The sequence below is a fragment of the Pteronotus mesoamericanus genome, unplaced genomic scaffold (genome assembly GCF_021234165.1).
Source record: "Pteronotus mesoamericanus isolate MK-2021 breed Mesoamerican mustached bat unplaced genomic scaffold, CSHL_Meso_final contig_1193, whole genome shotgun sequence".
NCBI classification, from domain to species: Eukaryota; Metazoa; Chordata; class Mammalia; order Chiroptera; family Mormoopidae; genus Pteronotus; species Pteronotus mesoamericanus.
In genome coordinates this window covers 1125208-1264112 of record NW_026555039.1, presented here as the reverse complement: position 1 = coordinate 1264112, position 138905 = coordinate 1125208, and the positions used below count along the sequence as shown (strand labels likewise).

Here is a 138905-nt window from a genome sequence, read left to right as displayed (position 1 = left end):
GGCTTCCATGAAAGATGCGTTCCGGTTTCTGAGACCTTCCGCAAAGCGCAATGATGTGGGCTCTAAGATAAACCCCACGTGTCCCTTGCTTGCCCTGGGACAGATTTCATGTTGTCTTGTTTGCAAGCAGGGCTGTCCGTAATTACCATTTTTCAAAAGCCCCCAAAGCTGAAGGTTTTTGTTACTGCTGTTCTAGTCATTGAATTATTTGATGCAATAAAAAAATCAGAGGGCTTGTTTACAGAAGCGCTCAATGCCCTTGTAGGGCACACGGATTGATTTACCGAGAAGCTTTTCAAAGGCTCAAACATTTCTGGAGCCTTATTCCCGGTGAGCAGCAAAAAGAAAGGAAACGTGGCCGCCTAGGAAGGGCTTTCTCAATGCAGTATCTGCTGGTGACAGAATGTTGCAATTCAGCTACTCTAATTGTAGCCATAAAAATATTTGCAAATTTTGACTACAGTTTGTATTATTTAACTGTTAAATTGTCTCAATTTTTGGATACAAATCTGAGTGTGTGTTCTACAACCCATTTCTCATTTATGTCTGCTCTGTCGGTTTCCTGTTATAAGAACATGGCATTTCACCTGGAACTTTTGTCAAATATATATGCACATTATCACCACAATAAGACAAATAATTTTATCTTCCTCAACGTGGAACTTTGGCCCTGAGTCTGCATTGCTGCTTGTGGAAGTCTCACATGTTTCCCCTCCAATCAGAACGAAGCCCTGAAGCTGTATATTCAGTCCATAAATTGGATTTAAAAACATTGACCATTCTCGGAATTCCCTGATTTCCTATCTGCAGTGTCCGAGGTTCCCACGTGACACTGGCTTCCTTTACCCGTTTGCAAAGTCCTTCCCTGCTGGCGGCCCAGGATGCTTACGGCTCACTGCTTTCCACTTCACGCGTGCACGGGAAAACTTCGGGTCCCAGTTGAGCAAACTGAGCCTGGAAGGAGAGCATTGAATCTAGATGAAAAATCACGCCTTTGGGAGCGGCAGGCAGGAGCCCCTCCGCGGCCACACGCCGTGAGTCCCCCTCTTTGGGCACAGCCTTCTCGAAGCAACGATGGACGTTGGACGGAGGTGTGCCTCCGTGTCTGCGCTGGGCCCCCAGGGTGGACGGGCGCGCAAACGAGCCGCTGAAAAGCCGCAGTTTCAGCGGAATTTCAAGGACCAATGGAGGCTCAGTAATTGCTTTTCTTTCTTTTTTTATTAAATGTGTACTTTCATTATTTTAGCTCATTGCTTCCAGAAGGGTTTATTACAAAGTGTAAAGAGGCATTAACAAGCAACGAGATAAATACGTGGTTGTGGACGGACGCCTGCAGGGAGGGAAGGATCGTCCGCGGTCGCAGCAGCCTGGCCGGCCGCCCCAACCTGTGCGTCCAGGGGCCGACTGCGCACCTGGGTCCTCGCCGGGTTTCACGGACGTTTGGCTTATTACGTCCCACCAAGCCCACTGACTGCCTTCGGCAGCTGTGAGGGCTTCCGGGGGTGGCGTGGGCCCCAGCGTAGCCAGCACCCACCGAGGCTGGCCGGGGCAGGAGGTGGGCTGCACCTCTCGCTCCGGCCTGAGCCCTGCCCGAGGCTCATCCCCGATGGGACAAAGGAGAGCCAGCGGCTGGGTCTGAAAAGCGTTGAAATAAGGCTGTCTGGTTGTCACCAGCGGTCTTTCTGCTCAAACTGCAGGCTAAACGGAGACCACTCCTCACACCGCAGTCCTCACTGAAGCCCGTGGCTTCTCTTAACATGGACGCCACTGTAATGCTTGGCGTGAACCTAAAAAGTCTGGCGTGAGCATTTGGCGAGGTGCCAGGGCCAGAGGTGCAGATGGGGCGGAGGGCACTGTTCTGGACACAGAATGTCCGTGTCCCTGAAGCCTCAGGCTGAAACTCTAATCCCCAGGGGGACGGAACGAGGGGGCAGGGCCTCTGGGAGGTGGGGAGGTGGGGAGGTCGCGGGGTGGAGCCCTCGGGGGTGGGGTGAGCGTCCTTCCGGAAGGGACCCCAGAGCGTTCCCGCACCCCTTCCGCCAGGAGAGGGCCCCCGAGAAGTCGGCCGTCTCTGAGCCAGGGCGAGGGCTCTCACCACACCCCCGTCTGCTCCCCCTGGCTAGGACACACAGAGGTCACCCAGGCCTGGGGCAGCTCCGGCCCTTTGCACGTGGCCCTCGGTCCTCCCCTGGGACCAGCATCTCTGTTGGCTCCTCTCATTCGGCTCCCCGAGACCCAGCTCTGGCTGCCGCTGGGGCAGAACCAGGGCACGAGAGGAAGTTGGAAGGTCCGGGCCCCGCTGCCTTCACCGCCCAGCGAGAACATGGAGCCGGCAGAGGCCACGGCCCCGGCTGCAGCCGGGCTGCGTTTGGAAGCCCTCCGCTGCCCCTGGGAAAGCTGGGTCCCCGCCCTGCCCCCAGAATGCCACCCTCGCTCACCCAGACTGTGACCAATCCCTCCCTGAGCCGTCCTCGCAGATGTGCATTGAGAGCATTCGGGGCAATTTGTCCAAATTATCAACAGGAAGCCTTTCCAGATGGAGATCTATCGCAGTTAATGACGACGCTTTAATTCCAGGCACTTGTGTGACAGAAAGCAGCACAGGCTGCGGGAGCCAGCGGCCCCGCCCTCTGGAGCTATTGGGTCTGTGAGGGGCTAATTCCCCGGGCGTCTTCCGGGAGTGGGCCCCCACCCCACGATGCTGTTAGGAGCACCTTGGATGCGCCAAGCCAGCCCAGAGGGCCTGGGAGGGACCACAGGCCAGGACTGGACCCCGTCCCGGGGGAAAGGCGGTCTGGCTGCTTTGGACTTTTCCTCCCACGGGCTCCCGCTTCCCCAGCATTGTGGCGGTGGCCTGGCAGGCGCCATCCTTTCATTGGGCGAAGGTTTACTGCACACGTATGTTCCCGGATACTGTGCATGCCGGTGTGTACTTAGAGATATGAGTAAGACCTCAGCTGCAACCTGTGTCGAGGAAGCAGGCTGGGTGCCATAAGATGATAAAACGGAGCACAGAGAGCTGCCGGGTCTGTGCAGGGCGGGGGGCCCTCAAACTGGCCCATCGAGTCAGGGCCGCATCTTGAATAGGAGACACACCTGTGCGGGCGGGGGCGGGGGCGGGACACAGGGGAGCCGGGCCAGGCGGAGGAACGGAGGCCCGGTGGCGTGGAGGCGACAAACAGCCGGTCAGCGTGAGCAAAGGCCAAGGTGGGAGGCTGCAGAGGCCAGGGACGGGGGTGTGGCGAGGCCAACCTGCATTGGCACGTGGAGAGCCTGGCACTGCGGGTGCGAAGCGTGTGGAGGAGACTCGGGACCCGCCCCACCCCGCCCCCGCCCCAGAGGGCGGAGACAGGCAGGCAAAAACCCAGCAATTCTGCTCCTCCCGGGGAGGGTCGGGCAGCGGAGCCAGCTCCCTCTGCTGGGGCGGGCAGCATGGGCAGGCCCGCCGGCCGGGACGCACGATCTTCAACCTCGTGTCTCCCGCCGGCCAGCAGGCCCCAGGCAGCCCTGCCCTGGTTCCTGCAGGTGAGTGGATGTGCAGGGGCGGATCCGCCTGGGGCTTCCTCTGTGGGGAAAGGAGGTGAGCGAGTCCGCAGAGGAGCCAGGGGCCCCCAGCTGTGCTGAGAGACAGGCCAGCTCGGCGGCCTGGACAGGCCGGACCTTCCCACCCAACCCCTGTGTGGGCACGGACGGCCCCCCGAAAGCAGCTCTGTACCCCAACAGTGACTGTGCAGTGTGCGATGCTCCAGTGGGAGAAGTAGCTGGGGTGCGGGGAGCGGGGTGTGGGTGTGGGGAGCCTGGCCCAGGGTCACAGGGCAGGGGCTGTCGCAGCCTCTGCCAAAATGGGTCCGGGGCCCCCGGGGACCTGCACCCTGGCCCTGAGCGGGGAGCAGCCACCTCCCGCGGCTCCTTCAGAGCCTCCTCACGGAGTTCGGGGCAACGGGGAAGGGTTTTTATTGTGCCACTTTAAATGAAGGTCTCATTCGGTGGAATTGTCAGCTGCTGGAGGAAGTAAAACAGTTCATCGCTTCACCATTTAAATATGACATTTGAAGTGCCGCGACATGCCGAGCAGGGGAAGGGCCCGCTTCCAGCAGAGCCAGATCCCGGAAACAACGATCCTCCTCCTCCCCCGCCCCCCTGCCCCCGGAACTTTCCCTTCGCAGGTGCGATGGAGCGGCTGGCAGCACCAATGCCTTGGAAGGAAGAAGGGCTGGGGCAGAGGCTGCCCCCGGGACGGGACGGGCGTCCCTGCAGGGAGCCGGTGGGGGCACTTGTCTGGGTCCCTGCGGCTCCGTAACAGCCACCGCCGACCACGGCTTAAGCAGCAGGTGCTCGCTGCCCACTGTCCCGCAGGCTGGATGGTCAGGATCCAGGCGCCCGCAGCGATGGTGTCTATGAGGACCCCCTTCCTCCTGCAGACGGCAATCTCCTCCCTGCCCTCGCGTGGCAGAGAGAGGCGATCTCTCCCGCATTTTCTTCTCTTCTTCTGCGGGCACGAAGCCCACTCCCGAGGGCCCACCCGCAGCACCTCCCAGAGGCCCCCCTCCTGCCGCCTTCTCCTAGGGGCGGGGCCTCCTGGGGCATCACTGGGGAGTCCTCGCTCCCTTCCGCACCCAAGCACCAAACTCCCTCTATTCAGGCTCAGCGGAGAAGCGGGAGGAAGGACAGGAGATTGGAAAGGGACAAGGAGAGTCAAGAAGGCCAGCGAGGGCGTCGGGAGGCAGGCGCTCTCCTCTCTGACGTTCAGGGACCGGAGGCGTGCTCTGGCCACCCGCCCGGCCAGGCCATGTCACGCCGTCCCGGGCTGAGCTGGCGCAGTGCGGGGGCACTATCGCCACCTGTGCGGCCGCCCCGCTCCCTCTGTCCCAGCCAAGAACTGCGTTTGCCTGCGGGCTCCCGAAGGCCCTCCTGCCACCCGGGGTTTCTTTCTAAACAAAGCGCTGTCCCTTCTTGCTCCCTGCATGGCAGGGCACTTGCATTTTTAATGCCCGGAGCTGCCCGTATCACTGAAATTACACCGATTTGCGTTTTCGAGGTGGTCATCCACCGGAGCTGTTTTTCAAGTTCCTGTTTCTTGGGCAGAAAGGCAGAGCCGTAGCCGTGACGATGAGCTGGACCGCGGACCCAGCTGTCGGGGCGCACCTTGGGGCGGGGGGCGCAGGGCGCCCCCCGGGATGGTGGCCCCGGGCGAGGAGGCCGGTGCTGGGGTTCCGGTGCGTGCCGGGCACCCCTCCAGGAGGGGTGTGGCCTTCTGCACGCGGGACCGCCCCGGTCAGAGGGCCCCAGTCCCGGCAAAGGGCGCCTCTCGCTTCTGACATGGACACCAGTTGGGGGGGTGGCCTCAAACCACACTCAGGCTTGATAATTTTCTAGAAAGGCTCACAGAGCCTGTTCAAGCAGTTTAGTCACAGTTACAGTGCATTACACGCAGGGACACAGGTCAGGACCAGCTGCGGGCAGAGGCGCCGGGGTGGAGCCTGGGTGGGCCCCGAAGGGACGTTCCTCTTGACCTCACTGCCGGGTCAGGGTGCACCCTGCCCCCTGCACTGAGGTGTGAGAACACACGTCACGTGTCGTCAGCCAGGCCAGCCCCCTGAGCCTGGGGTCCAGAGTGTCACCCGGATCCATTAGGTGGCAATATTGGTTGATGCTTGAGTGACTTGATTGGTTGGTTGCCCGTGAAGTTGATCTCAGTGCGAGTCAGCGGGGTGCTGGCCTGTGCCTGGCACTGCGCTTCCTGAGAAGGTCCGGGGGAAGGTGGGCTTGGCACGTGGAAGGTGGCCGGGATGTGCTGGAGGCGGCAGGGAGCTGCAGAGGGTCACCTGGGACACCCGCCATGGGGACAGGCAGGTCACACCCTGGAGGCTGCTCCTGAGCCCGCAGGACGGGGGGACTGCAGGTCCCCCATCCACGGCGGAGACCGGTTCTCCCTCCCTGGTCCCCAACCCCCCACCCTGTCGTTCCCCCCCGCCCCCCGTCCCCCCGGAGCCACGCCCTCTGCCCAGGGTGGTGCCCCAGCAGGGAGTCTGTGAGCCACCAAGATGGGGTGTCTGGAACCCTAGGAGGGCTCAGGCTTTGTGGGGCCTGTCCCCTGCACAGCCTCTTAGCAGGAAGAGCGCAAAGCAGGATGGGTTTCCGCAGCATTCGGTCAGTAGCAGAGGGCTTGGGGTGCCTCCCCTCCCACCCAAGAAGCACGGCCTCACGGTCCATCTGTCACCCGTGGGGCCCCGCGCTGGGGGCCGCTGGTGGGGGACCGCGGCGGAGGAGCGTCAGCTCCAGGTGAACAGCTGTCTCTGCCCGTTTCCCGTGGCTGCGCCGGCAGGGCCGCCCCGCCGCCGGCGCCCCTGTCTCTCTGCGCCTGGGCCTCCCCTCTCCCGGAAGGGGGGCCTGCTTTCCTTCTGAGTGAGGCCGGCATTGGGAGTAGCTGCGCTTTGCTTCTCATTTGTTTTTAAAAGTCTCCAAAACCCCAAATGGGATCGTCTTCCTCGGGCGCGTAAAGGCGATTTACGAGAATCTGCCGGTCTCTGCCGTCTGGCGGGCCTCCTGCCCGCCTGCGACCCTGCCCCGCGTCCCCTCTTGCTTAAACCAGCTTCTTGTTCTCCGTCAGTTAACCCCAGGGCCCGCCAAGAGCCTGGCCTTTGGCAACATGCCCGTGCGGGACGTGCGTCCAGAATGAACATGTTGCTTAACAGCAGTCAGAGGGGCCAACTGCTCAGTGGGGCCTCCCTCAAAATGATGTCCTTTGACTTGTCGGAGGCCCTGAGGGTGACGCAGGCCAGCAAGTCTGCCAGGTGACTTGGGGGAGGGGTTGTCTCTGGACAGAGGATAAGAAGCTGGCTCCAGCCTCGGCTGCGGCCTGCCCACCCGCCCCTCAGCACCCCGCTCCTCGGCGCCCTCGGCGAGCCGGGCCGGAAGCGGCCCCCGTGCTGTCCCCGCGCGGCCCCTGAAACGCCCGAGGAAAGGGGAGGAGCTCCCCTCAGACATCACCTTGGCTCACAAGCGGCATGTGGAGGCTTGCGTGTTCCCGGCAGGGCCAGGAAGCGTATCTGGGCGCCTGCAAGGACCAGACACTGGGTCGGCCCCTTCAAGTTCTTCCCCGGAGGAAGCGATGGTCCAGCGGGGGGAGCAGAGGTTGGTGATGATGAAGGTGAGAGTGAGGATGAAGGAAGACAGAAGAGGATGAGGGGGAGGGGCGCCTGGCTTTGCGTTGTGGCGAGGAAGAGACCCGCAGGTGCCGTGGGACATCTAGCCCGACAGGGAGGTGACGCTGAGCTATGTCCTGAAGCACTGGGGCCAGCTGGCCGAGCAGCAGCAAAGCCGGGAGGGGGGTCTTTCCAGAAGGGACCCCGGGCAGCACAGAGGCCCGAGGGCGAGGGAGGCGGCCAGAGCGCAGCGGGACGCACAAGGCTGCGGCAGGCAGGCGGCGAGCATGGTGGGACGTGCCCAGGGGGGAGAGAAGGTGCAGGCCCTCAGCGGCCGGGCGAGCTGTGCCCAGGGTCCGTGTTGTCCTGGGGGCCGCTGGGGCACCGGACCCCGGGCGCGGCATCCCCGCCGCCCGCATTCACGTCACCGCAACTTACTGAGCACTCACCCTGTGCCAAACGCCCGTCCAAGCGCCGGACACAGGAAGACGTATATAATACAGCCCCCTGCCCTCAAGAGGTAGAGACTATTATTAGTGTCATTTGACAGAAGCTCAGAGAAGGTGAGCAACTTGCCCAAGAACACACAGCTGAAATTTCCAGTGCAAAGCCAGGGTTCGAACCCAAGTCTGGCCAGAGCCTGCACCTTGGCCATGCTTCTCGGGCGCACACGGGCCTGGTTCGGCCTTGTCCTCTCACTGGTGCCATGGCTTCGGGGAGGGGCGCGGGCGTGAGGGGCACAGAGGTGGCTGCAGAGAACCTCAGGAGCTCAGATGCCCAAGGCCCTGCTTCCCGAAGCGTGCGGAGATCTTTGCCTCGGACACCAGCGGACCCCACTCGGCAGACCCATCCGTTCCAGGGGGCAATCAGCGCTTTTCCATCAGGAGTCTGAAAGCTGCACTTTCAAAGGCTGCCGCTCCCCGTACAGAGGAATAGCCGTCTCCCGATAAAGCGCTCTGCTTTGAAATCCCCGATGAAAGGCTGCAGCCCCAGGACCAGCGACAACGCTGGCGTCTCCGTCTGCGCACTGAGTGTGTTTTTGAGGTTGGGGGAGGGCAGATGAGCTCTCCCTGGCTCCTGCCCGAACACGATCCACGCCCTTCCTACGGGCCGGACGGATGCCGGCACGGGAAGCGGCTCGCGCGGACGGGCCCCCCGGAGGGCTCGCTCCTCCTGCCCCGGGCCTTTGGAAGACCCAGAAAGGGTGTTTTAGAGCCACACGGCAGGAGCCCCTGAGACCGCCAGGCACCACGTCAACATGCTAGAATCCGGGACACACTCTGCGGCAGCTCAGGGCCACGTGGCCCCCCCACCGCTCGGCGCCCGGGAGGCGGCTGTGTTTGTTCTGCCCCAAATACAGGGAAACCCCTCGCCGTGGGCCAGGTCGCTGAGAGCCTCCGGCAGCGGCATCCGTGACACCCCGGCGGGGGAAGCGGGGAGGATCATGGTCCCCATCGAGGAGGACGTCCTTGCCCGGTCGCCCCCCCACCCCCGCCTCTCGCTCCCTCGTTCCCCACGGCCCCTGGGAGCAGGGGGCGCTGCCGGGCAGGGTAGGCGGTGCCCGAGAGAGCAATCACAAGATGCATGTCGGCGGCGGTGACCTCCGGCCAAGAGACCCGCGCACGCTTGCTCGCCGTGGGGAGGGCCTGACACACAGGCCCTGCGGCTTCAGGTCCCCCGACGGCCACCCCTCCTGGTCTGTGCTGGGGGAGGTGGGCACTGTCCCACGGGCTTCAAAGCCAGTGACCCCAGCGGTTGCCCCACATGCTCACTGCTCAGAGCTGCTGAAACGAGACAAGACAGGATTCTTCGAGGCAGTCGGGCGGACTCTACAGGGGCCGCGGTGCGGCCGCCCTGGGAGGCGCGGTCGCTGACCTTCTCGACCCTGGCGGACTGAGAGCGGCAGGGCGTGCCTGCCGTCTGAGGGTGCAAGTGAGCCCCCAGGTGGTCATTCTGGCCGAGGGGGTGGCCGGAGGCTGCGGGGGGGCCGGGCTTGGGGAGACGTTGGTGAGCAGAAGATGAGACAAAGATCCCATCTGGATCCCCGACGTTGCAGAAAGCCCACCCGCAACGCCTTGTCGACTGGGCCCCCCTGGACAGCTCAGCACGGACAGGGGACCAGGAACCGTCTCTGCTGGCGAGGCTTTTGCGGGCGGCAGAGCCATTGCCAGAGAGGGACCCGCGCCGCGTCTCCCTCCACGAGCCGCCACCCACACACAGCCTGCTTTTGTCATGACTGTGGTCGTTGTTATCGGTTACTTTTTATCATTTCTCCACTTTCACTAATATAAGGCACTCCCATGAGCCCACCGCCCAAGCCAAGAACGAGAGCAAGAGCGATTGCTTAGTGAGCCGTTCCTTCTTTAAACATAGTTGTATCGTACATCTGTGTATGCCTAAGAGTACAGTATTTATACTACTGAATGCGTGGCTCTTAGTTTTATAGAGAACATCATGCTGTGTGTCTTCCTGGGGGTTTGCCTTTGTCCACTCACACTGATTCTGAGTGACGCTGGTTATTTCCTCAAACGTTTATTAGCCAAGTGCGTTTCCTGTTCTGTGAGCGTCTTTTGTGTTTTCGTTCATTTGCCGCACATCCTTCGTCCTTGCATCGCTGGTGGGCAGTTCCACGCGCACGTCGATTGCCGATACCAGAGCTTGTCCGGGGCGTGGGTTGGAGGCGTCTTTCCCCAGTTCCCGTGGGGAACTTTTACTAAATCGGACTTCTTCATTTTAACAACGGCACGTGGGTCAGTCTTTTCTTTAGGCAAGAGCTCTGCGTGTGCTGTGCGAGACGCCGCGCCCTTCCCCGCGGGCAGGACTACAGTCTCTTCCAAGTGTCACGAAGTCTCCTTCTGGCTGTCGCGCGTCTGTGACTTGGGAGGCGCTGCTGCACAGCGAGAGGTGGGGATCCCCCTCCCCCTTGCCGTCCGGGCGGTCGCGGCCCCGACGCCCGTCCCTGAGGCCCGCCTTTCCCCGGTGCCTGGCGTGCGGGCCGTCTTCAACCAGCATGGACGTCGGCAGGTGTGAGAGCGTGAATCCAATGCTCCCCCTCGAGGCCCCTGGGTCACAGCAGCCACGTCCGCTGTGGCCACACTCGCTTTCCCCACGACCAGCCAGAGTCAACAGCGAACACGGTGTTTCACCTGAATCGTGCCTCTTTTTCAAAGCGAGTTTCCATCTGCTCTCTTTCTGGGAAACAGGAAGGGGTGGCTGGAATCCTGGGCACTCAGCCAGCCTGGCGGGGGTGGGGCTGAGTCCCGACGCCGCCCGCTCGGTCTGGCCCCCAACAACCCCCTCCTTCTGGACACGGAAAAAGAAATTGGATGGGGACCAGTGACACTGGGACAGAGCTCCTTACTACATGACACATCCCAGAGTCGCCCAGATGGGGCTCCGCCAGCCCAGAGGGCAACGCGGGAAGGCAGCCACCCTGCAGAGCCAGGGCCGAGCCGCTCGGGGCCCCTGGGACGCGGTCCCGCCCCTCTGCCTCCTTCCCTCACCTCCTGTTCCGACGCCTGAGGCTCGGCCCTCACTGCTGCGGGCCGCCCGGGGGCCTTCCAGGGCCCGGGCCTGCGCTTGCCCACCAGGGAAGAGCTGGGACCAGGGCGGCCACGCCCTACGTCCAGGCAGCCCCTGGACTGCCTAGGGGTCGCGCCTTCCTCATCGGCACCGTGGGCGCTTGCTCACGTGGCAGAAGGAATGAAGGAACGAGTGAACGAACGGACAGATGCCGGGGCTGCAGCGGTCCCGACTCGGCCACGGACGTCCCGCTGCCCCCCCAGACCTGGGCTGCTCAGCCCCTCGGCCCCACGTCTCGCTCGCTCTGGCCTCGCGGACGCCCCCGGGACCTCGCCCTCTGACCGTTGGGTCCCGGCACCACGGGGGACCTCGCTGTCTCCCTCTCGCTGTGCTGTCCGGTCTGTGTTGTCTGGGACTCGCTGGAATGAACCAGCACTGGCCTCACGGGTCTGAGGCAGCTGCCACTGAGTGAAGGAAGGAATGGAGTGGCCGCCCCAGCCTGTGCTGCCCGAGGGGCGTGCGCCCCCGGGGTCCCTCGTGACCCTCCGGCCGAGGGGCTCAGGGGCACCGGTAGTCGCACGCCCCTCGTGGGACGAAGCAGGCACTCGCGAGCCGTGGCGCCACCGTTCCTGCCGAATGCGCTGTGACTGTCGTGAGCCCGTGTGGACAGGGCCCCGGCGTCCTTGCTGTCGGACCCTGTGAAGTGTCTCCTGGGCTCCAGGCACCGCCACGTCACAGCGAGTCACAGGCTGTGGTCCCCGTGGGAAGGCGGGCTGGGAGGCGGTCCTTGGGGATCCAGCCCCTGAGAGCAGGGAGGTCTGCGAAGGACAGAGGGCAGTGCGCCGATGGTGCCGCGGACGGCAGCGGCCCGGGGCCGTCGGAAGGGTCTCGACGGCCACGTACGTGTTTGTGTCCGGTGCGCCTGTCTGCGCACCGTCTCAGTTCCACTCTGGCCTGTGAGTCCTTGGAGGGCAGCGGTCCAGTACGACTGCCTTACCCGCGCGCGCCTGGCGCTAGGACTGTGCGCAAGGGTTGCTTGTTGCACGAAGGGTGCGTTAAGGGCGGGCTTGTTCATCGGTTTCACAGACGGGGGATCTCCTCCCAGTAACCATGGCGACTACTTGTCAGTGCCAAGCAGGGCAGGAGAGCTGTACAGCTTATTCAGTCCTCCCTGAGGTGTGCCCCGTCCTCTCCTCTGTTGTTTTTTTCCTTTAAAAATTTTTAAATTTATTTTATACTGAATGTATCGCGGGCACATGGGTCCACACTGTCCCATTTTCAAGCTGCGAGGCCACGGTCGGGGAGCTAGGACGGCTCTGAGACCACGCCGCCCGCGGGTAACTGGGGGAGCAGGACTCCAAACTGTGTGATTCCAAAAAGGACCCAACAGAAAGCACGCCCCTCGGACCGCCATCAGCCTCTCCCTGGCCGTTGTGAGTGCCCACGTGGATTTGGGGGCTGCCTCCCTGGGGGCGGGGGCGGGGGCGGGCGGGAGGGGTATCTCCTTGGAAAATACCTAGGACGTGGGAAGCTCTATGTCGCTCATTTGGAAGCCGTGGGCTAGAGGAAGCCTCTGGACACCGACCGCGGATGCACACATTCAGGCCGCCCTCTCTAGAGCCTTCTGGTGGCTCCAACCACAAAGGGAACTCGGAGCATCAGGCATCAAACCCAAACCCAGCGGTCTCTGCTGCCTCCCCACTTAGTAAAGTTTCTGTAAACACTGGAACCACACAGGGACCACGGGTTCCTTAGCTGCACCCCCCCTCCCCCGCTCCACCCGAAGGCAGGCAGACGCACCACCGCGCTTGGGTGGAGTAGCTGCGGATCCTGGCGTCGGTGGGTGATGGGAGGGCTTCGTGTAAAACCACGTGTCCAATTCCGCTTAGGATGTTGATTTTAGGTAACTTCCTTCTTCCCTCTGATTACAACCTTCATGGAGGTAGGAAAAGTGCCCCCTAGGAGGCGGAGACCCTTGTAGGGATGCATGAAGGCCGGCACCGGAGCTCTACCTGCCTTGCAGGTAAGCAGTTGACGTCTCTGTCACATTAGGCTCACGTTCGGCTGGGAGTTCGGGAAAACCGGAACAAACCATAGCCTGCACTAAGGAGAGATTTATTTATCTTGCCTAAGGGGGAGTCTGTAGGCAGGTAGGGAATTTGTGGTTCACGGGGACATCTACGATGTCTTAGGAACCTTGGACACTTCTACACTTTGCTCTGGCATTCTTGGCACACAGCTTACACCTTCCTACCAGCACCTCATGGCCACAACATGGCTGCTCCATCTCCTGCATCCCCCCTGCGTTCCAGGCAAGGAATAAGGACATGAAAGAAGGCAAAAAGTGTGTGCTGAAGGGTCAACCCTGCCTGGAGAACTTGCTAGAAGGCCCATCGAGCCCTTTCTGCTTATGTCTTGTCAGCCAGAACCGTATCACAGGCCACGGTGGGTGCCGTGGAGGCTGGGCTATATCGACGTTGGGCCAGGGACAGGTACCAGCCCCTCCACCACTGAAGCTCTCCTGGTGAGGAGGAAAGGGAGGCGGGGTGGCGGGTGGCCAGCTTGCTGTGCGTAACGACACCCACGCTCCCTCCAGGACTAAACAAAGGCGAGCGTTTCATGAAAGCACTATTTCAAAGGTAAAATAAAGGGCCAGCAGCGATTAGACAAGGACAAGCTATTCTGCACATAGACAATAGGGATCCGGGATGGCACCCAGCAGAGTTCGGATATCGCTGCCATGAACGCATGGTGCTTTCCAGGGGTCCGTCCTGAACATATTCAGGGGGCGGGGAGGGAGAGGGGGTGAGCAGTGACTTTCTAACACCCCCCCGGGCTGTACTGAGCGAAGCCTTAGTATCCGGCAGGCCCGCCTGGCTCACTGAGTCCTCCCCTCCCCACTGGGCGACTTGGACCATCCTCTTGAACTCTGTACGCACGCGCGTGATTAGGCCCGCTGGCCGCAGCCGGCCCTGGAGCGGCCACGCCGGGCATCACCCTTTTGGGATCCCCTCGCCCCAGCGGGGGCCAGCCCCGGCCCCGCCCAGCGGGCCCTGGGCCCACCCCAGAGCTGCCGCCTGTCCCCGGGCTGCCACTGGCCTCCGTTGCCGCGCCCGAGCTGCAGCGGTGACGTTTTCAACATTAGGGCCAGGCGGGGCGATGCTACCTGCCCCTCTGCATTGCGCAGAGCCCGAGTGGGGTCACCGACGTGAGAGTCGTCCAGCGGCTGATGCCTACCGATTGGGGTGACTCTCAGGCTGCACCGCGCGCCAGCTGGATACGTGCCCCGTATCAGGGCGCTCCGTAAGTGACAGGCTGTCCTCCCCCTTGGTGTGTTCCGGAAGCCTCTCCAAGCCCAAGAATAACAGCTCGACGAAGACGTTTTTAGAGGAAGTGGCTTTTCTGCTCAATTACTCTCCAGATTGGCTGTGAGCAGTCAAGATGCCACCTAAACGGCTGCTTGAGGAGGACGGGGCCTGGCACTTCCTGGCTGGGAAAGAGGGCAGCGAGCGGCGGCGTTCTGGTGTGTTCAGGACGCACTTCTCAGGAGACCCTGGGCGCCCGCGCCGCTCTTCACGATGAGGACGAAGATGGCGACGATGCTCGCGATGGTGGTGATGGTGGCGGTGATGGAGGCGGTGACGATGGTGATGATACTCTGTTTTTGGACTAACCACAGCCCTCCCCCCAGATAGAAGCACAGCCCCCAAGGAAACATCATCCAACTGTCGTTTTAGTCGGGGGGAGCCAAGGAGCCCCACCACCGAACCACTGTTGACAGGTGATAAAGTCTAGGTCAAAGTCACCCCGACCCTGGGGTTCCAGGGTCTGTCTAGAGTTCAGAGATACAGAAACGTAAGCAAACTCGGTGCACGTGGCAGAAAACGTGCTTCCTCCCTGTGAACAAATCCTGCTATTGTCAAGTTCAGGGACGCCGTGAGCACACGCTAGGAATCCTCTTCTCCAACTGCTGATCCCGACCGGTGAGCGTAGAAGGTGATACGAGTGTCGAAAGCGGCACCCCCCCCCCCCCCCCGCCCCGTGTGAGGTTTACACCCTTCGCCCCACCGGAGGCCGCCTGGCCCGGCCGTGTGCTTCGGCCTGTGAAATGTGTGCGGTCGTGACACGTGCTCCTTCCCAGAAGGAGTCCAAGGGCCACGAGAGCGTCTGCCGGGCTTCCCTGCCCTGCGCCGTGTGACGGGGAAGCCCAGGCGGAGCGGCTCCCCAGGCTGCGTCCCAGAACGAGGGCGGCATGCAGCAGGGCTGGCAGCAGCTCGAGGACGCTCTGCGCGTGAGCGAGCCCTCCGGCTCGGCTGGATTAGGCCGCCGCGCTCCGGCCGCCGTCCGTTGGCACAACAGAACCCAGCCTTAGACCACCCACGCGGTGTCCACGTTGACGTGGCAGAGACACCAACGTTGGGACTCACCGTGACCAGCTTTGCCTCTTCTGCCTGGAGCCAAGGGTCTCAGGACCAGCCAGTGGCAGCGATCCGCCCTCCCTGGCTCCTCCTGGGGGTGGACTCGTGCCCGGGGCCTCATCAGTGGAACTTTCTGCACACCCTTGGGCTCAGGTGTAAGAGGAGGGGTCCTCCGCCCGGTCCAGCCACCCGGAGCCAGGCCCCTGGCTGCCAGCCATTCTCACCCTGGGCCCCTTGCACCATCAGGTGGGCAGCCTGGGCCTGGCTCCTCTCTGTCCCCGTGTTCCCCTTGTCAGGTACCCCAGTCATCGGTGCTCAAGCAAGGGGCCCAGAGCCCCTGCCGAGCCTCCCTGAAGGCCGGCGCCCCTTCCCGCGCTGCCTCCTCACCCCAGGCGGCTCTTCCGGCAGCCACGGGAGGGAGAAAATGTTCCTGCATCCTTTTCCAGTTGGTCAGTCACCTTGTCCCTGTTGCTCGCCCTGTCTACCCACTCCACAGTTGCCCCCCTCACCCCACCTGCCCCACAGGGGACCAACCGTCCACCTTTGACAATAGCACCACTGCGCTGGGGCGCAGCCTAGGCATAGGACTCGGCCTCAGGCTGGCCCCGCCACGTTAGGACAAAAGGCAGGGACTGGCCCGGGCCTGCGGCGGCGGCCCGCCCCGCTCCCCTGCCTGCCTGTCTGCCCTCTGGACCTCTCCCCAGCTCCACGCCCAAACCTCTGACCTGCCACGTGGGGGACTGTGTGCAAAGGATGTCACTCTCTTTTGCATTGCAAACGAGCCTGATCTCCTCCCATGTAAACAGAAGAGGAAAACCGATCAGCACCGAGAGCCCTACAAAGGCCGGAAATGAGGGCTCCGTCCGCGCCCCGGCCAGGCCAGCAGCCCCCTGGCTCCAGCCCTGAGAGAATGCCGCCTGCCCGGAGCACGCGCAGGGCCGCCTCTCTCTTTCTGACTCGCTTGTGTCCTTGAGCGGGCAGGAGGGAGCGGACAGGAGATCGCGCGCGTGTTCTCCTGCCAGCCCCGGCTGAGGAGCACTATTGTCCTGCGTGCCATTTTGCCTGTGTGTGTTTGGGGTGGGGGGGCTTCTCAGCTTCTCTCTCCAGCCTCGGATTCTGCGGCCTGACTCGGTGCTCAGCCTGGCGTGGGGGGCGGGGTGCGGCTGGCAGCCCTGGGCAGCCTGGCCTGGGAGCCGCTCAGGTGCAGGGGAGGAACTCCGGCGTCTGGGCGCTGGGCCTTCTGGAAGAAGGGAGGGGAAGTGTCCAAGTTCTTGCCCCACCCCTCCCCCAGCACCACGGGCAAGTTTTACTGGCGGGGGGGGGGGCGGTGGGCAAGGAGGCTCCCACGGTGACTGCTTGGAAGGGACATGTGATCATTTTAATCAGCATTTTCCCCGTTCACTTAAAATTACAAATTTACTTAATCAAATGCCGTGCTTACGACACATTTGCCTCCCTGGGAGAAAAATGAACAACGGCAGGTTCATTTGGCTTTGGGTGGGACTTAGAAATAGCAGGGTCTGTGAGTGATGGCTCCGGAGAGGAAGACCCTCGTGCCGGGTCAGACAACTAACTGCGCGGCTGGGAAATGAGGGCGGGGCGGGGGGAGGGGCTCAGGGAGGCCTGGGGTATCCTGTTCCAGGGTGCAGGTCTCGCCCAGTGGGGGCCACGCCACGGGTGGGACAGGAGGTGGCTGGGGACCCAGAGATCTTCCCACGGCAGCAACATCTGGAAGCTTCCCTTCGGCACCTGCTGCAGCTGTGCGTGTGTGCGAGACAGCCTGCAAGCTGGGCTCGCGTTGACACGCTCACCCTCCTAATTCCCAGGAGAGAAGAAAAATGCACCGGCCCCACACCTGAGACGCTGTCAAAGCGCAGGAGAACAGTTAGAGCCACAGTGAAATATAAGTCGCGGTTTTGTCATTTTTCAGCATGTAACAAATGACAATGTTTTCATCAAGACCAAAAATAACAGCGCTATCCTAGGAGGTGCTCTCTGGCGGGGCCTGGACGGAGCTGCTGGCGCTCAGGGGCTGAGAGCCGCACTGTGGGCTGACCGGCGGCCAGGCGTTCCAGCCGGGGAGCGGGGGGCGGGGCTCCGCCCTCCCCGCCGATGAGAGAGGCCAGGCACACTGGGGAGCATCAGCGGTGCCCCCCCACCCCCCGCGCCCCACCCCCCCGTCTCTGAGGTCCTCCTGACTGTCAGAGCTTAGCGCTGGGTCTGTCCTCAGCAGTCGCTGCTCTTGACTACCTGGCTCGCCCGGGTTCACACCTGGGGTGGGGGGCCCCCAGGGTAGGAGGATAGAATTCAAAGGGTCTTTACACATGGAATCGGGGGAGGATCTCTATTTCTGCGAACTCTGACGGAAGCCTAACGCCCCTTCCGTTAAAGATGCGGGCAAGAGACGGCCGCAGTGGCCCGTGTGGGGCGGTCGGACTCTTCCTGCCCCGCGGCCGAGTCGGCAGACATCTCCGGGTATTACCGCTGCACCTCTCAGCACCGGAATTCGGGTACTTTTTGGTGTGGCTGAGTAATTACTTAATGTAGTGATAGAAAGAGCATACATTGCCATAGCAAAAATTTGTTTTATTAAAATGTTCATAATGCATCCCAAAATATCGGCTTCCTACTACCCCAGTGCGTTTCAGGGAGTGCACCGAAACCGTTCTGAGGCGGGTGCGCGGGCTGGCACAAGGCTGCGCCCAGGTCCCTGGCACAGAGCAGGTGGGGCCCCCGCCTGCGTGGTTGGCAGCCTCCCCCAGGGTTATTCCGGCGGTGGGAGGGTCTCCTGGGGCCCGCACTCCCACTTGCTCCCGCTAGGTGGCAGCCGTGCGGCCGCCTCACTCTCCTGGCCACCCTGGGCCCAGCGAGCAGTTCCAGGACCCCCCTGCCTCCTTCACAGGGGTCTGTCCTCCAGGGGAGGCCTGAGGGGGCGATCAGGCCGCCTCACTTAAGCCCCCCAAGAATCCCTGTGTGGAAGGGAACATAGAAAACATTTCATAGAAGACAAAACCGAGGGTCAGAGAGGTCAACAACCTGCCCAGGCCCCCACGGCTAGCCCGCTGGCCTGCCAGGGCGAAGGCCGGGGCTCCTGCCCTTCCTCCGGCAGCTTCCTGGGGGGCAGGCTGCCGGTCAGCCCTCCTGGCTGGGCAGCAGGCACCGCTCCGGGCTTCGGGGTCACGGCCCAGGGAGGGAGGGCCTGCCTGGCCTCCAGGGCCCCGGCCACGCTGGGCTGGCTCCCCCGGGTAGCAGCGGGGAGGCACTGCAGGCTTCGGACCCCTGTGAGTTGACCTCCCCCTGCCCTCCACAGCCCCACCCTACATTTTCAGGGTAACAACTGTGCCCCCGATTTCTAGGGCCCTGATCTGCATGTCTCTCGATGGCCGGGCGTGCGGGGGCACAGTAGGGCTTTGTCCGAAGGGTCTCCGGGAGTTGGGAGTCGGGCGTCAGGCTGGCCCTTCACGGTGAGTTCGGCCACTTCTCTCGGGGAACTGGCTGCCCCTGGGCATCTTCCCGCGGCCAGTCACTGTCTTGCAAGTGCAGCCCAGCCGGGCGGCCCTGGGAAGTCCTGGGAAAGGGGGGAAGCTGGCCCACTGGCGCGGTGCTAGGCGTCAAGTCTGGAAGGCCAGGCCCTGGGACTCTCCAGGGTGCCCTGCGGAGCCAGGGCCTGGTCCAGAAGCAGGTGGGTGAGCTGGGCTTGCCCAACTCTCCGCGGGGGACTGTTGATAAGGAGGTGGTGGGGGCGGGGGGGGGGGTATTCGGGCTGGGTTGGGGCAGAAGGTCCTTCACCCCGACTAGGAACGCGGTGTCTTCTTCCATCAGAGCCCGACACGGAGGCCTGGGCAGCGGCCCAGGCAGCGGGAAGAGACAGAATCAGAGTAGCGGATCCTCCCGCCTCCCACACGCTGCCGCGTGGCCCCCTCGCGCAGCTCCATCTGGAGGAAACTTCGCTCAGCCCCTCTCCATGCGCCCCCCAAGTGCCGCCTGGGAAACACCCCTTCCCCAAAGCAGCTCTGCGGGTCCACTGGACGCGCCCGTCACCGAGTCGGAACTTCGAACTGCTTCGCAAACCATCCGGTTACCGTGGCAACAACCATCCGGAGGCGCCCGGCGGTCCAATCGGAGCCCACGGCCTCTCTCGGGCCTTTCCCAAGGTGGAGACCCGGACCAACGGGGGATGAGCAAGGGGCGGCCGGGCCCGCCGGGTGTCGCCCGGGCCGGGCAGAGCCTTGCGCGGCGAGTCGGGCCCCCGCGAGGCGAGGCGGAGAACGGCAGCCGGGGCCGGACAGGGGGCTCGGGCTCTAGTTCGAGGGGCGGGGAAGCGGGTGACGTGAGCCGGGCCGGGCGGGCGGAGTTGGGACCCGCTCGGGGAGGCGGGGGCAAGTGCGGGGAGAGGCAGACGCGCGGAGGGAGGCGGCTCTGCGGCGGGCGCGGTGGGCGCGGGCAGCGGGGCCCCGGGATCCCCGCGCGCCTCCTCGGCGCCGCGCCGCCGCCGCGCGTCCCCACGCCCCGCGCTCCACGGCGCCCTCGCCCCGCGCGCCTCCCGTGCCCGCCTCCTGCCCGCCTCCGGCGCCGCGGCCGTCTGCAGAGCGAGCGCTCAGACGGAGCCCCCGGCCAACTTGAGCGGTGCTGACCGGCGACGGAGCCCCGGCAGAGCCTCCTGACCCGGAGGCGCGCGGAGAGGACCCGCGTCCTCTCGAATCAGCGCCTCCCCCCTGTCCCCGGACCGCGCCGCCCCCTCGGCGCGGAGCTCCGACTGGAGGTTAGAGACGCACCGTTCGCGGCGGCGGTGCCCGGCCTCCCTCCTCGCCGCCCCGGAGAGCTAAGCCGCCGGTCCTCCGACCCTCGCTGAGCGACTGCAGCGCGGGAGTGCGTCCCTCCCGGGCCAGCCTCCCCCTTCCCCGCGGGCCTCGCCGCTGCCTTCGCCGGGTCTCCCCCAGAGGGGGCCGCGAGCCCCACGCCTCGGCCGGAGGATGTGCGCCCCCGCGGGCCGCCCAGCCTGAGCCATGCGCCCCAACGGCGGCGGCGCGCCGGCCGGCATGGAGCCCCGCGCGGCCGCGCTCTGACTCGCTCTGCGCCCCGCGGCCGGCGGGCGGCGGGCGGCGGCGGACCGAGAGCCAGAGACCGGCGCCGGGGGACGAAAGCGAGCGGGATCGGGCGCCGCGCAGATGGCCGGGGCGAGCAAGGTCTGAGGCTCCGCTCCCCGAAACGTGACCATGTGGATTCAACAGCTTTTAGGACTCAGGTGAGCGACCCGGCCAGCGCCCTGGTGCGGGTGGGTGCGTGGGTGCCGGGCTGGGCGGAAGGGCGCTCTCCTCAGTGTTGCAAATAAAGGGACTCCTTCCCCGCTGCCCGCGAGCGGCCAGCGGGGTGCGCCGGGAGCCGGGTCGGGGCGCCGGTCTGGAGCTCCGAGCCCAGCGGCGCCGCGGGGAGCGGCCCGCTCTCCTGGGCTCCGCGCGTCTGGGGTCCGAGCAGGGGCGACGGCGGCTCGCGGCGTCAGCAGCGCAGTGTGCTGGCCGGCCGCCCCGGCGCGCCTCCTCCCCGGGGCCCGGAGCGAGGCGCCGGCCGCTGGGAGCGGCGGGCCGTGGACCCAGGGCGGGGACCGGGGCTGCCGGGGAAGCCAGAGCTCCCCGCTCCGGGCGAGAGAGCTCGGCAGGCGGAGTTGGAGGAAAGCAAAACCAAACAGCCCCTGACCCCGTTTCCCCCCTGCTCTGGGCTCCAGGGCTGAGCAGGGGCCTCCTGGGCTTCCAGCTGCCTCTCCAGCTGTGTGTCGGTGACCTCTGGGCCCGAGGGGAGCGCACAGCTGGCGGGCAGCTGGGGCAGGAGACGCTGGGGCTCTGGGGGAGCTCCAGCAGGCACCCCCACCCACATCCCGAAACGCCCGTGGGAGCGCCCCAGGGCTTGTCTGTGTCTCCGAATCCGGGGCCCGCTGGAATGGGGCTCCGAGCCTGGAGCCCGCTGTGGGGGGTACCCGGGAAGCCCCTTTTTTGCAAACTTTGCCCGCCTGCGTTGGAGCTCGAGCTTCAGCGCCTGCCTCAGGCCGCTGAGCGCTCGGAAGGGCCCGGTCGTACCCCCGCGGGGCAGGCTCCCTCCGAGTGCCCACCCTCCTGCCGGGGGGCTCCGTGGAGCCCGTGCGTTTGGGTCCCAGGTTGCCCGCGAGAGCCGGGAGGACGCAGGCGGAGGCGGAGAGAACCGGCGTGCGGTTCCCGAGTTCGTCCACTGGGATGCACTGCGCTCCCGCGATGGGGAGGAAGCCGGCCCGCCGGCCGCCCGGCCGCCCGAGCCGCCCCCGCCGCCCCCCCTCCCGCCCCCCGCCAGGCCTGCGCGGGGGGAGCGAGCCCCCGGAGGAGCGAGTGCGCGTCCTGATTTTGAGAAATCGAAAGGGGACGACGCTCGCCCGTGTTCTCTAGCCCGTCTCGGCCCGGGAGACGCTTCCCCGGTCCGGGGGGAAAGACTGTTTACAACAGCCAGTGACAATTGTCAAATGTTATTATTGGCCTTTTTCTGGAGAGCAGCTCTCCTCCTCCGCGAGGCGGGTCCTGGCCGCTGGCTGGGCTGCGAGGGGTTAATGGGGGGCGGCCGGCGCTGGGCAGGGGATCCTCCGGACCCGTTCGTGTGCTCGGACTAGATAAGGCGCTGGACGCAGGCCCAATGGGAGGCTTTGCGGGCGACCCATCCGGCCTCCTGCCCTCTGCCCTCGTGTCTCAGCGGGAGCCCCAGGCCCCTGGAACCCCGGGAAGACCTGGCGGGTCCCCAGCCGACCTCTGAGCACCTCCTGAGCTGCTGTCTGGCACTTGATTACTTTGACTGCCTGCAAGGTATTTGAACCGACCCTTTTACAAAATTTATTAGGAAGTTGCTGGATGGAGAGATGAGCACATTTTGATAAGGGGAGAGGAGCGTACAGATCACCAAGCGAAGCTCTCCGTTGGTTCAGAACTCGCCAGCACGGCTCCCCTCAAGCATCCCCAAGCGAGCTCTTCTTGGGGTTTTGCTTCAGGAAATAGTTCTGTTGCTGATTTTGAAGTTTGACCTTTTGTTTTTTTCCCTTCACTGTTAGCACAAGAGATTTTCTGTAAGTGGGTCTCTAAGGACCAGCTGTCACCTATTTGGGAGGCTGACAGGAGAGAGCTCTGTCATGTGTGAGAGCCGTCCCCGGCCGAGAGAAGGCCCGGCCCAGGGTCTGTGTGCCCTGCCTCACGCCGGGCGCAGCTCTGGGTGCCTGAGAGCCAGGAGTGCCCGGCCCGACACCCGAAACGCACTTTTTCCTTGAAGTCTGCCCGTCCCCCTTGCTCCTTCCCGGCTCCCAGGTGAGCCCCAAGCCTGCTGCTGCCCGGCTCAGAGCCGGGCTGTGACAGGCAAGACGCCGAACCTGGGGTCCAGGCAGCAGAAGACGAGCCTGGTGTTAGCTGAGCGAGGGGCCCTCGCCTCTGGTTTCCAAGACACAGCCGGGGCTTGGTGTTTTCTTCTGTTTTCGAGCGGAGCTGTGCAGGGAACCCTTCCCTCCTAGAGGGGTAAACAGACTGAGGCTTTCTGAGCTGTTTTCATGCTTTTTTTGGAGGGGGGGCGGGTTGTAGCAAAGCTCTGAAGATCCTGCCACAACACGGCTTCGGGTGTCGCCTGAAGGCGGCCAGGGGCGTGCCCTGCGAGGAGCGGAGCGGACCTCCACGACAGCTGGGGGGGCGGTGCTTACTCAGCAGGCAGCTGGGCTCTAAGCGAGGCTGCCAGGTGAGCACCTTCTGATGAGGCTGCAGACCTCCAGGCGCTGCGTTCTCAGGGGCTGTGCGCGTGCCTGGATTTTGCGAGTTGTCCTCGGGAGTTCGCTGCCTCGCCAAAGTCGCCGCTGCCTCCTGTCCTTTGGCATCTCTGTCTGTTCTCCCCTACGGTTCTGTGACCCCTTCTGCCTGGGGGACCCTGGATGTGGCGGCGGTGGGGGGGGGCAGGGCATGACAACATCACCCGCACACTTTCACAGGGCACTCGCGGCCCCCCCCGCACGCCGGGCCTGGGGCGCCTCGCCGCAGGGAGCCCCAGCGGGCCGGCTGTCAGCAGCCCTGCCTGGAGAGTCCTCCAGCGGCTTCGGAGAACGGCCGGATGCCCTGTCCACAGACACGGCCCTCCTGGCGAGCCCTGCTCACGCCCATGTGTGCAGCCGGGAGCCATGAAGTGTCATGGCCGGGGTTCTTATCAGGGACAATGACGTTGGAATGAATCGCCATTTTAGCAGGCAGCTCAGATCTTTCCACCACATGGGTGCACCCCTTACCCTCAAGTGCTCCCCCCCCACCCAGGGGACCCACTCTCCAAGTGGAGGAGGAAGTGGCAGGCTCCTCCCAACCTGTCCCTTCTGTTGATTCATTTTAATCACCCGCTTTCTTCCTTTCTGTGTCGAGGGGAACGAAGAGGAGGGAGCAGGGTTGGCAGCTCAGGAGCTGAGGCAGCTTCAGGCCTCCCTGAGACATCTGTCCATCTTCTGGTCCCTGGAGAGGGCCCAGCTTGCTTTCCCTCTGCTGCCGCCTCCTCCTGGCCGGGGTCCCTTGGATGGCACCCCTGACCTGGGCACCCTTTGGCAGAGGGTGCTGGGGGTGAGTCCTCGGACTCCGGGTGGCAGACCCGAGGACGCCCGGGCAGGTGGGCGAGGCAGCACCCTGGGTCACGGCGAAGTGCGTGGATGGCAGGCCCCGACCCAACCGACCGGCACAGCAGCGCGGAGCCTTCCAGAACCCTGGGGCTTCTGTCTGGGGTTACGTAAGAGTCACCTGCCTTCCATGTGTAGTTGCCCAGTTTTCCTCAAAGGGTTACGAGTCAGTGGAGACCAAACCGATGTACAGATTAGCTTGGAAAGCCAAATATATCCTTGATCTAGATTTTTGTGTTTGAAGTCTGGCTCGGAGGGTTTCTCCTGCCCCATGCCAATCGGACGCGGGTTGGGGGGACAGTGGCAGGCCCCCCCTGGAGCCCGCAGGCCGTGCCGCCCGTGGACGCGCCTTCTCCGAGACCCCTTCCAGGAATGGACAAGCCGGCGAGTCAGGAGGCCGGGGCGGGGAGTGGCGGTTATGTAACTCAGACCAGCTCTCCGTTCATAGAAAGTCAGAGGCTGCAGCTGCCTGCCAGAGCGCCGGGGGCCTTGGGTGGGGGCCCTGGCTCCCCGGATGCCCACCCACGCCTGGGCTGGATCGGACCTGCCGCCCGAGGCCCGGTGCTCTAGCCCCCGGTCGGGGGCAGCTCCCTGTACCCCGGCCACCAGCTGGGAACTGCACGGTGCCTGTGTGCCAGCCCCACAGCTCCTCCCGGGAGAGTGAGGCCTCTGTCCCCTGCTGCTGCTGCCGGGGGCCGGGGGCCGGGGGCTGGGGCAGCCGCCCAGGTGCCTCCCAGCAGCCTCTGGGCCCGCCGAGTTAACTGGGCTGCCCAGGCACAGGGACGTGGCTCCGGGGCCGTGCTGAGCTCCAGGCTCTCTTGCCGCGACCGACCGTGAGAGGCCAGAGACCCACCATTCACCTGCGGGGTCTTCTCAGTTCATAAATGCCTCCGCGGTGACCCAAAGAGAGTGGGAGTGGAGGGCTGACGTGTTAGCCAAGGCCAGGGCCCTGCCCCAGGACCAACAGAGGCCGGGGGAGGGGAGGGCTCGGGTCTGCCTCTCCACTCCTGTGCGTGAGTGGCGCCCCTTCGTTTCTTTACCCCTCCCGCCCAGAGAAGGCTTGGTGGCAGCCATGCCGGCTCCATCTGCGCTGCGCCCTCCCCAGCCCGCCGCGCTCTCTGCTTGTTCAGGCCGCTCGCCGGGACGCCTGCCAATTGTTGCACTTTCCGTCGGTGGCCGGCCAAGGAGGGCTGTCCTGGCAAGGCGGCCGCCTCTCGGCCTCCCCTCGTTTCCAGCCCCAAGTGGGCAGTTGCCTGGGCGGTGCGGCTGCTGAGGAGAGCCGTGCTCGTCTGTGTGTGACCTCAAGGGCTTCTGGAGGGGACAGCCTGGCAGCAGGTCTAGGGCCTTGTCACTGGCAGTGTGTCCCTTTTGCAGTGGACTGGAGCTCTGGATGGGGACTGCGTTCCATTTCTCATCATCTCCTGGGAAGAGTGCCGGGCGCCTAGTGCATACTCAGGAGATGCCTGTGGATGAGGATGTGTGTCCACATGGCACAGTGCCCTTGTTGTACCGAGCCTTGTCCTTGTGGTCACTCATCCCTGAAGTCACACTGCGACCTGGGAAAGGAACGCCCAGCCAAGGCCAGTCTCCAGTGTAGGCCCTGTTCTGACTCAAATAGATTCATCACTTCTTCCACCACCTGACTTACTGGTACTCACAATTCCACCATTAGAGATTCATTCCTTTGTCTTACGTGAGTTATAACTGGAAGGCCGACACGTTCAGGAAACATCATGTCATTGAACTCTTTCAGTCATTAATAGTTCAGCAGGAGCTAGAACACCCCATTTTGAAACAGGGAGAACATTGGGTCTCGGCCGAGGCGGAGCGGGAGCTGGTGGGGGCAGAACCACCTTAATCAGGGCAGAGACCGGCGCCGTCCGATGCAGATATGACACGGGCCACGTTGGTATTTTGAAAATTTCCAGTAGCCATGAAAAAAAAGGCGAGATTGACTTTAATGAGATATTTAATTTAATCCAATGTAGGCAAAATGTTCTCATTTCGATGTGTGATCTATATGAAGCGGTGCTGATGAGTGTTAAGTGTATGCTCCTACTGTGCGCTAGGTCCTTGAAATCGGGGGTGTGATCTAGTCTGTCAGCACCCCGGCTTTGGGCTCGCCACCTTGGGGTGCTCTGGAGTGATCTGGGGACTGAGGCGGAGTGGCAGAGCCCTCTCCCTTGGAACACAGGTGTCGGCGGTGGGGTGTCCGTTGAGGGAGAGGAAAGACCAGCAGGGGCAAGAGCAGGACGGGCCGGGCACCTGCCGGCAGGGAGGGCTGGCCTAGGGGAAGGCGTCCAGCGGGGTTCTCAATGCCCATGGCGCGCACCTGGGGCGGTGGACACCCTGCTGGCCCCCCTTGAGCACATAGTCAGGGGACCAGCCTGAGGTCAGGGCCCCCCCGCTCCCCTGCCCCCCAGCACCTGCCCCCGACGCCGACAGCCCATTCGCCTTGCCCCCCTGCCCCCCCCCCCCCGTGAATAACCAGAGCCTGGGTTGAATGAACGCTTTTAGGAACACCGTTCCAGAACAAGGTGCGTGTGTTGGAGAGGGCGCTGCGGGGTGCCTGCGATGTGGGGGAGCGGTGTCTGCGGAGGTGTGTGCAGGTGTGCGTGTGTGGTGTGAGCGTGGGGTGTGTGTGCGTGGTTGGTGTGGGCACGTGTGGCCGTGCGTGTTGGGGAGTTTGGGGGCCAGTGGCTGTCGGGGGCTCCGACTCCAGGTAGAGAGACCAGTGTTTAGGACAAACTTCTCTGACCAAGGCAGCTCGCTGTGCTTGCAGGATCGAGGGCCCAAGAGAAAGTGTGACACGTGCCGCACCAGAAGCGGGCAGCGGGCATTTTCAGGGCCGCACAGGTGCTGGGGGGTGGGGGCGGGCTGAGGGCCCCGCAGCACGCCTTCCTGCTATTTCACGGAGTCCCGGGTTTGGGGCGGAGGATGGGAAGGTCCGGGGGGAGGCCCTGCCCTCAGGAACGCGCTGCCTGGAGCTAACACTTTCTAGTCATTTCACGGCGCTGAGACTGCTCTGCTATGAGAGGCACACAAAGGCAGTCCAGAAAAGGACAACTAGAAGTCACTGTCCTCTGGGCAAATGGATCCCCCCATAGAAAACCTTAATGAAATGTCAGCAAATACAGTTGAGCTGTGTGTAAAAGGTCCATGCCATGGCCGAGGGGAGTTTATTCCTGGGCTGCAAGGATGGCTCAATATTTGACAATCGGTCGATGCGATCTGTCACGTGGGAAGGCTGAATCATACGATCGTAGGCACGTGGTAAGTTCAACACCTATCCCTGATAGGAACGCTCAGGAACATCGGAACACAGGGCACGTCCTCAGCTCGGTGAAGGACATCTACAAAGGCCTTCAGCTGGCTTCATACTTAGGGTTGAGAGACTTTGCCCTGAGATCAGGAACAAGTCAAGGATGTCTGCTGTCTCTGCTCAGGTAGCGCCAGAAGTTCGAGCCAGGGCAGCACAGGCAGGAAGGGAAATAAAAGACACACAGAAAGGAAGAAATAAAACTGTGTTTGCTGATATAGACCAACGCCATGATCGTCCGCAGACAGTCTCTTGTAACCTATAAAAAACTCTGTCACTAATTGGTGAGTTCAGCGGGGTTGCGGGACACAAGATAAATGTACGAAGACGAATTGTGTGTCGTTTTCTGCGTGTACTAGCAATGAACACGTGGACCTGGAAATTAAAAATACAGCACCATTTACAATTACTCAAAAATGAAATATTTTGGTGCGAATTTAACAGGACATTATGCTAACAGCTTGTATGCTGAGAAGGCCCGCGCTGGGGGCGGAAATGCTGGTCTAAGCACATGGGAAGGCCCGCCCCCCCGCTCACGGACAAGGAGCTTCGGCAGAGCAGGGCGTCTGTCTCCTCAAACTGGCAGGCTTGACGCCGTTCCCAAGATCTCGGCAACATATTTGCACCTGTAGGAAGGTTATTCTAAAGGCCAGACGAAAAGAGACTGGAATGGCTACAACAGCCTAAACAAAGAATAATAAAGTGGGAGGAATCAGCCAGAGTCCAAGACTTATTATAGAGCTGCAGCGCTTGAGACGGTAGAGTGTCAAATCTGGGATCGATAGTTAGATCGACGGAGCAGAACAGGGAATCCAGAAATAGTCTCCCGCAAATGGGCCCACACGATTTTTGACAGACGTTCCAATGCAGTGGAAGAAAGATAGCCTTGCAGCAAGGGGTCCGGGAGCCACGGGACACTCCCAGCCAAGGGAAATGAAGACTCTCAGCCCAAGTCTCACCCTTATACAGAATGAACTCAAAATGCATGACCGAATTAAATGCAAAACGTAAGGCTGTAACACTTTTAGGAAAAAAACATAAGGAGAGCGTGAGCGAGATACGGGGCCAGGCCGAGTTCACACTTCACAATAAAACCGCAGCGCCTTAAAAGAGAAACAGCTGATAGACGGGCCCTCATCAGACACTTAAAATCTGCCCTCAGACTCTTCTTTGAGAGGGAGGAGAAGACAAGCAAGGGGGGCAAAGGCTGTTTGCAAACCACCTAATGAGACAAAGGACTAGTATTCAAAATACATAAAGATCTCTCAAAACTCGGTGGAGAGAACTAGGAAATACACCCTCCATGTTAGCTTTAAAAAAAAAAAAAGGAACAATCTAGTTAGAAGCAGGTACATGCCTTGAAGGAACATTTCACCAAAGAGGATATTTAGACAGAAAGAAAGCCCACGAAAGGGTGTTCACCGTCACTCACCGTTCGAGAGAGGCAACCTCAGAGCACAGTGAGCTGCCGCCAGCCTCCCGCCAGAGTGGCTAGAATAAAAGCCGGGCGCGGCGCCAGGCTGGCGAGGACGTGGGGGAGCTGGTCCCCGCAGTGCTGGGGGCGCGGACACCGTCCGGCCGATCTGGGAAGCGAGTGGGCATTTTCTCCTGCGCTGAGAAGGGCAGTGGCCCTGCAGCTGAGCACGTCCCTCGTGGGCGCTTACGCCCAAGACGAGAAGTGTGCGTTCCCACGCGGACTGGGACACGCACGCTCACGGCAGCCGTGGTTGCGGTGGTCACCGACGGGGAATGCCGGCCGCCCGCCGGGGTGAATGGCAGGGCACGGTGGCGCGTTCACACCGCCCAGCAGCGCTGTCCTGCGATGTCACCGTGGGGGGGCCGGGGAAGGCGCCCACGGGATCCGGCTGCGTTCCGTCTTACAGCACACGTGAATCTTCAAGGAACTGATAATAAAAAGTTTAATTAGAGAAACGAATAGTTTCTAGTCCTCTGTCAAAGATGAGCTCCTGGTTGTCTGTCTGGGGCGCGCGTGTGTAACCTCTTCAGGGACCTGCACTCGGATTTAATCGCAGTGACCAGCGACGTGGAAGTGGGGGAGGGGGGAGAGCGCTGCCTGACGCCGTTCGCCGGCGCGGGTCTGCCCCAGTTTGGAGGATGCAAAAAGCAGCGGCGCAGGCACGTGCCGGGTGGCTAATGGTGTGAGACCCGTCATCGCTGACAGTAATAAACGACCCGGTGCATAATTATTGGATAAGAAGAGCTGTCCAGATCCTCACATAAATCAGGTCAGCTCCAAAAATAGAGCGGCCTCCGTGGGCCCAGCTCTGCTTTCCCAGCCGCGCGGACCGGGCCTTGCGGTCCACGCGCCCGGGACAGGCCGTCGAACACACCCCGCGGGCGGCGCGTCTCCGGATCAGGGAGGCGGGACTCGGGTTTGTGAAGCACACGTTCGTCTGTGGCTTCGCTGTTTTCAGTTTGGTCTTTGTGGCGGGGGAGTGCGCACATGCGTGGGCAGTGTGTGGGCGTGCCCAGGGCCCGCCTGCCCAGTGGCCGCTTGTGGGATGAAGCTGGGTGAGGTGGGGGCGGGGGGCTCTGTGTTGGAGCCGGCTCGGAGTGTCTGAGAGCCTGGCAGGACACCCTTTGCTCCTCCTTCTCCTCCTTTCCCCGTCCGGCTGGGAGGCACAGGAGGCAGCTAGACCTTCCCAGGATCCGGGCTCCGCGCTGGGTGGCCCCGCCGACGTACACCATTGCCGTCCGTCCTTGAGGTCCTCGTGGTGGCCCTGCTCTCCGCGGCGGGTGTTGTTGCTCTCGTGTTACAAAGGAGCACACGAGGCTCAGAGAGGCTGGGCAGTTTGTCCAAGGTCACACAGCTTGCTGGTGGGAGATCTGGGACTTGAACCCCAGTGTCATGGACCGTGAGGTCCATTCATATGTTTTCACTGCCCCGCGTGGTTCCCTTCTTTGTAAAATTTGCTTCTCACTCCCTTAGTTATAGGTTGCCTTTGGGGAAAAACAGAGCAAAACAAAACAAAACAAGCCAAGCTCGAAGGGCCCAGCAGTGTATGGGTCAGGCGCCCGCGGTTTTAAGTAAGGGGTGGATGGTCCAAGTGGGAGGTTATTTTGCAGCCAGGAATGAACGAACCTTCACAAGGGGAGGAACACATCTCCATGACAGACACTGTTATTCGGTCTAGTTAATAATTAAAAATAAATATGCCACTAATTCCAAGGGGCCCCCTCGGGAGCCCTCACGGCGCCAGACCGCGGGGACGTGTGAGACCCCTGACGAGCCCGGTGGGGGGTCCGGTGTCCGGCGAAGGGCCAGGCCGCCGCGCGAGGGTGTGTGTGTGTTCGCTGAGGTGCGGTTTACCCACCACACCGCCCACCCGTTTCCAGGGTGCACTTCGGTGACATCTAGTGAGTTTGCCCGGTGGCTGCCACCCCCGTGGGCCGGGGTGCAACGTTCCCGCCGCCCCGGTGACACCCCTTTGCCACCGACAGCCAAGCCTCGTGTCTGCCCCCAGCCTCCCGCGGCCGCCGGGCTGGCCTTTGCCTCACAGGCGTGTGTCTCCCGGTGTTGCCGTGAATCGTGGACGATGCCGTCCTTTTAGTCTGGGTCGCCTTGCTGGGCACCCCGGCCTTGCGGACGCCGGCCTCGCCCCTTTCTCCCTGAGCAAACCCATCTACTGGACGTGCCGTGGCCGGCATGCACGCCCCTGGGGAGGGTCCGGTGCAGCTTCTTGTACAAATAACGGAGTCTTTTGGGCACATTTGTCACGGTTGTGTCCTCACCCCGTGTGCCCGACGACCACAGAGGTCGATGTATCAGGGTCCCGAGAGCCCCGCGTGTGCTATGAGTTGGTGGAAATTGTTCACATGCTCACGTTCCTGGGATAGACAGTCGCAGGGTGTCCTCGGCCTCACGTGGCGCCGGTGTTGGCAGGCGCCTGTGATGGTGGCGGCCCCCGTTCTGCCTTGGCCTGAGGCACCGGCCGGAGCCGTGGGTGCAGGAGGCGAGGGCGGACGGGCTCCTGGCCGGCCCGGGCATGGCTCCCACTGGGGAGGAAGGGGCGTGTGGCTGGGGCTGGCGAGGAGGGGGGTTCGGAAGGAGCCCCTGCCGTCCAGCCTTCTTCGGCCGCAAGGCAGCCGTGCCGATCTCAGGCCCCGTCCGTGGGACGGTGCTCGGGGACGGCCACCTTCCTGGAGCCACTTACAGCAAAGGGCTTTGAGGTGTCATTTTAGAGAGGGCACCGTGCGGGGTCCGGGGGCACAGGGCAGCGCTCCCCGCTCACCGGGAGGTTCCCTGGGGAAGAGGTCGCGCTGCCGTCGACGCCGCGGCCCGCGGGCCCCGGGTTCCGCCGCCCGCCGAGGTGCTCCAAGGTGGGGGCTCTTCCAGAGAGAGCCCGCACCTTCAGGAACTGACGCATCCTCCTGGGCGGGTCCCGCGCGTGTGGACTGTGCGTCACGGCCCACCCGGGGCTCCTGGGGCCAGGGCCGGGGGAGAGGTCTCAACCCTGGGGCCCACGGCTGCTGCGTTGGTTACTGCCCCCTTGAGCTCTGCGCTGAGGAGGATCCTGAGTTCTCCTTGAGGCTCAGAGACGGAAAAGCGCCTGAAGGCGGCTTGTCCCCTCTGCCCTGGGCACGGGCTGCGAGAGTAGCTGTCCGCGCGTCCCAGGCGCCCCTTCCCCCTGGAGGACTGGGGGCCGGGCTTGTCTGTGGGCACGGGCGGCACCCCCGCCTCCGCGAGGCCCACGGGTAACGTTAGGCTCTGTTCTGAGCGCACGACACGTCTCAGCTCACGTCACGGCGTTGCTCTCATACAGGCGGTTGATGCTGCTCCCCCAGAGGAGGCTCCGAGAGGCGGAGCGATTTGCCCACACGGCAAGTCCGTGGCAGAGCTGGGCCGCACCCCGGGCCGTCCGGCCCCAGCGTTGGTTCCCTGATCTGTCTCTCCTGCTCTTCAGAGACAATGGGGGTTGCGCGAATTTAAGGGGCACCACGCCCACCGGCCCAGGAAGGCAGCACAGCTTGGGACCGCAGCCGGGCACCCTGGAGCCGACATCCGTCCTGCCTGGCTCCGCGCGGTGCACACGGTGCCCCGGACACAGAGGCGAAAGGGGCGTCCGCGACCTTCAGGTGTCCCCAGCCCCGTAGGCCGACGACGGTCGCGGCGTGCCCGTGGTCCAGCGGAAGCCTGTCCACGTGGGTGGCGGCCGGCCCGGGGACCGGCTGGGCGGCCGCAGAGGAGGGAACGCACCCAAGGGTGACTGCCACGCCCTCCTGCTGCCGTGGGCCGGGGACGTCGCCCTCAGACAGGTCGGGATGGCCCTGGGAGACGCCGGCGGTTTGGAGACAGCCGGGCAAGGCCACGGCAGCCTCCGTTCGCTCAGGCGAACCTTGGGGGACGCTCCGCTTGGCTCCGACGTGCTTCTGCTCCGCATCTAAGTAGCATCGCTCAGCGTTGCCCTGAGTCCTGTGATCGCCCTCCGGGACCGACGGCCACCAGGACCAAAAGTGAACGTTCCGCCGCAGCGTCAAGCTCCCGAATGTAGCGAGAAGCCGCCGACGCAGGCACGGGGGCGTGGGCTACCCAGGCGCCGTGGCCTTCGGCGGCATGCAGCCGCTGTCTGCTCAAAGGGACTCTTCTGTAAGAGGGTGAGCTGCCAGGCCGCGGCACCCTGTTCTGTGTATTGTGATGAACCTCCCGAACCGCGGGGCCGGCCCGTGGCAACGGCCTCGGCTGGGCCCCGCGGGACCCCGGCTACGCTCTGGCACTTTGGAAGGAGCCCCTTGCTGTCACAGGGAGAGGACCCGCCTCGGGGCCCGCTTCCCTCAGGGCGCCCCGCTTCTTTTCTGTGAGGAGAACCTTCAGGACGGTGCCGCCCACCCAGGCACAAGGTGGCTTCTTCAAGAAGGCGCAGTTTCTTTAGAGAGCCAGTGAGGCCGGGCAGGGGGAAGGAGCGTGTTCATTTCTGCGGCACCGCGTTTCACGGCCCCGGAGAGCGTTGATGGAGGGGCCCCGCCGGGTGCCGGGCCGGCAGCTGCGGCATCGTCGCCCCTCGCGGGTTTGCGGGCTCCGCGGTGTCTGGATCGGAGCCGGCACCGGTTGGCACCGCCCGTTTCTGCCCTGAGGCAGCAGCCCGCTCGCTCCAGGTGCCGCCTCCTCATGGGGCTCAGGCTCATTTGCTTGTCTTCCCAGAGGTCCGATGTTCTGGGCACCCTGAAGCCCGGCTCGCCCGGCCGCCATCTGTCGCCCGGCTTCTCTGGCCAGGTCGGGGCTGTGGTTTCATAGCGCCGGCCACCTGGGTGGTCTCCCAAGGGTCAGCCGGCCCCTGACCGCTGTCCAGGCCGGCTCCGGGCCTTTGAGCCAAGGAACGGTTCCCACTGATGGCTTCATTCTGCGGGCGGGGGCAGAGTGCCTGCTGGGCGCGGGTGCTGTGCGGGGTGCAGGGACTGGGGGACCCCCTGGCGCTTGCAGGAAGCTTTCAGTGCAGAGACGCAGGTGGAATTGCAGGAGCCGAGAGGAAGGCGAGGGTAGCTCTGCCCGGTGCTGCCAGGAAGGCTTCCTGGAGGGAGTGGCGGTGACCCCCATCTGGCAGGACCAGGCGCAGGAAGGGGAGTGTGCCCAAGAAGGACGTGCGTCCAGGCCAAGGGGGCAGGGGCTGCCCTTTATCCAGAACTTCAGGGGGGCGCGCTTGCAGCCTCTGCGAACGCTGGTGGAAGAGCAGAGTAGGAACGGGAAGCCTTTGGGGAAGTGGTTCTCGCTCCAGATAATGTCGCTGGGGCCGCTGCTTCCTCGGGCTGCACACAGGTCCAAACCTGTGTGGCAATAAAGCCACAAGCCCCTCCCCTAACATAGCGCAGACAGAGAACTGTCCCTCGTGTGTGTGCACATGGCTGCGTGTGTGGAGTGCGCGTGCATGTGTGTGTGTTGTGGGGGCGGGGGTGGGTGTAAGGCATCACTGAGCTTGAAAATCACCAATTAATAAATTTTGCCCTTTCATCCATCATCTGTCAGGCAGTTCAGAAACTTTAATTAACAAACTCTCTCAACAGCGCTTCCAGGTCAGGAAATATCATTAGCCTTATTTCACAGGTGGGTAAACTGAGGCAGAGCAATTTAAGCAAATGTCTAAGGTGATGCACAGTCCGTAGAGGGGCCGCCGCCCGCGGACTCCCGGCGGGACCTGCCCGACGCAGGCGGCCCCGCCGTGCAGCCCCAGCCCCGGGGGGCGGGCGGCCGCTTCCTGCTCGCCTGCCCTCTGAGCCCTGGGCCGGCAGCCCCGCGGGGACGGTGTCCAGGGCTGTGTCCACGGGCAGGGCCTGCCGTGCAGGGCCTCTCTGGGCTCCTCCTGCCTTTTGTGACCCCTCGCTCGTCCTCGGCGAGAGACTGAAGTTCACGGCCGTTCCGAGACCTGCTGGCCGCGGTGGGCTTCACACCTCGCCCCGCCCAGCCTCTCCTTCATCCCGAGCCCCTCCCCGGAGTAAGGACTCCGGAGCCCTGCGGAGCCACAAGCTGGTAGACTTCGCCTTGGTGGCCACAGGGCATGTTTGGATTTCATAAGAGGGGCCCCGTCTCCGCAAACACTTTTAAAATGAGTTTATCGAGGTGGAATTTACATAACATGAAGCCAACCTTTCTCAAGAGCTCACCTCCGTGGCATTTGCCACCTGCACATTGCGCAGCTGTCGCGGGGAGTAGCTCCGCCATGTTATCAGCTTTTCGCAGGAGCCCCGTGCCCTGAGACCAGCGCGCCCCACGCCCTCCCTCCCAGCCCCGGCGATGGCCAGTCCGCGGCCGTCCCCGTGGACCCGCCTGTCCCACCGAGCCGTCCCGAACGGGCGCCCGTGCTGTGGGGCCTGTGGGGACGGCGCCCCTCGCTCGGCCTCCCTCGTCGGGTCTCATCCACGCTGTAGCGCGCGTCTGCCCTCTGTCCCTTTCTGTGGCCGAGCAATGTCCCACCGCCCCGCCAGATGGTCCCCGAGGCTGTTTCAGCTTTTGGCCGCTGTGAGGAGCCCCACGGTGTCTCTTTCAGGCCCTGTTTTCGGGTCTTCGGGGTGCAGACCTCGGCGCCCGCTCCTCTGGAACCTGGGCTTCCTCTGCAGCTCGCAGGGTCAGACATGGGGCACCGCCTGTGTGACCTCTGGCCGTTCCCACGGTCCCTCTGGGCCTCAGTTTCCTCGCTGAGGGGTGGGAGTGTCACCCCGCATTCGGCTGGGAGGAGGGTGACTGCCATGACAAGCGCCGCCCGGCGGGCCAGCGTGCGTCAGGCTGCACGGTGACGACCAACGCCCCCAGCGCCCCAGCGGACCGGCCTGTGCGGCGGCGGGTGGGCCGAGGGCTGGCGCGCCGGGCGCGGACCAGCTGTTCCGTCTCTGCTCCCCACACGTCCCGCGGGAGGAGGCTCCCGGAGAAGCAGCGCTCTGTACAAGCTCTGCTCTAAAGAGGGATTATGAGCCATTTAGGCAGCGGATTGGAGCCCTCGCCCCTGGGAGGGACCTTGCTCTCAGAGACTTCTGCGTCCCCCCGCCCCCGCCCGGCCCTCAGAGCGGAGCGGGGAGAAGGCGCCTCCGCTGACGTGGATCCTTTAGCGAGATACCAGCCTGGGCCCCAGCCACGCGCCCTGACCTGGGAGTATCCCCGGCGGCGGCCCGCTCGTCGAGCCCGCCGTTCCCCGAGAGCAGTGTCTGGCTGGCACAGAGCATGATGCCAGCCGGCGCCCGGAAACTGCCGTCTCCACATGAGCCACCGGCGGCCACCAGGCAGAGGCGGCAGGGCCCAGCCTCCTCCAGCTGAGCTTTCCCACCCAGAGCCCACCGGGCCACCTGGCGGGAAAACGTGGGAGAGTAGGTGCACACCCGAGCCGCTGGCGTGGTTTTCCGGAATGTTCTTTTGTCCGCTCTCTCTTTTTTTTTTTTGGAGAAGAGGACAGACCCAATGACAAACCAGCTCAATCTGGGGCTTTAAGTTTTGGGGAAACATCTTTTAAGGGACGTCCTGGCTTGTAGGTCATTTGAGAAAATACCCTGGACTTTATCCCCTGTCACTTCTCTGCAGAGCTGACAGTGGCTGGAGACGGAGGAGACGCTCGTCACCCTCTGTCCCCCGCATGGTTTCCGCGGGGCTTCACAGCAGTGAGGAGACATGGCCGATTTGGCTCATTTTATAGAAAAAACTAGGGTCCCAAGTAGAATAATGACACTCTCAAAGGACGATGGTCTTCATAAAGCACCCACGGCAGCTGTCCGTGAGCAGGGACTTGGACGTGTCCGGGGCGGGGGTACAGCATCCGCCTCCCCTCCCACAGCCCCTCCCCCAGTCATCAGGGGACGTGGACTGATGGCGTGGAAGTCTCATTAGCCCTGCTTCTCGCCTGAAAGATAGCGGCCCGTTATTTTTCCTGCTCTTGCAGTTCTGGAGAGCGAGCAAGTCCGAGTGCCTGGGTGACCAGAAGGTGGGAGGAGTGGGGCCCAGTTTCCCAGGGAAGCTGTTGGAGCCTGCCTTCCCAGGGAGGGGACCCCACGTCCGCTCGCGCCCCGTGGGGACGGCGCTGTGGCCAGCCCTGCGTGTCCCCGGGGGGTGGAGTCCTCACGGGACCCTCAGCCTCCATCCCTGGTTCGCGCAGCTGGTTGGGGTCCCGCGGCGCTGCTTGCAGACCGCGTTGTGGCAGGTATTCTTAGGCTACGGCGCCAGGGCGTCTCGCAGGGCGCGGATCATACTGGGGGGTGTCGTGGAGCCTGTGACGGCCACACTGGGCGGGAGGTGCACTTGGGGTCACGTAGGCCTTCCACGCCGGGCCTTACAGCTGCCCAATCAATGTCACTCAGGTTATTGGAACCCAAATCCCTGTGACGCAAAAGCGCTCCAGGCGTATCCAGCGAAAACGAAACAGCCGACCCCCGAGAGCCTGGGGGCACGTGCAGTTGGTCTCCAGTCTCGGGGCCCTCGGCGATGGAGGCTGGTTTCTGTGTGGGCTGTGCCCCCGTGACGTCGGGACACTGCGTGTTTCTGTTCAGGACCCTGCGCTGTGCTTTCAGGTGATGACGACCCTCCAGCCCAGAGGTCTGGGAGCTGAATGTCTGCCGTTCGCTCCTCAGGGGGCCCGAGGCAGCGTGGACTGGGGACCGGAAGCCCCGGTAGGAGCATCTCCGGGGCAAATGCCAGCCTTCTCCCAAGTCGTGTCCGTGTCTTGGGCGGGGCCGTGTCTGTCCAGGGCACTGCTGCGTCCCCAGAGGCGTGCGTCCCCGTCCTGGGGTGATGTGGGGGCAGCGCCAGGTCCCACCCCTACGACGTGATTCCGTGCGCTGAATACATTGCCGACACGCAGAGGGGGCGACACAGAGGTCGGTGAGGTCACTAATGAGTCGGTCCTGAAATAGGAGGGTCATCCTGGATTACGGGGTTGCCCGGGGCCCTTCCGACGCAGGGACGGGAAGGCGGAGAGGTGCAGAGGGAGCAGGGGGACGGGGAACCCAAGTGTGAGGGGACGTGGCTTGAAGACGGAGAGGGCCACGCGCCCAGGAAGCGGGGACCTCAGTCCTGCAGCCGGGAGGGGCTGGGTCCTGCCGACCGCCCCTGCGGGACTGGGGCGGGCCCTTCCCCGCGGTCTCCGGAACGGGGTGCAGCCTGGCGGTGTCTTGGCGGGAGGGGTGTGACCCTGGGCGGGGCCCCCAGAGCTGTGAGCCGGTGAGCGGGCGCTGTTTCAAGTCACAGCATGTGTGGTCCTTTGCCGCGCAGCAGGGGATGACGGATACGCGTGAGTTCGTTCACGAGGTGTCCCTGGCGGTCCAGTTTCCCCCTTTCTGTCTCTCCTCTCTCTCCCCCGTCTCTCTTTCTCCCCCTTTCTCTATTGTCCCCTCTTTTCCTCTCTCTCTCTTTGCCCCTCATCCCTGTCTGTTCTCCCTCCTTCCCTCTCCCAAGGCATCATCGCCATTGCTGGTTCAGAGAAGGAGCCAGGAGCGGAGAACTCGGGGTCTCCGTGCAATGCCTTGAACCTCACTGCGCCCAGAGAGTAGTGCAGAAAAAACACAGGGTGCTTGGCTATGTTTTAACTTCAGACAAACAACAAATACTTCGGGGTGTAAGTAGGTCCCATGTTTTGCATGGGATATGCTTAAAAAATTCCATTGTTTCCCTGCAGCGATAATGTGACCAGTATCCGGTACTTTAATTGCTCAGTCTGGCTGCCGCAGCCCCAGATTGCAAGCGGACCGAGAGGTCGTGAGATCAGAGGGCCGGGGGCGGGAGGGGCCCTGGAGAGCGGATTGAGCGACGCTGCGGCTGCAGAGCCGTCCTCTAGGCCAGGGGTCTGCACACTATCATTGAAGGGCCAAATCCCACCGCTGCCTGGTTTTGTAAATAAAGTTTTATTGGCCCATGGCCGCACCCACTCATTTGCATGTTGCCTGCAAGGACAGCACCGAGTGGCTGGCTGTGACAGAGGGCACTGCCCAGCCTGCAAAGCCTAAAACCCTGCTCTCTGGGCCATTTCCAGAGAGTTTGCTGACCCCGTCAGAGGCCGTGGGAGAGGAGAGCCCGGGGTGTGGAGGGAGGGTCCCCTCCGGAGTCAGCCCCGCGTGGGACTTCCCGACCGGGGGCGCTGCAGGCCAGGCCTTGTGCGGGGGCGTGTGGCCGCTGGTCTCGGGGCCCTCCCTTCTGGGGCCCTGGCTCGGCGGGCTCCAGTTCCGGTTCCCCGGGGGGCAGGCTGAAGTGAGACGCTGCACCTGGCCCTGCCTCCCCACCGCCGTGACTTGGGGTCTCTGGCAGAAAGGTCTGTGCCTACAGAGGCCTCGTTTCATCTGCACGCACCTATTTCTGTCTCGCTGCCTACTTCTGTGCTTCCTTCTCTGCGTTCAGCATTTCCAAACACAGATTCTTCCCAGGCCATGAGTCACGGCGCCGGGTGGCCGTGGGGCCGTCTCGGGCGCTGTCTCCAGACCCTTCCTGCAGGCGGCAAACGCTGTCCCCTCAGCATGAGGCCCGGCTGTCAGAGCAGCGGGACGAGAGGGCGTGGGCAGGACCCAGCGCTCCACCTGACCCCTCCTCCCCGGGGCCGCCAGAGCCCCCGAGCCCCCGAGCCCCCGCAAGGGCCAGCGATGAGCGCACGTTTGTGTGACTCGGGAGGGAGCGGCCCCCAGGCCCACCCTCACTCCTGACGCCAGTTGCAGCGTGTGTGGGTGCCCAGGGCCACTCCCGTTTCTGACACCACCAGCTGCGCTGGAAGGCCCAGGACCACCTTGCGGTTCAGTAGTTTGCTAGAAGGACCCACAGTGTTTGGAAAAGCCCTTGTACTCACAGTTCAGGTTTATCACGTGGAAAAGAAACAGGTTAAAACCAGCCCAGGAAGGGGCTCACGGGGCAGCTCAGGAAGGAGCCGCGCGCGGACCCCCGGCCGCCCACCCCTGGAGCCAGGACGCCTTTCCCTGCTGGCAACAGCGCTCGGCAGTGGACGTGAGAGCTGCCCACCAGCGATGCTCACCGCGTCCTGGGGTCCTAAGTGTTCCCTGGTGCTCGGTCACAGAGACCTGCTTGACTGCCCGCATGGTCGACCTCGGCTGCCCGCCCCCTGGGAGGTCAAGTACATGACCCAAAGTCCCCACCTGAAATTACGCTGTTAGGCTGTTTGGGGGCCAAGACCCCCGGGGACACATAGACACTCTTGTCAGGCAGGACCTTCCATGTCATGGGGCCGCTTCCCGGGAGCCAAGCGCAGAGGCCCGACCTCTCTCCCAGGCCAAACCCTTGACGACCCAGCCACCCAGTGGGCCTTGCGCCAGGGCCTGGGGCTCTTGCGTGACGTCTGCTGCTCGTGGTGCAGCCGATGCCTTGTAACGAGCGCCGAAGGTGCTGTGGGCGGAAGAGCAGGGGCAGGCGGGCGGCGGCCCGTCCGTCCATCAGCGGGACACCCTGGGGCGCAGAGGGAGGCTGCCACAGGCAGCCAGGTCAGGGCCACCGGGGGGCCGCGGGGACCCAGACACCGGGCAGAGAGGAAGCCCGCCCAGGGGTCCTGGCCCGTCCACGGCCCCGCGCGCTCCTCCGCCCCGTGGCACTCAGCGCGTTGCAGAGGACCCCTGTCCAGCTCGTCCTCCGCGTGCTGGGTATTGGTCACGCTCCTCTGATGTCCTCATCTTCTGGGCGCTTGTTTGCTTTTACTTTTTTTTTTTTTTTTTTAAACCAGTTCCCAAAAAAGACAATTTGTGTGAAGGGAGTGAAAATTGAGTTTATTTACGACAAATCCAAACTTTGGCAGAGAATTCTAAACGAGGCCGCAGGCTCCGGAGAAGTGGCTGGCTGCGTCACCGTCTTGTGAGAAGCCGCCGCCCAGCTGGCCGGTGGAGCCTGGCCCTTGCTCCTGTTGCCCGGGCCCCTGGCGTCCACGCTGCCCCTTCTCGGAGACCGGTGGCTGGCGCGGCCTGAGGGACGCTGTCAAGTCAGCTTTCAAATGACGCGCACTTAGGAGAGAAGGCACGCGGGTCCTCGGGAGCTCCAGCCCTCGACAGCCCTGGGTGTGCGTCTGGCGGCCAGAGCCGATGGGACACTGAGGATCGTGGGGCCCCTACCCGCCTGTCCCTCAGGCTTCGGGGTTGGCCTGGCACCCAAGGGGGCCGGGAAGCTAACAGGGCGGCGGGAGGGTTTCACCCTCTGGGCGCTGCGAAGCGTTGTGTCGCCGAGTTTGCGAAGAGCAGGGGCGGCAGATGGAGTGGTGCTGGCAGTTCAAGCAAAAGGCGCGCCAGCGCCCCGGCGAGCCGCTGTTGGGGGCCGCGGCCAGGCGCTGGGCCTTCCCACACCGGGGCGGAGGGTCTGGGCAAGGGCGGCGTCTCCAGCTGGCAGAAACACAGGCTCGCGGTGCCTTCGGGGGCCCTCCTGGCTTCCGAGGCTGGCCTGTGTGACCCCGGCCCACGCCTGGCCCCCCGCGGACGGGACGGCCCCGCCGGTCGGCTCGTCCACTCCCAGCAGGGGCTGAGCTTGCAGCAGAGCCCAGGGCCCGGCCGAAGTGGCTATGGAGACCCTGACATTCTTCCTGTGCCCCGGCAGGGGCGGCCAGGCCATGCTGGTCCCACCAGGAACCATGGAGAAGCCGTCCCAGAAGCAGGAGCAGCTGCCTGCAGAGCCCCCGCGCCCTGGGCTTTCCTGGGTTCCTCTGTCCCCGCCCCGCGGCCTCTGCTCCAGCGAGTGTCCCTGGCCGTTCTGTCTCGAGGGCCCCCTGAGGCCCCATGACGCTGCTCTTCGCGGGTGAGGCACAGGCACCACTTCAGGGGGCCTTGTGGACCCCCTGGGTGCTTTCGCTGGGACAGATGCTCCGGAAGAGAGGGCTCCTCGGGGGCCTGGCTCCCGGCACAAGCCCAGCGCGTCCCCGTGGATGTCTAGGCAGCATGGGCCGATCCTCTCTGTGGGCGGGACGGAGCGCGTGCACACGCGGCAGCCCTTTGCTCTCGGAGGGGAGAAGGCTCGGGAGAGGCAGGAGGGGCCGAGGCCGTGAGGGCTGAGCTCGCAGGCCTGTGCGTGCAGCCGTGGGTGGGCGTGGCTGCGTGGCTGGGGTTGGTTCAAGGGACACGGGTGATGGGCAGCGCCCGCAGTCAGTGTTTCCCGCCAGAGGCGTGTGTCGGCCCGGCTTGGGCGGCAGGCAGCAGGGTGCTGCGAAGGGGTCACCCTGGCCGGCAGGGTGGCCCGCGATCCCGCACACCTCCCAGCGTGTCGGGAGGTTGAGGACTCCAACCCCCGTGCCCCTGCGCCCACCGCCAGAGACACGGCCGGCGCTGCGCGTGCCGCTGGGATTAGTGGCTTTCATTTGTAGTAAATGAACGTTCAGACCGAGGGGCCTCCCGGGGCCTGGCCAGCGGCTTTTCTGCCGTCTTCCCTGTGGGGATCCCACCCTCTCTTGCCCCCTCTGCTGGGTCACGTGGAGGACAGAGAGGAGACTAAGGAAGGAGCGAAGGACTACAAACGCAACAGCGGCAGCTGACACCTGAGACCGGAGCCTGCAGCGCCGTGGGCGTGACGCCCGGCGTGCCGGCTGGACTCCGTGGATGTCAGCCCGCGGACACTCGCGGGCGTGGCTTTGCCTCATAAGGAGGAACCCGCTCAGTGCTCTGAATGCCAATGACTTGAAGCTCCAAAAAATAAACAGGTGTGTGTCTGCAGGTCGTTAGGGGCCGTTAAGCATATCCCACACATGATGAAAATGGGACACCTCTTTTCTCTGTCCATCATGGGCCGGGAGCGAACTGTTGGTTCCAACGGGAATGCGGATTTGTCCATTTTTATAAGAAATACAAATGCACGTGGCACGGAGAACTTGTTACTCGCAGGAGTAGGACGTCTCCTCCCCGCAGTGGCTGGGTGAGCGTGGATCAGCCCGGTGGTGGGGGCGGTGTCCAGCAGCCCCCAGCGGGGCAGATGGAGACACCCGCTTGTCGCAGGCATGGCCCTGCCAGCAACTGGGAGGGGCCGTCCCTCTCTGTGGCGCCGGAGGCCACGTTGAGGTACGAGTCCTGCTGACTCTTTCCTGTGGCCTGAGATTCACGGGGTCCCTGCGAGTCCAGGCGAGGGAGAATATGTGTTTGTGAGTCACGTAGAACAGTGTCTTGCATGGAAAGTGGGCACATGGGTGGAGCCGGCCCAGGCCCGTTTAGAAAGATGAACAGCGTTCGTGTTGTGAGCTGGTGCCGTGTAACGAATTGCCACAGACGCAGGGGCTTAAAACAGCGTGCATGTGTGATCTCACACGCGGTTCCATGGAGGCCGCCCGACCGAGGGTCGGTCCCTGCTGGCTGCCAGCCCCCCGTCCCGTGTCCCTCTCCATATGGTAGCCCGCGACGTGGCAGCCAAAGAGAGACCCCCGACGAGACGGATGTTAGCATCTCATGGAATGTTATCCCGGAAGTGGCGCCGCTGTTTCCGCTGGTTGGAAGTGTGTCGTGGCTCCTCGCACCCTCAGGAGAGCGGGCTGTGTGAGCCGTGAACGCCGGGAGGCAGGGGCCACGGCGGCCGTCCCCCGCTGTGGCACATCGCCCTACCTGGGGGTTTAAACAGTTGCTCACTTGTACGGACACGGCAGGAACGTGGGCCAAGTGCAGGTGCCTTGGAACCTCTCCTGAATTCTTCACAACAACCCAGGGAACTCAACCCTGTCTCCATCCCCATGTGACAGCTGAGAATACCGAGTCTCAGAGAGGGTCAGTGACTCGCCCAAGGCCACACAGCAAGTGCCTGGACCACACAACCAGGCGTGCGTGCTTCGCGCCTGAAGGCCCAGGGCAGCCCGCGGGCGGAAGCTGGGCTTTGGGAGGGGCTCTATGCCACACACTCGCCCTTCCGGTCTTGAAGGCACCGCCCCATCTCACAGGCTGCGCGCCCCACTTCCCAGGGCAGCCATTTCTCTGGATAGTGCCCTGGCTGTCTGACACGCTCTGCCTTTTGCCAGATCTGTGTCTTGTGCGTCTCCTCCCCCTAGAATATAAGCTCCGTGAGGGCGGCAAACTGTAGATCATCAAAGAGTAGGCGCTCAAGGAATATTTGACGGGTCCACGAATGAAGAGATGAGTGAATGAATGACCCTCATGTCTTGGACTCTCTGGTCAGGGCCTCCGATCTAAGCAACCCAGCTGATTAGTTGTGGCTCCGCAAACCAGGGACTGAGAACAATGGGAATTGGTTCCCTGTCGTGCCAGAGGCCAGATGTCAAAGATCAAGGTGTCTGCCAGGCTGCGCAGGCTCTGTAGGCTCCGGGAAGGGTCTGTCCTCGCTCTTTCCAGCTCCTGGCGGCCGCCGGCAGTCCTCGGCATCCTTGGCTTGCGGCTACGTCACTCCAGGCCCTTGTCTTAGCACCGTCACATTCTGGCCTTGTGTCTGTGCGTCCTGTCCTCTTCTTATGAAGACACCAGTTGGATAGGGTTCTCCAGAGAAGCAGAACCAATAAGATGTGTGTACGTACATGTGTGTGCCCGTGTGGGTGCGCCCATGCACATGTGTGTACGTCCGGAGGCGCCGGAGCTGAGATCAACCCGAGGAGCCTGGCTGAGCCTCTGCTGCGGACCCCACCGTCTGTCGGCGCTGATGTGCTGACGTCCCAGACTTCGGAGATGCTGCATCTTAGCATTCGTACACACAGGCATGTGAGCCTACGTAAACACATATGTGCACCGGCATGTAAGATGCATTTACGCGAAAACCACTGAAAAGAGATTTGTAATAAGGAATTGGATCGTGCGATTTTGGGGGTGATGAGTCCCGGGGTCTGCAGTCAGCGGGCTGGACACCCAGGGGCGCCGAGGGTGTAAGTCCAGTCCGGAAGCCGGTGGGCTTGTGCCTCCCAGCCGAGCCGGCGGCCCCGTGAGGATGCGAAGGGCAGGGAAGACCAGCCCGGAGTCGGGTGGACGGCTACGCTCGCCGGCCTGTCCTGTCCACATCTGCAGAGGCCGGGCCGAGGGCTGCCCGCGGCAGGGGCTCTCTGTCCTGCTCCATATTTTGAGTTGCGTGCACCTCCCATCCCGCCCACATTAGACTGGACACCGGGGCGCCCCTCGGCCAGGTCAGGCGGACACATAGATCGCCTGTCACACCACCAACCACAATCCAAGTGACCTCGTTCCTCTTGATTCCACCTTCAGGGACCCTATTTCCAAGTACGGTCACATTCTGGACGTGAATTTGGGGGGCACTCTTCACCCCACTGTGCCCTCCTGCGGGAGTCGGAGGCTGGGAAGGGCTGGGTCAGCAGGCTGTGCCTTCTTCTGTCCCCAGCTGCCTGCCTCAGTTGTCGCTTGCAAATGAATGGCTGTCCCAGGACCTAGCAGTACGGTCCTGCTGCCCCTGCCTCTGGCCGCCGTCCAGGCCACGGCTGTCCGGTTTGCTGCCGTGCAAAGCGGCCCCAGCATCTGTGGCAGACGCTGGGCGGAGGCAGCTGCGGGCTGGGAAAGGCAGCTGGAGGTTCGGTGCGCGGGAGTTTTCATGTGTAGACACAGGAAACAGTTCCCAGCCCAGCAGGGATGTGAACGTCAAAGCCGCTTCGCCACTCGGGAGCTTGGGCCGCAGCGCTCGCGCCCTTCCGGGGGTGTTTTTATACGGACTTTGGGCTGAGGGGGGAAGAAATGGGCCATTTCTCTGCAGGGTTGCAGTTTAGTGTCTCGTAACCTATGCGATATATGAGCTAAATAACAGGTCTTTGGCTTTCGAATTGGGGCGGATTTGGAAATATTGCAAAGATAAACTTCTGAGCAAGTTGTGTTTGAAATGGTGCGTTTTTTAGCACCCATTATTGGCTTAAAATCCTGAAGGGAAGAGTTAAATAAATCAAAGAGACAGGTGCAGTTTTTCGATTAAACAGCCAAACTCATACAAAATCCCCTTGTCTGGACCGGACAAACACCGAGTGTTGCTTCAGACAGTTTGATGAAATGTCCCACTGTTAGCCCACCGCCCGCTAAATGCCCGCACTGTTGGACGCGGCCCTTGGGAAGCCCGTGTTTTCACCCGCACGGACAGCGTGCAGAACTGCCACAGACTGCCACGGAGCGCGGTGTCCGCTGGGCCACGCCGCCGGCGTCCCCGGCAGCCAGCCCCAGGCCCTGGCCAGGAGGCGGAGCGTCGGCCAGAGTGGCTGGCCGCCGGCCACACCCACCCCGGGGCAGGGTCCGGGCGACCCCGCGGGGCCACGCTCGGGGCGCAGCCTCTGGCCGGGGTCTGGGAGCCTGGCCTGGCTCGGGGTCAGGCTCGCCTATCCAGCGGGGGCAGAGGGACATGCCTAGACAGGGGCTGGGGCAGAAGAGCCCCCCCTCATTCAGACAAAGCCCTGAGCTCCACGTTGGGGCAGAGAGAGCCAAGCTTGCCTGTGAGGTAGGTCCTGAACTGCCCCCACCCCAACAGAGGAGACACAGGCCACGTGCAGGCAGGCCAGGCGCTCTGGCCCTGCCAGCCCCAAGCGAGGGCCGCCAGTCAGCCCTGTGGCCTGGGGCAGGGAAGTCGGGCTCCTGCCTCAGATTCCCACCTGCAGACAAAGGGGATGACAGGCAGCAGCCGGGCCACAGCTTCTGCCGGCCACCAGTTTCCGGCGCTGCTCTGAATGCTGGACACGGTGCCGCGATGCGTCCTCAGCAACCCCGCCGTGGTTCCCATTTCACAGATGAGGAAGCGAGGCATGGAGCAGGTACACATGTTCCCAAAGCCACACGGCCAGGAAGGACCAAGGACGGGATTCCTCGAAGACGCTGTGGCCCGTTGGCGCCGAGGCGGCCCGGCTCGGTGACACGTCCCGCCCTCCCAACTCTGGAGACGCTGAACGTGTGAATGTCGGGTGCCTCTGGACCCACGCGGTGCAGGGTGCCGGCGGCCCAGGGCCGCGGTTCTCCACACGTGGCGGCCAGTCAGCCCTGCTGCGGTCGGCGTCGCTGAGATAGCCTCTGTGCCCAGGACGCTCCATCCCCCCCAGTCCGGTCAGACCGCCTGCCCACCTGCCCTCTTCCGCCGTGGGGCTCCCTCCCTCCATCCCCAGCCGGGCCCCTGCACCGGTGCCTCCCCCGGACGCCCCCTCTCCACTCGCCGCCTCTGAGGCCACGTCAGCCCCTCGCGGCCGGCTGAGTCTCCGCGGCCCCTTCACGCGGCTTTGGACGTGGCTGCGACGGTGGTGCTGCTGGTGGTGGTGGTGGTGACTGGTGAGGAGCAAGGCTGCGTCTTGTTGAGCCCCCGGTGTTGCCGGGCGCCCAGCACTCCGTGTGCCCCTCAGGGCCCGGCCGGCGGGGTGCAGGCTCCGGCCACACCACCCGCCGGAGTCCCGGCCCCGAACTAGTGGTGAGAGCAGGTGGCCGGGATTCACGCCTGGACCCGTACCTGCTGTGTGGCCTTGGGTGCCTTACTCGCCCTCTCTGTGCTTTGTTCGTGTTGCCTGTAGAATGTCAACACCCCTGGCAGGTGAAGGAAGATGAGCCCGCCGCGGGCAGCGGAGCGCCGCACGAGGCGCCCAACTGCAGCGGCGCCCAGGGAAGGCCGGCCGGCTCGGCCCTCTGCCCGCAGACCTCAGATTCGCTGCCGTTGTCCTCGGAGGCCTGTGGAAGTGCAGGCTCCCCGGGCCCACGGTCTTTGAGTCAGCGGGTCGGCCGGGGCTCGCGGGTTTGCATCTCTCGCCAGTTCCCAGGGGAGGCTGGCCGTCTGTCCCCCTCAGCGGGATCACTGGCCACAGGCCTCGGAGAGTGGAGGTGTGGACGGGCCCTCTCGCGGTGCCGGGGGGCACGCGGCTTCCTGCGCTGGGTACCACGTCCCGACTCCTCCTGGGGATGCTGGCTCAGATCCCGGCCTCGGAGCCGAGAGAACCTCCGTAGACGCACCCGGCCGAGATGCGGTTGTCGCTCGCCCTCCCTCTCGTTCATTCTGCAGCTGCTTGGGGTCGCCGCCCGCGTGCCCCTGCCGCCGGGGTGGGTGCGTGGGAGCCCGGGCTGCCGCCTGGACGGGCGCAGTGGGAGATGAGCGGAGGGAGCTTCACCCGCAGGGGCCGGGGCGGGGGGCCTGCAGGCAGGGGAAGGAGGCGCAGGGAGCGGGTGGGGCGGGACTGGCGGAACAGCCCACAGCAGGCCAGGAAGGGCAGGCTGTGCCCGGGCTCCCCCAGCGGATTTCGCTGCTTGCTGAACAGGAGCTCCAGGGTTTGGCAGCCTGGCTGGCTGCTCCCGGCCTGTGTGTGGGCGGGAGGCGTCCCAGCTGTTTGGGCGGAGGGGTGGGGGGCGGGCAGCTGCTCACCAGCTGATAATTTTCCTCTGCGGGAAGCATTCTCTGTTCACTGGCCTGGGGCTCAGTTCGTCCTGTGCGTTCACGGGCAGGCAGGAAGGAGGAGCCCGGGGCGAGGGAGCAGCAGACCACTTTTACGAGCGGAGCCCCCGCTTTCTTGGCCAGCAGCTTCATGGGCGGGGGTTCAGGGAGCCCCAGCAGGGCTGCAGGGTGGGGGTGGGGGGAGAGGGCGGGAGGGGAGCAGCACAAGCTGACGCCGAGGACCTGTCCCTTGTGCTCCTTAGACACCCCAGCCCCCCAGGGCCAGTGCCCTCCCTGACTGAATCGTGGCCTGAGATAGGTGTCCCGGCTCCTCTGGCCTATCGCTCGCCTCCAAGTGGAGCCGCGTGTGAACCCTCAGAGGCACCGGTGCGTCCTTGTTGCCCAGACGGGAAGACTGAGGCGCGGGCTGGAACCAGGCGTCAGCTGGTTCAGGGGCCGCCGGTGAGGGCAGAGCCGGTTCAGCGATGGAATCAGAGGGTCCGGCGAGCTTGCCTCCCCCACCCCCCACCCCCCTGAAAGCCGGCCAGGCTCTGCCTTGGACCGCAGGGCCCCTGGGGGCCCCGCAGCCCCCGCGGCGTGGCGTCAGACCTGGCCCCCAGCGAGCCTCTCCGGCCCTCTGTCATCCGTGAGTCACCCAGGCGGAGGGAAGGCGACCGATGGCAGAGCCAGCTTCCTGTGGCAGGAGTTTCCCTCTCACAGGGCTTCCCTGGACGAGGTGCTGACGGCCTAGGACCGTCCGGGACGGTCCCGCGTGGGTGTGAGTGACGCCCGCCCTCTGGGCGCCGGACGCTCACGTTGGTGTGGCTGTGTCCAGGCCCGGGAGCTCCTGGCTCCTCCGTGCCCTCGGTGGAGCGCCCACTGGAGCCAGGCCCTCAGCTGGGCGCTGGGCTGGGAAGGTGGGGCGTGGTGTCCACATCCCTAGATCTCCGCCCCCGTCCCTGGGGCTGCTCACGGTCGTGGAATAATTGGATGAAAATAAAAATGAAGACGCGTCATTAACATTGGTATTAAAGCGTAATTAACATTAAATAAGGATTGAGCTTCCGAAGCGCCCACTTCGGGCTTCAGTTGTTTCCTGGGCACCACGCCCCCTGCCCCAGCCCTGGAGGTCGCTGGGCCGGGTTCCTCCGCCATGTTCGGCGGAGGCAGCTTCCCAGGAAGCCAGTGATGCCAGCAGGGTGCTAAGTCTCAGCTAACGGGGAGAGGGGTGCCAGCCCCTGGTCACAGGGTGTCACAGGCGGGGGCTGAGGGAGGTGGGTTCCGAGCTTCAGAGGAAATCCTATACGGGAGAGAGGGAGGTGGGGGCGGGCAGTCTTGGAGGGCTTCTGGGTGGTGGTGTGGGGAGGGGGGAGGGCCTCGAGGACACCCAAGGAGGGATAAGGAGGGCTTCCTGGAGGTGGTGAAGGTGGGGATAGGAGCCCCAACTCCCAACAACTGCAGTGGCTTTTCCTGTCCCAAGGGAGGGTGACCTCACTGCGCTGGGCATCCGGGATTCAGAGAGAGAGAGAGAGAGAGTTGCCAAGTCATGCTGGCCGTGATTATTGCCAGGGGAGAACGAGCCTCGTTCCCCGATGTGGGAGGTGGGGGAGGGGGGGACAGGTTTGGGGGGGGTGGGACAGGTGTGGGGGGGCCCCCTGCAGGCCCCAGGATGCTCTTCCCTGGAGCTGCCCCCCTGTCTCCAGGTGACCCTCTACCCTAACCTGGGGACAGGCGACCCCTCACAGCCCTCCCAGGCTGGGCGGCACGGGCTCCACCGACACCCCCAGACAGGGAAGCCCCCTGCCTGGGCCGCCTGGCTGGCCCGGCTCCACGGGGGCCTTCGGGGAAGAAGTTCCCCAACTACAGCGTTTTGTCCCCATGCCAGCTGCCAGCTTCTGGTCAGCTTTTTGCTGCGCTGTGTTGGTGGCCCAGCTCTGGATGGGCCCCTCGGAGACTTGGGCAAGAGGCCCTATGCCTGACGGAGAGGCCCGGGGGGCGGGGCATCGAAGCTGCGCCGCCAGAGGGTGTGGCTGGGAGCCTGTGCGTGTGTGCAGGTGTGCGTGTGCAGGTGTGTGCAAACATGCAAGTGTGTGGAATGTGTGTGCAATTGTGCACAAATGCGTGTGAGTCTCCATGTGCCTGTGTGCATGCATGGGTGCCCATGTGTGTGTCCTTGTGCACGCGTGCCTGTGTGTGTCCAAGTGAGCCTGTGAGGGGGGTGCAGCCCAGGAGGTGGGTTAGGCCTGAGCCCCCCCCAGCGAGGAACCACAGGAAGCCCGTGCCGTTCACGCCGGAAGCCTTTTCTAACCGAGCCAGGGCCCCGCCTTGGTGCAGCGTCCTTTGGGGTAGTGAGTTCCGCCACCGCTGGTGTCCAGTCCGCGGCGGGGAAGCCTTTGGCGGCCAGAGCCAGAGCGGGCGTGTCCGCCTCGTGCGGTAACTCCCGGCCCCGCCCGCTGCGGAGCTGGCAGCCCCTCGCGGCGGCGCCCCCTGGGGCGGTGCCGGCCCGCCCGCTGGCGGCCGGGGCCGGTGCGCTGACGTGGGTGGAACAACCAGGGCCCTGTGGGTGACACGGGGAGCGGGGTCAGGGGACGGCCCGTCGAGGGCCTAGAAGGGAGCTGGCCCCGGGCGCGTTGGCTGCAGGGCCGTGTCTGCGGCCACTGTGACGCCGGGGTGAGCCGTCCGCCCCTCCCTGGCCCTTCCCTGCGCAGCGTCTCTGTGGCCCCCCCACCCCCGCCCTCCACCACTGGGACTTGCGTCTGTTTCTCTTCCTCTGCAGGTGGGGGTTGGGCCGGGGGTCGGCCCGGGGAGGCTGCAGGGCCCGTCTTCCTGCCAGCCCTGTCCTGCTGGGAGCCCGGAACTCTCTGTCCCTGGAGGTGACATAGAACTTGACCTACATTGCAGGGTCCGCACGGATGATCTCATGGACTTCTGGCAGTTGCAGCCTGTGCCCGAGTTCCCCCTTCCTTGTCCCCTGTCTGTGGACGGGGCGGGGGGGCTGTTAGCGGGACCCCTGCCCTCCCCACCCGCTGTACTTTTACTCCCAGCAGCCCCGGGCGGCGCGCAGAGCCCCGGGTGAGTCCCTGGGTGCCCTGCAAAGGCCCCTTCCACCCCAGCCTTGTTTATCCTCGGGGATCCAGGACGAGGACAGGGACTTGTTCGGGGCCGGGGGTGGAGATGCCGCTGGAGTGCCTCCGGCTCCCCGGGTCCCCTGAGGTGTGCAGATCCCGACTGCCTGAGGCCAGGCCTGCCCCTGCCCCTTCGTGGGACCTGGAACCTGCCCATCGCGGACTCGGAAGGGCCGCCAAGGCCGCCTTCCCTCTGCGCACGCCCAGTAGCCTGATGTGCCTCGCCGGCTGGTGCCCCCGGTTCAACACCAGTGCCTCCGCCCCTCCCTTCCGTAGTTCCTCCTCCATGACTCCCACTCTGGGCGCTTGCACGACTGATTTGCCCTGCCTCAGTTTACCTTCTGATGTGTACAGGCCCACGGTGCTTCAGCCACACCGAGCCCCTCTGAGCAGTCACCCCCAGGAAGGAATGCATCCCCCCAGCTTTTCCTGCGCGGTGGCCTTGGGCTTCTCGGCCACCTTGCCCTTCCTCCTCCTGTGTCGCCCTCCCCTGCACCCACGCCACCCCCTGCCGTCCCTGCAGATCCCCGCAGTCCTGCTTGTCATTCCGAGAGGCAGCCCCCGCCTCGCTGCTCTCTCTGTCCTTCTCGGTTGGCTTACAAATGTCTGGCACGTGGACCGGGTTTCATAAATACCAACAATAGCAACAGAACCAACACGGACACTTCCCATGAAGACACAGGGGTGTCAGTGGGTGTTTTGGAAGCTGGCGACGTTCATTCTCCTGAGCCCACTTTCCAGGGGTGAGACCGCGGTCCATATGAGCAGTTATCTGACCAGGGAGGGCCGGAGTCCGCAAGGCTCAGAGCGGCCGCCCTCGGGGAGGGACGCGGCTCTCTCGGCGCTGGCGGGGCGGCGGGGCGTGTGCCACACGACGCCGTGGAGGAGCCAGCTTCCCCCCGGGGCCGCGGAGTTACCTCCGCCAGCTTCTCCTGCTTCAGTTGTAGTTTCGAGAGACCTCTTTCCAGAGCAGAGCACAGCTACTATTTTTGTGCTTTTCTTTCTTCTGCTTGGTGAGAGTAACAGCCGCTCCTCTCGGAGGGGCGCCGTGCGAACAGCACGGGACGGCGCGTGGGAAACACGGAGCCGCGTGCCTGATGCTCTGCCTGCGTGGGGGCCGTGTTCATTGCTCTGCCAGCCTGGGCAGCATGCGTGTGCCCACGCCCTGCTTTCTTGCCACACCTGCCTCTCTCCAGCCCGCTTCCCCACAAAGGCGCGTTTCCGTGGGGGCCCTGGTCTTCACGGGCGATTGCGGGAGGGCTTCCACGTGCGCGTCTTCCCAGCCGGTGGGCCAGGCTGAGCCTAGCGCTGGTCTGCAGGGCGCGGCACTGTGGCGCCCGGGCTCCTGGGTGCTGTGCTCTGCCCAGCACCCCTGTTCTGAAGGGTCTGCCAGCACCGCGAATGCCTGCGGGGCCCCTTCTCTCCCCGCCACCCCCATCCTTTATCTCTGCTTAAAAACGGACCTGGAGCCGGATAAAACCAGGTCTCACTGAGCAACACGCAGCGTTCCTTGGCTCTCAACCCCGCAGGAGCTTCCGAAATAATTCCTGTGCCCGGGCCTGGCGCCAGCAGCGCCAGGGAGTGGCCCAGCGGCGGGGCCTCGGTCTCGGCCTCTGTCACCTCCCGCCCTCTTCCGTGCTGGGCGGTTCTCACGTGAGGCCGGGCTGAGGCGCTCCGCCCAGTGTCTTCGCCCTGGGGCGACTCTGGTCCTGGGAGGCTGCGGGCAGCAGGGTTCTCGTCCAGCTCCCGTCGGCGCCGGGCTTTGCCAAGGCCGCGCCTGGACCCCGGGGGGTGTGGAGAAGAGGCAGGGCGTGCCCTCGGGATGGGCCAGCGCGTGCGGGGCCCTCTCAGACTTCTGCCCCCACGCGCGGAAAGACGCACGGGAGACGTAGCCCCAGGGACCTGGGGAGGCGGCGGGCCAGCCCGGGGAGGCTGACCGGCCATGGGGCAGCTGCTGGTCACCTCTTGGGCACTGCCCGGGGAGGCCGCAGACGGGACGTAGGAGGGACAGTAGCTGGGCCGCGGCACTTGCCGGGGTCCTGGGCGGCCAGCCCGCTGTCCAGCTGCAGGGCGGCTGCAGCAGGCGCTGTGGCGTCAGACACACAGAAGCTCGGCCGGTGCCTGACTCCCGGGGAGAGAACATTCCTGCCCCCCGGGCTGCCGCCCTCCGCCTGTCAGCGCCTCACTCCTCCGGAATACTTGCTCGGCCCGTTTCCCAGGCAACCAGACGCCAGCGCGTTGCTCTCCTTCGGTCTCCTCCCAGCACCTGGGAAGCCTGGGGAGCAGCAGGCTCGTGTCTCGCAGGCCTCGAGCTCCCGGGGGACGGGGATGGGCCCCTCGGGTGTGGAGGGGCCCCGGGGCGTCTGCGAGCACCACAAGGAGCCGCGTCTGAAGTGTTTGCCGTGGAGCCCCCGTGACGCCCCGTGGCGTGGGTGCTGCCTGTGTTCACCCCATTTTGCAGGCAGGGAAGCTGAGGCACAGGGAGGCCGTGCGGCTGCCTGAGCTCACACGGCACTGAGACTGGAAGGCAGGCAGCCCCGTCCCTAAGCCCCAGCGTCACCACGCGACCGGGCCGCTCCTGGAGCTGTCGCCTCTGAGCTTCCTTCTTAGGGATGAAGGGGGTCGTTGCCACCGCCCCCCAGGCCTGGGAGGTGCAGGTTGTATGTGTGCAAGAGGGTCTCTCGAGCACAGCCCCGGGGACATTCGGGCCAGGATGACATTGTGAGGACCGTCCTGTGCCCTGGAGGACGCTTTGCGGGGTCTCTGGCCAGCAGCAAGGCCCCCCGCCCCCGTTCCTCAGCTCTATAGTTAACAATGTTGCTAAGTGCCCCCGGGCCATGGTCAGCCCAGGCGAGGAGCGCTGTGGACCTACATGCCCCGCGTGCACTCTAAGGCCTCACAGAGACTCGGTCGTTGTCGTCTGCCAGCCCTGGACAGCAGGGCCCTGACCGCTGTACAAGGTGGCGGGGGGAGGCGGCGTGGGCGAGGCCGCCTCGGCCCAGGAAGTCCCCCGCCTCAGTCTCAGGGCCGGGAAGACCCAGATCGCAAACGCAGGCCACCAGGCCTGGCCCCAGGGCAGTGGGTTCGGGGCCTCGGCCCCTGTGAAGAGACTGGCGGTGGCCGCGCAGGTCGCGGCTCCGGCCCCTCACCTCCCTGTGGCCCTGCTGCCTGGCTGCTGGGGGTGGGGTGCGGCCCCCATCCCGTCTTGCTCGCCTGCCCTCCCCGCTTGCCCCGTCTGAAGAGATCCGCCAACTTTTAAAAGGACGGCACTGGGCTTGAAGAGCAGGCACCAAGCCCTTCGGCCCTTGCAATTGGTCGGTTTTTCTGCATAAGGGCTGAGGCGTGGAAATGAGGGGGTTTCTATGGTAACCAATTACAGCTCGTGATTGGTGGAAACTGACAGAAATATCCTGCCTGTGAAGTTATGCGACCAGCAGGCCAGGCTCCTGGGCTGCTGCCGCGTTTCCTGGGGCGCTGCTTCCCCAAACGGGGCGGGGGCCGGGGGGGCCGGTGGCTGCTCTGACTCAGCCCGCGCATGGGGCCTCGCAGCGCCTGGCGGGGCCGGCGGGGCCTGGGGAAGATGAGGAGGCCGAGGCCTGCGTGCTGGGGGCGCCTGGCCGTGCCCTCCGGGCTGAGGGGCCACCCCGGCTGGAAGCAGCGCCTCGTCCCTCTGAGGACCAGGCTCCCGTCCAGATGTGCAGAGGCCGGGAGAGCCGGGGGTCCTCAGCCATGGACCTCCCTGCGGCCCCGGGAGCTGCCCTGGGTGTGCGCCCAGAGGAGCTTCCCAGTGACCTGGCTTCCTGCACGTGGTGGCCCTGCCCCGGCCCGCCCCGGCCCCGGCCCCGCCCGGCTGCCTGTGCGGGGGAAGCTGCGCAGCCCCCTGCGGGGTCATTAGCATAGTGAGCAGTTCCTAGTTTCTGCAGCAAAGCACTTCCATTCTGATGGAAAAACGCGGGCTCCGTGGTTCTTTGGGGGCGAGTCCTTTTTGGTAATGGGCGCTAATGAATGTAATTTCTTCCTGGGAGCACCCTGATGTGCGGAGAGCAGGCCAGCCCGGGTGCGGGGCGCGTGGAATGAGGGGGGGACACGCACACGGCCACGCTCACACACACGTGCGCACTCTCACACCGACACACGCAGAAACACAACACTCACATCCGCACACTCCCCGACCCACTCCCGCGTGTACTGATGCACGCGGCCCCCTGCACACACAGATGCACACTCACATGCACTGACACACAGAAACACTGCCCACCACGCTCACTGATGCTCCTCCCGCGCAGACACACGCGTTCACGCACAGACACGGCAACACTCAGAGCTACATGCTGACTCCCCGCTGCTCATCGCTGCACCTCAGGGACCCACGCCGTCGGCACTCGCTCACGGACGCGCACACAGGTGCACGCCTGGTCTCGTACTGCGACACACCTGCACGGCCTCGCACGCTCACGCGGACACGCCGCCCCGACACGCGCCCGTGCACACCCTGGCCCAGCGGCTCACGCCCAGCCCGGCCTGGTTTCCGGTTAAGGCCGCCCCGCCCCTGAGGAGGAAAAGCTGCCGAGCTGTTCTCGGGCTGGTTCTGAGCGGCTTTTCAGGCTGGCGCCTGGCACGTGGAACCCTCGCCCACCTCCACCCGCCACAGCCGCCAAAGCTCTGGGTTCCTGTCAATCTCCCGAGGTGTCGTCAGTGATGAGCACTGACTTTGAATGGCGCCCGGAACCCATTCTCAGTTATCTAAGCGGGTGGGAGAGGGCGCGTGGGCAGATCCCCACACCCTTCCGCGTGGCTGTCCCTGCGCTCTAGATTTCACGTGACGCTCGGTGAGCGCACCTGGAAGCTCATGTCCCTGTGACCCGCCTTTCTCTGCCCACCCCCCTCTTCCGGAGCCGAGGGGGCAGATAGGAGGTTTTCCAGCACTGCCCCCCCCCGCCCCCGTCCCCCTGCAGGAAGGCAGACGGGGAAGCGCAGATGCCAACAGGAGCCGCGCTGGGCAGAGCCGTGCGTCCGTAAACTTTCTGTGGATGCACAGCAGAGCGAAATCCCAAGCAGGCCCCCAAAGCAGAAGGCTCCCCAGGAAGACACTTGAGGTCACAGCTGCTTTAAAATGTGCATATTCAACTGTGACACAGGTGGAGGTGGGGGTTTGCAGAACGGAGTTCAGGGTGGGGGCTGGGCTCAGGACCTGCTGGCGTCTGGGCCCCTCTGAAGCCCAGAGGGTGGTGGGCACCTGTCCCTCCAGACCTCAGGAGAGGTGGCTGCGGGCTGGGGTTGCCTGCCTTGGGGTGACCGCTGTGACCTCGAGGAGGTTGTCGGCCCCGGCCGCTCTGCGCTGCCCTCACCGCGTGCCTTTGCTGCCTCTGTTTTATTCTGGGTGTTTTTTAGCACAGCAGGGGGGTCTGGGGACGTGGTTTCCCCCTGTGCGGTGGACGGTGGTTATCCGCGCCCCCGCGTTGCCAGCTCCTTGGAAAGACGAGACACGTGACGAGCATGCGGGGAGCCAGCTCTCGGGAAGGCGGTCCGGACGGTTCTTTTAAAAGCTGATTAGTAGATGGCGCTGCATAGGCCTTTGAAGTGAACTAATGAGGGGTTCCAGTTTCCCTTTTGAAGTCGGGATGAGCGCCTGTCTCTGCGAAGAGCACAGAGTGGTGTCTCTTGTGGGGGTGGGGGGAGGCGCCCCGCAGGGCCCCGCACTGACTTGCCTCTGTCTCTCCCGCGCAGTTCCCTGTCCGTCCGCTGGCCGGGCCGCTCCCTAGGAAGCCATGCCTGGATACTGATAGCCATGTGTCAGCTCGCCTTCGACCTGCCCGCCTGTGAGGCCCTGGGCCCCGGCCCTGAGTTCCGGCTGCTGCCGCGGCCCTCGCCCCGGCCGCCCCGCTTGTGGAGTTTCAAGAGCGGACAGCCCGCCCGGATCCCCGCCCCCGTGTGGAGCCCCCGCCCGGCCCGCGTGGAGCGCAGTCACGGGCAGATGCAGAGTCCCCGAGCCAAACGGGCACACAGACCCCGGGACCAGGTGGCTGCCCTGGTGCCCAAAGGGGGGCTCGCCAAGCCCCCGGCTGCCGCCAAATCCAGCCCTTCCCTGGGCGCCTCGCCCTCCTCTGCGTCCCCCGCGGTGGGCGGCGGGGCCCCCACGGACCAGCAGGCCCTCCTCAGGCGCGGCAAGAGGCAGCTGCCGGCGGCCGGCTTCAACAGCTTCGACTTCCGAGGCAGCAGACCCACCACGGAGACCGAGTTCATCGCCTGGGGGCCCACGGGCGAGGAGGAGGTCCTGGAGGCCCACACCTTTGCCCGCGGCCCTACCACGGCCTCCAGCTTCCAAACGCGGAAGACCACTGTGGCCACCCCCGCCGCAGCCACCACGGCCACCTCTGTGACGCTGCAGACTAAGGGGATCACTGCGCCCCCAGCCCCCGGGAACAGGGCCCCGGTTGGGGTTAGCACAACGGAGCCTTCCACCAGTCCCAGCAGAGACAGCGGCAAAGACCTGAAGCCCCCGCGGATTCTGGGAGAGACCTCAGGTAGGCGCCCTCCTTTCTGCTTGGGGTTCACTGGGGGCCAGGGACTCGCTGGGAGTGTGGCTGCGAAGGGATGCCCCGCTTTGCCCGGGCGGTGCTTCCTGGTGGCACTGTGTGTCAGGCGGCAGGACCTGAACCAGGCAGAGGGCCGGGAGCGGGGCGCGGGCCCCCGGGAGACACAGGCACGGTGCGTTGGGGAGCTGCGCACGCGTGCATCCCAGCGGATGCCGGCTGTGCTCCAGGAGCGGAGCCAGGCCTAGAGGGGGCGCTGTGCCCGCCCTGCTGTGTGGGGGCTACAGAGCCCCACCGGACACGGAGCTGCATCTTCCAGAATTGTAGAGCTTCATGCCCTGGGCCAGCTTGAGGGGCAGATGGGGGCGTAGCTGGCGAAGTCAGGGGCATGTGGGGTCCTCCGGAGCCTTGCAGGGTGTGGCTCTGTGGATGGCCGCTGCCAGGCGGGTCCAGAGTCAGGAACCGCTTTAGGCGGACGGGGAGACCGAGGCCCGAGGGACGGCAGAGCCGCTGTGGTGCTTGCCAGGGCGTCACGGGTGGACTCGGGCTCGGGGTGTCGTTTCTATGGAGGGGCTGGAGGAGGGTGTCAGAGCAAACAGCTTCGGGCCTTCTGCCTCTCACGTAGGGGCGCCTTGTCCCCCAACTTCAAGAGGAGGGGCTCTCAGGCCTCTCCTGGGCGAAGCCTGCCCCTCCACTCACGGCCCCAAGCCTGTGCCCCATGCCATGAGGGGCCGAGGAGAGCACAGAGCTGGGGACCCCTGTGTGCCCACCCGCCTCGAGCCGCCTCTGTGTCTGAGCAGGTGGTGGCTCCGGGTTGCAGGTTGGATCCGGGCAGGCACACCCTGAAGAAGCAGCCGTACTTGCTGACAGAGGATGGGGGGGGGGGGGGGGGCGGGAGGGCGGGGTGCCGATCCCAGGGCATGAGCTCCAAGGGCTGGGGGCACCGGGCAGCCTCCGCAACCCCTGCTTGCTCCTGCCTGTGCAGAGGCTGGGCTCCGAGGGCCCCGGATGGTCCCTTCAGCGCCCAGGGGAGGGAGAGGGTGGCTCCTCAGGGTCCGCCCGCAGCACATCGGCCACAGTTCCCCCTGCACCGGGCCACTGGGCTGGTTGCGACACCCTGGCCAGCAGACAGGTGTGGCCGGGAGGTGGACAGGTTTCCGCGGACGTGGTGGCTTTGTCCCCTGGCCCGCCTTCTCCCTTCACCAGGACGAGAGGAGTGTGGTTTGCCTCCGGACTGCTCTTCCCCGGAGAGCAGCTCATCAGGGAGCGTGAACCCTGGCTCCGCGGCAGGGCCAGGGCAGGAGTGCGGGGCCGAGCGCAGGCCGGCCGCCCCAGAGCCCTTCCTGAGAGCGGCGGCCGCCGGGGCCTGCGCTTCGCTGTCGGCTCTGCGCCGGGCGCTGGAGGGCAGCTCACAAAGCGTCGGCTGTCGCCTCTGTAAACGCGTACGCCGTCATGATAATGAAAGGGAGGATTGCCTTCAGTCACTGTCACCTCCGCCACAGACGTCACTCACCGTGGAGACACGGATGAGAAAACCAGCTCCCATTTATTCCAAATTACATTTGTTATTACTAAAGTTAAACGCTGGGGACGGCATTATAAGCTGCACAAATTAATTCGCAGTACATTGGATGTCTCTAATCCAACGCGACAGATGCTTATCTTGGAAAAGATTTATGGTTCTTCATAATATAATCTGGTGCGAGATTAATTTGTTTAGCAAAACAGATTTAAAGGGGGGAAAATATGTGTTCTGATGCAGGGAAATGTTAATTCTGGGAAGTGGTGCCGGAGCCGGAGAAGGGGCAGCCACCTTCTAGGCCGCGATGAGGAAAGGCGGGAAACACTGGGGCGATTCCTCCCACCGGCGAGCCACCGGAGGCCGGCGGATCCCACAGGAGTGACGCGAGCCCGCCGGGCGCCGAGAGCCCGCGCAGGGCCCCTGGGGAGCCCCGTGGCCTTGGCCTGTGTCAGACAGAGCCCTGGGCCCCTCACTCCTTGTGGAGCAGGACCGCTGCTCGCACATCTCGGTCAGGATTCAAGGGGGTCTCGGGGGTCTTGGGGATCCCAGGGCTGTGCGTGCGTGGCTGGCCGTGCGTGGGACTCCGGGCTCCGCTGTGTGTGCCTGTGCCACCCCGGGAAGGTTCTCGTCTCTCCGCTTCATTTTCTTCACGAGCGAAATTAAAGAAACACCTCTCCTAAATGGCTGCTGTGCGGGTTCCATGCACGAACCCAACGTGAAAGGCTGTGCCTGGCATCTCAGAACCTCCCGGACGCGCCTGTTGCTTTTATACCCAGCAAGAGTGTCTCAGAGAGGAGCATTGCCGGTGTCAAGGGCAGGTGGGGTGGCGGGGACGCAGCACCCCGCCATCTCCCGTCGCAGAGCACCCCCTCTGTGCTCGCTCACTGCCAGACACACCCCGGAGCCTGGAATCCAGGTTCCCGGAAGCGATGGGAGGGAGAGAAGTCCCCCCCACCCCATGCTCTACACCAAGACGGTGATTCAAATGCTGAATTCGGGAAGTCAGTTCCGCTGTCCGTAGAGGGGTGTTTGGAATCGGATTTCGGCAGCTGTGAATTTTGTTTCTGCTTCTGTAGGGAAATGTTGAGGAGGGGCACATTACGCTTTCCCGTCTGCCCGTCGCGCGGGTGTTGGCGCGCGTAGAAAGGGCAGGCGGCCGGTGAGATGGGGTGCTACGCAACCCCCCCAGAGCCAGCATTCCGCGGAACGCCGATTGGTGTGGGCAGGGCCCCCCTTGGCGGCACCCCCGTAAGTGAAGCAATGGGGAACCTCTCCTGGTTTTAGTGGAGTGGTTAAAAGTGCCACCACCTGCCTTTCATGTTCCTGGTATCCTCTTGCATTTGCCCTGTGAACTGGGGCAACTCGCTGGTCCCCTCTGTGCCTCCGTGGAAAATACCGAAGGAACCATCTCATGATGTTGTGAAGATTAAGTTCATGCCCGGTGCTCAGTGCGTGTTCGCTGCTGTTACTGTGGCGGTGATGACGGCGGTGGTGGCGGTGCAGGTGACGACGATGAGGAAGACGGTGTGGGTGACGATGATGGTGATGGTGAGGCTGGTAATGGCGACCATGGCGATGATGCTGGGGATGACGGTGGCGATGATGACGGTGGTGATGATATGACAGTCACTGTCTTTGAGATGCTTTGCGGCCACAGCCGCCTGCTCGTTGCCGTTGTTCGATGAGTCCGTTTGATGAGGTTCCATGTGCTCACCCCTGAGCTGGGAGCTTCCTACCGAGGTGGCAGTGGCACTAGCGCGGACCCGCTTGGGGTGGAGAGTCACCGAGCTCAGGCTCCCGCGGGGCCGAGCCGGCCTCACACGGTGCTGGCAGAGGGCGGGTGTCAGGCGGGTTAGAAGTTCGCGCGAGGCCGAGGGCGGGGGGCTCCCCGGGGCGCCGCGCCCTCCCCTGTGGCAGCTCTCTTGTTGGCCATGGTCTGAGTCTGGAATCACACGGCCTCCTGGGAGGAAAATAGAAAGCCATTCCCTGGGCTCTGGTCTCGAAACTCCTAACGGGAGTGGTGGGGAATTCAAGCCAGCGGAGGGCCGCCCTGCCGTTGGCAGCGGCGGGATCCCCCGGGCTGCGGGTGTCTGGCCTGCTGCGGGCGCCCGGGAGCGCTCCCGGCCCCGCCGGCCCGGCCCGGCCCGCTGGCACCTGGGCCCAGGCACAGCTGGGGCAGCGCATCTCCCAGCAGGGGCCACAAGGCCCCACAGGTCTCCATTGTCATTCGGGGTTGGCTCCGTAAAGGATCAGTCATGTATTTGAGACATCAAGCAGCTCAGGGACAGCAGTGGCTGCGACGTCATCTCAGTGCTGCCTGGCAATTTCCACATCGGAATTCACTCGTGCGTTTCCAAGGAGGATTTCCAAGTTGCTTTGTCCTTGACACCGGGAGGCCTTCCGTGTCCTTTTGTCGCATCCCTCTGTGAGCAGGAGGGACAGGCTGCTGTCATATCCTCTCACCCCAACGGCCACCTGACCTAGACAGTGGAACAACCTTGGGAGCCAGTCTCATGGTGACGAAACATTTTTTTCCAGCCGGGATTGGGCCGGGAGGGGGAGAGGCTACCCTCCCGCTGGGTTCCGAGCCAAGACGGTGGTTTAAACACTGAGCCCCTTTTAATTAACTTGCTGGGTGTTTGCTATCAGGGAAGTGAGTCCGTCCTTGATTTAAAGATATTTGAAGCAAATGACTCATGAACTTCAAAAGTTTTGAGTGGCTTAATTAGGATAAAAGTATCTGTGCACAAATAAGCCGGCAGAGCCCTGCAGAACACCCTGAACGCTGTCGGCGGCGAGGCTGCTCCGGAGGGTCTTCACCGGGACTCTCCAAGCAGGTGCCATGCGGCACCCCCTGCCGGCTGTGGTTTCGAGGGGGACCTGTCAAGTAGTGACAGGCAGGGTGGCCGGCGGGGTGACCGGCCGGCCGGCTGCAGCCCTCCGGCCCCGCCCAGCTTCCCAAGCGCTGCTCTGCTTCTGCTGAGCAAAGCCGCGTTCACAGCAAACGGATAAATGGGCTCTGAGTCATTAAAGCAGCCTGGATTCTTCTGCTGATGGCTCTATCTTGGCTCCCTTTCATTTCCCTTTCACAGGCTGCCTGCTCCAGCTTATTGCATTTAGTGCTTCTTAAGCTTCTTGGTTTCCCCCAGGGCCTCATTCTCCTTCTAAGAGCAGTTAGGGACCTGAAGGTTCTTTAATTCCAACGGATCCCTGGTGTTTATCCTAAGGCACTTTCTACCTGGGAGCTGACTCGCTCAACAGTCCCAGTCCCCAGTTGTCCCTCTCCTCTGCCAGGCCCTCCAGAGCTGCAGGCAGACACCTGGATCGACACTCCCACTCCCTGGAAATGGGTCCCCGCCCTGGGTGATGGGGGTGGGTGGGTGCAGGGGACAGCTTCCTGCGGAGCGTGTCTGCCCCGCACCCCGCACTTTGCTTCGGGCGCACGGGGCAATGAACTCACGGTTTTCGCTAACTCCCAGGGGAACGGCTCTAAGCGCCGGGTCAGCTATTAGACCATCGTTTTCAGACTTCGTGTTTGACTCTGTTAGGAGGGCCGGTGTGAGAATCCCCGGCTTCTGGATCCACTGTGCAGCAAACCGTCAACTCGACTTAGTTGACAGTAAGTGCCGCCGCATTAGAAACCTGTTTGGGGAAGTGAGACAGGGAAGGTGGCAGGCTTACGGCAGGAAGAAATGGCTGCTGAGGACTGGAGAGAAATGTCACAAAGCCACAGCTTGGGCAAGTGCATCGTTATTCTGGAAACATGGATCAGAGGCGGCGGGGCAGGGGGTCCAGGCTGGAAGGGCGGCCAGGTTTTCTGGAAGAGTGAATGCACCCAAGCCCTGAGGACGGGGAGGCTGGGCCGGGGCCCGAGGGACAGAGATCGGGACGGGAGGGGGCTCAGAGGCCCGAGCTCCGGTACGCCCCGCTGGCTGTAGGGTCGAGGGGCCGGCTGACCACCTCTCTGGACTCAGCCTGCTCAGAGCAGGGGTTCAGAGCGGCGGCCGTGAGGCCCGGGGGCCTGTGGAGCAGACGGCTGTGGCCTGGACTCCAGAGCCACCATCTGGGGTGAGAAGGGGCCCTTCCCCTGAGCTGGGCGAACCCCTTCCCCACCCTGCCCTGGAGCCTAACTGGAAAGGGTGCCCGGCGAAGACACCTGGTAGGAGAAGCACCAGCCTCACCTTTGCGGCAGGTGGGTTCCGCGTGAAGCTCCAGCGCCACCCGGCGGTCCCCGTCCACTTCTGGAGACTCGGCCAAGACCATGGCAGACGCGTGACTCAGCTGCCATATGGTCAGACGGGCCTCGGGGCTTTGCTTTCAATGTGGTTCAGTGATTCTCCGCCTTCAAGTCTGTTACTAGGAGCCCATGATCAGCAATAATAGAGGAGTGAGTTTCCCTTTCCAGAAGTTTCTGTCAGCGGGAGGGCTCACAATCTCTCCACTGAGGTGACGCAGGGACGGGACGCGTGGTCCAAGAGCTGATGTCTGCGAGCAGAGCACCTGCCTCGACCCTGGCCTGGCCCCGGCCCTGACTGCCCACCGCGCTGACCCTCGCGGTGGCCTCGGGGGGCTCCGGCGTCTTTGCCTGCAGACCTGGGTAACGCCCCCCCGGAAGGTCATTCCGAGGCGTGCCTGTCGGCCCCGGGGAAAGCGGAGCTCCCCGTGGCAGTGCCGGGCCGCGCCGATGGACCCAGTCGGCCGAGAAACATGCCTCACCCGGTGGCCGCGCAGGGGCAGCAGGGTGCCCTGGGCCGGGACCACGTCTTGTCTCCTCCGCGTCCTCCCCAAAGGACTGAGGCCTGGCCCTGGGAGTGCAGGCGCTCTGGGCGCGCGGGCGGCGGACCCTGCAGCCGAGCCGGGCTCAGCGGTCAGCCGCCTGTTCTCAGCAGGACCGGGAGCCTCTGCTCCGTGGCGGCCGATGCACCGTGGGGATGAGGACGGTGCCCGTCCCCAAAGGCTGGGGAGCCGGGGACCCTGCAGAGCCAGGCCAGCCACAGCCCCGCCGCCTTCGATGTCTCGGCAGGCGGTCGAGGACCGGCCAGGGCGTCGGGCTGCGGTCAGGAATGTTGAAGTCCCCAGTGGGGCCACGCGGGCTGCTTCGCAGTGGAGAACAGGCACTGTGACCCGCGCCCCCCGGCCCGGACTCCCACGGGGCAGGCGCCATGCGGCAGGGCGGGACTGGGCGCAGGGGAGGCGGGGGGTTTATGTCCCAAGGTTCCCTGTTCACCCCCTTCCTCCGCCCGCCCCAAAGCTTGCCCTGAGGCAGCCGGGGGAATCCCTGGGGAGCATCGCGAAGAACCCCCCTACCTTGAGAAGCTTCCGTGCTAGAGCAGGGGCAGGTCATGCAGAGTGTGCACGGACCAGCGTGACGCACAAGCTTGACAGGCCTGTGATAGGACGCGCCTGGGGTGGGAGCGCACACCTGGGGCGGGTGTGGCTGAGCGGGGTGGGGGCGGGGCTCGGCTGGGGAGAACGGGGCTGATGCACGCGGACTCGTGGGGACTGACGGTCGGACAGCCTGAGCACGCGGCGGCCGGGGCGGGGAGGCGTCCAGGTGGGCTGCCAGGCACCACGGCCCCGGGCACCTTTCCAGGTCTGGCCCGCGGCCTCAAGTGCTGGACAGGTCCGTACTGGGCTGCAGGTGACCGGGCCTTGTCTCCTGGTTGAGTTTTTGTCTTCACCTCAGGCCTGGGACCCACGCCTCCTCTGGCCCACCCTCCTGGCGAGCTCTCTGCCACCGGCCCCCTGTGGGACCCACCCGCACTGGGCCTGTGGCCCAAGGGAAGGGTGTCCAGCAGCCCCAGCCCCGCCGCAGACCCCTTCCCCGTCGGCCTCCCCATTGGCTCCTGTTGCTCATGGAGCCTGCAGACCCTGAGGGGCTGCCCCCCGCCCCCCACCCTCTTCCGGCCCTGGCCAGCACCGAGCTCATTGTTCTTCTGCGTCCAGGAGAAAAAAATCAGTGGAATGAGTTATACATCAACACCAGGAGATGGTCATTAACTAATAAACTTGGCCAACTCGACTTCCTGCCCGTAAATAGCAGCCACAGTGAATGAAGAAGCGGCCTGGCTTCTGGCCAAGGCACCGACAAGTTCTCCCGTACCCTGCGGCGGCCGGGGGAAGGTCAGCACGGGGGTCCCCGTGTCAGTCCGGACGCTCGGGGGTCCAGCTGCAGGGCAGGAGAGCCCTCGCCCACACACCCTGAACTCAGACGCTCCTCGGGGGTCGCGGTTTCAGCGCCCGGCTTCTGAGGTCCGCGGTCCCAGTGTCCTGGCTGCCCTGTCCGCTCGCCTGTTTGCTGGCTTCCGGCTCAGTGCCCATGAACCATCAGGCCACTTCGGCAGGAGCCAAATACAAGTTCCACGCGAGACAGAGGCGTGGTGGGGGGGTCTTTCCCTCCCCCAGGTGGCTCCATGAGTTTGCCCAAGTTGCCGTAGACCATGCGGCTTACCTGGCTGATGTGTGTGTCTCTGCGCTGGAGGCCGGGAGCCCAAGACCCAGGTGCCGGCGGGAGCCCCCGAGGGAGGCTCTGCCCTAGCTTCTCCCCGTGGCCTGCAGGGGCCGTCTTCCCCCTGCGTGTGCCGGTCCCTGTGTGACAGTCCCCCTCATTATAAGCACGGTGGTTGTATTGGATTAAGGTCCTCCCCGGCGGTCCCATTTTAACTTGATCACCTCTGTAAAGACATGGTTCTGAAGGGTCACATTCGCAGCTCTGGGGATGGGGGTTAGGACCTCGGCTTCGCTTGGGAGACAACGAAGTTCAACATAAAGGGACCCCCTTGTTTCCTCGCCCCACCTCCAACCACAAACAGCCCTCCTGTCTCTCCTCCGGGGGAGACGTGGTGGCCGCAGAGGCCCTGAACGGCCCCAGAACGGCAAGGCCTCGAGGAGGGAAGGCGCTCTTTACCCACAAGAACCGTCGTTTCTGGAACTTCCCCTCAACCACACGTGGGTTTTTCACGTCCTATCGGAGGAGGAGGCAGGCGGGAAGAGGAGCGACCTGCTGTTGCCTGTGGAAGAGGAGGCTTTGTCACATTTGGTTTTATTGTTGCCTTCGGCTTCGGGGGTGGACGTGCCTGACACTTCCGGATGCGTGTGTGGCTGCGCCCTCCCCCCAACCCAGAGCCTGCAAAGAAGTGGATGCTGGGAAAACCCTCACCTTCCTCTTGATCTCTCCTCATTTTTCAAAGTTTAAAGAGAAGCAAAACCACAGGCCGCTGCGTCTCCCGCTGGACTTGTCGGTCACGCGAACCAATTTTGGGAAGGCAAGTGGCGTCTCCCACTAACCCAGATAACAGGAACCTCGCGGGGCCTCTTGATCTGCGGCAGGAGATGGCCCCATGGGGCCCGAGGCCGCCTTCAGGCCAGAGCCCGAGGGGAGGACACGCGTCCCCGAGGAGGGAAACACAGGTGCTTCCACCCTCTGGCGCTGAGCCCGTGGCTGCTGGGCAGGGACACAAGCGTTTCTGGAGCACCGGTCCGGCGCAGCCTGGAGTGGGCCACTCCGAGGTGCCCAGGGAAGAGCGGACACGCCGAGTGACGCTGGACACCCCCGCAGCCCCGTCCCAGGCGTGGTGCCTGGCGGTTCTCATCGCGACCCCCTGGATCGAGCTTCGCCTGCACTCCCTGCCCCCCCCCCCCGTTTTCCTCAAAGCAGGAGGCGGGTCTCTTTTCCCTTGAGTATCTTCTCTGAGAATCACCTCCCAAAATTAACAGGCGAATGCAAATGCTTTCCCCAAGGACACTGTATTGTGGTTCTTTTCAAGTGACATTCACTCAGACGCCTTCAAAACGCCATCACCTCTGCAGACGGCAGTGCTGCTCTTTCATCTCCACAGCGGAGAAAACCTCAGGATATCAAAGCATACTGTTGTACGCTTTAAATATGTACATTTTTATTTGTTGATTATACGGTAAAGCAGAGGAGGAGAGGAACGTTGGGAGGAGACAGGCAGGGCAGGCCGAGGGCCGTGGGGCACGGTCGGCCGCGCGGGGGCCGGGGGCGTCCGTCCTGCCGTCATCTCAGGTCAGAGTTGCAGGGACAGCCTGGGAAGGCGGATGAGGTGGGCGCTTTAAGGGCCCGTGGCCTGAGGTTTGGCGAGTGACCCGTGGAGGCCGGGCCAGCAAGCTCGCTGGGGCGCGGGTGTGCGGCGCACAGCGGGGCCGGCTCCGGCGGCTCCCAGCCTGCCCGGCCAAGGCCGAGACCCCATGGGCCCCTCTTGGCCTGGTAGTTTCTAGAGAAGAGCCAGAGCTGCACCAGGTGCCTGGGAGCCCACCCTCCTCCCTTTCCGTCCGGGGAGGCTGGGCCACTGCCCAACGTCCCGCTGGAGGGGCCTCAGGGACGGTCACCAGCCTGTCCCTGCCCGTGCTGCCTGTCCCCCACGATCCCTCCCTGGAGGCCAGAGTGCCCCAGCCTGATCTGCAGTGTGACCGTGATGGAGGAAAGGGGCACCTGTCACTGTCCCGGCATCCGTGAGCCCCCAGAGCCCTGTGGATGGCAGTGGGAGGTGGCCTCTGGGCAGAGTGGCTCCCAGGGGACACATGAAAGGGTCGTGCCTTTCCCCTGTGGCCAGTGTCACACACTCCCACGGGCCTCCCGGGTACAGGGACGGGCCTTTCAGCCAGACCCCCGGTAGAGACCCCCTGACGGCGCCCCCCGCTTTCCGCAGGCAGCCTGGGAATGGAACCAGGGGCGGACCCGCGGGCTCTGGGCGTGCTGAGGGGCCCTGCCGGCCCGTGGACCCCAGTGCCTTCTCTTCCCGGGGCCTTTCGTTGCTGGGGCGTCCCATGGGCTGGCCGGGGCAAGCGGCAAGGCCTGGGCTCCTCGGGGGACCCTCAGAACCGCGCTTCCTGCAGCCGCAGCCGCGTCGGTGCTGGCGCGGACCGTCAGCCAGAGCACCGCCCCGTCCCGGTGTCCTAGGCTGCCCGGTGCCGCCGTGCAGCGCGGCTTAGCGGGAGCACGGGAGTGGGCCGGGGTGCGCCTCGCCCCACCCCGGGGGACCTCCGCGTGCACATCTGTGCTGGGGGCGGGGGGTAACCCTCCGTCCAGGCGTCCCTTCACACACGATAACATGTGACTGCCCCTGGTGCGTGTCAGCCTGCGGCTTCCTGCTTTCCCTGCCGTCCGCAGGAGACCCCCTTCCCCAAATCGACATCCTGGCCTGGACGTCTGCCTGTGGCCTCTTCCCTAAACCCCTCACAGACGAACTGAAACAGGATTCCGGGCTCTTCTCTGCCCAGCGGGGTCTCTCAGAGCGTGTTAGCATGGAGAATAATTAAAAACCTGTTGAAACACTTATTGTCACCGTGGAGCCTCTGGGGGGTTTCCCGGCCCTGGGCTGTGGGCCGGGTCTCCTCCCCCGGCTCCGGCAGGACGCCCCCCGCCCCCCGCCCCCCCGCCCCCCCCCCCGCCCCTTGGCTGCGGCCTTGGCTCCGGGCCTCCCGCGGTTTCTGTTTACGGGAATGCCGCGCCCCTTGCTGATGGCCTGTCTGCCCCGAGGCTCAGGAGGGCCGTGCAGGGCTGTCCTTGCCCAGGACCCAGCTGCCCTGAGTGTCATCCTTGCCAGGCCCTGGTTTGCAAAGCAGGTTACAAGGTAGGAGACGCTGCCCAAGCGAATGTCGTTTGCTCGCTGACTCGTTCATTCGCTCGCTCACTCATTCCCTCGACCGTACTATATTCAGGGTCCGTCTCTGTGATGAGCTGGAGCCCCAGCAGCCAGCAGAACATTCTGGGCCTGCCCTCAGGAAGCCTGCAGCCCCGTGGGAACCAGACGCAGGAACAGCTGTCCCAACACGCCTGGGTCATTGTTCTGGAAGAGCAGGGCATGGGGAACGGGTCCTGCCCCCCACCCCGGCGCGGGGAATCCCAGTGGACATGACATGCGGGGGGCCTGTCACGAGTCCCCCCCCCGCTCGGGGCCCCCCCGTGGGTGGCCGGCACGAGTCCCCGCCCCGCTCGGGGGCAGGGGCAGGAGAAGGCCCCCGTGACTTGTGCTGTCTCCCAGAGACCAGAGAAACTTCTGGAGTTTTGATCTGCCCACACGCGTCGTCTGTGTCAGAGCCAGAAATAGAACGCGCAAGATCCTTGCTCTGATTTCTGTGCTCGTAATTCTAGGGCAAGATGCCCTTACGGAATGTGGATCCAAGGAGACGCGGGGAGAGGGAGCGAGCGGCACGGAGCCCTGCACGCGCCGGCCGCGTGTCCTCCGCGGGGCCAGCCCGGCCCCCGTTGGCTGCCTCTAGAAGCCTGCGTCCCACGTAGTCACTCGGCCCCGCCAGGAAAACACGGGACGATTTGCAAAAGGTCCCTTCGAGCATAGCAGTTAAAATCCAGACACCGACCCACAAATCCACCGACCGCCGAGCCCCGGGTCTGCGGGGAGGACAGAGGGCGCCAACCAGAGGCTGCCTCTTGGAAGGACGCGGCCTGGCAGCGGGGCCCCGGGAGGCGAAGGGGGTGCCGATTCCCAGCTCCGGCCCCCCTCGTGGCTGTCACTTGGGTCTCATGCTCCCCCTGAGCCACGCTCAGACTGCTTGACCTGAATTCAGTCCTGTGAGGTGCGTGGCCGGTCCACTCTGAGGGACGGACGCCTCTCTGATCCTTAGGCAGCGGAGGCAGAAGCAGAAGCCCAGAGTGGTTGAGGGACTGGCCCAAAGTCACACGGCACGCGAGGGTGGAGCTGGGATTTGAACCGGCTTCAGGGATGTTTTGGGAATGCCCTGCACGTCCCAGGCCTTATCTCCTTCAACCCTCTCAACCGCTCTTTGGGGTAGATGGTATTTTTTAAAAATTTGTTGACCGTTTGGGCAGCGGAGACTGAAAGGCGTCAGGGGCTCTGTGTGTGGCCGCCTGCTGTGGCCGGAGAGGAACGGGTCGACCCCAGGGCGGCCTGGCCCCTGCGCATGCACAAGCCCAAGGACAGCGGGCCTTTCTCACTGGCCGGGGGGAGTGGGTTAACGGGCAGGGTGGGAACCGGCGAGGTCACCGGGGCATTTGCACACCTTCAGGTGGAGAGGCGGGACGGGGTGGGGCGCGGCTGTCCTTTCTGCTCCCCCCGGAGACTGGGCTGCGCATCACCTCCGGGGTGAGGCCCCCCCGGAGCTGAATGGCCCGGGGTGCAAGCCGGGGGCCTCTTGGATTTCCTCCGGGCCCCACGGTCCGCCAGCTGTGGGGAGCTGGCCCGTCCCGGGACAGACAGTGCCCCTCTGCCGGCCCCGATGCCCAGGCGCCGGCGCTGGGGACGCGTCATCCGTGACATGGTCCCCCCAGCGCCCTGTCCTTCACTGGGGAGAGAGTTAACCCGAGCTCCCCGTTGCCACCTTCCAAGCTTTCGGGGGAAACAGTCAAAAAGTTAATTTGATTTTGAACAGACTCTTAAATCCATGCCCGGGAGGCAGGGACCCATTTGCATTTCCGCTCTCCCTCCTTAGTCATCTTGGCTGGTATTTCACCCGAGCTGCTGGTGTTTTTCATGTTCTCTCCCTGCCCAGAAATGACCCTTGGAGCCTTTTTTTTTTTTTTTCCAAAGGGAGCCATCTGAGGAGGGGAGGCGGCGGCAGCTGCGGGTGGTTTCTTTCTTCCTCCGTCGTGGGTTTCCTCTCCGGGACGCGGCGTGGCCGGGCGCACGGACCTCTGACGTTGAGCTGGGGGTGAGGTCAAGTGCACGTTTCCTTCTGCGTCCCAACCAGAGTCCCTTCTGGTGTCCGTGGCATTGGAGTGTCTGCTGGGGGCGGGGACCCCGGAGCACACAGCCTCACGGGCCCTCCCCCACCCCCAGTGTCCCAGGAGGGTGTTCAGGACGGGTCCCCGCCCCCGCCGGGCGCCCTCATGCGACTCAGAAATCCTTTCATCTTGGGAGGTGCAAGGATGTGGCAGGGATTACCCCCCAAAAGGTGCAAGCAGGGACTCAAGGTGACATCCCCACCCCCATGTTCACACCGGCACCGTCCCACCAGAAGGGGGAAGCCACCCTAGTGTCCGTTGACGGCCGAGCGGATAAACACAACGCGGTCCGTCCATCCAAGGGAACGTCACTCAGCCTTGAAGAGGAAGGAGATTCGGTCACGCGCTGCAACACGGATGGATGCGGAAGACGTCGTGCTTGGTGAAATGAGCCCGTCACAAAGGACAAATGCCGCACGTTTCCGCCGACACAGGGACCCCGAGCCATCCGACTCACAGCGACGGAGAGGAACCGCGGGGTGTCCGGCTCCGGGAGTGGGAGTTACTGTTTAACGGAGACAGTTCCAGTTTCGCAGCCTCAAGTTCTACAGAGAGTCGCACAGAGATGTGAAGGTACTTAACACTCCCAGCCTGTCTGCTTAAAATGCTTAAATTCTGTGCTCTGTGTGCTTTTTATTCAAGTCTTTTAAAAATCGGAACAGCCAAGGATCCAACCGAGCGTCGGACGGGATGAGACCCGGGTGCCTTGCTGGTGGCTCTGGTCTCCGTCCTCAGGAAGCATCGAAGGTGGGGACACCTTCCGAGGCTCTGACCGCGGCGGAGCCGGCAGCCCCTGCACCTGCAGAGACAGGGCCGTCTTGGCCGAAAGCAGGTGCCCGGTGGCCATTCCGGGAGGACATTGGGGCAGAGCAGTGGCCAGTGGGGTCGAGGGGTCAGCCTCGTACAGGGGACTGAGCGAGCAGATAAGTGACGTGCGTGAGAGCCAGTCTCTCTCGGCCGGACCCGGGTCGGGGAGGAGGAGGCTGAAAAGATCCGACGAGGTTAGTCGGCTTTGGAGCTTGTATTGGTCTCCGGGGTGTGGTCTGTAAAAAAGTGTCACAAACCAGGGGGTGGGGGCCAGCTTAACACAGCAGAAACGGCCCTGGCCGGGTCGCTCAGTGGGTTACAGCGTCGCACCCATACGCCACGGGTGCACGTTTGATCTCCGGTCAGGGTACACACAGGAAGCAACCAGTGAACGCATAAACAAGTGGACAACAGATCGATAACTCTCTCTCTTTCAAAAACGAAAAGCAAAACAAACCCTCCCCAGAACTGTAAATGTATCCTCTCTCAGCTCTGGAGGCCAGAAGTCCCAAACGAAGGCGTGGCCAGAGCCGAGCGCCCCTGGGCGCCCTGGGGGTGGGGATCTTTCCTGCCTCGTCCGGCTCTGGGTGGCTGCCGGCAGCCCTTGGCTGGTGGCCGTATCACTCTGGCCTCTGCCTTCGCCTTTGCTTCTCCCCGTGGGTGTCTGCGTGGCCTCTCCTCCTTGTAGAAGGACACAGTCATTAGGCTTAAGCCACCCTAACCCAGGGTGACCGCATCGTCACCACAACTTCCAAGACCCTACTCCAAATAAGGTCACACTTGGAGGTTTTGGTGGATGTGAATTTAGGGGACACAGGGTGCAGAGGAATGGGTGCAAACTCATGGTTTTCCACGTGTGTTCGTAAAGGCCCTTCCTGGTTCTCCAACCCAGCGGCCCTGGGTGCAGCAGCACCTGGTAGCAGTGAGCATACCAGGGGCTTTGGTTTCCAGAATTCTCCATTGAAGGCACAGGGCTCCTTGAAGAGATGGCCGACGCCAGGGCTGAGCCAAGGAAGGGGCAAGCTGGTCCGGGGACACCTTGTCCTAGAAAGTAAGGAGGGGGTGGGAGATGCCGGGACCTGCCAGAAACACGGGGAAGGCCACTGGAAGGGGCTCCCGCTGGCCAAACCTGAGATGGTTTCAGATACGACATTAGAAACGATGGCACAACCCCGCGATTTTCAACCGTTCCCCTCTCACGGCACACATGAGCTCATTACCAAAATTCGGCCCACACCCAAAAAATTATTTTTCTGCCGATCTGAGCAAAAATGAGTATAATTCTGATTCACTCACACCGAGTGGTTGTGGGCAGGTTGGCGGTGGTCAGTGTCTCATGTCGCAGCCTCAGGGAAAAGAGGGCCGTGCCCCCGACTAAATAGCGTGCTCTGGGAGTTCTCGCGGCGCCTCGGTGGAACATCACTTGCACAACCCACCGAAGGACGTAGGATCCCTGAGTGAGTGAGGAGAAGGAAAAAAAGGAGGAAGCTTTTTCTGGCGGCAGATGGACAGCTGATAGACGCAGGACGAACCCTGGGAGCAGCACCGTGGCCGCCATCAGCAGCAGGTCAGGCCAGACACCGGAGCCGACGATGAAAAGGCCCTGGAAGTTGTGTGAGGAACGGGAGCCCCCAGTCCCAGCGTCTTCCAGAAAGTACTGGTTCCCACAAAGCGGGTGAAGCAGCGGTGCCATGAAGACCCTTGGCAGCCACCATCAGGGCCCAGGGCTGCCGGCTGCCCGACAGGGAGGGGATGGGCCGGCCACCGGCGCCCCCGGCGAGGCGCGGCCCTGGTGCAGTCGCCTCTCCCCCCCCCCGCCCCCACGTCCGTTCTCGTGAGCAAAACGCCGGACACATCAACACTGAGGGGCATTTTTACCCAATGACGGGTCATCCTGGGATCTTTGAAACTGCCAAGGTCATGAAAGCCTAGGAAAGACTGGGAAATTAATCCAGATTTCAGGAGATTAGCGACAAGCCAAAGCTGATGGGTACGCGTGGTCAGAATTGGACGTCGCTGGGAGCGTGGGGACTCTCGGGACAGGTACGTGGGTGCTCTTGTCCTGTTCCTCTACATTTGAAGTCATTTTAGGGTACAAAGTAAAATAAAATAACTAAATCGAAAAGCCTTTGTCAGTCTCTCCCTAAGCCTCTCCCTGCCCACGCACACAGAAGGCGTTACGGCCTCTGGGCATCGTCAGCATCTGCCGTAACAGGAACTGGTCCCCAGCGCCCCCGTTGGAAAAGTAGTTGGGCGACAACAGGTCTGCTTTCCTCCGAGAGCCTTGGTATCCCGAGCCGCCGCCTGGTGAACGGGCTCTAGGTCCCCTGTTCTGGTAACTGTAAGGAATGACTGACCCCCAGGACCGTGTTGCAATTCCCGAGTGCCGGGAAGGTAGAGCCAGGGGGCCGTCCTGCTCTGGGTGGCGGCCTCCGGGGCCCTGTGCCCGCAGACCCTGCGCTGGTTCTGCGGCCGCCCCCCGGCTGCGACTTGGGGCGCAGAAGCGTGGCCCGAGCCCACACGTTGGCCCCAGGCGGCTGCAGCGCCCTCTCCGCTGTGCCTGCCTTGGCCGGGGAGGGCAGGGGGTGGCGGGGAGAGGCTCTCGCCAAAGCAGAAATGTGTCCTCTTCGGCGGGCGGGGCGGGGAACCGTGAGGTCCTTTTGGTTCTGCCGTGTCCACCAGCGATCAGAACTTCATCGGAGTCCCCGAGGGAACGGGGCGCCGGGCAGCCGTTGTCAAAGTGAAGATCTGAACACCTGTGTGGTGGGGATGGGGAAGGCAGGTGGTTAACGGCCACGAGGCAGGTTGTCGGGAGGTAAAGGGGAAGGGGCTCAGTGAGGGCGGAGGAGCAGCAGAAATAAGCTTGATGGCGGCTGTAGACGCACCTGTGCCTGCCCTTCCCACACCCACTCGGCAGGGAGTCTACGGACTCACTCGTCCGTCTGTCCGTCCATTCATTAAATCACTCACTCAACCACTCATTCACTCAGTCACTCATTCATTCGTTCACCCATTCATTCCCTCGCTCGCTCACCTCCTCGCTCACTCATTCGCTCACTCAACCACTCATTCATTCGTTCGTTCGTTTACTCACTCACTCACTCATTCATTTGTCTGTTCACTCATTCCTTCATTCAGTCACTCATTTTTTCACCCATCCATTCACTCACTCGCCCACTCACTCACTCGCCACCCCCCCGCCCGCCCGCCCGCCGGCTCGCTCAGGCGTCAGCAGCAGGGCCACCGAACCGCTGCCGAGGCTCCACTCGCATGCGCTGGCAGTCAGGCTGGCCTGCATGGTTTTCTGATTTGTCTCCCTCCTGCCCCCGCCCCCCCCATGGGTTTGCCTTTTCATCTTGACCTGAGCTCGTAAGTGCTCTGTGCCGCTGGAGCGGATTTGCAAAGTGAAGGTCAGGTTGGCTCAACCTCGGCTGTGGGAGGCCTTGCCAAGAACAATCCCTGACTTACCGGCTTGGAACTGGCGTGGGGATAATCGGCTGTCTGACTGCTCTGAGGCTCTCCTGCTGATGCGGCCTGGGGGATGTAGGTGCGGGGGGAGGCGTGCTCGGGTGACCACACAGTCAGAGTTCCGGGGACCACCGGGGCCGCGGCTCGGGGCGGCGTGGCGGGGGGCAGCGTGGTGCGGAGTGCTGCGCTTCGTTTGGACAGACGGAGGGGGTAGCTTAAGGGTTTGGAGGAGCAGCAGACTGAGGAGAGAAGACGTGCAGAGGTGCACAGACTTCCGGTCAACGTCACCGTGACCTCCAGGGACCTGTGAGCGTGGAGACCACATTGGCCCTTTGAGGGCCTGAATCCCTTACTCAGGGGCCGCGGAGGTGGCCGGTGCGTCCCAGCACAGGCTGCGGCGCTTGCCTGTGGGTTCAGGGCCAGAGGAGCCTTGGCTCTGAGTGCTGGCCGAGGCGACTCCCGCTCCTGGCCTCCGCCTTCGTCCTCGCTCTTGCACAATGCTTCGTGACTTGTAAAGGGCTCTCGCGTATTTTTCCCTCTGGCAGATGAGTAGGCAGAGAATTTAAGTGATTTGTCCAAGGTCAATGAATCAATCAACAGAGCAATTATTGAGCTCTACTGGAGAGCATGGTGCTGAGAGCCCCGGGGGGAAGGCCTGGCCGAGCCGGGCCAGGGAGCGGGCCAGTCGGCACGCGGACGCGGGCACGTGCGGGCTCGGTCGTCTGCCCACGCCGCACACCCAGCCTCGTGCCGGCGGTACCCAAGGCACAGGGACCCCGTGCACACACGAAACCTATATACATATGTGCCCACACATGCATGCACCCCGACACACCCAGCCACACGCGTGCAGCGCACACAGCCACTTCTGCCCCCGTGCACACACGAAGCCTCTGCACACACGTGCGCACTAACGCATGCGCGTCTACGTGCCACACACCCTGCTCACACAGAGACAAGTCCCAGTTTCAGGCCAGGCAGGATGGTGTGCCCAGGGGCGGTGGCGGCACCGCACAGGGGGCAGGAGAGCCGAGGAGGTGGAGCCACCTGGGGACAGGGACGCCAGGGCAGAGGCAGCGTGATGGGGCCTGAATGCGGGGCTCTCCGGCTCTGGAGGCACCCGGCGGTCCAGGCTGCGCGGCGCCTGCACCGGCCCCCTCCGCCAGGACCAAGGGCATTACCCGAGGCAAGAGGCCCTCGGAGGCAGTGCCTGGGAGTAGGGAGGCTGGAGGCGATCCCAGGGGCAGAGGCGGCTCCCTCCCCGGCCGGAATTGAAATCGCGAAGATAATCGCACACAAGCACGCCAAATAACAACGCGTCACAGCAACAAATGGTCGCGGAGATACCCTCAGAGGCCGGGCGTCTGTTGGAGAGTCTGGGAGGACAATGTCCTAAATTGACTGCTCGGTGCCTCCGCGCAGCCCCGGCGAGAAGCGGCGGTGGCAGCTGCGTGCCCCGGCCCAGGGTCCTTCTCCCGCGGTGGGGGGCAGGTGTGCCGGGACCTCTGCTTTTCCATGTGAGCCTCTGGCTTCTCTCTGCACCTTTGGGAGCCACACCGCCCACACCTTCACCCCTGACAGCAGGGATCACTAAAGCTCAATGCAGCCTTGAGAAGCCGCTGAGGGGTCCTTCCTGGGGGTTCCTGCCGCCTCCTGCTGGACCGCCTGCCTCCCGTTGCCAATGCCCCTCAGAGGGAGGTGACCCCGGAATGAATTATGCACGGCTTGGAGCTCCGAGCCCCGGGTGCGGGCAGACAATGCGAGATGAGGGGCCGACCAGCCGAGGCCGCTGTGTCCCGGGAAACGGTCTCTTGGAGAATGTCCTCATCCCAGGACCCGCCGTGGCTGCTGCTCGGTGCTCGCGGGCCCGGTGGACGCGAGGAGAGCGTGCGGGCTTCTGAGTCCACTGTGCTGTGTGACCGTGGGCTCCGCCACGTGCCGGACCCCAGGCCGCCTCCACAGCCTCCTTTGCTGTCGTGGTGGATTGGAGGCCACCCTACTCCTCTGTGACCTCATAACTAATGACATCTGCCGTGACTCTTATTTCCAAATAAGGCCGCATTCCGAGGTCTTGGGGACTTAGGGCTTCACCTGTCCTTTAGGAGGACAGGATCAATGAGCAATGCGGCTTCTATACCCCTGTCTCATCCTCGGTGCGCCCCCCGCCCCCCGCCCCTCCACAGATTGGCCTTAAGGCTTCTCGTTCCAGTCCCTGAAGTTTGCATTTCCTGCTTGATTGGCAGGTGCCCTTGGGGGGCTTCCAAGGCCGAGGGGCCCCTCCAGGCCCCATGGGACCAAGGAAGCCTCTCCAGATGCACCCCCTGCAGGGCCTCGTGTGGGTGAGCACTCGGCTCCGCCTTTGGGTTGCGCCTGACGCCCCTGCCACGTCCCCTTGGAGAAGTCACCTTGTCCCTGGGTCCTCGGTCTTCTCACGGGCACCCTGAGGTGACATCACTGCCCACGGGCCTCTGCGAAGGGGAGTCAGGAAACATGTCCCCCAGGCGTGGAGCTGCGTGCGGGGACGGCGGGCACGTCGTGCGTCTACGTCGGCCCCTTCCACGGGCAGGCTCCCCGGGGACGGGGCCCCCCTTCGCAGAATCGCATGTGATTGCTGCGGCAAAGGGCCACTTGTGCCGATGGATCCGAAGGTTTCCAAGTTCCTTAGTGACATGCTTGTCTCTGTGTGGGCAACAGGTGCAGGGGAGACCACCCTGCAAGGAGGGGGAGGGGCCCCGGAGCCACGACGGTGGCCCTGAGAGGGACAGTCTGAGGGACCGCAGGGGGGGGCCCCGTTCCCCACGGCACAGGTGGCGGAACCGGGACCCGAACCGGGAGCCAGGGCTGCCCAAGGCCAGTCGCACAGGAGCCAGCAGAAGTAGTTTGTTTGCGTCCCAAAATACTCACGTGTGATATGTATGTATAAATACACACATTTCCCACACGCATGATTGATATGTAAGATGGTGGCAGTTACCTTCGGTCCCAGTGCGCTCTTGAAATTCTCCCTCTCGCAATCTGTTCCCTTCGCGGTATCGACGTCGCCACTCTCCAAAGGCCGATAACCCCGCCTTGGGTGTCGTGCGGGACAGTTTCTTCGTCCGGTTTCTTCTCGTGGTTCTTGCGCAGTAGGTCCTGAGCCCTGCCGGGCCTGGCGACCTCGTGTCCCGAGCCGGGCACTGTGCAGGGACAGCTCCAGGGAGAGTGCGATGCTCTGGTTGCATGGCTTGGCAGACGGTGGCCCGTGGGCCATGGCCTGTGTGCTGCGTGGTTGCGTGCATTCCGGGAGCTAACCGTGGCTTTTTGATATTTTAAATGGTTGAAAACAATCCAACGGATACAACTTCCTACCACGCACACCTTGCTGAAAGGCGGGTGTCACCGCGGCGGGCGGGGCCTGTGGGCGCGCAGCCGCGCCCGCCTGTTCGCCCCTGTGGTGCCCCGGAGCTGCAGCGCGGGGCCGGGGCTGCCGCGGAGACCGCGGGGCGCACCTGACCTTGGACTGCCCGGCCCTTTGCCGGAGAGGCCCGGCTCCCGGCGGCTCTGCGGGCAGCTGCCGGGCCCGGCGGGCAGGAAGCGGGACCTCCACGTTGCGGGGGCCCACGCTGCTGCGGGGGTTCCAGCCTCGGATTCGGCCTCCGCAGCCCACAGACGCCTCCTTGCCTCAGAAGAGCTGTCATTTTGCAGGCGGGAGAACAATGCCTCTCTGTTCCCCGAACTCTCAGAGAGTTCCTGGCTCCTGATTTCCCTGCGTGAACTGGAACAGTCTTCTGTTCGTCCCCGCCCGCTCTCTCCGAAGAGGCTTCAGGCCCGTGCTTTGGAAGGCCGTCCGGCGGGTGTGGGCGCGAAGGTTTCAGGGACCCCACCGCACAGCGCAGGGCAGCTGCCTCCCGGTCGGCTTGCCTCCCCAGCGTGAGCCACGCCCGCCCTGGCTGCCCCCGCCCCGCCCTGGCCTCCCCCCTGCTCTCGTGGTGACACAGAGACAGTGCCCAAGGCCAGCACGGCCCGGGCCTTTCTTGTCCTGACTTCACAGAGGGGACAAGATGCAGAGAGGCCCAGTTCTACCCGGTCAGGCTCCCTCCTCCCAGGTGGCCCGAAAGGCGGCTCTGCCTTGTCGGGGGTGGCAGAGGCAGCAGGAATTCTCATCAAGGGCCCCTTCCTGGTGGGCGGAGGGGGTCCCCGAGGGCAAGAGCAGGCCGAGCAGGGCAGCTGGCTGGGAGCAGGGGTACTGGGCCTTTTAATACATTTATTTGTCTGTTGTTTTTAATACCATGGCTGCTAGCAGCGTGGAGACAGCGCCGCTGTTGGGGTTAATGGTGTTCCCCACTGGAAGCCCTGAAAAGGTGCTGAGAGCCCCCAGGGGGCTGGGGCTGGTACCACCTGCACCCCTGCCCCGTTCACTGCTGCAGGCTGTCCCCCCGCCACCGCCGGGCCACCGCGAGGTTTCAGGGGGCCGGGGTCGGGGGGACAGCCAGGTCCTCCTGCCGGCCCGGCCTCCGGGTCCCGTTTCCCAGCTTTGCACGCTGCTCCCAGGAGACGGGGCCAGACCCTCCCCCGCCGCTCGGACCTGCTGATTCCTAAAGGCTGGGCTCCGGACTTGCCGGGAGGGGCGCCGCGACGAGCTCCGTGACCACGTCCACACAGGAGCGTCTCTCCCTGTGGAAGCAGCGGCGGCCACCACGGGCCCCCCACCCCGAGGAAGCCGGCCCTGGCGGGGGCTCGGAGCTGCCGGACGCCGCTGAGTGAGGCCCAGGGATGCCTGTCCCTGCACGGCGGGTGGCCGGGCCGCAGCCTGGGACCCGCGCTCCGAATGCTCTGGGTGACGCTGGTAGTGGATGTGCGCCTTGGACAGTCCTGCTGGGACGCTCCGGGCTCCGAGGCACGGGCTTTCCCAGCCACGTCGGGGCACCAAGGAGCGCCCCTCCTGGCTCAGAGATTCCCAAGTGGAGTCCTCCTCCTGTCTCAGAAATGTGTCTGGAGGGCCTGGCTGCGGCAGGGCGGGGCGGGACCAGGGGGACCAGGAGAAGCAGGACCTCAGGACACGGCTCGCCCCACTCCTGACTTCTGCTGAGTTCCATGGGGACTTGGTTTGGCCAGGGGTCCGGACGCGTCTGTCCCGTGGAAGGAGAGAGCAGACGCCACGGAGTCGGGGAATGCAGGGTTAAGCCAGTTTTCTGAATGGGTGTCTTTTCTGGAAGACTCTCAAGCTCATGCATCCTGAGTCCCTAGGAGGGAGCTCAGCCCTGTTCTGGTTTGAGCACAGGACTCTGTTTCTGCGGCGTGGAGGGGGTCTCTGGGGAACGCGGGGCCCTTCCAGGCGGGGCCCTCAGGCCGCCCCCAGCCGCCGCCCCGGGCCCCGGCTGCCCGCAGAGCAGCCTCCGCGTCTCAGAGCCCTCGCCCTGCTCCCTGTGTCGGAGCCTGGGCTGCCCGAGGGGGGCCAGAGAAGGGCTCAATTGTGAGCAGTTGTTCAGGGACGTGAGCGTGTGAGCGAGGCTGGGCGGGTGCACGTGGCGCCTGCTGACGTCTGACACTCTGAGGTCTCTGGCCTGGAAGCCGCCATGCCCCCGGGGAGTGGTAACCCCTCACCCTGTAGTGTTGGGTCCGTGAGGCCTTCCAGGCCGCCCCACTCTGACCCTCCTCGGCGAATGCCCCTCTCTGCTCGGAAGACTGCCCCCCACCCCCCTCCAGCTGTATCAGTCAGCTATGGCCCTGGAGCTGCTGTGTAACAAACAGCACCAACCCTCGGGCAAACCTCCGCCATTTAAGGGTGGATTCCTCAGTGTGCCCACGTTGCTGGCTTCAGTCCCGGTGACTGAAGCTGTCGGTTCGGCTCCGTGTGTTCCTGACATCCCCGCCGGTGACCCGGGCGTGTTCTCACAGTGACGGCAAAAGGCCAAAGAGCCAGCCCCATGTCCATGGCCGCGTCTGGTCTCAACTTCCATCGCTGGCCCAGCCCAGAGATCAGGGCTGGGGGGGGTCACCTCTTATGGGGGAGTCACTGCAATGCAACGCAGCAAAGAGCCTGCCTGGAGGGAGGGGTGAAGACGTGGGGCCACCGTGGTGACATGCCACTCCGGGGTGCCAGTCGCAGTTTCTTGGGGACCCTCTCCCCGACTTCCTGGGGTGTCTCCGTCACAGGCCCTCATGGCGTCTCTTATCACTGAAGCCTCATCAGAGATACAATGCACGTGTGTTCTGAGTGTGTTCAGCTGGTTCCTGTGCCCTCAGCCCCCTGTCTGAGGCAGTATGGGGACTCCCCTGCCTTTGTCCCCAACTGTCACTTAGTGTCTGGCCCAGTTCCCACTCATAGTAGGTCCTCAGTAAACAGCTGCTGAATGGACACACGGCACTTTTCTAGGGAACGGGGACCTTCTGGAAACGAGGTGTGTCGCACTCCAATTGCCTCTTGTTGGGGGGCTGTCAGATGCTGCATGGGGCAGAGAGACGTGAGGGGGTGGCCGTCGGAGGCCCTGCAGGCCCAGCACCGAGCCCGGTCCCCGTCCCGCTTTACTCACAGACGGCACCGAGCATGCGCGCCGGCGGGCGCGGCTCCGCTCCCCCAGGCGGCCTGAGCGCGAAGGCGTTCTCACGGGGATCCCCGCGGGTGTAGCACCGGGGCAGCGTCCGCCTGCGAGCGGGTCTCGAGGCCGAGCCCCGGGCGCGGCTCCTCCTCAACCCGGGGCCCCAGGACGGGAGCCGCTGGGCTCGAGTGTCCCCCGCAACGTGCAGAGTGATGTCACGGGCGGGCGGCTCGAAGCGACAGAGCTGAGGCCAGAACGCATGGCAGGCAGGCTCTCGTTCATCGTTCTGTTCGTCGCTGTCCAGGGATTCTGACTCTGTCTGTGGCCCACCTCCAGCTGGGGCGTCCCCGGCTGGGGTTGCCGGGCCCCCGCCGGCAGGTCCGCAGCTGGTGTCTGTGCCCATGGACTGGAGCGCGTGGTTAGATCTGCTCCCTCCAGAAGCTGCTGGACGGCGAGTCTGTCGGGGCCACGGTCAGCACGCTGACATGTCACCAGAAACGAGTAACAGCCGAGGGTGCGGACCACGGGGAGGTGAACACGCGCTGTCCGCCAGGGGCGCAGGGAATGCGATTTTAAAGAGAGCCCCAGGTAAAAGGGCGGGCGGTAACGAGGCCCCGAGGACAAGACGCTGGGAGGGACGCGGCCGCGGTGCCCTGGAGCGTCCTGGGACTCGGTCCCAGGGAAGGTGCTGGCAGAGGACCGGCTCCGGGCCCTGCTCTGAGCCTGCGCACCCAGCCCCGTCCCAGGAAGGGGCTCAAGCCTCTGCCCAGACTCCCCTGTAGTGAAAACGAGGGTGAAGGCTGCCGCCCTCTGCACACCTACTCTGCGCCGGCCTCAATCTAAGCACCGAGAGGGGAGAACCCAGCCCGCGGAGCGGGAGGGCCGCCGGGCTCTGCGGGGGAGAGCCGTGGCGTGAGCTCAGAGGCTTGATCCATTCACCGTTTTCTGGGCTAAGTACAGACTCCTCCCAGGTGGCGGGTAACGCGGTCACAGACTCTGAGCTGGCACGTGGGACCAGAGCCCTGGCCTCCAGGCCCGGCCGGGGCTGCTTCCGCTGCGGACGGCCCTGCTCCCTGAAGTGCTGGTCGATGGGTGCCGGGCGGGCGGCCTCCCCGGGCCCCTGGCCCCCCAGAGCACCCGGCACGCCAGCCTCCCCCCGCCGGCACCCTCCTGCCAGCCTGTTACCCTTTGTTGAAATATTCCAGAGCTATTGGGAGTTAAGTGAAGGAAGTGGGTCATTTCCATATTGAACAAAAGCAGCCTGGTGCCAGCTCCTTCTGCTCTTAAACGAGAGCGGCGATAAATGCAGCGTGTGTGCGCACGTGTATGCGCACGCGGGTGCGGGTGCCTGTGTGCATGCGTGTGCCTGTGTGCATGCGTGTGCCTGAGTGTCCCGGGAGGCATCGGCAAACAGCACAGGGAGCGGTGGGGACAGCGACGTGCCAAACACGCTGATGCTCGGGCTCTGAAAGTTCCGTCCTCTGAGCGGTTTTGCGTTTCCCTCAGGAGCAGGGGGGTGGCAGGCCTTCTGCTGGGAAACGGTGCCGCCTGCGGAGGGGGCTTTCCAGCCCCCCTGCGCCACCTGCCCCCCACCCCACCCCACAGATCCCAGGCCCCACAGGACAGTGTCTGCCCTGGGGCTGAGCAGCGAAAAGAGCCGAGACTTGGCCCCGGAGACGGTGCTGAGAGAATGCAGCCCGGTGTGTTCGCTGGGGTCGGACTTGCGCTGAGGTCTGAAGCTCAGGGAATCTTAGATAACATTCTCCGTGTTGGAGGAACTTTCCCCTGGATGTGGCCCATCGGGATGGGACCGCTTTGGTTGAGCCTGATGTCAGGGACACTTGTCCAACATCAAGTCCCTTTTGGAGCACCCCAGCCAGCACGGCACGGCCTGTGCAATGATCCCGGGGACTCTCTGGACCACAGCCCCGGCCCTCCCCTGGGGACAGCGAGCGGCCTAGGCTGTGCAGCAGAGCCGCCGAAGGCGGGGCCTCTGGAGCGTGCGCCGGGTGAGAGCCCCGGGTTCACCAGGTCGTAGCCGTGTGTGCAGCAAGGCGACACCTTGCTCAGTCAGCTCCTTCACCCGCGCTCCTGGGGGGTCGCTCTGAGCCCTGGGAGTGTCCTGCCGGCTTAGAGCGTCTTTGTTGACCCGGGGACTTGGGCTCTGGTGCCAGCCTTCCCTGTGGATGAGCTGGAGGCTGGACCAGCCGCATGCAGGTCAGCGATGGCGCCATGGCCCAGCGGGCCTGCCCGAAGACTGCGCCCCACATGGGGACACGATACTTTGCACCGTCACTGTTGTCGCCGGGAGAAGTCAGTGCCGTGCCGTCCCTCCACGGGGCGGGGACGGCTGCGAGCCCGTGCCCGGTGTCCCCGGGCTCTGTGCTGTGCGCCGTGACTGGAGTGCGACAGCCCGTTCAGCTCTGCGGGTCTCTGACACGAGCTGTTGGGCCTGAGGGTGGACTTGGGGACTCCCGACTGCACCATGCAACCTTGCAGACACCCCTTACCCTTCCTGTGAAATGCGGAGCATGTCTGCGCCCACCTCGGGGTGGCAGTGAGCTGGGTGTGACCAAGGGGCGACCCGGCTCCGCTGGACCGTGCACGGCGCCCGGAACCAGTAAGACACTTCTGCTTCATCACATGGTTTCACTGTACAGCCATGATCGGGGGTCAGACCTGTGCCCCACCCCCGCCCTGCCTTTGCTCTGAGTCAGAAGGGGCTGGAGGGAGAAGAGGGGATGTGATGGGGAAAGGCCCACAGGCCCCCCTTTGCGGCCACACAGCTGTGACCAGGACCTGCAAACCCCGCGGTGCCCACGGGCGGAATCCGTGTGACTGGTGTCCGTGGCCGGCGTGGGTCTGCAAGGTGGACGCCGTCTCCTGACATCATTCCTGTGTTTCCCCTGCTGGCGCCAGCCTTCGCCCTGTGGGCGGTCCGGGCTGGTCTTTCTCACGGGGCCGTCCTGGGCGCCGAGGACGCCTGCCAGCGTCTTGGCCTCCGCCCGCCAGCCAGGTGGCGGGGAAGCACCTCCACCTGTGTGACAACCAAGAATGTCTCCAGACGTTGCCTGGTGACCCCTGCGGAGGCCACCGCTGCTCCCTGGCCCTGAGGTCCCTGGGACTGGCTTTGACCATGTTCTCAGATGAGGCCGCGTCCTGTGTGAGGTCAGCAGGGCCGTTTCCCTGCCAAGCGGTCTGTGGTCTCTGCCATAAGCCGGAGGGTCTCCTGGTGACAGGAAACTTCACCCCAATCACCGTGGTGCGAAGTCCCTCCATCGCTCACCCCCGGGGATGGCTCTGCGGGGTCCCCCAGAAAATGGCACTCTTTTGGGTCCCCGCCACAAAAGCTAGTGGCCTGTTTTCCTGTGAACGCCCTGGTTTTGGAAGGCGCACCCCCAACGCTGGGAGGTGGCGAGCCTCACTGGGTTCCCAGGGACTGGGGGTCGAGAGCGTGCTGCGGGTCCAACGTGCTGCCGTCTTTGTGGATGGGGAGCAGTTTCTTTGTGGTGGAATTGGCACCTTGGACGCCCGGTGTCACCTTCCCACTGTCACACCCATGAGGACAGCCTGGGCCCTTTGGCGCCTGGGTCCTTGCCCTCCTAACGCAGGCACGTGACGTTCCTGCTTTGGAACATGAGCCCCTAGACACACAGAAGTGTCGTCCCTTTGCCTCGGCAAGTTCTGGGGCCACTGTTCTGCTTTCCCCACGCGTGGCAGTCAGAAGTGCCACCCACCCCACAATGCTAGGAAAGGAGGTGCCGGTGGACTCACCTTTGCAGCGGACAGTGGCCCAGGTGTGACCCTGCCTTGTCCTGCTGCCAACTTCCCCGCCCATTGTCGGGGCCCGGCCTTATTACAAAGCTCCGCAAATACAGCCATAAGCGCCCTATTGATTGATGCAGCGCTGGGTAATCCATCTGTCCCCATCCATTATTCCGGGTCTAATTTTTTTATTATCTGGGTGGCAGCTGATTCCAGCACATTAGTATACAGTGGCAATTACCAGGAGCAGAGAGAGCCCCTAAATTAGCAAGAACAATAACACCTGTCAGGAGAGGGAAGCAAGGAGCCCCGCACAGCATGCTCCGTGTGCAGGGACCGGGTCTGCATGGCGAACAGGTGGGAGATGGATCGACCTTGGCGATGGAGAGGACAAAGCTGGTGTTTTTCCTTTCCCGGGGGCGCAGCATCTCCACGCTCCTAAGGCAGCATCGTTGCTGACCCAAGCCCTCTCCCTGGCAGGTGGCACGGGTCTGTTCAAGGCTCGCCCCGCCCAGGGTCAGCAGGGTTACGGGACCGATGTCCTCGCCTGCAGCACTGAACGGCCACCAGAGACCTGACCGGAGGGGCGTCCCTTAAGGTGCGAGCGTCGAGAGAAATGGGTGAGGGAAGAGGCAGGTGCCGCTCCGAGCGGTGCCACGTGCGTGGGCGGGGCCCGGGGCGGGGGAAGGCCCCGCCCAGCGGTGAGCTCGCGATCTCAACAGTCTGGTCTTTCGAAAGAGGCAGGGTTTTTTCCAACTTCAGTGGAGGAAAACTGAGAGGCATGTGGCTGAAATATTTCTGAGGGTCATTGGATGGGCCGAATGGGTGAAATTCCCCCTGAGGTTCAGTTTCCAAAAATCGAGTTGCCACGGGAAACTGTCTCACAAAACAAAGTGTCCTCAAGCCGCCCTCGCGGGGACGAGCCCCGTTGGGCGAAGCTGCCCGCCGCTGGTTGTTACGGCCCCGCTTGGTGAGACAGAGGCTGTGGCTGTCTTTGAAACGACCTTGACAGTGGCCATGGAAACCTCAGAAGAGAGCCAGCCTTTGACGATGGAGAGCGAAGGCTGTCGCCTCCCGAAGCCGAGGCTTGGGCTTTGGGTCGCAGCTTGGACGGAGCATCCCCAAGAGGTGCCAGCCTCTGTTTAGGTACAAGCCACACCCCTTCCCTGACATCGGGGCCCGGCAAAATGGGAGCCACCCCCTGTGGGTCCGGCTGCCATCTGTTCTCGTAAATCGGGTTTCGCTGCTGTGGGTGTCCTGTCCACGCGGGCTGTCCCGCGGCACGGCGGGGCCGAGGGGCTGCAAGGTTAGCTTGCCCGGGACCCATGCAGAGACTGGAGGGACGTCTGTGAGGGCGGCGTGTGGGGGGCCTGAGCGGTCGGACCGCTGACTCCTCCTGATGAAGCACAGGCAGCTGCTCACCGCTGTTCCGTTCTCTTCTCCGCAGCCGACCTCCCGAGACAGGAAGTGGAGCCACGCTTAGGGGCTTCCCATCTCCCAGCCCCGCTCCCTGCCAGCGGGCCCCTCCTTACTGCATGTCTGGGGCCAGGGCCTCGTTCCGCCATCGTGGCTGCGGGGTCTGTGGGCCCCCTTCGAGCCCTTGATTCCTTGTTCACGGGCCCAGCGGCCCCTGGGAACCCTGCCGGGCGTGGGAGCACGCAGCTGCGTGGCAGCGGGGGCGTCCCTGGTCCACAGCGTCTCTTTCTGAGTTTTCTGTGAATGGTCAGTGGCAGTTCAAGAATATTACAGGAAAGTCTCATGAAGCCTCGGGCCGTTCTGCTGTGTCCCGCCTGGCAGTGAATTGTCCCTTTGTCCAGCGGGTCCGCGCTGTAGACACGCCCCACCCGCCCATCACTGAGTAGCTGTCTCAGTGACCAGATCGACTCTCAGTTTCAGTTAATAGGGGCCCCAAAGCCATTCACATAACTTTAATTACCGTATATCGTTATCGTTGCTCTATTTTATTATCAGTTGTTGTTATTAACGTCTTGCGGTACCTACCTTGTAAATCAACTTTTCCATGTTGAGAGGAAAAAACAGTGCAGAGAGGCCCCGGAGCTCTCCGCAGCCTCGGGCGTGGCGGGCGGTGCTGGCACACGCCCCGCGGGTGGGGAGGGACGGCTGCGACAGCTGTAGGGAGTGGAAGCCGTTTGCCCCGGACTTATTCTATTACCAGAATGCGGCGACGTGCGTGTTGGGTTTGGGGTTGGACGCTGGATTTTCACTGGGCCCCGGAACGGAGACGTTCCTTCCGTCCCGGCTCCGTCGGTGGGCCGCGGAAGGGCTGCCCTGCGGCCGGGCAGGGCGCGAGAGTGCGGGGCGGGCGATGGGTCACGCGGATCATCACGTGCGTGAAGGTGGGTGGAGAGACATCTTTCCAGAAAGCACAGCCATTCCATTCTTGTGGTGTTTCCACCCAGACAATCTTCTCTGGTTAATGAGCCACGTGCCGCTTGCTCTGAACTGCAGTTTGGCGCGCCCTTGGGAAGTTTCACGCTGGAGGCCGAAGGACCTCCCTACCTCTCGGGAACGGAGTCAATACTGATTCAGTAACTCAGGGACATCGCAGGCAGTGCGGGGGAGGGGGAGTGTAGAGATGATGACAATTTGGTCCTTTTCCTAAGGGGCTCGGAGGCTCATGAGGACTCGGGCAAAGGGACGGGCTGTTGTTAGAATCATGCGTTGGGAGGGTCTCTTGAGCCAACAGTTTCCCTCTGGACCTCAGTCTCTTCCATCCACCGGAAGAGCAGAATGAATGGCTTCCCGTCCTCGCCCACGGGAGACAGGCGGGGATGTCACCACTGAGCTCCAGCTGCTGTCGGAGCCCTTCCCTCCAAGGACTTTGGCGTTCCAGACCCTCCACCCAGCGTAAGCCTCTCCTCGGTAACCAGGCGAGGGGTCAAGACCCGGCGGTGGCCTGGGCCTCCTCTGGCCCTGCTCCCGTTAGGGACCCTCAGTGCCTGCAGCCGGCTGGCCGTGCCCTGAACTGTCCCCACGGCCCCTGCCAGCTCACTCCCATTCCGTGTGTCACTGCCTCCGTGGGAGACCTGTTCCGCTGACCTGAAAGAGGGCGGGTTTAGCCCAAGAAACGAAGACTCAGTTCCTGCCTCGGGGACTGGGGTGTGACCTGCCGAGAAGGAGAGCGGGCTGAAGGGCTTTGGCCTGAGGGCTCTGTCGGCGGAGGAGGCGGTGAGGTCTAGAAGCCTGTGCCCCCGGGACGGTAGGGGCGCTGGGTCCTCCCGCCAGCGCGTCAGGCCGCCGGGCCAGAGCCCGCGCCGAGACTGGCAGCCGGAGCTCAGAATCCCGGGAGGGTCCTCCGGGTGGACCCTGGAGCCGGCGGACGCGGTGCGACCCAGGGCATTTGCGCGCACTTGCCCGTTTAGTCTCCATTCCTTTTGTGATGGCAGCCTCTGCCTTTGAGAGTCGCTGCCAAGGCTGAGGGGGATACCGCGCGCCCGCTGATGGCTGCCGCCGGCTGAGCATGTCTGTGGTCCTCGTCACCGCCTCCAAGTGATCACCGTTGTCATCGTCGGCAGCCCCGCCACCGTCGCCTTCATCGTCATCACCATCGTCATCACCACCGTCGCCGGCATCAGCATCGCCGGCAGCCGCGGCACCGGCAGCCGCGGCGGCGGCAGCAGCAGCATCAGGCCCAGCTCACTTCCCATCACAGGAAGCACAGACACCGCACGAGCTCGTCGTTTTCAGGCAGCGCGGGGGGTCTCCTGACTCGGCCGGAGGGTGTGGGGGTGGAAGGCGGGGAGACCGAGCGGCCCTTCTCCCTGGGTGTCCCTTGGTTGGGGCACCGTGCAGCGGTGTCTCAGCTGGGCCTCAAGGAAGCCGGTGCACGGGCTGGCCCTGCTGAGGCCAGCGGGCACTCGTGGCTGCTGAGGCGGAGGGCGGGCCCTGCGGCCCGAAGCTCCGCCCGACAGGCGAGCAGGGTGGGCGGGGCGGGAGGAGAAGCCACTCTCTCAGAGGCAGGTGCCGCGGATGGGCCCCAGGGTTCTGGAAGCCGTTGGCCGGAACTGGCTGTGACGCTGCCCCTCTAACTACAGGGCTGTTCTGAGGGCGGTCCCACCTGGCACTGCCTCGAACACAGAAGGTGCTCAACACCTGGTTCTCACGTTCACGGATAAAAGAATGAGGGAGGCCCAGGACATCCCCATCTTTTCCCCGGTTTTCCCAGGGGTGCTGTGCCGCGTGCACAGGACGGGAATCCCTCCTGACAAACACAGAGGAGCGGACAGGAAGAGAGGGCTTGTTCTCTGGCCCTGCCAGCTTTCAATCATTCATTAGCAACTCCCCGCCCCGCCCCCCCGCCCCCCTGGATCATATTCCGTAGAGAGTTAACAGCTGTTTGGAGACGGCATCTGAGAAATCCTACATTCTGAAACCCACCACGCCCGAGTCTGTGCATGTCATTCTCGCCGCAGAACCCGCTGGGGCCTCGGGTGCGGTGGGTGGCCGGCGCTAACGGATGTCAGCAGGGGGCGCCAGGAGTGGGGAGCGACAGGTGCTCACGCGGCCCAGGTGGAAGCGCGGGGTGTCAGCCGTGGCGCGGGGAAGCGTGCGCGCCTGCAGGGGGCTCTGCGGGCCGTTGCGGCCTTTATGACCTGACCCCCCACTTAAGGTTCCTGCTCACAGCAGAGTCTGCGGCCAGAGCCCGGGACCTTCCAGGTGGCCCTCACTGACCAGGGCCACTCCAGGGGTGGCCAGGAGGGATGTTCCAGGTGTGTCCGAAGGAGGAGTGAAGCCAGGCGGGGAGCTGAGGGGACCGGCGTAGAAGCTGGAGATGGGGCGGGGCAGAGGGAGCGCCGGGAGAGGGCGCTCACCCTCTGCACGTGATCACATGGCTCTTGGCAGGGCTCTGGCTGCCCTGCTTCTGGAGTGGCCAGTCCCTCCTGTCCCTGCCCTGCTGGCCCCCCGCCGCCGTGTGCACTCACGCAGAGCAGGGCCAGGCCACAGAGCCTGCGCTGGGCCTGGATCTTCCGGGGACCTCAACAGGCAGCGACCTTGTTGGGAGCCCTGGAAGGCAGAAGACGTTTCCCAAGGACCCGAGGGCCCCCGAGCCTGCAGCGCTGTCTCCCATGCTCCTGACAAGCCCTGGGCTGCCCCGGCCCCTCCAGGGCCAGGCCAGGTCCCGCTGCCCCAGGCAGGCCCGGTGGCCGGGTGCTCAGAACCCGGGGGCAGACTGTACCCAGGGTGGCAGGAGGGAGAGCGGCCAGGGCTTACCTGCCCCAGGTGAGGGGCTCTGCAGGTGCAAGCAATGACCCAGCGGCCCGTAGGCCACGTCACGGCTCGGGGAGTGCAAAAGCTCTGGAAAGGAGAGAGGCCGGGGCTCGGTGTCCCTCCCTGAGCACCTGCCAGCACCTTGTGTGGCCGGGGCGGGGCCGTGGGGCCCGGGCTGGTCCCGCGCAGCCATCCCCGGTGGCCGCAGCCGGGGCGTGTGCAGGCTGCTCGCGGACAGGACCGGGCGTTTGCAGCCGGCCCACAGGACGTGTTAATGTGCCCCCTTCGCGGCCCCTTCATCTCAGGCCCCCTCTCTGTCCGCAGGTCTGGCTGTCCATCAGATCGTCACCATCACCGTGTCCCTCATCATGGTCATCGCTGCTCTGATTACAACTCTTGTCTTAAAAAACTGGTAAGGACCCTCGGCCCTCCGGGTCTGGCCATGGGGCGCAGTGGGGGCCCCCGGGGAGGGGCACGCAGAAGCTTCCGGCTTCTCCAGCCTGGCCCTGGGTCACAGCCCAGGGCAGAGTCCCTCTGCCCTCCGGCCCTGGGCACCCCGAGGCACGGCTGCTCGCGGGGCGCTCTCCGCAGGCCCGCGAGGCCGGCATCGCGACCTAGGCGGCAGGTGCATCCTTTTTCTCGGATCCAAGTGTCTTTGGACGTCATCCACCCAGGGCCCAACCCCGCGACCCCTTTTCTTCATTTCCTGGCAGCAGCCTGGGCAGGGGTCGCGCCTGCCTCCGGCTGCCCTGGCCGTCCCGGCCGCCCGGTGCTGGCCCAGCCCCTCTCGCCCTGCCTTCCTCGATGAGCTGCCCCGTGTCTGCTGAATTAGGTTACAGCTTTGCTCCAGGCGGCCTGTCTTTGCCTATTTCCTCCTGGAAATTGGCCTATTTTGAGGTTGGCCTTGCTGGGTACACACACCTGCTACACCCCTGGGAAACGCAGCGAGCTGCTGGGTGACCGCGCCTGCCCGCAGCCCCTCCTCCCGCCAGCGTGGCTCCTTTCGGCATCAAAGCCTAAACGCCCTGGCAGAGGGCTTTGCCCAACAGGGAGGCCCCGCTGCCTGCAGACACGGGGGGAGTCGCCGGGCGGTGGCGGGAGCTGCCCGAGCACCTGCTGGCGGAACGCGGTGGACCGCTGGGGATCAGCCAAGGCGGGCAGGGAGGTACGGTGCCGAGCAGACCGCACACAGACCAGCGAGGCCCGCGGCTGCCCTGGCGGCCAGCAAGCCCGGGGCCCAGGGCATTTTCTAGGCAGATGACCAGGGCGGCCTCAGCCTGCAGCAGGCTTCCTGGGCGGGGCCAGGCCCGGTGGATGCGTGGCCCTCACATCCGCTCAGCATCCTGTGGAAGGAAAACCCCTTGTCCCGAGGAGACCGCGGACTTGTGACCCGCTCCGTGGCAGACAGGCCGGCTGGCCAGCTTCCTCTCGTTTCCCCACATGTTCGGGTTGCAGCAGACACTTCAGGGAGCAGGGGTTCCGTGACAGGGGGCAGGGGCTGGGGGCGGGGGGCTCTGGGCCAGCAGCGGGGGGTCCTCTCTTTGGGAGAGAGGGCAAAGCAGGGGCGTGGCACCGCTACAGGGAGGCGGGCTCACAGAGACCCCCTCGCAGGCCCCTCACTTGTTGTCAGCTCTGAGCATAGAGGGCAGAGTGGAGCTGGTCCCCTGAAGTGGGGGCTCCCCAGATTTCCTTGCAGCCACCCTTCTCCTTGGGGTGGGGACTTCCCCCCCCACTGCCACTTGGGAGCTTGCCAGAGCGTCCTCCAGGACGGAAGGGCTCTCTGATGGTCACTTGGCCAGAGCCCCCAGCCCACAGGGTTAGAGTCCCATGTCCGTCTTAGGGGCCCCTGGAAGGTCCGGTGGCCCGGGGGACAGGGAAACGAGGCGCACGCAGCACTGGTCTCTCCACAGACCCAGCCGGGGTGAAGGGAAGGCCGGGGAGGGGTCCCCCGTTAGGGTGGGCCCCAAAGGCGATTATGTAGTCCCTTCCGAAATGGATGATCGGGCCGCCCCAGACTTCACAAAGGTCCCCCCTGGAGGACCCATCCGTTTCCATCCCGCCGTGGCGTTCCTGGGGAAACCGAGTCAGCCCTGAGGTCCTGCTGACGGACGTTCTTTAGCCGAACGAGGCCTCAGCTCTGGGTCGCGAGAGCTCAGCCACACCCCTGCGACCCTCCCAGCCGCAAAGGGCACAGTTAAAGTTCAAATGTTATTTTAAAAAAGGTGCCGACACCTAGATTGTGGCCCATCTCTCTGAAGAGGCCGGGCGGCACCGTGTAGCGACCCTGGGTGCGTCAGGAAAGCCTGGCGAGGCAGGCAGGCCGCACGCGTCGGTGCTGCAGCTGTGCCTGTGGTTCCAGCCCCGGGCCTGTCCCCCCCCCCCCCCCATTCCGAGCCTTCTCTCTTCCAGCTGTGCCCAAAGTGGGAACCCCCGAAGGAACAGCCACCAGCGGAAGATCAACCAGCAGGAAGAGAGCTGCCAGAACCTGACAGACTTCACGCCCGCCCGGGTGCCCAGCAGCCTGGACATATTCACGGCCTACAACGAGACTCTGCAGTGCTCGCACGAGTGCGTGCGGGCGTCCGTGCCCACGTTCACCGACGAGACGCTGCACTCGATGGGGGAGTACAAATCCACGTTCAACGGGAACCGGTGAGTGCGGGCGGCGCGCGGGCTGGACCCGGCGGCAGGCGCCTGGCGGTAGCACAGCACGGGGGCGGGGGCGGGGGCGGGGGAGGCGCCCTTCACGTGCCTCTGAGCGTCCAGCAGATGCAAGGGCAGACAGGCGCTCCACTGCCCAGACGGAGGACACAGCCGCAGCCAGGAGCCCCATCCGGAGCTGCACTTCCCGCCTGGATCCGCCCTGTGGCGGGCGTCCTGGTCCTGAGCTCAAAGCCAGCTCTGGGGCCCGTCCTCCTACATGCCGGGGGCCCTGATTGGCCGTCCCCGGTCAGCGTCTCTGAACCCCATCGACAAAATGTCCGCAACGAATCGAGCAAAACTATCAAATACCAGCCAGACTCCTGGTTATTAAATGCCTTTTCTTTTTCCTTTTTATTAATCACGTGTAATCCTTTAAAGACGACATGGCCCCGAAGCCGTGCCTGGGAATACTCCGGAAACCCTGAGTCAGCTTCTGGAGGTTTATCCGGAATTAGATTAAAACATCAATAAGCTATTTTTTTTTAAAATGGGCATACACTCATGCCTCATTTTATAAATTAAAAAAAGCCCTGCTACGACCTCATCCTCGGAGGGAATGGGCGGGACACCAGGCTGGTTCGCAGACCCGCTGTTGGAGCGAAGGGGCAGCCAGGGGCGCTGGCTGGGGCGCTGCAGCCGGGGCGCTGTGGCCGGGCTCCTCCCAGAACTGCCGGGGGACCCGGGGCGACTTTGGGCGGCAGCGCCCGCAGTTAGCGCGGCCTCGTCCGGCCCGTGAGCACAGGGCCGCCCTGGAAGCACCTCTTCCTTCCCCCGCCGGGACTACTGTCCCTGTTGTGTGCGAGGCACCCCTTTCCTGGGGGAGGAGGGTGGAGAGGGGAACGCTCAGGGCCATCCCCTCCAATGCGACTTTGCCTTCCCTCGAGGCCACCGGGGTGAGGGGGGAGCTCGCTGAAGGCTGCATCATCCCAGGCTCCGGAAGGATCGGCAGGAGGCTTTTCCCTCCCCGCCACTGAGTGTGCGTGAGGGCTGGATGCGAATCCTGGCCAAGCCGCGCATCGGCCTCTGGGGGAAGAGGGTTGGTCACTGCGTCCCTTTGCCCCATGCCCTGCCGCCGCGTCCTGCGCCAGCCTGGGCACGGGGCGGGGAGCACAGCTGGCGCTCTCACGCCCCAGCGAGGAAGCAGGCGGCGGAAAGGCTCTCGCTGTTGCCCTACGGTAGCACTCTGCCGGCCCTCACTGGCCTCGGGGACGCGTAGCTCAGTCTCAAAGGTGACAAAACATGGGGATGCCATGTCGGGAGTCAGGCCCTGCCCTCTTATAATGCGTGGCAATGCGGGCTGAGCCCCTGTCCTCTCAGGCAGAGACTCTGAGCTTTGTGTTGTCTTGTGATTGAAATACTACATCCTGGAGGTGGCCCAGCACGCCGCTGGCTTCCCGGCCTCCCGGCCTCCACTCCGGAGTACTCCTGTGACGGGTCCCTCAGGCTGTGTCCTCCAAGGCCACCCGGCTTGGACAGGGGCGCTAGTCAGCCACAGGATGGGACGGGTTGCCTCTGAGCACCCCCTCCCTGGGTGGGGGGAGGCTTCCTTGTGACTGGACAGGCTGGGTCTCGGCCGCGGGCCTGTGCCGCCTGCGGCTGGCTCCTGAGCAGCCGTGCCAACCCGCCCTTCTGCCCGCTGCAGGCCCTCCTCTTCCGATCGGCACCTCATTCCCGTGGCCTTCGTGTCTGAGAAATGGTTTGAGATCTCCTGCTGACTGGCCGAAGTCTTTTTTACCTCCTGGGGGCAGGCCAGATGCCACGTGTCTGTTTCATGGTACGTACCTCTCGTTCGGAGCTCGACTCCCTTCTCCCGTTCTCGCCCCCCTCCAGCCTCCCTCTGGGAGAACTGGGGGCCCCTCCCGCAGGGTAACACTGTGGGCGGGATTCCGGCACCATCATGGTTCTCAGCAAACCAGGGGGGCTGGGCATGTGCGCTATCCCCACACCTGTGAGAAACGCCCCCAGGCCCCAGTGCTGGGAGCACCGACACTGGAGCACTATGACTCAGCACGGGGGCTGTGTCTGCCGCTGTCTGCCTGTCCCCAGGGAAGGCCACCGCAAGCCGGCCTGGGGGGCGGCGACACCCAGGGAAGAGCGAGCTCCGGGCGCGGCTCTCACGCCCTGGACAGGCAGCAGCCCAGGCGGCGACGCGGGCAGCCGTCCCCCCACCACATGGCCTTACGTGGGGGCGGGGGCGCCGGGCGGCATCACAATGCTAATTTGAAATATAAAAATAGGAGATGAGGAGGAAAATGACAAAGGGAGAAGACATCCACTAATTTGAAGCGAAGCTGGTACCAGGGAGGATGAGTTTTCCACGCTCTGCTGGTCAGGAACATTTGCTTTCCTTGCAGGGATATTAACTTGAATGCCAACGTCAGTTGCTTCCTTCTGTGCCAAGTGTCCCGACCCGTGGCTGCCGGGGGCCTGCGCCTCGGCCCCCTGGCTGCGCGTGCCGGCAGCGCAGCCGGTGGAGCCGGCCCGAGACCCGGGGGCTTTTAAATTTGTTTTTCTTTTGGATGCTGGTTTTCTAAGGATCCCCGCTTTGCTCATTCAGAGAAAGCATCTTCCCCCCAAGATGTTCCTTCTGAATGGGACGTCAGATCCCTTCCTAGAGTGGGGAACCCGATTTCTAGGATGGTTATCGGTACGTGAGAGTGCTTTTCTCTGCCCACCTTCTGCCATGGGGACCGAATGGACACAGCCGTTGTCAGAGTCGGGGGAGGGCCCGCGGTGGGGAGGGGTCTTCTCGGGCCCTCCAAGGACCCCGAGGGCTCAGCTCGCAGCACTACCTGGGGCCGGAGCGGCCCGCTGCTTTTAGAAGTAGGAATGGGTCGGTCAGTTCCTGGTGCAGGTCCTAATGAATAGCGTGTTTGCTCCAAATTAAATCTCCAGCCCTCCCTTCCTGTCCTGAAGCCAAAATGACCTGCTTAGCGCTCTGTTCAGCCAACGGGCAAAGAAATGTAATTAGGTTAGAATGGAAATTGAGCCTCCCCCTTGAACGCCTTGGCAGAGGCTGCGCGGGAAGCAGGTAGGATGCGTCCTGTCCCCGCGTTCAAGGGCCAGATGTGCCAGGCATGACCCAGACGTCAGAAGCCTGTGCCTTTGTCCACCTCGAGGGGGCACCTCATTAAGGCCGCAGGGAGCTCCCTTTGCTGCAGCCAGACTGGCAAAGGGGACCTTACTCATGAGCGGAGGAGGTCACGCCTGTCCCTGTGTGAAGCCTCCGCGGGCCAGCCCCACGATGGCCGGCCTCTCCGGTAGGATTTCTAATGGGTGACGAGAACATCAGACCTGGGGAACGCTGGCCTGGGCGCCCAAGACCGCTGCTCCCTTCCGCCTCCCAGACCTGCGGGCCACAGGCCTGGAGGCCGACACAGCTTTGGCTTCCAGTAGCCCCCGCCACGGGGACGCTTCCCCAGCGTAGACATGTTCGAGTGGCATCACGTCGGAGCACACTTGTCGCCTGGGACTCCTTTCAAGCTCAGTCCTCCCGGCAGCCCCACTTGCAGACAGGGAGGCAGGCATGGGAGGTCAGGCTGTAAGAGGTGCAGCCAACCAGCCCCAGGCCACCTGGCCCCAGGCGGCAAGGGGTCTGGACCCCAGCCGCCAGCTGTGCCCGAGGAGCTCTCTCGGGACCATGCTTACAGGAGGGAGGCGATGCCTCCGTGTCCGATGACCGCGGCTCGCTCGCTGCAGGTCGCAGGCAGATGGTTGGGCAGGTGAGAAGAGCCCATGGCCTTGCTGGGCACCCGGCCACGCCCAGCCACCACGCCTGCGGACACAGAGGACGAGGACCAGGAGGGCTCCGCGCACCCTTGTTAGCCCGCAGCAGATGCTGAAAGATTCCGAGCTCGTGTTTTCAGGCACGGCATTTATCACTGGCTGGGAGGAAAGCGTTCGGAGGCTCCGTGTCCCCGAGTCTCATAATTAATGCCTGGACATGAGCATCGAGCGGAGGGTAACCAGGAAGAGCTCTCCCATTCGCTAGGGCCCTTATTACCTCTTAAATAAATAGCAATTAATACTAAAACATTTAATTGAGGTCTAAGAGCCAGCGGTGACATTTATCTCTGGCGTAGCTGCTAAGCCTCTCCAAACACATTTTTAATGACGACGTAGCCATTTGTTACCACGCCGTCTGGTCTGCTCACGCTAACCCACGTGCGCGTTGGGGACCCCGACGTGGCCAAGTTCTCATCCCCGGCAGGCGGTATTCGCTGGGCCCCTCGATTCAGCCTCGGAGGTGGATTCCAGCAAAGCCAGGCCGCAGGCCGCCTCCATGGTGCCACCCAAATGCCTTGGACAGGACACAATGCAGCCAGTGGCCTTTCCTGCTGCAAGCAAAGTGACCTCGGACACCCCTGCCGTCAGCTGGGGGCTAATTGCCTGTCATTTTTTTGTACCAGTAAACTTCAGAGAAGCTCACCGGAGCTCAGATCTTTCCCCGGCCCAGGCCACTTCCTCCCCAGTGGAGCCGGGGGCGTAATGAAGGCATCCATCATACGGAATTACTGTTTTCAGCAACACGCTGCGACGTAATCATAAGGAAACAGGAAGCGCACCTGAGCCTCACAGGTTCTACACACACGACAAAGACACACACTAATGGAACCGCCAGCTTCTGTCATTTGGAGGAACACTTTTTCCGAAGCAACGTGCAGACCCTTCTGGAAGCCATCTGTCTGAGCGGAGCACCAAGGCAGGCCACCCAGAACAAGGGGAGCCCGCGGGAGAGCCGCCCGCTGCGGATGGGGAGAAGCCAACCGGCGGCCACGTGCTCCAGGGCGACCCTGGTGTCTCGGTTCTGCAGAAGCAGGCGCTGGTCAGTAAGCTCGTGACCCCCACCGTGTGGCCTGTAGCCAGCGGGGCCGGGCGAGCCGAGACCCTGCTCCCAGACAACCAGGGACACTAGTTTCCCCAAAGTCAGAACTGGCCCCGGATGCCCATCTGGGACCTCTGGGCAGCATGCAGCCTCCTCTCCTGACCAGGAGCCTGTGTGGACGCCCTCCGGGTGCCCTCTGCAGCCGGGCCATCCCGGGCTCACCGCTCCCGCCCTCCGCACGGTCTCGGCTGCGTGACCCTCTCCAGCCCCTCTGGGGTTCGCGCCCGGTGGAGAGCCCTCGGAGCAGAAAGACCGGAGGCCTGCCCACGTGCTAAGTGCAGGCGGCGGGGTCTGGGCACGCACGGAGGGCAGCCCTGGGTGGGGGCGGCCTCAGCACCCCCCACCTGGCCTGTCGGGGCGACTCAGGGAACGCATCCACCTCTGTAGCACGCCAGCCCTGCTCTCCTTTTTTAAAAAAAATGTATTTTATTGATTTTGCTATTACAGTTGTCCCAGTTTTCCCCCTTCGGCCCCCTCCACCTGGTACCCCCATTCCTTCCAGCAGTTCCTCCCCGTAGTTCATGTCCATGGATGGGTCGCGCATGTAAGTTCTTCAGTTTCTCCCTTTCCTATACTATTCTAAATCTCCCCCTGTCTATTTTGTACTGTGCAATTTATGCTTCTTCGTCCCTGCACCTTTTCCCCCGTTCTCCCCCCTCCCCCTCCCTGTGGCTAACCCTCCGTGTGGTCTCCATTTCTGTGATTCTCTTCCTGTTCTGCTCGTTTGCTTAGTTTGTTTTTCAGATGCAGTTGTTGATGGTTGTGCATTTGTTGCCACGTTAACGTTCATAGTTTTGATCTTCCTCTTTTTCTTAGATAAGTCCCTTTAACATTTCACGTAAGAAGGGCTTGGTGATGATGAACTCCTTCAGCTTTACCTTGTCTGGGAAGCACTTCATCTGTCCTTTGATTCTAAATGATAGCTTTGCTGGATGGAGCAATCTAGGCTGTAGGTCCCGGCTTTTCATCATTTCGAACATTTCTTGCCAGTCCCTTCTTCCCTGCAAAGTATCTTTTGAGAAATCAACTGACAGTCTTATGGGAACTCATTTGTAGGTAACTCTGCTTTTCTCTTGCTGCTTTTGAGATTCTCTCTTTATCTTTAACCTTTGGCATTTTAACTGTGATGTGTCTTGGAGGGGGCCTCTTTGGGTCCAACTTCTTTGGGGCTCTCTGTGCTTCCTGGACTTGCACGTCTATTTCCTTTGCCAAATTAGGGGAGTTTTTCTTTCATTATTTTTTCAAATAAGTTTGCAATGTCTTGCTCTTCCTCTTCTCATTCTGACCCCTCTGTGGTTCCGATGTTGGTGTGTTTGGAAATGTCCCTGAGGCTCCTTATTCTAGTCTCACTTTTATTAATCCTTTTTTCTTCTTGCTGTTCTGATTGAATGCTCTTTTCTTCCTTATGTGCCAAATTGTTGAGTTGAATCTCGGCTTCATCCCCTCCACTGTTGGTTCCCTGCAGATTTGTCTTTATTTCACTTAATGTAACCTTCATTTTTGCCTGAGACTTCTCAAGTTGTGGAAGTACCCAATGATTTCTTTAAGCATCCTGATCTGCCTCTGATAGATGGCTTATCTCCACTTCATTTAGTTCTTTTTCTGGGGTTTTGTTCTGTTCTGTCATTTGGGCCGCGTTTCTTTGTCTCCTCATTTGGCAGGCTCCCTGTGTTTGTTTCTGTGTATTAGATAGAGCTGCTTTGACTCCCTGTCTCAGCAGCGTGGCCTGTTGTAGACAGGGCACCCGTCTGGATGAGTATGGCTTCTTTAAACCCCTGGTTGTGGGACTTCCTCGATTCTCTGATGAACCTGGGCGATGTTTGTTTTGTAGTTTGGTTGTAATTTTTGCTGTAGTTGTGCATGGAGGTGAAGCGTGTTTAGCTACGCCTCCATCTTGGCCGGAAGTCTCTTCATCTGGCATCAGTGGATTCAAGGAGACACAGATGGCTGTCCCAAAAAGGGGGAAGAGCACAGTAATGGACAATCCAAGCAGATGTTTCTAGAAACCCAAGGCAGCCTCCAGAAAGCCTGGAGAGAGCCTAAGCAAGGTGTTCTTTCCCTGAGGTCTGTGGGCTCTCAAGCTATCTGCTACCTGAAGATTTTCACTAATTTCTAACAAAATCGAGTGTTTTCCTGGGTTGCGGGTTTGGTCCCCAGTCAGGGTGCATGCAGAAGGCGGCCGACCTCTGTTTCTCTCTCTCTCCCTCCCTCCCCCCCGCCCGCAGCCAGCCGGGTGGGCCGGGTGGCAGCCCTCACATGCACCGCGCCACAACACAGCTTCCCTGCACTGCTCTTAAAATGGCAAGCCGAGGCTCAGGGTTGGAGCTCTGTCTCTCTCTTTATCTCTGAGATGCTGGGTAGAGACAGACGCCTGTGGGTTAGTTAGAGGTGCTCGTCCCCCGGTGGCCACCTGTCAGTCCTCCGAGAGGCCCTCCATCTGCTGATCCTTGATATCTGCCACCCCCGGCCTCTACCTGCCGGCAGAGGCCGAGGACGAGGCTACTCTCCTCCAGCACGGACCTCCCTCTCTGGGCCAGGCACAGAGCTGGAGCTGGGCGAACTGAAGGTGGGCCCGGCAGGCACCCCGTGACCCCCGGCGTGACGCACACCCAGATAAAAGCCACTGCCGCCCGTGCCGCAGCCGAGAAGTCATAGAGCTGGACTCACTAATAGACTGAAATGAAATGGAGCCTATGTTTCGGGAAGAGGAGGTGTCCGTGGAGGACCATCCACAGACACGTGCGTGAGGTCTGAGGTCAGGGGGCCGTCTGCAATGTGGGGGGGAGGCAGAAGAGGGAGGGATAAGGGAAGGGAGCGGACCAATCATGTCTGGAAGGACCCAGGAGCCGGCATCTGAAGCCTTGAAGATTTTTAAGCAGGAAAGCACACGGTGGCGTTTGTGTAGAAGCCCCCTGAGGGACAGCTGGCCGCAGGGAGGCGCAGGAGCAGCCCGTCAGCTGGTTAACGTTGCGAACCAGCCTGGGCAGTGAGGAGCGGCTGCCACTGGTCATCACGCTGGGACCACGGACGGCACCTTATACTGGAGGCGGCCCTGGTCACCGGAACCAGCTGGATGGTCCTCAGGCCCAGCTTTTAATTTTTTTAATGTTTTAAAAATTGTGGTAAAATACGTGGAACATCAAACTGACCACCTTGGCCATTCCCAAGGGCCCAGCTCAGCGGCATTAGCACATTCACACTGTTCTGTGGCCGCCACCACCGTCCGCTCCAGAACTTTCCATTTCCGCGAACTGGAACTCTGCCCCGTCGAACACTAATCTCCCGTCCCCTCGCGCGGCCCCCAGCTCCCCCGTGAGCCTTCTGTCTCCGTGGGACTGACTCCCGCGGGGACCACATACTTTAACATCAGAAAATCAGAGTGAAGGTAGACATGCAGAACAGACATTTCTCTCTATTTTAATGACTTCACTTTTTTAGCCACGCCTGCCCCCACATCCTAGAATCTGGAGGAGGGGGGTGGGGCACAGTTAGAGCAAAGCTGCTGGGGTGGTCCAGCACCCCTCTGACAGGGTGTCCCCTTTCTTTACACCCAGCGACACCCCTGCTGGGACGCAAGCCTGCTCCCAGCCGAGAGGGTGATCCCGCAGGGTCACCGCACAGGGGACGTTTGAGGGAGAAGGCAAGGTGAGGTGATGAGGGGGGCACCGCCTCCGTCACCCAGACCCCAGACCAGCCGGGGGCCCCTGTGGGCGCGGCGACCCCTCTCAGGAAGCCCAGACCCGCTCCTGCCCCAGGAGGTGGCTTCTCCACCAATGCCCATGGTGGACACGGGGTCCCGGGCCCGCTGCCCGCCCTGGGCCCCTCAGGGGGAGTGTCCGGGCGCCGCGGGACACGCCTCCCGGTCTGAGCACACGCTGGCGTCCGTCGGCAGGGAGCCCAGGGCCGGGCTCAGGTTGCCGAGGCCCAGAGCGGCTGCACAGGCCCGGCCCGCCCTCGGCCCGCCGCCCTGTAACCTCTTCTTGTTTTCTCTCCACACAGGATTCCGTTGGTGAACCTGTACAAAATTAAATTAAATTATAAAAACCTAAAACTAAACTCTCTAAGGGGGAGGGTCCCCGCACCTACCACGTCTGTTTGCCGGCGGGGAACTCGGAGCAGGACGCTATAGGCCAAATATATTTTTATAAAGATGCTCGCGCCTATGGGGCCTGCCTCCCCCGTGCGCTCGGGAGGACGGCGACGAGGGACGCAAGCCAGGACCTGGAGACAGCGAGGGACGCGGACGCCGCGGCAGGGACAGCAAGCGCCCGAGGGAAGCCTGGGATTTGTACCACGATTCTGAACCTGTGCCAATAATACCACATGTGCCATGTACGGACCCGGAAGATTTGGTGACATGCCAAAGCCGAGAGAGCCACACGTAGACGTCTCCCAGAAAACAGGGGTGGGAGTCTCTTCCGGTAGAGTTGCTATTTCTGGTTAATCTCTATGTATATAAATATATAAAGACACCCAGACACACAGACACACACACTTTTTTGTACTGTAGCAATTTTTGAATATCTTCAATGTTCCTTTTTAAAAAAAAATGTGTTCTCGGTGACAAACCTGATTTATTTAACATGCTTAGTACGAACGGAATCAACTGGTGTTTTCTACTTTGCAGACTCCACGCACGCACCACACACAGGCTCACACACGCGCACACACTCACACACACAGACGTATACGCGCATATATATATGCATATACTGGAAATGCCGTCCCGCGAGTTGAGCATATTCCTTCTGGTGACCTGGTATCTCATCACCGTCCATCCTGGGGGACAGCCCACCCACACAGACCCGCAAGCGATGCGTCCCGTGTCTGCTAGACACTTGGTGGTGGCCCCAGATGCGCGATTTATTACCTTGGGCCGTAACGAAGAATGCCATGGTTTTATATACATACATACATACATACATATATATATATATATATACACACACACACACATATATATATACACACACACACATAAATACTATCTTTTTCTGGATCGGTTGTTTGAAGATGCTACCTAAGAGCCACGTGCGCATTCATGTAGCCGGCTGCTCACACACGGGCCTGAGCGTCAGAGCGGGTGGGTGGTGGATTCTTGGCCATCTTTGTGTTATATAAGCGTAGATTGAATTAAAGACATTTTCCAGTTCCAAAAATTAAAGCAATGTATCCTTACCCTGTGTGTGCGTCTGTGAGAGCCGAGCTCGGAAACCGACGAGGGCCCTGGTCTGCCCGAAGGCGAGGACAACGTCCCTGCGCGCGGGGCCCCGGCTGCTCCCACGGGAGCCCGGCCCTGGCGTGTCCTGCGTTCCTGCCCCACCCGTTCTTGGGCAGAGGTTGCCTGCTTGTTCTGGAGCCCACAGGTGCCTGCGAATCTCGGGGAGCCAGAAGCAAGCACACTGTCTCTTGTGGGTCCCCGCCGGCCGACATTGGGGTGTCGCCATCCACAATTCCCCTGGGGAGCTTCCCCGTGGAAACAGCACTGTGCGCTGGGGCCTCCTTCCCAAAAATCCCAACCACACACGGTCCCTTTGAAACATGGCCCTGTCCCGGGGGGTGACGTGCCCGCGAGCCCCACCTCATGAAGGCACCTGGCCCACCCTGCTGCCGGGGTGGGGGGCGCTGTGTGAGAGGGGAGCCCCCGGCGGGCCTCACGCCTTAGAGGACATGCCTGCCTCACAGGCCCCAGAGCCCCCGTGGCGGCTGGTCCCCTGTAGACGGCCCTCCTGCCGCTTAGAGCTCACCAGTAGGGCCCTCGCAGCAAGCCTGTTCAAAGGTTAAAGGTCAAGCAGACAGCTAACCCCACACCCACTTCTCGGCTGGGCTGGCCACGTCCTGCTCTTCCCACCGGTTCAGTCGGCTCAGTCTCTCTCTGAAACAGCCCGGAATGTGCTAGAAAAGTTTGCATTCGCACCTCTTGAAATAAGGGAGGGTAGGCGGTGCCAGCGGCAGGAGCAAACCAGCTTGTGCGGCGCCGCAGTGTCGCGCTCGGTCCCGGTGGCATCGCTCGTGAAGCTGGGCCGTCGGGGGTGTTTTGTTTGTTTTGTTTTGTTGTTTTGCTTTTGTTTTGCCGTTATCCCCAAAGCTTTAGCACAAGTGGAGACAACACAAGCATCCACGGCTGACTGATGGCCTGCAGGCTCCTGGGACCCCGGAGCGCCCTCTGTCACCCACCTCTCTTTGGAAGTCGGCACCACGCCTTTCTGGCCCAGGTGGGCCCCGCTTGGCAAGAGCGCAAGGCGAGGCCCAGCAGCGTCCCCAGGGCTGTGGAACCTGCCGCTCTGCTCTTTGGCACTGAGCTGCAGGGAGCCCCGCCGGGAAGGAGGTGGCAACTTGTGGACACTTGTCCCCCAACAGCGGGAACCCAGGAATCCGAAGGGGCCACCAGTCAGTGTCTACCACCTTACCTCTGACACCAGGCCACGGGCTGCTCGGATGCCTGAACTCCCTGGAGTGCGCTCGGATGCCGAGCCGCGGAAGGACGCCAGAGATAACAGCCCGCCCCGCCCCCCCCAGCCCCTTGGCACGCCCAGGGCAGGCCCTGAGACACAGACACGCGTGCATACCCCCAGCGGACACGCCACGCCAGCACACTCCCCGCCGGGAAGCCTGGCTCTGTGCTGACAACTGTCAAACCAGCCCGTGGGGGGGAGGCCGCCGTTTCACGGTGATGGAGGCCATGCGTGTAGAAAGGGTTATTTTTTTAATGGTTCCCTGGAGACATCACCTTTGCGCCAGGAGAGAGTAAGTGAAAGGGGAAGGCGTATACACTCGGTCCCCGCCCGCAGTGACGTCTGTAAAACGAGAGCTCGGGAAGCCCAGCCCAGGCCCTGGACACGGGCCCGAATCTGTGTGGCATCCAAAGAGCGTGGCCAGGTGCCTCCTCGGCTGCGGGCACTGCCCCGGGCTCTCAGGTTGTCTCTGCCCGGCTTTCCGGACCTGAGTCTGAGAGCAACTCTCGTGCTCCCGCCTCCGCGTCCAGGGCCAGCCCTTGCGCTCACTTCAGCTTTTTTCTTCCCCTCAAGAAAGGCCCTCGAAGGAAGAGCAGCAGTTTGGGTAAAATCCCCACATTTCTGTCCCGCTCCATCCCCTCCCAGCAGCGAAGGGAGCTCCACCCTCTGGGGCCAGGGCGGCGGGCACTGTCCCCTGCCCACCTGGGGCGCTCGAGCTTTCTGAGCGCCTGGGCGTGGCCTTGGGGAACTCCCGGCTGTGAGGTCCAGTCCATGTCTCCGCCCAGCCCCCTCTGATCTTCATGAACTTGAGGTCTTTTTTATCTGGCTGAAATAAGGGGCGTGGCTGCTTTTGTTTACAAATCCCGAGTGCTAAGGGGGAGACACAGCTTCCCAACGCCCTCCCGCAGATCCCAGAGCATCCAGGACGAAGCCAGCCACCGGCCCACCAGCCACTCCTCCCCCGCCCCCCTGCCCAAGCGGCGTGGGGGAGGGCGGGGCCGCTGCGGGGCGGACAGCGTTGTGGCCGTTCACCTACAGTGTCCTTCTAGCGAGGAAAGGAGAGGCCGCCTAGGAAGCTGTATTTCCCCCCACCTGCCCCTGGGCCTTCCCAATCCGAAGTTTTGCCGGGGGCGGGGGCAGACAGACCTCTAGGCCCTTCAAGGAGCACTTTCCGCCTGGACACTTGGACCCCGCCCGGCCTGCCAGCTGTCTGGATTCGGCCTGCGAGAAGGAGGACGCAGCAGTCACAACTCAGCGACCTCAGGGTCTCTGGGCCCCGGCAGCCCCGCCGCCCCCACGCCACAGGCCCACGCGCGGCGAGCCCTCCTCCCAGGCTGGTCTCCGGGGCTTCGGGGCCTGGATGCTCTCCCACGGGGCCGCTCTGTGAAATGAGCACATCAGAGATCTGACCCGTTCGCCCTGTCCCGTCCGTACGTGACTCTATTGCCCAAGGACGCACTCCTTCGTTTTCCTTCTTGTCCTGCTTGGTCGGGATTCACCCGTCGCTCAGGAAGCCGGGCTGGCCCCCGCCTCCGGGAAGGCGAGGCGAGGGACCGGGGCCTAGGTGCAGGCCGGGGCCCCCGCCCTTCCACAGCCACGGCGTCGCTCCTTCGCGTCACGGCGGCCTCGCTGCAGACCCACACATCGTCCGTATTTCCGCACGGTCACCCTTTCGTGTGGGTCTCAGTGTCCCCGGGGCTATCTTTCCTCATCTTCCACCATCGGCCCACACGTCACAGGGGGACAAGACTCCGAGCCCCCCGCGCTCCGTGGGCATCGGGAGCCATTCTTGTTCCACCGTGTGAGTCCTGTAAGAAGACGTCCTTTGGGAGCGATTAGAAGAGTGACAACCCCGTGGCTCCCTGTCACGCGCCGGCCCTTCACCCCCCCCCCGCCCCCGCCCACTCTGCAGCCGCGCTGAATTCCCTCTGCACGCCGGCCGGCGAGCACGGCGAGGAGCAGGCGGAAGACCTGCCCCGTGGGGTTCGGCCCCTGCTCCGGGCGGGGGCGGGTGTCAACATAGTAGCGAACGCAGCAACGTCCAGAGGGCTCGCGACGGGGCGGCCACCGAGCAGGCGGCAGGGGAGAGAGCGAAAGGTGGGAGTCGCCTGGGGTTCTTGGTCCTCCGTCACCTCCTGCTGGGACAGCTTTTGTTTACCAAGGGCTGGCCCCGGGGGGTGACTGCAGCGGGGAAAGCCTTACTCCTGCCTCTTGGGTGAAGTGCGGTCCGGTGCCAGAGACGAGCTGTCCCAGCCATCGCACGCTTCCTCCTGGCTTTCCACCTAAGTCCGCCCGTCGCCCTGGCGGGGAGAGCTGCCGCGGCCATACGGCCCCTCCGCCAGCCCCGCCCCAGGCGCGGACTGCGCTGTAAGTCACCCGTTGGTCAACCAGGACTCCAGGAGGACAAAGGAATTCGAGGATGGGGTTGGGGGGGGCAGCCCTCAGCGGCCGGGGGCCCCGGGAGAGCGCTCCTTCTCGTGAGGAAGGCAGCTGCCTCTCCGAAGTTCCGCCCGACACAGTCCATGCGCTTCTTCAACAACATCTGCCTTTAAGGAAGCAGCTCTTCCAAAATGCGCTGTGATTCATGTAATTTTGGAGCGATGACTATGGTTTGTCAATTTGCTGGGCCGTATTGTTTTGGATTGTTTGTTTTCCAATGTAAATAGCACGGCCCGCATACAGGAGCCAAACTCGCCATCTGAGGCTCTTCGATTATTCTTCTCGCCTTGTTTTCCATTGTTGTGCTTCCTGCTACAGAAACGAGTGGCTGCTTCTCCTTCCCCCGCTCCGAGCCAAGACGTGCGTGGCAGTGACACTCGGCATCACTCATGGGGTTTCCAGCGAGGCCCTCAATGGATGACGCTGTGAAACAGGCCGCCAGCCCTTCCTTCCAAATGGGGCGGAGCATGGTTGTGGGTTTTGCATTTGAATGTGAGGACTGGGTGAACGGAGGCATAGGCGGAGAGTCGTTCGGTCTCCAATCTCCCCAACCATCAGCCAAAGAGGAACATTGACCGCACATGATTCCAGAGAGGTCTCAGCCAGCAAGCACACCCTGGCCAATCTCCAGGGCCCAAAGGGGTTGCCACGTGAGCAGCCAGCCCCTCGGTGGGGAATTCCACTCCATGCACAATCTCCCTTTACGCCAAAGGGCCAGTCATTGCCTTTGCCCCGCCTGAGGGGCACAGCCTGCTCCGGCCTGCTCCCGCGGGCCCCGCATCCGGCCTCACTTTGGTTCGGGGGAGGTACAACAGGGGGCTGTGGCCGGTGGGGAGGGGCGGGAGGCGAGGGCATGGCCCCGTCCTTCGGGCAGCAGAGCACGGACACGGGGCGGCAGGGGTGGCAGCGCGGGGCTTGTCGCCGTGGATGCCCAGCACCGCGCCCGCCACCGAGCCGCACTCTGCCCCGCAGACGTGCTGCCCGCGCCCGGCTGCTTGGCCAAGCGAAGAGAACCGCTAGCTCGGTTATCACGTGTCTGTGGGAACTGAAATACCAAAGCCCCACTGCCGCCCCGGGAGCTCCACCACATCCCCTGTGTGAGGCACCCAGAGCGATGGAGCGGAGGAGCCAGAGGGCAGCTTTGAATGAGTCCGCGGCTCTAAGTCGTCCATGGACCGCCCTCCGCCTGTGGGGTCTGGCGTCCCCTGGGCCGGCCCGGCCCACCTGGGACCTCCCGGTGGGAAGGCACTGAGGGCGCAGGCAGTTTAGACAGTTAGTGAGTCCTGGGGGAAGGGTCAGCCAGCGTATCGGCGGCTCTGTTATCTCTTCCGTGTGCGCTGGAATCAGAGCCTACGGGTGCCATGCATAGTATCAATTAAATGGGGTCCTGTCACAAGCTGAGAGAGTGGCTAAGACACCCCCTGGGGCTGACTCAGCCCTTGCCAGTATCTCGAATCTCACAGTAAAACACTTGCTGAGTGATGTTCAGCAGGAGTGGATGCAGAGAGGGTCAGATTGTAGGAGACTCTCCCTGGTCGAAGTTAATTAGTTTTGCCCCAGGTGGTCTCCCTCTTAAAATAGAATCCTCTAGAGTCCTGGGTTTTCATGAGTAAATCCATACCCAAATATTTGCAGCACCGAATAGCTTCATTCTGCCGCGGACAGAGCCCCAGCCGAGCACCGGGGTAGCTTGGGGAGGATTACTGATATTCGGCAGTAAACTCACCAGCGTCGGTGCTTGGCCGACCATCGGTGAGCGCCAGCCTTGCTGGATTCGGCAAGTCATTGCTGCCCGAGACGGGGAAGGACGTTGGCCGCGGGCGGAGAGGCAAGGACACAAGGAGGTCCTAAGCGCTACGTTTTGGCGCCCTCACATGCCATTATGACGTGGAGCCACCGAAAGCCTAGGATGGGGACCCCCAATAATCATTTCAAGTCATTACTCAGAAAACTGCACAGGTTAACGCCACTGCACCGACCTCCCGGGTCCCCGTCCCGTTTCCCAAGGGAACCGTCCCGTCTCTCTCTACTCTTTGATCGTCCCAAGCCGAAAGGGACACTTCCAGAGCCACCGTGATCCCCAGACCCAATTTCCGACCTTCAGGGGACAAAGTGGAGTAGGAGGGAAGGGGTCTGCTGAAATCCCCACGGGGTCGCAGCAAGCTGAGACCACTGTTCTTGACAAGGTTTCCTGTAGCCACCGCTGCCACTGGAAGGACCCCTCCCCTTCTGCCTCCAAAGTCCACGTGGGGCTGGGCACTCCACCGCTTACACATATGGATTTCTTATACCAACTTATCTGACCGCCTGCCACGCAAGGTCAAAGCAACGGGACTAGCTCTTCCGGTGGTCTCATGCATAAACGTGAACCCACGCAAAATTCTGGAGAGAGGGGGCCTCAGAGGCGCTCGCGGCCTCACGCCACTTCCGCGTATCAGCTCTAAGAGGTCCGCAGGCCAGGGGCTCCTGGAAAATGACCTGCTGGGACCCACGGACACATTCTGTCTGTCTGTGGGCTGCCGCCGGCCCTCACGTTGTGTCCTCTGAAGTCGGAGGGTAGGCGGCCCTGAGCGAAGCTGGCCGCCCACCAGCTGACCACACATTTCACCCCGAAAGATGAATCTCCAGCCCAGGAGGGCACGGGATGGCGTGGGGCTCAGCCGGCACTTCGGAGCCTCCCACCCACGCTGCGCTGCTCGGCGGGAGCACAGAATCCAGCGCCCACCAGGCCTGGCGAGAGCTTGTAACGTTTGGAAATGAAACTGGCGATTTGGGGGAAGCGAGGGGTCAGCGAGGGGCTCCAGAAAATTGTTTCCTTAAAAAGTAGTTTGTTCCCCTCTCTGGCTGGCAAGTCCTTTGGGATCACTTCCTCCTCTTCCCGCCCAGAGAAAAAAGATGGCGGCGCCGGAGCCCAGGCGCGGTTCCCCTTCCGCTAACACCCTTTAAATGGGACTCAGAACGGCGCTGCCGCCTCACGTGCACTTGAATGGCCTTGTTGCCTCGGTTTACTGACCTTTGGGTGATGTGTGAGCGGGAGCCTCCTTGAATGAGAGCTGGACCCAGAGGGGGCTACACTGGACATCGGAGGAAGCATAAGGCCGTGCCTTGGTTCTCTCTTTAATTTCTCATATTTTTTTAGGGAATATGTGTTTACTGGAAAATGTTTAGACAATACTAATAACCAAACAAAAAGGAAACATCAGCAACCCTTCAATTATTGTTTAATTCAGTGGAAACTGCTCATTAAATGCCGGCTTAGTGAGGACAAGTGGCAGAGGTGGCCCTGTGGTTAGCACAGTTGATAAATCTGGCTGCAATGTATGTTTTATTAAAAAAAATCCAATTAGCTTCTGAATGCATCTTTGCCAGTTCAGCTTGTCATTGACTATACTCATCATGGATCGTTAGACTGTCTCTTTGATGAAGTGGAAAAGGCAGCCGGCCATCGCAACGTGCCGCTCTGCCGTCGCCGAGCACAGCCTGTGGGGCGCATCTGGCGCTGCGCGGCCTGCACGGGACACTCAGACAACCATCCAAATCGCTGGCTGGGTTTTTCGCGTGCAGCCGCTGCCTGAGAGCCACGGACCAAGAGGTGGGAGGCCTCGCTGCCTGTCCGACATCCCTAGAACATTCGGGCCACCCCAAATTCGCCAGGTCTCATGCCGTGAGTGGGGGCGCCCACTTCTCCCTGCCCCCAGCTCGCCCACGGAGGCGGAGAGCTCACGGACGGCGACCCGGAGCCGCGGGACGGGCGGGTGACAGGCCAGAGCCGCAGCGGGGTCTGTTCTCACAGCTCGTGAGTCCGATTTTACTTCTCCTCCTTTCCTCACGCGGAGCGAAACGGGGCTTATTCTGATTTCCCTAAATTATTTTCTGACACAATAAACTGTTGGCTGTTTATACGATTACACGGAGCCCTTGCTATTTTTCAAGTCTCTCTTTTGGAGGGTTGGACGTGAATCTGCCCCGCAGCTGCCCTTACAGACGTATTTATAGATCGCCTCCTCCAAGAGCCCACCCACTGCGCTTCCTTGTTGCGTGTCCCTACACGCACGTCGCAAACAAGTTTCACAAAGGGAGGGGGCGTGGTATACGGGGTGGGGGTGGGGCTGGGTGGGATTTCTGTAGACGTGAACCTTTACTCTAGATTTTTTAAGGTTGTTTCTGTACTTCAAAAGTATGTACTTGGAAAACCTTGTACATGCAGCACCTATATGAACTTTCCTGTGCCTCTTTAGTACTCCGATGTTGCTATTAAAAAAAGCATAATATGGGGGGGCGGGGAGAAGAAAAGACTCACTGTGAGTCTGGCTGTGGCCTCCAAAGAAATTTATTTTTTAACTGCTGTTTACTCATTTTTTAAACAATGGTACCTGAGACTACCCGGAAGAATACAGGCATTTGCATTTCTGTGCCACATCCCCAGAGTCTGAGGTGTGTGTTCCGGCTCCGTGATTTCCAAGCCAAGGCTCCCCAGATACACAGCTGAGGAAACATTTCCAGGTCTCTCGGGGCTGGTCCTGAAGCTGGCTGTCACTGAGTCTGGGCTAGTTGGGAAGGGCCCACAATGTGTGCTTGAGGCCACAACTGTCTCCTCCAGCAGGCTTGGGGAGCTCCTGAGACACTTCCGTGGGCAGACGGAGGGTCTGCAGAGACCCTGCAGAGGAGCCCGCGCCCTGGGAGGGAGACGCACCCGTCGCGCATGGGTGTGTGCCTGGGCTGAGCAGGAGGGTCCACGGGGCCCCCCACGGGAGCCTGCGGGCAGGTGGAGGGACCAGAATTCACGGAGAGTAAGCACAGGCTCAGCTCAGGCTAATTCTACGTGACTGGGGACCCGGCTGCCAGCCCAGCAGCCTTAACGGGGTCCCCTCCCCAGAAAACACCCGGCCATGTCTGGAGATGTTTTCGGTTGTCACACTGGGGAGCAGGCGCGACTGGCTTCTGCTGGGTGGCAGGTGGGGGGCTGCAGCGCGTTTTACAATGCACGCCTGCCCAGCTGACACCCAGGGCCGCCGGCCCCCAAACGACCCCAGAGCCACCCACGGTTGGGAGGCGTGCTCTCCGCCTGGACGTGGCGCCTGACGACCTCTGTTTCCGGCGAGAGGCGGGGCGTGCGCACCGGAGGCGGCCCCCTGACGCAGCTGATGAGGCTGCCCCGCCCCTCGGCGGGAGGGCGGGCTGGGGGTTCCGCCCAGGACGGCAAGGACAGGGGGGCCGACCCCTTGCTCGGTGAGCCCTGCTCAGCCCCCCGGCAGCCCATCTGCTGGGCCCCTTTCAGCGTGGCTGCCGCATTCCCACTCGTTTGGAACTATTTGAAACACCGCTGAAGTCTTAGGCATCATTTGTCCATTTGACGGTTGGGAGAGACCAAGACACCACCAGGGCACAAGCTTGTGAAGGGCCCCGAGCCCGTGGGCGGGGCCGCGCCGGACCCCGCCCCCCGCCCAGTCCCGCCCCCTCCCCCAGCTCCACCACAGCCTTCTTCGTGGCATGGGTAACCTGCTGCTGAGTTTTCTGGCCCCTCTTTCTTGAGTGTCGCCATTGCCAAGGCCAGTCACAGCATCAGAAAGACAGGAGGGAGGAGGTCCGGGCGCCATGGTCCCAGGGATCAGTGGACACAAAACAGCTGACCCGCCTGGAGGGACCCCAACGAACGGGTGCAGTGCAGAGGCAGCGTGAGGTCCCACCCAGCTTTGCAGGGAAGGCAAAGGCATCCCAGGAGCCAGGCGTGTGGGTGAGAGAGGGCAGGGCCCGAGCCTCCCGCACAAACAGCAGTGAGCGCTTTCCCCCAATTAGCGGAGGAAGGTAGACACCTGCCCGGCCCACGCCCCCTGCGGAATCCACAGCAAACGTACCTGTGGCCTCCAGCACACAGGACCTGCGGTGATACGCGAGCGTCTGTCCCATCTCAGCTTGGAGGGGGGGACTTTGCTGTTGCTTCTCATGGACCCAGGGGTTCCCACTTGTGTCTGAGCTGAATATAACACCTGCCCTCTTTTCCTTGTTTTGTAGCTACCCCAGGAAAGAGTAGGGGCTGGGGGCGAGCGCCCCGAGGGCAGCTGTGGGTGCAGACTCTTGCCTCCTCTTTTCCTTCCCTGCCCCTGTGACTCCTTCCTTCTCTCTCACCTCTTCCCTGAAGTTCTGAGCTTCCCGCCTGGCCCGGATCCGGCACAGCCCTCCCACAGCGCCATCGCATCCCCGTTGTCGGGGCGGCATGGTTAAAGGGGAGACAGTCCACACCCAGGGCTGCACGACGCAGAAAGCTCTCCGGCCTTCGAGGCCGGGGCTCTGCAGGCTTGTGGCATCTCTGGGAGGGAGGCTCTGAGGCAGGCGGTGGGGGGAAGCCGGACCTTCGCAGCCGCGGGAGTCGGGGGCGCCCTGCCCTGGGCACACAGCGCTGCTCCAAGGGCCCCGAGGAGCTCTCTGTGGTGCTGGAGGCGCTGGGCTCCGTCTCCCAGACCCCTGGGGCTCGATAGCTCCTCTTGCTTGCGAAGAACCAGCGTCCACACACCCTGCTGACAGTTTTGGAGACTGTCACCCAGGCTGTGGTCCCTGAGACACTTCTGCACAGACAAGAGCTTCTGGAAAACTACAGGTAACGAGTTCTCGCTGATGATGCCGAGTGAGCCATGCACGCAGGCTCGATGCCCCGAGGACCACAAGCCACCGCGGGCGGGCTGGTGTCGCACGTGCCAGCGGGCTGTGTGGCGCCCTCATCACCAAAGCAGCTGAGCACGGAGGGCTCCCAGGGGCTCTGGGAACCCGTTCCCTTCATTCCAGTGAAGCCCCACGTCGAGGGGGCTCATTCTGTGACCTGGGTTCTCTTGTGTCCTCCTCACATCCACAAGGGGCCCCCACATTAGGCCAGGTCACTTTGGGTCACAGGGCTAAATAGCGATGAAGCCTGGGTTTCAGGCTGAGCTTGTCTTCCTGTGTTCCCGTGGGGAAGAGGAATGGTGCCACCCAGAAGCGGGCGGGCCCCAGACCGCCAGGCCCCCTGCGGGCTTGGACAGCGCGCACCAGGTGTGAGCAGAGGCTGGGCAGTGTGTGGCCCTCAGCCGGGCCCTCCTGTGCGACACCCCTGTGCAGAGAAACAATGAGACGCATTGAGAGGTGCTGCTCACTTTGGGACTGAACTACCGCTTAAATCCAAGTGGCCGTGGGCAGGGGGTGGAATGAGATTCGGAGGGAGCTGAATTTCACGGGGAGCCCAGGGGCCTTCCAGGGGAGCGGGGCCCTTCTAAATGACATCTGAGCTCCGCTCTGGCCTCCGGGGTTTCTCTCAGCCGAAGAGGCTCGTGTGGAGCCTTGCGAATGTTCTCTCCAAAAGCAGATAAACATCTCATTCTGGAGTCGATGACTCGGGAAATGGGCTTGGAGGGATGTGACTCTGCGGAGAGCAGGGGAGGTGACAAGGGCCTCTGCCACCTTCCACGCTGAAACCCCCTCCTGCGGCGGGCTGGAGTGGCGTGCGGCGGGCAGCGGAGCCCGGCACCCGGGGCCTTCCCTCTGCACGTCAGCAGGCACCAGACTTGTCTCTGGCGGCCGGGGGTGGGGGCTGCCTGAGCCTGTGGCCAGGGCGGGGGTGAGCCGGCGGGGACACACAGGCAAGACCGGCCTGACTCAGACCCCGGCTTCCCAGGCAGGTCCCACTGGCCCCTGACCACGTCAGGGGTGGACACAGACCGCCTTCCTGTCCCTGTCGGTTCTCTCAGGGGCTAGATGCTCCTCTTACAAATGATAACTTTCTATTTTTTTCTCCCCCAAATGTGGTCCAAGGCGGGGTGTTTGGCAGTGTTTCTGTCCTGCACCGGAGCTCATGGGCATCCACAGGCGGGGGTCTGTGCCCCCAACAAGGCTGCAGCTCCCCAGCGGCAGTCCCTTCCCACGGTGGGCGGACGCTCGCCGTGGCCCCGCCGTGGCCCCGCCGTGGCCCCGCCGGGCGCCCCGGGAGCAGCCCTGCCTCCCCGGGGGCTTCCCCACAGGACTCCCGGGGGGCGGCTGAGAGGGCTGCGCTCTGACCCAGCTCCCGTGATTACTTTGAACTTCCCTGGACATACATATTGATCGTCAGTGTAAGCGGGTGAGCCGCACACAAGGGGGGCTCAGGTCGGGCTCCAGTTCTGCAGAAATGGCAGCTCGTGGCAGGAGGGGCAGAGGCCCAGCCCCAGGCACAGCCAGTGCCCGTCAGCAGTGGCGTGAGCCAGGACCGGGGGCAGCTCCCACCTCGGCCATGCGTCCCAACCCCTGAGCCCACGACCGCCTGGGGGGCTCGCCAGGCAGCCGGCCATCTGAGCGGGACACGTCCCCGCACTGGCTGCCCGGCACACACCCCGAGTGGCAGGGCCAGGTGGGGTGAAGCTCTCCGGTGTGGCTTCAGAGAAAACTGACACCAGGACCCGGCCGAGACCCGGCAGCACCATTCTCCGCCCAGACGCGGCTCTGCCCCTCCTGCCTCCCCATCCCTCCTTCGGCCCATTTTGCATCGCTGTCCCGCGGGTCCGCCCACCTGCCGCTCACCTCTCCTCACTGCCCATCCCAAGTGTGGCCTGAAATATCTCTGCCCAGAAAGCTCCGAGGTCCCCACACCTCCCGGAGCCTTTGGATGCGTTCGTTGTCTGCGACAGCCCTGGGCGAGGGCCAGGTGTCTGTTTCTTGTGCTGCCGGGAAAGGGACACCCTTGAGCTCACTTTCTGCCTAGAAAAGAGCAGCCCTGTGAAGACGAACCACTCGGAAGGTGCGCTCACCCGTTGGAAGATAATCCTCACCCCATCAGGGCGTTCCCTTCCCACCTTCTCTCCGGTGGTGGAGCCTCAGTACGAAGTTGCCCCCAGATGATCCGAGTGGATTTGAACGAGAAATAGGCCAGTGGTTTGCTCCCAAAAGTATACTCTGGCTGTCATCCGTCCTCTGTGCCTTGAGAGGTGACCACGGTGAGCCACCACCACCCTCGGCGGATATCTTCCCTCTTGTTAAGGTGCAGGCTCTGGCCGGTGATGGGCTAAGGATCTCAGACGCGCCCTGAAGCACGCCAGTCAAGCCTCAGGGGCATCGGGGCGCCTTCGCTGCCGCCCTGGGAGAGGTGGCTGCCTCTGTGCCACCCCGGCCTGGCTGTGTCCTCAGGGCCAGGGGGTAGCGAAGGAGCGCCCGCCCGAGAGAGTCCGCACAATGTCATTTTCTGGAGATATGGGCTGGGGGTGCGGAGGTGATGGCCAAGTCAGGGCCACGCGCTTTCTGCCGCAGCCGTTCTGACGGCCTCAGAGAGCCCCGTGCGCTGGCCGGGTAAGGCGGGCAGGCCTCCCCTTTTGTTCCAACACCCGGGTCAGACAGCGCACCTGGGGCAATCACACGGAGAGTCCCCGAAGCCCGGATGTGTCCTGCGATGGGGGCCCCTCCTTGCCCTCCTTGGTCAATGAGGTCTCCCACGGGTGCCAGCCTCAGTCCCCGCCCCGCGTTTCCCCAGGGACCAACACTCCCCGCTGCAACTTATTCTTTGGGTCCCACGTTCAGCTGCTTGCCCAGCTTAAACTGTCCTTCGCCCAGGAAAAAGGTAACAGGCGCTCTAAGGCACAGCCCGGCTCTCGCCTCTCTCCTTCAGGGTGCCCTTGGGTCCAGTCCCTCGCCGCCCTGACACACGCCCCGTGATCCCGCAGCGCTGGGTCCCGCCTGCAGCACAGCCTGTCCCAGCGGGGCTGGAGGCAGAGGTAGTGGCAGCAGGTGACATCCATGAGCACTTCCCTCTGTGCACCTGGACCGCAGTCGGCTGTGACTCTGGCCTGAATGGCCAGAGCGAGGTGAGGGCCCATCTTTTTTCTCTTTTTTTAATAGGTTTATGGAGTTACAAAGTAAACGTTAGCTGTCCCTCTTAGGGCACTGATGGCTCGATTTCCACGCGCAGGTGTTTGGGGCCCAAGACGGTGGCCCGCATCTTTGAGGGCGCCGCCTTTAGAGGGGTTGCTGCGCTGCCACAGGCGGATTGTCTGTCGCTGCCCAAGAAACCCCCCAAATCGTAGTGGCTGAAAACAAAAACGCATTTCATTTTTCATTCCTAACCCTTCTCCGAGTGGACTGGGCTCAGCGGGTGGCCCTCCCTCGAGGTCGCTCACCTGGTGGCCGTCAGCGGTGGCTGGAGCCGGAGTCCTCGGGGGCTCCGTGACCCGTGGGTCCGTAGCCCGGGCCAGACAGCCGCACAGCTAAGGCTCCCCGGATTGCTGGACCATTCTCCCTCCCTCCCTCCCTCTCTCCGTGTGTCTCTCTCTGTGGTCCTCCTGCCAGCTTCAGTTTCCTCATTCAAAATGGTACTGATGATATGAACTATCTCATGGGACTGCTGTTAAATTCAAACAAGCAGGTAGACACTTGACAAATGTCAGCTGACGCAGTGACAACTGTTATCATCCTCAAGGAGACTTGGGAGCTGCAGGCAGCCCGGCTGTGTAGCGGCTCATTGGAATAGAGGGCGATGCTTGTCTACACAGACTCCCAGGGCAGGCTAAGGCCAGTGGACAGGAGTGAGGGGGGCAGAGATTGTGGTGCCATTTCTGCCAGTCAGCGTTCAGAAGTGGCGGGGGCCGCCATGACGAGGGGGAAGCTCCCCGTTGCTGTTGCTGAGTGGGCGCGGCCAGGGCGCGCCTGCCCCGAGGGGAAGGCTGGACAAAGTGACTTGGGGCACTTTTCTAACTCTGACTTCCTATTCGTTTCCTGTTCTCTTTTGTTTCCATTAAGGGACTGAGAACATACAAAATAAACATCACTCTCCTGTCTCTCTCCAGGCACCCACTGATCTCTTTAACAAATATTGGTCGAGCTTCCTCCAATGGCAGGCCCTGTGCTAAGTGCCACCCACGGGCCGTTGGCCGCAGCCGATCGATGCGTCAGGAGTGTGAGCCTCCTCTCGGATTCTGTGGAGGCGCAGATGGTACAAAACCAGGCTGCAGGAGAAGGGCCTGTGGGGAAACGGACCCAGGAAAGGCCACTGGACCTCATCCGTGGACGGGCAGGGGCGAAGCTTCCCTGAGAGGGGGACTATTTAATGTGAGAACTGAAGGAGGAGCAGAAGTTTGGGACCAAGTGTGGTGGGGGTGGGGGAGGGGGACAGCGGGGAAAGGAGAGAGGGCCAGAGTGGGGACAGCCTCTGGGAAGGCTCCGGGACGAGACAGGGCATCGTGGGGGCGGCCATAGCGCTTACGTGCCCGGCGCACAGGACGTGGAGACGACCGGCTGTGTCCGAAGAGTCCCATTGGTCAGCAGCGGTGTTCTTGGGCACACGCTGTCCCCAGCCTTCTCCACAGCCTGTCCTTAGAGAGGTGGGGCGGAGCTGGCGAGCGCTTTTCCTGGGAAGGTTGCAGGAGAAACAGGGAGGAGGGGGTAGATTTAAAAGATCTTTGAGTAATAACTGGCATGCCTTGAAATTGGAATTGATTTTTTAAAAGGAGATGGATGATTACGTTAATGTTTAAAGATTACCAAGATTTTGAGCTTTGCAGACAGCAGGGAAATGGAAGGAACAGCTGATGAGAAGGGAGAGATAAGGAATTTACTCTGGAACACGATGACTCAGAGATAAAATAGCAGGGCAAGAAGCACCTTCAGGGTAATTAGAGGGGAGAGGCCAGCACTGAGGGAAAGGTTGGGCTGGGCTTCCTGGCTCAAAAGTCAACATAAAGATAAAGATCTGCTTCCACAAACATGAAGTAAACAGTCCCAGACCTATACTCCCCTCCTAAGCAACCAGGAAACCACACAGAACACATGAAACACTGGCGAGTCGCCAGGTGGAGCTGTGCCGGGTGAGAGAAGGAACAAACCGAGTGACTGCTTGGTTCTCGGCCGCGCTCCGCCCCGTGTACGTGGCATCGGGTGGGGAGACCAGAGAAGACGGCAGCAGTCTCCTGGGGGTGGAGCGAGAGACAGGAGCTTGGGAATGCGGGTGGCAACTGGTAGGGGCCCAGCGCCGGAGAAGAGAGAGTCAGGCAGGAAGGAAAGCTCTGGAAATCGGCACGGAGGACTCAGGAGTCCGCTGCCAAACTCTAAGCCGCCTAAGGTGACACTCCACAGGCTGCGCAAAGAACTAGTGAGGAGCTGTGAGGAGAGCAGCGCCTGAAGTCTGCGCGGGGGTCCTGGAACCCTGAGCCCTTCTCGGGCAGAGTGGGGGGTGCAGCGGGGCCCCCGAGACACCCAGCCCAAGCCCCTGGGGTTAGGCCGCACAAGTCGCGCTCACTTGCCATGGAGGAAAGGCTGCTCTAGACCTGTCCTGTTACAGTGATTTCAGAAGGTTCAAATGGAGCACATTGATTCACAAAGAACTGCGGCAGAACAAGACTCAATGCATCCTGAAGGATAACGAAAAGTGGACACTCAACAATGTAATATCCAAAATGTCTGGCATCCAATAAGCAATTACTAGGCATGCGAAGACACAGGATAACATGACCAATTACATGGAGAAAACACTGAATAGAAACAGACAAGAAATCACAGAGCGGGTGGCACTGGCAGCCAAGAGCTTGAAAACAGTAATTACAAATATCCTCTAGGGCAAGAAAGGGAAACCCAAAATTAATGAGGGGAATAAATGATATATATAAACATGGCAAATGGAACTTCTGAAGTTGAAAAATAAAATGTCCCAAATAAAAAAATTCTCCTGGTTCAGCTTAACATCAGATTAAATGCTTAAGAAGAAAGAATAAGTGAACTTGAAGATATAGAAGCAGAAATTATCCAATTCGAACATTTTAAAAATGCTGAACAAAAATAAACAGAGTTTTAGTGACGTGTAGGACAAAAACCAAGGAGGGTAACATGTATAATTGGAGTCCCAGGAGAAGATGAAAGGGTTCAGAAAAATGTTTGAAAAAAGAATGACTGGAATTTTCCCAGTTTAATGAAACTATAACCAACAGATACAACAAGCCAAATAGACTCTTAAAAGGTAAACAAAGAAAATCACACTGAGGCACATTGTCACCGCATTCCTAAAAACCAGTGATAAAGAAGAATCTTAAAAATATTCATAATAAAGAGAAGACCCTTTCAGGGGAACAAAGGTAAGACTTACTACAGATGTCTCATCAAAAAGGGCAATGCAACACAGAAGCTAGTAAAATGACATCTCTGAAAAGGGAAATGAAAGGTTTTGAAGGTAACCCCAGCTGAGGGAATTTGTGGCTAGCCAACTTGTGCTAAGAAATGGTTGTGTTTTTCTGGCTGAAAAACAATAATAATGAAGGTAATTTGGGTCTACACAAAGCAATGGACACCAGACATAGTAATTATGTGGTTAAATTAAAAAGAAGCTCTTTTTATCTTGATTTTCAGTAAGACAACTTACTGTTTAAAGAAAAAAAATACCTATTCTGTTATGGGGAGTTGAAGCAAATACAGAAGTGCAGTGTGTGACAATGTTGGGACACAGGAAGGGGAGGGGGAGGGGCCTGTCATTGCACGGTCACTGCGTCTGATGCATGACATGGCATGAGGTTACGTCAGGTTAGACTTTGGTCAAAATGCGTATGAGAAACCCTCTATAAGTCACTGAAAATCAAGACCAAGGGACCTAGCCAGAGATGGAGATAAAAGGAAAGAGTAAAAAAAATGTCCCCATCTAAAGTAAAGCAGGAGAAACAGAGAAAGAAGAGAAAAAGAATGTGACACAAATAGAAAGATATCAGGCTTACTCTTAATCATATTGATAATTATAGTAAGTGTAAATAGTCCAAAAAAAGTCCAAAGACATCAGAGGCCGTGAGACTGGAAGACAACGAAGCCAGCAGCCTCCTGGTCCACACTGCGCAACCGGCCCCCTGGGGCAGTGGATGCCCGTGTCTGCGCCTGTCGCTGGGAGTATGGTCTCAATACTCCCAGTCGGACCAGTTTCAAGCTACAACGTGGTGTCCATCAGCTTGCGAAATTTCTGGCAAGCTGAGTTAACTCTTGAGAGCCAGTGTGATCCGGCTGTAGCACATCTCTGAGAGAAAACCCACACGTGTACCGACGGGAAGAAACACTGTAGAGATGAGGCGCTGATAGGTTAAAAGTAAAAAAAGAAAAGGAAAACCACATCGTGCTAAAAATAATGGTAAGAGCTTGAAGGTCTACGTTAATTTCTGACACAGTAGATTTTAGGACAAGAAATATTAGCAGGAACAAACAAGAGAATATTTATGAATGGTGATATCTATGAAGCATATTTATCCAGAACATGTAGTGAATCTAAATATGGAAGTAACTCATAAGAGACCTTCAAACACACTAAGCAAACGCCGACAGGCTGAAGGGTGCAGGCGTCTCCCCGGTTACAGCGTCGGTGCCTCTCCGAGCGCCGATCAGTCATTTAGGTCGGGCACCAGGCCCAGGCACTGGACTTGAACGATGCTGTCGGTCACTTTAATCACTTGACGTTTACAGACAATTATTTCACAAGACATGCTTAATAATCAGCATTTTTCACAAGTATATGCTTAATATTCACCAATTTAATCCATATGCTGGGCCATATAAGAAGTTTCAATCAATTTAAAATATTGAAATCTATGCAGCAGTTGCTCTGATCAAAAAAATTTTATTAAAAGTACAAAACACTATCTGAATTATCACCAAACCATTAGAACTTAAGTAACATTCTTCTTTAAAAAGGAAGTTAAAAGAGACATCAGGAAATATTTTATGCCAAATATAATAAAAATATAAAGAAGAAATAACAGAAAATTAGAATATTTGGAACTGAATGATAATGAAAATAGGACATAAAATTTGAGTGGTGTTGCTAAAACAGCGCTTAGAGGAGATTTATGTCATTGAATGTTAATATGAGAAGAAAAATGAAGTTGTAAGACCAGTGATCTAATTATCCCTCATTAAGAATCTAAGAAAAAAAGAGAAAATTAACAAATTAAACCAAAAGTAAGAACGAGGAAATAAAAATGAAGATGGAACTAGAATATTAACAAACACTAGAAAAAGTCAATGAAATGAAAAACTGGTGTTTTGAAAACACCCTTAAAAATCATAAGCTCCAGCTAGACCAAAAAACAAAGCAGAACAATGCAGAGAAGCCATCAAACCAGAATAAAAATGAAAGCAGTGCCTGGATCCTTCAGAGAATAAAGGGCAGTAAGAGAACAGTAGGAACAACTTTATGTGAACAAGCTCCACAATTTAGGTAAAGTGAGCACATCGCTTAAAAGAGACCAGCTACGAAAACCGATAGAAGAAGAAGAAGCCGTGATCGCTCTCCTCCTGTTAGGGTGGTGGAACGCACCCCGAACACGCTCTACGGCGCGACTTCAGGGCTCTGTGGTCTCGTGCGGGAGGCGAACAGCGCAGCGGTAGCAGCGGTCCTACCAGGTCTCTCTTGCAAGCTGGAAGAGTAAGTACTTCCCAGCTCGTCTGCGAGTTGAGAACCAAAGAAAGAAGATATCCAAAACAAAAACAAAAACACAAACACAAACACAAATAAATAAATAAAACAAAGCCACACACACAACCAAAAATACAATAGACCAATATCCCTCATTAACACAGAATTTAAAATCCTTAATGTAATTTCACCAAATAAAACCCAGGTACACATAAAATAAGGCAGATACCAGCTGGAATGTCAAGCAGTTTAATGTTAAAGGGAGAAACGTGATCACTTCATGGGATTACGGGAAGCATTTGACGCACTGTTAAAAACTCTTAGCAAAGTAGAAATAGTCCTCGCCGATGAAGGGCATCCAAACACAAAAACCCACAAAACCAACACCAAAGCCAAATGTATTGCCAAAAGCCCGCGGAGGGGGCGGAGGCGGGAGCCCAGACAGTGGCAGGCACGCGGCTGGGGCGCCTGTCCTCCGCGTTCCTATTTCCTGTTCCCCTGAGGCCCGGGCCGTGCAGCGACACGAAGAATGAGATAAAAAGCGCAGAGATCGGAGGGAAAGCAGTAAATCCGCCCTATTCACAGATGACGTGATTATGTATGTAAAAAATCGTAAAGAATCTCCCAAAGCATCACTAAATTTATCAAGCTCTCCAAATACAAAACCAAGGTACAAAAATCAAGTTTATTACTGTATTATAGCAGTAAAGAAATGGAAATTTAAAATTTCCAAATAACATCACTTAGAGCATCAAAAGAGTAAAATATTTAAGGATATTTATTCAGTATAGTTATATATACCTAACATGCTATATAGTGTGTAAATGTTTGGGGATACATGTACACATATATACATGCAAGAAGCGTACACTAAAAAACTACCAAACATTGTTAGGAGAAATAAAAACAAACATAAATGGAGAGAAATATCTTGTTCAAAGGCTTTGAAAGACTCGTTATTAAAACGCTAATTCTCCCCAAATTGATCTCTACTTTCACTGCATTCCCCATCAAAATGCAAGCAGACTTTTTGAAATTGACAACTGATTCTAAACTTTATCTGGTTAGGGAAAAAAATACCTAGGACTAATATCTTGGTCTCTTTGGGCTGTTTAAAGTATAGAAACTTAAATGGTAGTTTTGGGTACTGGGAAGTTTAAGAACACAAGAGGCAAGGGCTGTGGGTATTGGGGAGGTGGTAGGAGAGAGATGGCGGGGAGAGAGGAAGGGAGCAAACCTTCCCTATCGTGGGCTTCACCTTCACAACAACCTCATCTAAACGTGACACCCCTGAGACCATCAATGCGCTGGAGTTAGGGTTTCGACATATGAAGGTGGGCGGGGATTGAACACAAAAATGAATCCATAACAAATAGCAAAGTGGAGACTTACCGCTCCTTGGTCCAAGTACTATCTATAAAACCACAGTAATCAGGACAGTGTGGGAGAGCCATATGGCAGACATATAAGTCAACGGAACAGGGTAGAGACCCAACCAATAGGCTCACACTTACACGGCCAATTAACTTTCAGTGAAAGCATCAAGGTGATTTAATGGGGAAATGATTGTCCTTTATGGGGCTCGCGCCACCGAGCATCCTGATGCCGAGCAATTAGCTTTGATTTTTGCCTTGCCTCGGACTCAAAGGCTAACTTCCATTAACTTCAGGTGGCCACAGACTGCCATGTGAAAGCTAGAAGTCTAAATGTTTGGAAGAAAATATAAGGAAAATCTTCATGACCATGAGGTAGGCAAAGATTTCATAGTACAGAGGAAGGGCTAAGCAGAAAAGAAGAAGTATAAATTGGACTACACTCAAAATGAAACACTTCTGCTTCCCGCACGCACCAGTATTTAGAAAATAAAGTTCAGCCACTACTGGGAGAAAATAGCTACAATATATATTCCTGACACAGAACTTGTATCCAGATACACAAAATAATAATAATAATAATAATAATAATAATAATAATAATAATAGAAGATGAACAACTTGATTTTTAAATAATGGACAAAATACTTGAGCAGTTATGTCACAAAAGAAGATATAATGGCCCACGAGCCCTGAAAAAGCACTCAGCATGCTGAGTCATCAGGAAATACAAACAAAAATTTGTAAAATGAGATACCGCTTTATGCTCATGAGAGGGCGAAATCAAAGGGAAAATACCAAATGTTCAAAGTACGCGGATCAGCTGATCAGCTGGAACGCTCCCACAAGGCAGTCCGTAACTGAGCACTGAGGAAAATAGTTTCCCAGTTTCCCGGGAAGGCGAACCCACATTTCCCACAAAACCCAGCGAGCCACTGCTCAGCGTTTACCCAGGAGAAGCGGAAATACGCCCACACAGGGACTGACTCGCAGACATTCACGGCAGCTTCGTCGCCATAGCCCAGACGGGACAAGACCCCAGGGGCCACCACGAGATGACCAGGAGAAAAATAGTGTCACTGCCGCACAAAGGAATATTTGTCAATGCTCTAAAGGGTCCGAGTACCGGCAGTCACTGACGGGGTTCGGAGCCGGCCTCCCCAAAATGTGCCTCCCACCTTGGCGCCTGGATTATTTTGAGCTCAGTCAAGGCCCTGCGGGCTCCACAGCGACTTTTCTCTCTCCCCTAAAGAATCAGAATTGGGGCCCTGCCCATAAGAAGCATTATCAGCGGACTTACGGCCTCTCTCCAGGGCAGAGCACACTTCCTGTTACTGAACACCTGCTCTTCCCACGGTGGCCCCAGGTGCCCTACCTCCTGCTTAGCTCGGAGTGTCCTATCGCCCGCCTCTGGCCCCTCTGCCTGGGAACCTCTCCTGTTTGTGGGGTTCCCATACGTATGTATGTCATTAAATTTGGTTATTTTCTCCTGTTAATCTGTCTAATGTGCATGTGATTATTAGACCAGCTGAAAAAACCTAGAAGGCTAGAAGAAAATTTTTCCTCCCCAACAACACAAATATGTGGAAGAGCAAAATGAGGCAAACACGATAAAACAGCACCTGTTCTATGACCCCATGCATAGAAAATTCTAGAATAGTCACAAAGCAGACCAGGGTTTGCCTGCGGCCAGGGGCTGGGGCAGGGGGTCCCTGCCAAGGGCCACAAGGGAACTTTGCACAACACGAAAATATGCCATATTTTTTTGAGGGTGGGTACGCAGGCCCACACATTTGCCCAAACTCATCAGAGTCTGCACTTAAAATGGGAGCTTCCTATTGTTCGTTCATTATACCTCCATAAAGTTGTTTTTATTTAGCGTGTGAGGGATATTCCAGGGACAAGGAGCTGGGTGCCAAAGACGAGAGAGGCAGGAGGGAAGCCAGGGGGGCACCTGGGGAGCTGGCGAGGGGCTGCCTGGGAGTCAGGTTGTCTCCTGTTGGGTGGCGTTGTCATCAGCGACTAACATGCAGATTGCATTTGCATGCTTACACCTGGCACTTGTCTGGACAAGTGGTAGGAAGCTGTTTAGGTGACTACGGAGGATGTTAGATACACAGACAGTGTGGACGTGAGGATGGCTGAGAAAAATCACTTTGCAATAAAACAGGGAGGCTTTGGGAACTGATTTGCTGGGAGGAGGAGGAAGATGCATGACTCAAAAAAACTGTAGGAGTAAAAATTTTTATAAAGGTAGGTCGCCCCCTCGGACGGGGCAATTGAATAGACACCTCCTGAAGGAGGATCTACAAATGGGAGATAAACCCAGGAAAAGCTCCGTATCCTCAATCATCAGAGGAATGCAAACGGAGTCTAAAGAATACCCGCCTTGGCCCTATGCGACTGGCAGGTTCAAGGAGTCTGACATTAGCCCTTGGCTGTGGTTGCCTGAGGACGCATCCAGAACAAAATAAACACGTCAGTTGTTACCACCCTGCTGCGGCGAGGTTGGGCGTCACCTCCTCGAGCTGAACACCCTTCCGAGGACCTACTGATTTCCTCCCAGGTATATACCCCGATGCATAAATGCTCCTGGCTGTGTATGAGATTGTCCACGTGACTCTGATTACAACGGCCTCAAACCAGAAACTAGCCCGCCTCCCATTCACGCTGGACAGACGCACGAGCTGCGGTGTGCTCTTGAGGGAGGGCAACACCGAGGGCGGCTGCCGTGAGTCAGGCGCCCTGCCGAGCACCTCCCAGGGGACGGCTCACGCGCAGTTAGGGGTTCAGGCTGGAATCACCCGAGGGCTCTCCGTAGCGACCCAGGGCCATCGGGCTCCACGAGAGAAGCGGAGTCCTGGGCCAGGACAGGGCCTTGGCCACCGGGTGTCTCGCCCGTGTGGGTCAAGCCATGGCTGATCATGAACTCTGAGCCCCAGTCACACTCCCGCGGACTGCGCGGCACCCGCCCGCCCAGCCACCCTCCGAGTCTCGCCGCTGTTATTGAGGCGGAGAGGGACGTCTGCGGTATGCTAAGCGCCATAATGCATCATTTTGAAGAGTGGAAAGCAGGGTTCTGAAGCTGCAGGGCGGGGCCCCAGCAGGAGGGCGACGCCTTTGGAAACGGGCAGGTTGGAAACCCCTGCTGCCCAGCCCTGCCCCCGCCCCCGGGTTCCCACCCACGGCCACTGCCGGCCCTTTCTGGTGCGACAGGCGGTGTGGACCAGGGCGCTGCTCCACGGGGCCCCAAGTCACGCCAGGAGGACCACGGGCCTGAGCCCACGCGCAGGCTGGCTGTCACCTGGAGCTAACCCCTGGACAGCCTGCACGTCCCCCAGTGGACTTGGTTGCACTCTGACGCTCCCCCTTACACACACAGACGCCCCCAACAGGGCTTGTGCCAACTGGCAAGGACGCCCCATCCTCAGACCCCATGCGTCACACACATTGTGCACGGACGGTCCCTTGAAAGGCGGTTGGACCCTCCCAACCCCATAGGACCCTAGCCCAACAACCTGCCCCAGGTGTGCCCCTTAGAGCCCAGGTAACACAGGTAACTCCGCCCACCCCCAGCTCGAAGCCCGCGCCCTGACAAGGCTGCCTTCCTTCGGCTTCTCTTGGTCTCGGACAACAGCCACCAACTCCCCTCTGAGCGCCGGAGGGCGGGGCCTCCGCAGTCAGAGCAGACACCATCCATCGGACCCCAGCTGGGCAGAGGCCGCCCTGCGTCCACCCCGCTGGGCGGGATCGCTCCCTGCCCCTTCCTGAGGACCAAGTCTCTGTCCGAGGTGTCCCTGAGGCACGGAGGCCAAGGGGGTCTGCAAAGGCAGATGCCCGGGCGTCCCCGAGGGAGCGCAGAGATGCTTACGGGGGCCGCGCGGTGGGCGTGCGCGCGCGCACCTGCCGCAGCGGCAACGTGGGCGGGGTGGAGTGCGCGCGGGCGAGGAGCTCCGGCGGACCCAGCGGCCGGAGGTTCAGACCCCCGGGACCTGTGGGGCGGAGAAAGCCAACCGCTTTGGACAAACAATGGGATGGAAGCGTGGGGCCTCCGCCTGTGTGCCCCAGGCGTCCCTCCTGGGGCCTGGGAAGGCGGGAAGGCGGGAAGGCGGGGTTGGGGGGGGCGCCCACCGAGGCCGGTCCCCGCCGCGGGGCAGGAAGCGCGCACTTTTAGGACCCTCCGGTATTTAAAATACAAATATATATATTATATATATATATACACATATATATGTGCAAACTTAGATTCTGGACCGAATGCCTATTTAAAATGAGAAAAAAATGGTATGCTCTTGGAATCTTAAAAGGCTGACAGTATATTTTTTCTTTTGGTTTACATTGTTGGCTCCCATTAGGATCCTGCTTCCTCTCATAATTTGAAATTTGGGTGTGATCCATAATCCTGAAAGAATTTTAAAAATTAATCAGAAATCAATGCGTTTTACGACCGCTGCTGTGTTGTATTGAACTGCATCACTATAATCGAATTATCCCACAGACGTGGGTGCTAATGCACTGATGAATTTGCGTGTTTTGTCACTGAAACATTTATTTCCTCATCTGTCTCCCGGGCGGCCTGCGGGTGGCTCGGCACAGGATTCCAGGCCGGGCTGCGCCCCGAGACCCGGGCCCCATGGGGCACGATGGGCTGCCTTGGACGGCAGTACGCGGGGGGTGGGGGGCGTCGCCCACCCCACGGGCATTGCCCGTGGCTGCTGGGCTACAGGTTCGTGTCTTACAAACGCAATCCTAGGGAAGCCCACTTGGGGATTTTCACAGAGAAACCTACACGGCGTGTCTCCCACTGCACGCCCAGCCCTAGGGGGGCGTGGCCGAGCCCTCTGTTCCACCGGCGGCTGTGAGAACCGCCCCCCCGCGCCCCCCCCCGCCCCGGGCAGTGTCTTCCCGCCTGGGTTTGGAAGAACTCCCCGCACGCCGGCGCGGGCTCTGCGGGCGGGAAGCCATGCGTCTCCTCTGCTCCAGCCTGACTCCAGGGTGGGCGCGGGAAGCCACCTTCCTGTCAAGATCTAAGCCTCACTCCCGCACCTTCAGGTCAGTGGGCACACTGGGGGCCAGGGGACTTTCTAGAAGCTACTCCTACACCAGGCTGCTGGCAAAGCCCTAGTCGCAGAAATATGCCACACTATCCCCAGTATGTCCCCAGCTCAGCTCCCCTGAGCGGCATCCCAGGGGCCCCCACAGGACGGGACACGCTGGGGGGACGATGGCCTGGACAGACGCAGGGGCCGAATCGCTGCCGTTACCATACGTTGGGCAAAGACATCCCACGATGTGCCCCTCAGGAAGCCCACGGGTGATTTCTATGAGAAATTAGAGGAGCCAGAGTGGCCACGGCGAGCTGAGCGATACCTCCTGGGGTGCTCTCGGAGGGCACGTGGCCGGTGGCAGGAAGGAGACCCACGCTGGGGTGGGGACTGGCCTCCCGTGCGGCCTGGGTGAGCCCGCTCGCTTGCTGCCGCCGTTTCTGGGTAAGCAAGGCCGGGCCGTGAGCGTGTCGGCCCCATGTCCCTCCTTTGGCTGCCCGGGGCCCCGAGCTGAGCGCCCAGGAAGCAGTGCCAGCCACGCTGTGACCCGGGAGCAGGGTTGCTGCTGCCGCGGGCGCGGGCCGGGGGAGGCGGAATCAGTCACTCTAGATCGTCCGGCAGGGCCATCTCAGAGCCCTGACGGTGGGAGCTGGGCTGGGGAGAAGACTCGTCAGCCGCCCCCCGGAAGGATGACAGCGATGGAAAGCCCTCCACCCATCTGTGACACACCCGCAGCGAGTGAGGGACAACTTCTGCTGTGTAACAAGCAGCCGCTGCAATAGGGGGCTACTTGTTACAGCAGCATAACCGGGTCTATTCTGGCTGATACAGGTGGACCAGACAGAAAGTGGGGGGAGATGCTTGCTGGGTGGGAACTGGTTTCCCTCCTAGAAAAGCTGCAGTCCGGGCTTCCCTGTGGCCGCCGGCGTGCCTCTTAATTTCAGCCGCTGATCCTGGCGGTTTAGACGGAGCCCACGCATACCTGCAGCATGTGCACACACGCATGTGGGTAGCACAGGTGTGCACGTGATGGTCTGAGCCTGAGCTGTGGCCTCTCCCTCCGCCCACGCGGGACCCGGGGTCGCTCACCTGGCGTGGCGGTGGCCTCCTGTAAGGGGCTAATGTCGTGAAAGTGCTGGTGTCCAGGCAGTTGGTCGTTGCGGGCCTTTTCCACCTGCGGACGCTCTCAGCTGAAGTTCAAAATATGACAGCAACTCAGGGCCAGCAGAAGAGCGACAACAGACCCAGAGCCCCAGAAAGCCAGCCACTTTCGAGCAAGATCCCTTGTCATCAGAGCCTACCTATTAAAAAAAAAAGCGTACCTGGTTCTCTGAGGGGCATTTGCATATTTTTCACATTCTGAACAGAGAAAAAAATCTCCAGGTGCCAGGATGGGAACCTCCTGACAGCTCCCGTTCCCTTCGCAATGAACGAGAGGTGTCCTTTTAATGAAGGGAGGGAAGGACACCTTCGGTCTGCCAGCCCGTCCCCTCCCCTTCCCATAGATCGGGAGCCTCTCTTTTCCAGCTGATGCAGAGAAAGGCGCATGGAAATTATCCAGGTGGGTGGTTGAGTGGGCTCATTAGTCTGTTCAATCTCAACAGCCGGTTGTCTCCTGAACTCGGGCTCGCAAGTGCTGGCAGCAAATTGGACGTTCATTCCTGGCGGTGGCACCTCCTGACCCCGCAGGGTTTCCGCGGGGTCCTGAGGCTGCTGGAGCCAGCTCAGCGCCAGGCGCTGCGCTTTTAAATCAGCAGCGAGAGCGCCAGGCGGGCGACTCGTGCCTCCCCTCCGGAGGGGAGGTGCCAGGTGGGCCCTGGGGGGTCCCCGAGCGGGGGTGTTCTGTGAGCCTGGCAGAAGGGCGCAAAGGCTGGGGGCAGGGAGCCCGACACTCTGCCCTCGGCTGGAGTGCGGGGTTCCCCAGCTGCGCCCTCCGCTCCCCTGTAATCATTCTGTTGAGCAGACCGTGGTGGCTTCGGGGACCCACTGCTCCATCGCTGCCCACCCACGGGGCCTCCAGAAGCTTGCTCCTTTAAAACGTAACAGTCAATTCATTTCAAGCACCCCTCCACCGGAGCGGTGGACTTGGTGGTAGGCAGGGTTTGAGGACGGTCTTCAGGATTCGGGCCCCGGGTCTGCACGCTCTGTAGAAAGCCCTCCCGCTGACCGAGGGGGGCCTGCCCTAAGCAGGCGAGACCTTTGACAGCAGGGTCAGTGGCTTGGAGGAAGGGGTCAGAGGGAGTCAGGGCCTCAGAGGCGCTGTCCTGTTGGTTTGACAGAGGCAACCGCCAAGTGTGAGGTGAGGGCAAGGGACAGTAGGTGCCTCCAGCACAGGACAGTGGCCCCTGGCCATGAGCCAGCAAGGAAGCAAGGACCTCAGTCCCCAAACTGCAAGAAGCCGAATTCTGCCAATAGCCTGTGAGCTTAGAAGGGGACCCCGAGCCCCAAAGGAGTATAGTCCGGCTGAGCCCTTGCCGGCCGCCCTGTGACACCCTCAGTGTGAGCCTGGGGGTCTTCGCAGACCCCTGGGTCCAGGCTCCTGACTGTGGAAACCCTGACGTCATCAACGGATGGAAGTTTAAGCCGAGAGGATGGCTCTCTGTCCCCTGGCTGGGAAAATGAATACAGACTTTTGACAGGAAGCGGGGGCTGAACGGGGGTGGCCACCAGCAAACGCTCAGTTGGCGGAGTGGGGCGCGTCGGGGTGACCTCTCCCTGCTGCCCCTGGGGTTAGCCAGACCCACTCCCCCGTGATGGGCCACAGCTTGAGAAGCGGCCCCCGTGACATGCCTCTGAGCAAGCTCATGCTTTTGTGTTAGAATCTTCTGGCTGAGGCTTGTGTCCTTGACCGAGCCATGCCCGAAAACCACGCACTTGTGGATTTTTCTTAATGTTATAAAACCTGAGTTGGGTTTTTTATTCCTTTCAACCAAAACCACCCCAAATGAACCAGGTCAGAAGGGCTGACACTTGTTCCCTTTCCGTGGGTGACCACGGAGGCCTCGGGTTTGCAACTAGACAGTACGGGAACCATCAGAGCAAGAAATCGTCGGAGGAGAAAGAATGAGCTGGAAGTCTTCCTAACAGGTGGCAGACGAAATTCTCAGGTGGTCCCCGCGATTCCTACCTCCATCGCACTCATTCTGTGTGTGTGTCCCCTCCCCTGAATGTGGGCAATGACACAAATAAGGTGGAATGGCACCCCCGTGGATGGTCAGGGCGTGTTGCGTGACAAAGACGAAGGGGTTGTCAAGATATAATTAAGGTCCAAACCACTTTGGGTTAATCCAGAAGGAGGTTGTCATTGATGGGCCCACACTAATCAGGTGACCCCTTAGCCTAGACGAGAAGGAGCAGACGCTGTCCCGCTGGCCCAGGGGGAAGCCAGCTGCCCCGCCGTGGCAGGCGCCGTGTGGCAGGGTCAGCGTTCCTACCCCTGGCCTCTCTTTCTGCCTCAGGGCTCTTCCAAAACCATAAACACCGTCGCTGGACTCAAGTGACTGGAATTCTAAAAGTCCAACCAACTGAAGTTATGTCTAATTAGCTCATCTTAATTGACATTAAGATAAATAACCTTTCAAATTATTTTTTCCCTGTAAAATTGGGACTTGTTGGAGGGCAACCATCTCTAATTTAAATCAATGAATTAAAACAAATGTGATTTAGTGGAGGCTGAAAGGAGATGAAAAATTTTAATATGCTGATCAACTCATCCGTGCTGATAGTCAGGGGAAAATTCTAAAACACATTCATCAGCTGTGGATGAAACTGTTCGGAGACAGTATCATGTTGTTATCAGGAGCACAAATAAGCAATGATGATTCAGTGACAGACAGCGCTGACGTTCGGTCCCCACTGGTAGGACTCGCTCCTTACCCAACACTTCATTTTCTCTTAGAACTGAAAATGCTGGTCTTCAAGCACTATGCCCACAGTCTTAAAGAGCACAGCTTGACATTTATTTTTGGTGTCTATTTCTCACTCATCCCACATTTTTTCTTGTCTAGGCTCCTGCTGGCATCCAAGTCTAACATCTTAAAATGTATGAAAGCAAACTTTCTCCATGGTCAGGAGGGAGGAAGTAGATTTTACCAAGTGCAGAGAACACGAGAAGTAGCAATCCCCTTCCTGCTTAAGTTGAGAGTTGGGGGCAAGCCAAAGCTGACATCAGAGGCATAGGCATAGCACAAGTCCCGGGCTGCCGGCAGGGTGGCCCAGTCCGACGGTGAGCCCAGAGGGAGCCACAAGATGCTGAACATCTTGTTCTGCTTTTCTTTGTTTTCAGCTTCTCTCCAGATGAAAAGACAACTTTATCTTTAGATTTCACATTCCGTTGAAGTTGTGAAAAATGAGAGAATATTGAATCAGTTGAAGTCCTTTCTATTGCAAGTGACAAAACTTGATAAAAACTGTCTTAAGCGAAAATGGAATTCATTGGCTCATGCAACTGAAAATCTTGGAATTTATTCGGCTTAAGGCAGAATTATAACCAAGACACAAACAAAGCTCTTGGAACTTCTCTCAGTGCCATTCTTCCTCCGTCAGCTCCAGCCAGGGAGCTCCAGGCCTCCTGGCGGTGGCGGGGGGATGGGCCCACTCCAGCGCAGAGCCTGTCACATGACGATGAGCCGGAAGAGCCAGCGCTGTCTCTGTAGCTCCTGGAGTCTTGCCAGTCACTCACTCAGGGGGCTGGGGGACACATGCAGAGTGCAAGGTCAAGCACTCAAGCTCTCAATGAATTCTTAGGTTCCTACTCCTGCTCTGTGGCCTTGGGCAGACTGCTCAGCCTCTCTGAGTTTCATCTACAAAAGGGGGCGCTACCTACTGCCTAGGGTAGACAGGGGCCTACTGGGTTTGCACACACTGAGTGCTCAGGGCAACATGTGGCAGGTAGTAGGAGCCCAGCGAATGCCAGCTGCTGTAGGCATGACCCCTGACTCTGTCCCGGGGCAGAGACAATGATCTGGACTGCTCATGTCCCCTCCTTTGTGCTTCGTGGGTACCCCCGGTTGATGTGCACGGTTGCGGGGGGAGGGGGGCCCCAGCCCGGTGAGCTGTAATTCTACACACTTCTGAGGCTTGAGCCGCACGCCACCCCTGTGCTCTCGCGCTGGGTTGAGAGGCAGATGCGGACGCGCTCGTCTGTTTGTCAGAACGGTGCATACAGCGCTGCGAGGTCAAGCTCACCGCCGTGCGAGCTGTTACAGACACAGCCTTACGCTGAGAACTTTCCGAGCTCGGGAGCGTCGGCTGTGCTCGGCTCCCACGGAGTCTCTTTGGTCAATGGGGGTCTGTTCAGAACAAGGGCTTCCACCCTCCAGTTGGGAACCTGGAGCCCCGGGTGTGAAACAGCTTCCCCCAACAGGACGCGGGCAGTCAGTGGCCTGCTTTGACGGAAGCGGCTTTCCTGGTCTGCCCCGGCCCGGGCGTGGCCGTGGCTCAGGGACCGTGACCACCATAATGTCATGGGGGTCGGGATGGGGGTGTGGGAGTGGGGCTGGGGGCGGGGCATGGACTCCGAGTTCTGTAACGGGCAGCTCTCGGAGGCGAGTTACGTAACATCTCTGAGCCGCAGTTTCCTCCTCTGTGAATGGGGAAGAGAATCCTCCCCTCGCCGAGGTGATGGACAAATGGAAGGGCTTGGTGCACGGCGGGGCCCGGGACGTGGCGCACAGGTTGGGTTCCGGCTCGTGTCTGAGCTGGAGTTCAGAATAACCGGACCTGCCCGTCACTCGTTTATGGAAAATGACACGGTGTCTGTGTCTTCCCAGAACTTGGATGCATCACTGCCCCGCCCCCCGCCGCCATGTCCTCCGCCCACAACACACGAATGGAAGGATTTCCGTTCTGACCCCATTTTCAAGTGACCTTTTGCCATCTATGCCCCCGGGGGCTCTAAGTGTGAGAGACACAGTGAGGGTGCGACTCTCTAGATTAGACCAGGTTGCAAAGGAACCCGTGCAAGTTACACAGAGTCGTCCTCCAGGGCCACCCGGTGCTGCTCTGACATCACAGCCCCCGGGGTCCCCTGCAGCCACCAGCGCAACAAACGGGCCGGGGCCGCCAGCCCTCTGGACAGACTTGCTCATGTCCTGTCCGTCGCAAAGGCTCCCTGTGGCCCTCGGCCCCGTGAACCCGTCTCCCTGCAGGAGGGTCTCCCTCTCAGCTGCTTTTGAACCTGGTTTTAAATGCCGGAGGGGCCTCGGCCGGGCTGGCCGAACGCTCTGGCCCTCAGTTCCCTCAGCTGTGGGATCGGGAGGGTGGCAAGGTCCCCTCTCACGGCCATTCGTGCCACCGAGACCAGAGAAGGCACCGTCCTGTCACACTGCCACGTGCCGCAGAGCAGGCGGTTGTACGGAGCTCCCTCCCCCGCCCCCTCCTGTCCCTGGCTCTCCTCCTCCTCCCCTCTCCCCTCCTCCCCCTCCCCTGCAGCTCCTCCTGCTCCCCCTGGCCCTGTTCTATGGAAAGGATGTGAGGGTAAAGCAGACAATGCCCCAGGGAACGATCCTGTCACCAGCATTGTGTTCAAGTGCTTTTGATGGTCCCAGAGCAGGAGACCCCGCCCCCCGCAGGCAGAGAACAGCTGGCGGGCGGCACTCACACCCCTGCGTAGCTTTCCCTGACAGATGCACTGTTTTCCAATCTTTACATTTTCATTAAAAAAAAGTCCCCCCAGAGCCTCACCCCAGCACTTGGCAAACATGCTCAGCCTCCTCATGCTGCACCTTAAAAGGCGGGTCTGTATGGCTTTTGCTTTGTTCTGTTTGTTTCCTGAAGAAGGGGGCTTTGGCGGGCCAGGTGGCAGAGGGTGCAATGTGGCATCAATCTGTAGCTGGTTAAACCTGTTCCATAAAACACCAGGCCGCCCGAACCTGTCCCGAGGAGTCCGGGGCGAAGAACAAGGAAGCCGCGGCCCGCCTCGGGCCGGCCGGGGAACCGCCGCCAACAGCACGCACACGACACGGCGAAGGCAGCCTCCGTAACCGTTCATTGCGCAGGCTCCATCACTGCTGCGACGTCCCATCCGCACCCCGGCACTGAGATGCTCGCCTCGCTCTTGCTGTTGCGTCCTTGGTAGCGCTGTGCGCCGGACGCTTGCAACTCTCAGTCCCCGCCCTGCGTTTCCGCTCTCTGCCCATCCGCCTCTCCCAGTGACACGGGCCGCACAGACGTACAGGAGTGAGAAGGAAAACATGTCCACGGTGGGTTTTTGAAGACGGGGGGCCGTCAGGGCGCTCTGCGCCCTCATCACGCGTGTTTATAAACACCCACCCAGTTCTTGCCGCCAGTGCCGCCACAGGAGACAGGGACCTGATTCTGGAGACGCTGCCTGGAGGGCGGACTTGTTCCTCCTGATCAAAGCCGGTCAGCCGCCCGAGAGAAGGCTCGCTGCTGGCTCGGCCCAGGAAGGCTATCGTGACGCTGCCGCGGGACCAGCGACGGGAAACCCGCACACGCTGGGCGGTTCTGAGCATCGCCCGCCGGCCACGGTCACTGGCTGGCTCCGGGAAGGCCGAGGCCCCCCTTCAGCGAGCAGAAGGCACCTCCGAGCAGGAGAGTGAAGAGGAGCGGGTGTGAGTCCATCCCAGCTGCTGCAGCAAGAAACCACCGGCCGGGGCTTCCGCCCAACAGACGTGCGTTCTCCCGTGTGTGGCGGCTGGCAGGCCAAGGCCTGGGGACCCTTCCAGGCTTCAGGCTGCTGGCTCCTGGCCGTCTTCTCCCTGAGGCGGAGGCGAGGCCGCTCTCTGGGCCCCCTTTCAGAAGGGCGCGCGTCCCCTTCGTGGGGGCCCCCCCCTCATGGCCTCCTCACCTCCCCCCTCCACCAGGACCGTCCCGTTGGGAGTTAGGGTTTCAGCATATGAGTCTGGGGTCACATTCAGTTCATTCACTATCTGTAGCCTGTGATCTATATAGACAGATATAGAGAAAGAGCTGTAAGAAAACGGATATGGATACAGACACAGATATGTGTATTGCATCTCTGGGTCATAAAATCCATATATTTATAAGATACTTTAAAATATAAGTATATAAGTGTCTTATATACTTATATTTTGCCATATAGAGAGAGCTCTCTATGGATATAGAAATATAGGCATATCTAGACCTACTATATATTTCTGTACCCATATCAACATCTCTGTATCACATCGCTGTATCTGTATGCAAACCTATACAGGTGTCTGTCTCTCTGAACCGTCCACAACTCTGGGAGGGAGACCCCAGCTCCATCCACACCTTCTGCAGGGACACCACGTGCAGCCAGTTCACCGCACAGCCAGGATCCGAGCCCAGGGAGCGGGCGCCTGAATTGTTCTCTGCTGTTTGACAGGACCTCCCGATGACCTTTGTCCCTGGAGCCAATCTCGAGGTGTTCTTGAGCGGCCCGTGGGACTCAGCGTGGCGGTGCCTGGCAAGCTGTTGACCGTCATTTTGCCCCCTGGGCCGCCGCGCCAGCACGCGGAAAGTGGGCTGCAGTCCCCACTTCAGGCAGGGCGGTGTGCTGGCTCGCGTGAGGGTCTCCAAGCTGTGCGGGGTGGCGACGTGCTTCTGTAACCTGTAAGTACGGTACGCACCGGAGAAGCCCCTCCCCCTTAATCTGTCGCGAGCACAATTCTACTCCTGCGGCCGCGTCCAGCTTTGCGTGATGAATTGCCCCGTGTCGCAGATGGGAAAAGCTCCACGAACGGCAGGTGCGATGGAAAGATGCCGTCTCTAAATGCATGGATTTCCAGCTCCTCCAGAACTGAGATGTGAGAGAGGTCCACTGCCACCATTCGCCTCTTCCCGCTGGCTTTTCCCCTTCTCGGGGTTCTGCTCAAACTGCGGGGCACTCGGGAGGCTCTGGGGCAGAGCCTGGAAGCCTCGTCACTCGTCGCTCCTTGTCCTGGCTCAGCGCTCCTTGCCTAGGAGGCCCCTCTGCTCGAGCTCAGGCCCAGGCGTCTTGCAGAAGCTCCTGAGGCCCCATGTTCTGAGTCTGGCCCTCCGCCTGTCATGGGGGTCCTGCCCCTGCCACACCCGAGGAAGCCCACCGCATGTGGGTCTCCTTCTCCTGGTCATGGTGCACCATGCCCACGGCTTGGGCCACAGTCTGGGGCCATCCCCTTCCCGCTCCTCCTCCTCCTCCTCCTGCTCCTCCGCCTTCACCTCCTCCTCCTGCTTCTGCTCCTGCTCCTGCTCCTCCTCCTTTGTCTTTTCTTGCTTAGTCCCAAACTGTAACCACAAAACACCTATCTTTTTGGTGGGCGGCTCACCATGCCACATCGGAACGGGCACAGGGTGGGCAGCACCCCCTCATAGGCACCTGTCCCTCACACCGTGCTGGGCGGAACCTGAAAGTGAGGCTGAAGCCCACCCTCAACTTCTCCAGGAAAGCCTGTTGCTATGGAAACTCCAGCTTGGCACCGTACGCAAATACCTGTCTGCTCTGAGACCCGCCTGACAGGGACGTGGGGCAGAAGATGCGGAGCGCAGTCAAATGGGTTTTTAATTTTTACGTGGGGACCGTGAGAGCTGTGCCTGCTCATTAATTAGGCACCGGTGGATGTGCCTGCAGGTAATGGCCTTTTGACAAATTACCTTCGACTCTTAATTTTTTAAAAGGAATCCTTTTTTTTTCAGTCAATAAAATAAGAAAAGGAGAGTCCGCCGCGTGGAGCGGGCTGGGAGAGCTCCTCAGGGCAGCCTCACCACGGGCGGCCTCGCTCGGCCCCGACCGCGTGGCTGGCCGCCTCCTGTGCTCAGCAGGCCCCGGGGGGCCGCTCTGATAAACGGAGGCCTGACAGGACCCCCCGAATGCTAACGTGGGAGCTCCCTCGGGCAGCTGCCTGAGACCACCCAGTGCCCAACGGCGTTGGCCCGCGTGGGAGTCTCTCAATTCCTGTCCCCCGAGGGAGGGATGGGTGCGTGGGGCTTGGGTCCTCAGCCCACCCAGGCTTCCGAGGGGACAGAGAAGACACACCTAGGCCGGTGCAGCTCACAGAAGCTTGTCATCTTGAGTGAAGGAGGCCCGTGAAGGCGGGTCATTGAAAGGTTAAGGGACAGGATGGAGAATCGGCGGAGAGAATGGCATCGAGGGAGGAGCGCTGAGCGCCTGCCTGTGGGTGGAGGTCACCCTGGTGAGGAACCTGCCGGAAGCGCGGCCAGATGCCCTGGGCTCCTCAAGCCCACCCTCGAGGCCCTGAGTCCACAGAGGGGTGAGCAGGACATGGTGGTGTG

The 138905-nt window shown here is 61.7% G+C and overlaps 1 protein-coding gene across 1 annotated transcript; it reads left to right on the top strand.

Annotated features, from left to right (window-relative positions):
- Positions 1 to 20209: 20209 nt before the first annotated feature.
- On the top strand, positions 20210 to 102453 carry AJAP1 (adherens junctions associated protein 1). The gene is made up of 6 exons (XM_054583346.1): positions 20210 to 20330; positions 56590 to 57386; positions 90751 to 90838; positions 92836 to 93078; positions 94772 to 94903; positions 102014 to 102453. The coding sequence occupies exons 1-5, from the start codon at positions 20302 to 20304 to the stop codon at positions 94842 to 94844; spliced, it is 1230 nt and encodes a 409-aa protein (XP_054439321.1). The 5' UTR covers positions 20210 to 20301; the 3' UTR covers positions 94845 to 94903; positions 102014 to 102453.
- The last annotated feature ends 36452 nt before the right edge of the window (positions 102454 to 138905 follow it).

Bases quoted from the DNA above. Each gene is read 5' to 3' on its own strand.
- AJAP1 (XM_054583346.1), top strand. From the start codon at position 20,302: ATGTGGATTCAACAGCTTTTAGGACTCAG. The intron at 57,387-90,750 runs GTAGGCGCCCTC...CTCTGTCCGCAG, and splicing joins GATTCTGGGAGAGACCTCAG to GTCTGGCTGTCCATCAGATC. The intron at 90,839-92,835 runs GTAAGGACCCTC...TCTCTCTTCCAG, and splicing joins ACTCTTGTCTTAAAAAACTG to CTGTGCCCAAAGTGGGAACC.